At 33.0% G+C, this 142,869-nt stretch overlaps 11 protein-coding genes and 2 long non-coding RNA genes across 26 annotated transcripts in view; 7 read left to right on the top strand and 6 right to left on the bottom strand.

Annotated features, from left to right (window-relative positions):
• Positions 1-15,053, bottom strand: part of LOC140662944 (uncharacterized) — an 18,758-nt gene extending 3,705 nt beyond the window's left edge. The window contains exons 1-9 of one of the 2 annotated variants that reach the window (XM_072886703.1): positions 14,874-15,053; positions 5,334-5,576; positions 4,928-4,995; positions 4,270-4,399; positions 3,693-4,154; positions 3,046-3,237; positions 2,870-2,971; positions 2,515-2,730; positions 1-2,073 (exon numbers count right to left, since the gene is read on the bottom strand). The exon at positions 1-2,073 is cut by the window's left edge and continues 3,705 nt beyond it. In XM_072886703.1, the coding sequence (XP_072742804.1) occupies positions 1,966-2,073; positions 2,515-2,730; positions 2,870-2,971; positions 3,046-3,237; positions 3,693-4,154; positions 4,270-4,399; positions 4,928-4,995; positions 5,334-5,576; positions 14,874-14,903 (1,551 nt within the window). In that variant the 5' untranslated portion in view covers positions 14,904-15,053 and the 3' untranslated portion in view covers positions 1-1,965. The remainder of the gene's footprint in view (positions 2,074-2,514; positions 2,731-2,869; positions 2,972-3,045; positions 3,238-3,692; positions 4,155-4,269; positions 4,400-4,927; positions 4,996-5,333; positions 5,577-14,873) is intronic. The other variant, XM_072886705.1, reaches the window with a different exon arrangement.
• On the bottom strand, positions 5,583-14,867 carry LOC140662947 (uncharacterized). Its single transcript, XR_012046196.1, has 3 exons — positions 13,579-14,867; positions 7,620-7,727; positions 5,583-7,452 (listed from the first exon to the last, which is right to left on the bottom strand). It is a non-coding gene; the product is annotated as an uncharacterized lncRNA (long non-coding RNA).
• Positions 15,054-20,937: 5,884 nt separating the features above from the next.
• On the top strand, positions 20,938-25,231 carry LOC140662942 (uncharacterized). The gene is given in 3 exon segments (XM_072886701.1): positions 20,938-21,053; positions 22,206-25,112; positions 25,115-25,231. Coding segments are annotated over 3 exon segments (2,943 nt in total). The 5' UTR covers positions 20,938-21,046; the 3' UTR covers positions 25,144-25,231.
• A 937-nt stretch (positions 25,232-26,168) lies between these two features.
• LOC140676440 (neuropeptide Y-like) lies at positions 26,169-34,239 on the bottom strand. The gene is made up of 3 exons (XM_072911498.1): positions 34,059-34,239; positions 27,288-27,518; positions 26,169-26,902 (listed from the first exon to the last, which is right to left on the bottom strand). The coding sequence occupies exons 2-3, from the start codon at positions 27,482-27,484 to the stop codon at positions 26,659-26,661; spliced, it is 441 nt and encodes a 146-aa protein (XP_072767599.1). The 5' UTR covers positions 27,485-27,518; positions 34,059-34,239; the 3' UTR covers positions 26,169-26,658.
• A 6,022-nt stretch (positions 34,240-40,261) lies between these two features.
• On the top strand, positions 40,262-64,449 carry Np (serine protease notopleural). 4 transcript variants are annotated; one of them, XM_072886697.1, is made up of 11 exons: positions 40,262-41,027; positions 46,288-46,396; positions 51,443-51,768; positions 52,552-54,040; positions 56,044-56,184; positions 56,600-56,746; positions 57,740-57,816; positions 58,129-58,241; positions 58,836-59,113; positions 59,288-59,442; positions 60,199-64,449. In XM_072886697.1, exons 2-11 carry the CDS (start codon positions 46,288-46,290, stop codon positions 60,361-60,363), a joined length of 3,000 nt encoding a protein of 999 aa, XP_072742798.1. In that variant the 5' UTR covers positions 40,262-41,027; the 3' UTR covers positions 60,364-64,449. The 4 variants fall into 4 exon arrangements, with proteins under 4 accessions (XP_072742798.1, XP_072742800.1, XP_072742799.1 ...); XM_072886699.1 differs by having other exon boundaries at positions 40,263-41,027; positions 58,141-58,241; positions 60,199-64,447; XM_072886698.1 differs by having other exon boundaries at positions 40,263-41,027; positions 58,836-59,107; positions 60,199-64,446.
• An 8,262-nt stretch (positions 64,450-72,711) lies between these two features.
• LOC140662948 (uncharacterized) lies at positions 72,712-110,511 on the bottom strand. The gene is made up of 5 exons (XR_012046197.1): positions 110,262-110,511; positions 108,639-108,696; positions 97,836-97,979; positions 72,880-73,023; positions 72,712-72,762 (listed from the first exon to the last, which is right to left on the bottom strand). It is a non-coding gene; the product is annotated as an uncharacterized lncRNA (long non-coding RNA).
• On the top strand, positions 77,854-96,728 carry Flz (transmembrane serine protease filzig). Of its 2 annotated transcripts, none has more exons than XM_072886694.1 (8): positions 77,854-78,399; positions 85,419-85,506; positions 89,766-92,170; positions 92,771-93,224; positions 93,389-93,578; positions 93,850-94,115; positions 94,396-94,550; positions 95,287-96,728. In XM_072886694.1, the coding sequence occupies exons 1-8, from the start codon at positions 78,388-78,390 to the stop codon at positions 95,446-95,448; spliced, it is 3,732 nt and encodes a 1,243-aa protein (XP_072742795.1). In that variant the 5' UTR covers positions 77,854-78,387; the 3' UTR covers positions 95,449-96,728. The 2 variants fall into 2 exon arrangements, with proteins under 2 accessions (XP_072742795.1, XP_072742797.1); XM_072886696.1 differs by lacking the exon at positions 77,854-78,399 and adding an exon at positions 83,480-83,566.
• Positions 99,694-108,496, top strand: Spab (space blanket). The gene is made up of 6 exons (XM_072886707.1): positions 99,694-99,849; positions 101,417-101,609; positions 103,497-103,617; positions 103,767-103,916; positions 104,027-104,115; positions 104,422-108,496. The coding sequence occupies exons 2-6, from the start codon at positions 101,448-101,450 to the stop codon at positions 104,563-104,565; spliced, it is 666 nt and encodes a 221-aa protein (XP_072742808.1). The 5' UTR covers positions 99,694-99,849; positions 101,417-101,447; the 3' UTR covers positions 104,566-108,496.
• Positions 110,512-110,636: 125 nt separating the features above from the next.
• On the top strand, positions 110,637-114,312 carry LOC140662943 (uncharacterized). Its single transcript, XM_072886702.1, has 4 exons — positions 110,637-110,985; positions 111,115-112,276; positions 112,369-112,934; positions 113,020-114,312. Exons 1-4 carry the CDS (start codon positions 110,956-110,958, stop codon positions 113,605-113,607), a joined length of 2,346 nt encoding a protein of 781 aa, XP_072742803.1. The 5' UTR covers positions 110,637-110,955; the 3' UTR covers positions 113,608-114,312.
• A 127-nt stretch (positions 114,313-114,439) lies between these two features.
• Positions 114,440-117,303, bottom strand: LOC140662945 (peptidyl-prolyl cis-trans isomerase FKBP8). Its single transcript, XM_072886706.1, has 5 exons — positions 117,145-117,303; positions 116,278-116,583; positions 116,009-116,205; positions 115,568-115,866; positions 114,440-115,464 (listed from the first exon to the last, which is right to left on the bottom strand). Exons 2-5 carry the CDS (start codon positions 116,581-116,583, stop codon positions 115,151-115,153), a joined length of 1,116 nt encoding a protein of 371 aa, XP_072742807.1. The 5' UTR covers positions 117,145-117,303; the 3' UTR covers positions 114,440-115,150.
• Positions 117,304-118,049: 746 nt separating this feature from the next.
• Positions 118,050-119,602, top strand: Ppib (peptidylprolyl isomerase B (cyclophilin B)). Its single transcript, XM_072908123.1, has 4 exons — positions 118,050-118,232; positions 118,481-118,688; positions 118,776-118,960; positions 119,048-119,602. The coding sequence occupies exons 1-4, from the start codon at positions 118,161-118,163 to the stop codon at positions 119,180-119,182; spliced, it is 600 nt and encodes a 199-aa protein (XP_072764224.1). The 5' UTR covers positions 118,050-118,160; the 3' UTR covers positions 119,183-119,602.
• Positions 119,603-119,679: 77 nt separating this feature from the next.
• Positions 119,680-122,958, top strand: Gatb (glutamyl-tRNA(Gln) amidotransferase subunit B, mitochondrial). Of its 3 annotated transcripts, XR_012048240.1 has the most exons (11): positions 119,680-119,942; positions 120,154-120,301; positions 120,383-120,496; positions 120,572-120,744; positions 120,847-120,995; positions 121,087-121,322; positions 121,392-121,580; positions 121,655-121,791; positions 121,867-121,990; positions 122,093-122,368; positions 122,460-122,958. XR_012048240.1 is itself a non-coding variant. In XM_072908108.1 (10 exons), exons 1-10 carry the CDS (start codon positions 119,827-119,829, stop codon positions 122,306-122,308), a joined length of 1,602 nt encoding a protein of 533 aa, XP_072764209.1. In that variant the 5' UTR covers positions 119,680-119,826; the 3' UTR covers positions 122,309-122,416. The 3 variants fall into 3 exon arrangements, 1 of the variants encoding a protein (XP_072764209.1); XM_072908108.1 differs by lacking the exon at positions 122,460-122,958 and having other exon boundaries at positions 122,093-122,416; XR_012048242.1 differs by lacking the exon at positions 119,680-119,942 and having other exon boundaries at positions 120,294-120,301; positions 120,366-120,496.
• Positions 122,959-123,784: 826 nt separating this feature from the next.
• On the bottom strand, positions 123,785-142,196 carry Mbs (Myosin binding subunit). 7 transcript variants are annotated; one of them, XM_072908043.1, is made up of 22 exons: positions 141,110-142,194; positions 137,673-137,803; positions 137,390-137,508; positions 136,474-136,633; positions 136,109-136,253; positions 135,814-135,947; positions 135,590-135,735; positions 135,212-135,343; positions 134,849-134,931; positions 134,640-134,766; positions 134,437-134,545; positions 133,995-134,129; positions 132,989-133,159; positions 132,344-132,469; positions 131,425-131,608; positions 130,582-130,737; positions 130,201-130,384; positions 129,933-130,042; positions 129,516-129,587; positions 126,582-126,905; positions 125,852-125,944; positions 123,785-123,970 (listed from the first exon to the last, which is right to left on the bottom strand). In XM_072908043.1, the coding sequence occupies exons 1-21, from the start codon at positions 141,356-141,358 to the stop codon at positions 125,852-125,854; spliced, it is 3,090 nt and encodes a 1,029-aa protein (XP_072764144.1). In that variant the 5' UTR covers positions 141,359-142,194; the 3' UTR covers positions 123,785-123,970. The 7 variants fall into 7 exon arrangements, with proteins under 7 accessions (XP_072764144.1, XP_072764185.1, XP_072764152.1 ...); XM_072908084.1 differs by lacking the exon at positions 130,582-130,737 and having other exon boundaries at positions 141,110-142,196; XM_072908051.1 differs by lacking the exon at positions 125,852-125,944.
• Between the last annotated feature and the right edge of the window lie 673 nt (positions 142,197-142,869).

Genomic DNA, 142,869 nt, shown 5'->3' with positions numbered 1-142,869 from the left:
GCATTCTCGTAATGAATTGCTCACTTCTCGATAACGCCTACAAGGTCCCGCACAAGTCGGTTGCTTCATCGAACAATATACCGTGACTCGATCGAAAGATTGCGTCAATCTTACGATCAAATTTTACGAGCACTTGGCCAAAGTAGTTAAACATTTTTTTTTTGTTTATTTGTTTCTTCATCATCGGGCACATCGTCACTGTAGTCACGAAGTATCCAGGATCCAGTTTGGCATGACAATAAGATCGCCGAATTACCGTTCTTCGCGATACCCCCGTGGCTTCATGATACTGCCGCCATTCCGTTTTTTTTTGTTTTTTTTTTATATATATAACCTAGGCTTAAAAAGTAAAAAACGCCAGCGTTGTTCGCCGCCAGCTCGAAGTTAATCGGTTTAACACATTAACGCTTTGATTCGTTTTTGTCAGTCTGTGCTCTCCTAGTCCATGACAAGTTACAAAAAAAAGATAATAAAACAGAGAAAAGAAAAATAAGAGAATAGATGTCCGGGCTGTCGAGGAGAAGTGGTTACAATTACGCGGGACTCGAAGGTACGATTCGCGGACGGAATATCGTCTGCCCGCGAATCGATGTAAAATGCATCTTTCGCGTGCCACTGCTAAGCTACGCTAGCAGCGGTGGTCGAAGTCGAGTCTTGAAAGACGATACTCGAGCGTCTTTCTTTCTCTTTCTTTCTCTCTCTCTCTCTCTCCCTCTCCTTCCCACTCTATCTCAAGTGTCCACAATCACAATGTGTCAAAATTTTCATCGTTAAAATTGAATTGTGCGCCCTTAATGCGAAAAATTCCGCGACACGCGTTTTTTTTCTTTTTTTTCTTTCTTTTCACAAAAAGGAAAGAAATTCGTAGGTGTCGGTAATCACGCGTACACGCAATCCGTTAATACTTTTAAACAGACACCGAGAAGAAACATTTTCACCGTATATATTTTATCGGTGCGTATGTCTACGTTATACGATAAACGATAGTAGTATCCTAAATATCATTACGACGAGATTCGATTCGCGATTGCTATACCGTATTAGTTTTTTTTTCATTTTTCTTTTTTTTTTCTCATTTATCAATAGCATTATAGGCAGTGTTCGTTGAGAAACTGCTACAGTTACACATCGAGATGTGTATGTGAATGTGAAATTCGATTTCTGAATACAATTGCATACATTATGCTCGACTTCATTGTCCCTAAAACTACCGTTTTCCTTTTCTTTCGCCCCATCGGTAGTATGCGCGCGGGTGCTCATTAAGATATTTATAAGACATTTACGCGTATCTTAAAATAAGTATCTCGTGTTTATCGAGCAACGTAAATCGATAAACTTGCTCGCGTAGCGCTAGGAAAATACGCGTCCGAACGCTAATTAAAATAAGCTACACGCTTTTAACGTACGCTCAGTATAAGCGTGAGTAGCTTAAAAAGTACGCGTGTCATTCCTTCCCGCGTGACAAACGTCACGCTAAATGAAGATCATAGAGAAACGATAATATCGCTAAAGGAAACCTGAGAATTTCTTTCCTTTGCAGACTAACTTCCCGCACATAATATAACCGAGTAACGATGCACATACTATATCGAGATAACGGAATACAAATAGAAATAATAGTAAGTATAGTAGTAACAGCGGTAGTAATAGTAATAGTAGCAGCAGCAGCAGAGGTCATAGTGGTAATTGCAGTAGTAGCATCAGTGGCTGTGTTGATGATGGTGATGTACTTCACTCGTTGCGTATCGGAGCTCGAATCGATTTAACGATTTGCAATTGATAACGAGTTCCCGGTTCTCACTTATCAATGTGTGATAGGCAACCAGACCGCTCCTCCGGTAACCACGAGAGAGAGAGAGGTCCCATAATCGCCGTAGCTGGCGACCACCGATAAAGGTCCACTATAATCCCCCGTGGATATATATCGGACGATTTTTACTTCGGAGTTAGGAGTTGAAGGCAAAATCACAGAATGACGCAGCACCGACAGTATCGTTGTCGCGAGGCTCCCGCGCTGGGTGGCGGAGTCGGCGGTGCGAAATACGCGTGCACCTTTAAGTTCGGTAGATGGGCCTAGAAGAGTGCAAATAATAATTCAATCTCTATAAATTAATGATAATTAGTTTTTATGAACAGCAAATAAGTTGCAATTGTCGATAAGATACGATTACGATTTGTTGTTCGTCAAAATAAGAAAATGATTTTTTAAACTATAGTTCATAGTAATTAATTTACCTATAATAATGTATTATAAACAGCGATCGTGCAAGTTTCTTAATAAACATGATTCATCGTTAAGCGGAAAAAGCGGTATTATACTCCGCACAACCGGACGGAGTATTGTAATTATGCGGGATTGTACGTTTTGCGGAATGCGTGATCTACAATTCATAAACAGTTGCGTGATACGTAAATAACGGGTGCTAACAATAACAATATTCCGCAGTTACGAGATTCCTTTTTCCGTGTTAACGAACGATCGGCCATGAAATATGATAAAATAGGACACAGTACTCTGAGTTTACGTATGCCCTCTCTGGTAATGTGTAGGCAGTCGTAAAGTTCGATACGTTCAAGATTGTGACAGGCCTGCATCAGGTGATTCAGACCGTTATCCGAGATGTTCGGGCAGTTGTCCAGCTCCAAGACGGCTAAGTGTTCGGCCGCGCACGGCGACAGTGCGATTTGTCGGAGGCCTTCGTCGGTGATCAGCTCGCAATGCGACAGACTCTGCGTGCAAAAGTGACAAATGTATGATACCTATGTCTTTTCATTATCAAAGGTCTCGTTCAATATGCGATTCGATCCTGCAAACACGCTTTGTCACGTATTTAAATGGATACTGATATATCATTACATCGTTACTCACCAATTTCTCCAATCTCGGACAACCCATCGCCAAGTGTGTTAGGGTAGCGTCGGTGATTAAAAGGCACTCTTCCAGATCCATCTTCTCGAGCAATTTGCAGTTCTAAAAGTCGAAACTCGGCTAGATTTCGTGTTCGAGATAAAATTCGAATAAACAATCATCGGCGATCAACTCACTCTCGCGAGGGCCTGAAAGCCCGTATCCGTGAAATGGGTGCACGCGACGCACTCGAGTACATTGAGGAGTGGACAGTGTTGTGCCAGACTAATCAACGTCGCGTCCGTTAAATTTGGGCAATTCGACAAGCAAACGTAATGCAGCCGTGGACACCGTTCGCTAAGTTCTCTGACTCCGTCGTCCGTTATATTCTGCAACAAGGTTTCTAAAATGATTTTTACTTACTAATACAATGTCCGAACAATACTCATTAAATCGCATATCTTTCGAATACAAATTTAAAATTAAATATATTCTGTGTAAGATTTGTTATCGACGAAATATATAAAGATAATTAAAATTTTACTTTAATATATATCTCGCTTCTTATTGAGAAGTGAAAATTTTTAGTATTTTTGTATAAATAAATGCTAAACTATTCTATTTCGCACAAACTTCTTTTTCAATTTTGTCGCGATTTAAAGAAAAAAAAATTTAATTCTTTTTTAACGACATTTCCCGAGAACGAATCTTATCTCGGGAAAAACAATGACGATGCCTCGTCAACGGCAAATTCATCGCGAGCACGAACGACCGCGATGTCTAAGACGCGCAATTGTTTCTCTTTGCGTAACACGCAGATTTGCGGAGTCAATAAGATAAGTACCCTGCATTCGTGTAGATTGATCGCCTCGAGATTAGGACAGTTGCGCGCTAAACACATTACAGCCTTGTCCGTGAGCTGGCGGCATCCCTTGCTCAGGAAGCTACGGAGTTCCGGGCAGCCCTTGGCGAGCGCGTCGACCCCGTTGTCGGTGAGTAGCTCGCACCACGAGAGATTGATGTGAGTGAGCAGCGGACAGCCGGCCGCGAGATCCTTTAGGGACATGTCCGTTATCTCGGGACACGAGTCCAGATTCAGTCGCTGGAGTTTGGGACAATGACTGCTGAGGGCCGCGCATGTCGCATCCGAGATCCTCTTGCACTGGCTTAGATTGAGCTCCTCGATATTGGGACACGATTGGGCTAAAGTGCGCATAGAGTTGTTGCCGATGCTCTGACATCCCTTGAGCGAGAGTTGTCTGAGGAATCCGCCGCAACGCCTCGAGATATTTTCTATTACTGGTCCCTGCACAAACATCCCCCGCCACCGCTCGCATTAATCGCGGCTCTTAAAAGTGGCCGATGATCAAGAGATCCAATTATTATCGCACGACTATTATCTCTCATCTGTTTCTATTTACCTCCACATCTCGTTGAAAGTCGAAGAGATCGATCCTCTGCCAATTGGACCCATCGAGCGCTAACACGTTCCAGGCCTTGCTTACTTGGGCACAACGGCATAGCGATACGACATCGAGGTACGAAAAAATTCTGTCAATCACAGAGATTCGTTAGCGCGTGATATCGCCTTGTACATTTCGCGATTACTTTGCAAACGGAAAAATGTGGATTTAAGTTTTTCGCGAGGCTAATAGAACATAACATATACATTTACGTTTCACATATCGGCATAAAAATCATGCTTACGCTTCGGATATAAAAGATTTTTATGCGGGATACCATAGCCAAGTCGGTTCAATTAAATAAAATTAAAATTTAAATAAAAGTCTAGAATCTTTATAAAAAATATAAATATAAATATATATAAATATAAAATATAAATATAAATATATTTACATATTTTACAATATATGATCTGTGTTTTTTTTTCTATTATATTATTGCATAAAATATAAACACGTACGATAAAATTCTAATTTAAAATCAAATATACAACGGGTGTCTTATATATTTCTCCGTTTTATAACTATAAATTCAATCATATATTGCTAAAAGTCTCGTCCGTCTTATAATATAAGAATAATTTGTGTTACGTTGACATGTGTGAGCCTGTCGTACCTGAGTAGCAATTCTTTTGGCAGTTTCTTGTTAATCTGCGCCTCGTCATCGTGAAACACCCATGTTAGCTGGAACGAAAGACATGTGATTAAATACGACCGTGATTATATATGACGAAGCGGGCCGCAGTTGTGTTATCGCTCACGCAGTGACAAATGTTCACAGATAGAAACTGACATTCTGTGTCTGTTGTATACACACATACACACATACACACATACACGCACACGAACGCACTGACAGGGGGGTTGGAAAGGAAGACAGGAAAATTAAAAGGACAAGAAGACATACGTTAGCTACACTCTTCTTCATGGCAAGACGTTATGAGGGGGGGGGAAGGGGGAAAGACGCCTGTAGTAAAGATCTAAGCATTGGCACATGGATAGAGTTTCCTAGATTAACTAACCTGCATGTAGGATTGCTTCATGGTAGTGACAGGGTTGTGAGTATGCGATTGCGACGTGTAATAACCGCCCTGATGATGATAGTGTTGTTGATGATGATGATGGTGATAATGGTGATGATAGGATGGATGCTGCTGCTTCCACCATTGTCCACCGGTACCGCCGCCTCCCTTTTCCGATTCCTCGATCGCCAGTACCCCTTGGCCCCCTCCTCCCACTCCTAATTGTTGGAGACTTACTTTTTTCTAAAAAACACATCCCAATATGTGTCATCGCGTCGATCGTCCCGGTGCTCGTATTCTCGCGCGACAAGTGGACTCCCGACCTCGAAACGGCGTTTCCTTTTCGTACGCTCGAAATTGGAGGATTTCACGCAAGAACGAGGGTTTATAAATCCATGATCTAATATCCCACAATCGCGCATTCATAATTATACACGTAAAGTCTACTTTAACTACGATTTAAATGGACCTAATCGATTATCGACTTAGGTTGTTACACTGAATTTTCAATTCTCAGTTTGCTATCACAATCACTATAATTATTAGCTGTATTATAATTTAGCTGCATAATAATTATCTATATGATAATTTAGTACTTAATACATTGAATCTGATTTGTTTAAAATTTCAATACTAATTGTAATATGTAATTATGAATTGTAATGGTCACATGATACATTATCTCTAATAATAATTACGGCATATTCTGAATTGTGGAAACATCTACGACACATTTATATGCGCGGCTTCCTTTCGCCACATACTAATCGCCAATTAATTCATCGTCGATCCCGGTGTGAACAATAGCGTATGCAAAATCGGGATTCAAATGATGGCACGGTATTTTGATTGGAAGTGATACACAAATGTTAATTCGCAGGTAAATGTCGTATTCGAATGCAAGCAAGCGCTACCAATCACATACATTAATATACATATCATTAGTACAATGTTACACAAAAATTATTATAAAAAAAAGAACATATACATACAACGGACTATATAGGGATTTAAATATGTATTATATAAATGGTATTAAATAGTATATCTCATGCTTTTTTTCTTATCTATATATATATATATATATATATATATCGTTAAAGTTTGATTAGATTTTTTTCAAAATTAATGATTTAATTGTCAGATTGACAGACACGCTTTATGTAACAGACTGTACATAAACTTAACGTATCTCGATCTCGAAAGTATCTCTCATATCCTTTATTAATTAGCACGAAATATTTCTTATCTTTGAGTATTCCTTTGTAAGTCTCGTCGAAAGCTATCATGTGACAGAGCGAGTGTGTATCTTGTTATATTTTTATTGACAATGAGATCGCAAAATGTTTGATTATCAAGAAGTTAATAAAAGTGGAAACAAACGTGATGACGGATCTCATGCTGGATGCAGAATGGCGTACGATTCACAACAAACATTTTCAAGTGCAAGTTGTTTCCCGAATGAATCTCAAATAGTTTCCTCTTTAGCTTCTCGAAGTAATGTTGTTTTATCTCGGAAGATGAAACTGCTGGTGCGCGCGAGTATAATGTGACTGCGTTTGTGTGTGGTGTGTATATGTGTACGCATGTATATACCTCCATATGTAAAACTACAAAAGGAATATAAATATAATATAAAAAACAAATTAAACTAACGAGTTGCTTGATCGTATGTAAAATAAGAAATAACTAAAGATAATAAGCTTCCATTTCGCGATCTATGTAATAATTATAGAGATATATAAAAAAATATGTACTCACATATGCAGAGATAATTTCGAAACGAAAAAACTATTCCACTATTTTTCCACTCTCAATTGTTGCTTTTCGTATATCTTTTTAACGCGGTCAATTGTTATAGCTGTATCTTGTCAATGTTAAAAATAAATCAATGAACGTCCATGAGATATATACATCGAAATGATCTATATACAATGAAAGAGCTTCTCATGTTGTATGGCCGTAAGAATAGGAAGACTGTTACAATTGTAGGTCACGAAATTATAATTTCCAATGTGCTGTGTTTAATATTTATTTATTTAATGCCAATTGGGATGACAAACTTGTTTCCTTAATTTCTTCAAAAAACAAATTACAATTAACATTTTATGTAAGGAATCTGTAAAAAATTTGGAATATAGATATATTTTATTATAATACATAAAATATATTTGCATATATATATATATATATATATATATATATATATATATATATATATGTTCGAAAGATATTTATTTATGATTGATTCTTTTATTTATTAATTTGATATAGTTCACTTTTTACATTAATGAAATATGAAATTTTTTAATTAATATAGCAAAATTGTTAGAGTCTGCGTGAGGGGACATTCTCTTATGTGTAATAACAAAATTATTACGCCACGATGCACACCTACAACATAAAAAAATTATAAATACTTAATATGAATCTGTAATGTCGCATGTAGAATTTATGCAAGCGCAAATTATCTGAAACGACGTTAGAAAATTTGTCGAATAATTATGACATAATTATTCATAATTTCTTCGCAAAACTTAGTCTCTCTTAAGATAAGACTTTCCAATCCCTCCTCCTCCTCTCTCTCTCTCTCTCTCTCTCTCTCTCTCTCTCACTCTCGCTCTCTTTCTCTCTCGAACTTTAAATCGGCAAAATTTTCCAGTACATTTTTGTACTTAACGATCCATCGAAATTGTCGATAATGCATAAAAATTTCTGCAAGCAAGGTATACGCGCGGATAGCTTTTATTTTTGTATGCATTTTCAGCGTTCCACCAGAAATGATCAATTCGCCCGCGGATTTCGCGTGCGCGGGAGGATTTATTTTACTCGGTCTACGAAATTGGGATACGTCCTTTCGTCATTGGGCGAGTCCTTGAAATAAAGCCTAGAAACGTTTTTATCAATAATGACCGTATGCATAGATCGCGGGCGGCTCTTCAAACTTCTATGCCTTATCGCATCAAGTATGCAAGCGTTGCATAAAATTATACGGGATAACGAGGCGACCGGTTCAACGATAGTCATCGATGCGACGAAGATACGCGATTGCGTTTGGTCTTAAACCGCAAAATACGAGCACACAGCCTCGTGAATAATTGCGACTCGTATAATCCAGAATAATCCACGATGTGCAGCGAGCGAAATAGCTAAAATAGTCACTGCGAAAGATCCGTTTTCATTTTATATTCCACCACGGATATTGTAATTAAGACGTTATACTTTCTCCGTTGCCGTTGTTCAAACGAACTTTATATCTTCGAAGACTAAAAATAAATAGAAAGCTTAAATCTTGTACAGCAGCTACTTTTACATTAAATGTATCTTTCACTTTATTAACGTTAAAAGATATCTATCTGATCACGTTCGCTATTTCATCACATGAATGGATTTCTAAAGAAAATATTTAAAATTTTTCAGCGTTAAAAAAAAAATTAATTAGACACACCGATAAGTTTATTACTAACCGACTATACGATTAGACTGCTTTTGTCTATACATTACTATAAACAATAAGGTAATATATACATGCGTCGACTTTAATAGCATTATCGTCCGACGCGGATTTTCTTGTTAAAAGTTAAAGCGTGCTCGCAAATCCCGAAGAGTGCTTCTTAATAACTTTATTATTACTTAAACTTTAAAATGAATTACCGCGAGATATTTAACATCTTTTTCAGAACACTATATATATATATATATATATATATATATATATATATATATATATACATATATACGCATGTATAAAAAAATCGACAATTAAATTACATTGAAAGATGTGGAAAGCTTCAATTCATCATCGCTTCTCTTGGGTCTCTGATTTCGCTCGATGCGTGCAGCCAATTCCGCGCGAGCTGGCTCAAAAGCAGTAAAATAAACGGACATCGATTCAGTATACGCCTTAAATACACATACATATATATACACACACACACACACACACGGCCTTGTGCGATATAACGAATGCACCGCGCCGTGGCGCGTGTTAAACGCGGAAGACAAATAGCGGTACAAACGTGCGCGGGAACGCACCGCAAACAAAGTGCGCAAATCGCGAACAACGCGACGCGACGCGACGCAACGTGGGGACGACGAGACCCCCGCGCGCGACGCCATCGATACGATTGCCTTCTATTATTCCTTATCTTTATCAGGGAGACCCGCGACAGAGCGAGCGGTATCGCGGTCGCGAGAGATCAATGCGGTCGTCGTCGAGAATCTCGCCTCCGCTTCGCAACCGAGGGGGAAAAAAAGAGCGAGGACGATAGGCGCGACGAAAGAAATCGCTGGCCGATAGCTCAATGACAAATAATACTTCATATTCGCGGAATTTTCTCCACTTGATTTTCTTATCGATCGATTATCGAATTCTGTTCTTCGAATAATTTTTCTTTTAAAATACATACATGAAATTAGATATTACTTGAAAAGATTCAGACTAATTTTGCACCAGTATTCAATTACTAATTTTTTCGATTATATATATATATATATATATATATATATATATATATATATTTATTATTTATATTACATATTATTATTAATAATGTATATAAAGATATAATTTATATCTTTAATAATTATATGTAGAGTTGCTTTTCTAAGATCTGTATTTCTTTGCTATCATAGTCACACATACTGGGAAATGTAGATTCAGTTTTTAGCAGATTCCATTGTGCCAGGGTACGATGCAATGTGACGTCATCTCGCGATGCGCGCGTCCTACAATTTCTGTTTACGTGTGTCGACTGCGACTACCTTTGTCGTGAGGTTTTCTCGAAACGTCATTCGAACGAAAATCTCTTTAAATCTTCCATTATTATCCGACTCATGAATCTCAGATTATGAGAATGAAGAGCAGAGAAGGAAAAAAATTTCTCAAAACAAAGATCACACGAGTGCTTCCTGACTAACTATATCGATCGAAAAATGCACACGCATGTGAGGCACTTTTAGATATTTAAGAAAAGTTTCGTTTCTTGTTACAGGATTTCGTTACAAAATTCCAGCGGCAATGAAAGTATGCAAACTATTTGGGATGAAAAGTAGGGATATCAAGAAGAATCGCGCGTGGGTAAAATAGTTGTCTTTGAACAGAAGCGTTTCGAAGAAATATAAGATTCCATTTGTTCCACTGTATCTTTAAATAAAAATCGATTAAAATTATTGTTGTTAAAAAATTTATATTTTCCGAGTAAAAATATATTATCAATTCATATTTTTATATATTATCTATTTCTCGCTTTTTCTTTTTCGCTCTGATATAATTGATATGTCAAATATGTATATATGTCATGGTTTATATGATATCAAAGATTAAATTCTGATAAAAACATCTCCTGATATCATATAAAAAAAACAAACCAATTTTAAAATTCCACATTCGTAGCATTCTCTCTTTCCCCCCCCCCCCTTTCTCTTTCTCTCTCTCTTTCTCTCTTTTGCGAGATATTAAATTAAATTAAATAAAAATTCTGCAAAATTTTTATCGCAACTTTAAATCGATTAAAATTGATAATAAAGAGAAAAAAAAGAAGCACTCAGAGACGGAGATATTTACGGTTCTTAAGTTAATAATAAGTTAAGTTCAAAACGAAAGATATACGTATAGCCTGTCCGCGACCTCCATCGCGTTGCATCGTATTGTTGATATGCCGTTACAGCTTCTTGCCCTCGCGATAAATTGCATCGCTCGCTCGTCACGAGGAAGTGAGCCAAAGCGATAGACAAATCTCTCTCTTTCTCTTTCTCCATTTTAGAAAATCTATCTATATAATCTAATCTGTGTGTTGACTAATAATACAGTCGCGATAAAAACAACACAAATAACAATATCTCTAGAGATATTCTTGAGAATTTGGCGTCTCTCCCGATTCGTTTACGAGAGTTACGAACTTACATGCAACAAAGTAAGAGATTGAGAAGTTTTCAAGCATTACTTCACGCTCGAGAATAATTAATATCAAAGATATTTTTTATCACTGTATCTATATATAGGAAATATTAAAAAAAAAAAAAAAAAAAAAAAAAAAAAAAAACAAATATAAGAAACACGTGTCATGTTTATATAAATTTTACACAAACGGCGAAAGAGAGAGAGAGAGAAAGAGAGAGAGATAGAGAAAAAGCGAGCGTGGCTTAATACGAATTGATCGGCGAAGCATTAATATCTGTTCCATTTTCTCGAATGAATGCAAGATCGTCAGAATCTTGTTTCGCGAAATGTCAGGCGGACCGGTGTGTCGATGCCCGAGAGAGAATCGTTCTCGTGACGGGCGACACGCGCTGATGCGTTCGTGCTCGCGCGCGCACATCCTCCTCTTCTCTTCGCGGAATCACGAGCGCCGATCGTGTTGCTAAGAAATTACATTCCGGAGAATCGCGAACGATTGCCGTTTATATTTCGGGACCGTTCGAGATGACGGAAAACGTATGATCATCGATAAACGACAATCGCGTTTCGCGATAACCGCCGCAGTTGCTGAGCGAGGCGGAGAAAAAAAAATAGGATGCAATTTCTTCGAGTTAAATTTATTTACCGATATTTATTAAACGGCGCAATATCGAGGAAGTAATATAGAGATTTTCGAGAATGAAGGGCCTTTCGCGAATTAACCTTGGCAGACGGTAGATAAATCACGAGACGCATTATTCGTTGTTGGATCCGAGAGAGGCGGACTTTACTTTAACGGTAGTTTAATTCGAGGCTTATAGTTTGCGGGATATCGCATATTTAAGGTAGGAGAATTGCGAAAAATGAATGCGTGACCTCCTCCGATATATTTTCGCTCGAGAAAAGTTTGCTCCGAAATTCGCAAAGGAACAACGTTATATGTATGTCCACCTTGCACCAACCAATTCTAGGACATCCTGTATAGATATGTTCTTTTTAGCCGCGCTCTCCACAGTTTCCTGCAAATTTGATCCTCTCTTTTCTCTCGCAAAGTCTGAACATACACCGGTTTCGTTTTGAGTACAAGAAGCGCAACAGCAGAAATGTAGTTAAAAAGAACATGTCAAGTTTCGAAACATGAAAGAAGTTGACGTCGACAAAGAAAGAAACGTTAAAAATATTAGCGAAAGAAGAAGGATAGAGAAAGAGAGAAAGAGAGAGAGAGAGAGAGAGAGAGAGGGACGACAAAGAAGTACGATAAATCAATTTGATAAATAAAAAATTGAGATTAAAAAAAACATAATTAAAAATCTCTAATTTAATTGCATACATAGTCTCAGAACTTGAAAAAACTTGCGATATTTTCATGTTTTAATTATTCATTACGTTTTACATTTTATTTAAAACGCTCGTGGTTTTTTATGTTTGGTCATAGAAGGCCTGTATGCACACCAATAACTTTCCGCAATTGACAACTCATGAATGGAGTAATAAAAATAGTAAAAATAGATTATATTTGCCAAGATTGCAACATGATGTCGTATTGAAACGTTTCACTCGTAATATACATCTTTTATTGAAAAAAACAAAAATAACAAAAAAAAAAAAAACAAAAAAATACATACATATATGTAAAAGAGTAGATTTATCAGAAAAAAAACATGGTCGAGTTTTTGTTGTTAGCAAAAACCTATCTAATAAACAAATATATATGTGTATGTGTGTGTGTGTGTGTATATACATATTTAATATAAATAAATATATATTTTATAATATTATAGAGTTATAAGTTTGGTAGAATTTTAATTAGACATTTAATCAATTACTATTCATTGTTATTGTAAATAAAATAAAAATAAATATTTTATTAAAATAAATGAATATTCAATCAAGACACAAGTTAAATTATTACTGGATTAATAATTTACTTTTCATGTCCGTCCGAGAACAATTTATTTCAATTTGACAGATAGCCGATGTGCGTCGTAATTTCATAAGAATGTAATAGTAATATATCACATGTATAATATTTATACTATGTATCTTTGTAGATTTCAATTCAAATAATGTACTTGTTAATAACATTTCTATGTGTTAGCAACGTATCTGAATTATCTAATTCAAACAGTAAAATAGCGAAGTATAGTCCAATAAAAGAGATCGTTGGATTCGTTATTACTATTACCATTCATATGAAAACCACATTTGTTATGAACGTCGCGAAAAAATAACAAAATTATCAAAACAAATTATTAAACAAAGAGATATGTATCTTTCACACACACACACACACACATACACGCACGCACACGCATACATAAATACAAATCATACATACACACGTACGTGCAAATTAAAATATTTAATCTCGTTGCGAGACAGCTCGAGGCGGAAAACGTTACGAAAACACGGGCCCATTCACAGCTTCTTCCTTATCATTGTCGAGCACACATTGTTATCAAAAGCGCGACCACGCGCGCGCCCGCTTATGTTTACGCTCGTCTGTACAACGCGCACGAATTCGGCGGTATCGTCGCGACGACGAGCGTCACGTCGCGTCATCTCACCTCACCTCGCCTCGCCTCGCCGTCTCGTCGAGAGAGCGACGTCCGAGAACGCGCGCGCGAACGATGACGCGCTCGTCGTCGCGATGACCGTCGAGAAACATCGTTCGTCCGATCAGATTGGCAGCGTCGTGACCGTCAACGTCAACACGCTCGTTCAACGAACAATGACGCTCATTGACATTCCGATCGCACGTCGTCGTCGTCGTCGTCGTCGTTGTCGTTGTCGTTGTCGTTGTCGTTGTCGTTGTCGTCGTCGTCGTCGTCGTTGTCGTTGTCGTTGTCGTTGTCGTTGTCGTTGTCGTTGTCGTCGTCGTCGTTGTCGTTGTCGTCGTCGTCGTCGTCGTCGTCGTCGCTTGCTCCGACACCGCCAGAAACGAAGAACAAAGAGAATAGTAAGCAGGGCGCGGGGGAGGGGAAGGCGTGCATTTAACAACGAGAACGCATCGCTGGCGACGTAGCTACTGCTGGCGATCGGGAGAGCGACAGAGAAAGAGAGAGAGAGAGAGAGAAAGAAAGAGCGAGAGAGAGAGAGAGAGAGAGAGAGAGAGAGAGAAAGAGACAAAGAGGTGGAGCGTGAAAAAGAGAGAAATAAAGAAAGATGGAAAGGAAGGAAAGAGGAAAGAAAGGACAAAGAACGGAGCTGGCTGACTAGCTAGGCAGACTTGCTTGGTTGGTCGATGAGAGTATATACGTAACATGCAGACGAAAAAGATTCTAGAATGACAGCGTGTTGCCAGCCAGTCAGCCACAATAACGAGAGAATGCCCTGGCGCATGACGCCTTTACCACCGTCGTCCTTGTCGTAGGTCGTCATCGTCGTCATCATCGTCGTCGTCGTCGTCGTCGTCGTTGTGCATCTTTGTCAACGATCGTGATAGGGACGCGAAATAGCGATGCGACGAGGATACCCGTGGTGGCCGCCGCGCTTGGCGGAGGCCAGGGGAACGAATCAGCTGTTCGCCTCGGCAATGACAACATTGAACACGCACGACCCCCCCGGACGTGTGGCACTTTGACGCGCGTTTCTACGGCCGCGTTTTTGATCGCGACGCTTGGACGACGGCGTTGACTTACCTCGAGCCTGGTGCGCCCGGAGTGTATCATCCTTTTGCGTCGCGTTATTTTGCAAAACTTCCGGGAGTACCCGCACGGTGCAGTCGCAAAAAAAAAACGTCGCGCGGCTGAGCGAGTAGCTACGCTTCGCGAGAGAAATGGCCGAGTCTACTGAATGCTCGACGTGCGATCGCGGAGTGGGAAGGGGGCAGACTGACAGAATGGTGCGCCGCCACTTTCCGTCGGAGCCGTCGTTTACCACGCGCCCATTCGTTCGCGGCGGTCGACTTGACGACAGCGCGGCCAATCGGCCTTTGCGTAGCCATTGTTTACACGCTTCCCATTGGATCGTTATTTTTGAGCAGGGCGACGAACGACGTGCGCTTTGTGTGCAGTGTGCACGACGACGTCGAGAGATGCATATGTCTTATTCGTTCCGAAACAAAGTATCGCGCATCTGTAGTCGGTATTGCAGATGACCTTGTTATCGACATCAGTTAGGTTATCGATAACAGGATGATTGAACTTTTTGCATTCCAGATATGGGCGAAGTTAAGATCGGCCCGTGTTGCTAGGTTCACTTTTGATTCACACATTTTCGGTAGAAACACAGCGGGGAAATAACCCTGTTGACCTGGATTCAATTGTGGTTTGACCGAAATATTTAATTTACGGATGGAGGGATGACACGCGAGAGTGTCTCGAATGTGTTAATAAATAAGTTGATTATTATCCAAGAAAAAATCTTTCTCGTCTAAACTATCAGTTAGCAATAAATCCATGATGACATAACGTGAATAAATAGAAACGTACAATTCAATGAGATAGGATCATATTAGGATAATTCATAGTTTATTCAGTATCATAAAGTGAATGATATCATCGACACAGAGAGAAAAGAGAATAATACACGTAATATAATCGATGAGTAGTACGATCAGCTTAATACACACTTTATTAGCATCATCCAGTAATGCGTGTATAACATATGATACTAAATCACACTTTTGAAAAAAAAACTCTATTTTTCAATTAATGTACGTGATATTCGGAATATCATTTCTAAAATATAATATTTATATAAATGTATAAAAGGCTAATTTATAAATGTTTTAGTAAATTCGTCTATTAGGATTAAAAATTAAAAAAAACAATAATATATTATAGCATTAAAAATAAAAAAAAACATCCTTGAATATTGATAGTATTTGTGTCGGAAAAAAATGATTTTATTAAATGGTTTATTAAATTACAATAAAAAAATCTATTTTATAAAATAAAATGGTGCTAGAAGCATTAAATTGAAAAATTTATATTCTCTGCGTTTTATGTTTGATTATATAATTTGACGTGAATCAGACTTGTTATTAAACGACAATCAATCGATGAGTTAAGATATCATTGTATTTTTCAAGTATAGAGTTTAGTAGGTCGATGGGATATTATCGAAACGTTAGCTCGAGGTCGATAAAAAAAACTACGATGTATATATGTGACGTGTGATAATCTGGAACGGGCTACGATTTCAGAGATTTATCTTTGATTAAATTATTTATTTAATATAAAATATATGATTTTTTTAAAGATGTTTAATGATGCAATATTTATTGTATAATCATCACTTATCTATGATACATGCAGATTATTACATATTTGTCATCAGTACAAAGTGCTAAACCGCGAAATGTTTTTAAATAATACGCGGGATGACAATCATACTCTTCTTATTGTCAAAATGTAAAATATGCGTTAAGGAATGCACAATATTGACAAAAATAAAAAGTAAAATCGTAAAATAAACGTATGCGATGAATCTTTTGTAAAAAGTCCATCTGCAAGTAGACATACTTATGAGATTACAAGAATTATTCAAAAGATAAATTGTATTTTAGTTTAAAATATATACAATATATAATTATTAATTTTACAGGGTAATAATAATTATAGGGTAAATAATAATAACAATAATTTAATATGGTGTTTCTTTGAAAGAAAATGAAGATATCGATATTAATATATATTAAATAATTAGTAATTAGATGTCTAATAATACTCTGTAATGATCTGTAGCACGAAACAAATGTACGGACTGCGTCTAAAATTTTAATTTTATATTTAAATAGAAATATAAAACTAAATCAAAATTTGCATGTTTGCAAATTATAATAGATTTGTGATTGCAAATGATATATGTACAATATTCCATATATGCAATATTGTTTTATATTGCATATAATAATCTTTTATAACATGTAAAAAGAAATTACAATGTGTGATTTGCGATGATCTTGCAAGTGATTAAAATTTTAGACACAGTCCATACATTTTTATCGATATATGTATGACATGATCGATATTTATTTTAATTATCGGCATTGATAAATTACCAAATTTAAAAAACACTTTGCGATTTAATTGGATTTTTGAAAATATATTTCTGAAAACATATTTCCTGTATTTTTATAAAGAAGAATGTATATTGCTTTTATCGCTTATCTTACTCTTGATTTTTTAATTATTTCAATATCACAATTTTTATATCAAATCGCTCTATGATTTTGTATAAAAAATAATGACAGCACTATCTTTTACACTAACAAGTTTGCTTTAAAGAAAAAACAACACATGGCTTTAAAGGAAAAACAACACATTTGATTATAGAAAGAGATATAATTAATTTATAACACAAATATATTTATATATGGTAAGCAAATATTATTTAATAATTTTTGTTTATACTTATCTTTTTTTTCAAATTTTTCTTTAAAAAAATGTATATATATATATATATATATATATATATATATATATATATATATATTATTAGAAAGGAGTTCTCTCAAATCTTGCATTTGTTTTGACGACTTTTACATCAGTAATCGATAAATTTAATTTTTATTTACTACTTTCTATTTACTTTTCTATTAGCATACAACTAGATAAGAAAAAATCCTTTTAACAAATATTGTTTATAGCATATGAAATATCTTGATTCATTAAATGTAATGTTTTATTTGACAGCGTATTTCCTTACAGATAGTCATTAAAATTTGTTTTATCATCTATCTAAAAATTAAAAGATAAAAATTGTTATCGTATATTATTGTGCATTTTTTAAGTTATACAGTTTGACAATAAGAAGATTATGATCATCATCCCAAATATTATTTAAAAATATTTCGCAGTTTTATATAATTAAATAATGTTGCAATATAAATGCATTAAATTAGATACGTGATATTCTCTTTCTTGACCGCATTATAGAAAATTGCCTGTTAAATATTCACAAAATTTTGCTTGAATAATTTTGGTGACTTTATTTTCGTGATTTCAATCAAAGATAATACTAATCTATGAAAATCCTGGATTAATTCCACATGAACTAATTTTGCAGAAATTAATGAAAGATTTTCGCAGAAAATTATCTTCATATGATAAGATTAACAATATAAAAATCAATGAATGCCTATTGTAGTGATCAGTTATATAGCATTTTAAACTGTCAACTGCAAAACGTTGTAATGCAACAAAACTTTTCCACAATGAGAGGTAAGACTTTGAAAGCTCTGTGTGATTTTTTATATATTGTGTAATACAACTCAGTTTTTTTTCATATTAAAATTAAAAATTTTATGTTAAATTGTTTGTTAAATGCCAAAGTATACTATAGTTGCATATAAATTTAGCTTTCCATTTTTTCTATAAAATACAAGAGATTCTGCTTGAATGTACAGACAAGATTTTATAATTATTAAGTTTAAATCAATTAAATTTTCAATAGCAGTCTTTTATTATGACCGTTTATTTAATGCATGTTTGGAGAGCAAAATTGCAAACTATCACACGACTATTCCCGATTATAAAAGTCAATAAAATGTATTTGTTACAATCAAAATCACGATAACCCCTAGAAATATGCAAATAAAAATTTTAAACAAAAACAGAAAGTGTTCTTAACAATTCGAAATATACTCTATATATAATGTACAGAACGTTCTTCGATAATCATCATCATGTTGGCGGTTGTCGCGTTTACGAGAGCCGGAATATCGCCGAGTCAGATGCGCTTGTGGAATGCACCTGCAAAGACACCTGAATGTCTTTCGAGTGAGGGCACTGTAAGATTACTTCATGAGGAAGACTACACTTTGTATTATGTTTGTCAAAACGGCGAGCAAACGGTTCACAAATGTCCCGATGGTCTGTACTTTAATCCAATTACCAAGCAATGCGAGATAGCCGACTCGTCTAGATGCATTGTACATAAATGTTTTCAGGATAGAATAACGCTGTCGCATACATGATTGTAACAAGTTCTGCAGATGCATCGACGATATTCTGATAGTTCAAAGCTCTCCAAAAGGCTTGCAATACTCTAAAAAATTCGAAGTTTGTGGACAAAAATAAAGTAAAGAAAAGATGTATCAGTAGATCTATTAGAAAATAAAGGAAAGTTATAGTAAGAAGTATGTCAAAGTGTCAATCTTTTGTCGGCTTTCCATCGATTTTCCAGCGATTTTGTTAAACTAATGCAATCGATGATTCGGTGGTCATGGATATCATTGATAATATCTCTTTTAGATATTAACAATGTGTTAGAGAAAATTATGCTGGCAATGTATATCAGACTAAATTAAAATTCTCCTATGTAACATCTATCTTTGTTGTTAATTAGCAAACAGAAAGTTATTTATATAAATATACACATGTTAATTAAGCAGAAAATCGTTTATACAAATAATCGAAATTGATAAAGTTATCAGTTAATAATACACTTTTGATATTTATATCTGCATTTTATATTTGATTATTGATAAAATGATTGTATGAACCTAAACAGATTATTTTATTACATATATTTTTTTAATTAACATTTTGTTATATATTTCTCAATACAAATTATCACTTTAATCTCGATAATATTCTTTCTTCAATTTGGAGTTAGTTTTTTTTTCTTAGAAAGGATTATTATTTAAACTTTTCAATTTTCAACGTTATACATTTTTAAAACTAAGCTTCTTCTTTCCAACTAAAATTTCACTAAAATATCATCTATTTTGGACTTTTTTAAAAGATATTATATTTTGTTATCAAAGTTTCTCAAGTTGCAGAATAATCTTAGATATTATTTTAAAACTTTAATATTTCTTTTAGAAATCTTAATAAAAGTATTTAATATTTTAATTTTTATATATTTTTTTGATCACTTCTCAAGATTACTACGCTGTCAATTACATTCTGATAAACGAATGATTCGGTGAGATAAAATTTTCGACTATTACATATACATTTTATGTCACGTTTATGTAAATAGATTATCGAATTAGGCGATAAGTATCAGTTAGCAAAAGCCTTCAACAAATCAAATGTTAAGGAATAATATTATGATATTTTTTAATATTGCTTTTTATGTGTGTATGTCACTATTATATGAAAGAGAAAAAAATAAGAAATAGAAAGATTCTCTTACAAAATGCTCTTCAAAATAACTATCTTTAAAAGACAAACATATGTTCAATATTTTCTCAGAGTAATACCGCAATTACATGTGCATGTGTGTATGTGCGTGCGTATAATATATATATTATTTCATTAATTTTTAAAATTAGATTTTAGAATAATTTTAGATAAACTTCGCAATTTATATAAAAATACACAGATTTCCATATAGTTTTCTTTTATATTTTTAAATCTAATATAATATAATATAAAATAAAATATTATACTATAATGTAATATTAAGTATTAAATACTAATTTATATATATATATATATATATATCATACAAATTCTTATGTAAAAAAATCTTATTATCTTATTACATCCCTTTTAAAATTATTTTCATTCACAAATTGCGTAATTAAAAGTTCACAACACTTGTATAAGACTGTAACATATGTAAACTGCTGCGAACAAAGTTTGCAAAATTTCAACGTTTGTTTGGTACTTGTACTGATTACTATATATTTAAACATTAGAACATACGAATATATAATATGTTTGTATCTGCTTTAATATCCTCTTAACTGATTTTAAAAAAAAATTTTGCTAATGTTAGATATGATAAGCCACTCATAAGCGATAACACTCTGCACGCTTATAAAAATCATTTCGAGAGACAAGTTCATCAGTTAGCAATTTAATGTGAATGAAGAAATAATTCCCGGTTTCACTTCAGTGACTGGGTATCCACGATGAAAGGTGAGTGCTCGCGATTTATGGAATTTTAATAAAGTGATAAGGTGGAGGCAAACAATTAAGAGACATTGGATAACTGACGTTTAATGGCAAATGTGCAGAACAATTATTTGTTTCGTAAAAAAAAAAAAAAAAAAGATTTTGTACAATGCAATTAATCGCGTTTAATTGTGTATAGATATCAAGACAGAATAAAATAATTATAGTAAATATATGCAAATTAGATTATAAAATGTTTTTAATAAGAATCTACTTCAAGATCATTGTTTTTACACACATAATCAGATTCGAAAATATTACTCATATGTTTAAACAAGATGTAAAAGTAACAAAAACTGATATAACAAGCCGAATAGCAGATTATTTATGTAAAATTGTAAAGTTGTGTGTGTTTATTCAAATAATTATTTTTAATATCAACATTAATGTGAATATTTTTTTGTAACAAATTGTTTTTTATACATATTTAAAAATTAATTTCTTATACATATCATAATTTTTAAATAGTATAATTAAAATTATATTATAAAACGTTAAATATATTGTTTTTTATTTAATTCCATTAAGTCTTCTGTTTTTTTTTATATATAAAGTATATAATATTATCTTTATGTGTAATTATAATAACCTTAATAAAATAAAATTAAGAAACATTATAGGAAGAAAATTATAACATAATTTAAAAAACAATATATTAATCTTAATAGGTATTAAAATAATTTTAGTTTTCTTTTGAAATTGTTTAATTCGTTTAATTCTTAGAATATATTAATAATATTTAATAAAAAATTTTAATGTACAAAAAACACACCAACACATCGTATCTTCAGATCTTAATTTATTTCAACATTTTTATATTGGATTCAAATACTGCTACAATTAGGAAAAATTTACGTGAAATTTTACTTAACATAAAAAAAGATATTAACGTTTTCTTGTGACGTCTAAGTTAATTTATTCACAATACAATTAAAACATCACTTATGTTAAAAATAAATTGACAAAAAAATGAAATTCTGTCTTTCAAGTTTAATCTAGCTATTTAATTTATTATTGAATTAATGTCATAGATAATTAATACAGATAATCAATATATTATTATATATTCATATTACATATTCATATTAATGTTACCTAAAAATTTTTGTATTTTAGGTATTTACTTAGTGGCCATTTTGTACGTGGCTACATTGAGCGTTGCGCTTAACATATCACCGGTGACTGATTTTCTGACGGAGTGTCCAACAAATCCCGAGCCACGAAATAAAACAGTTTACTTGTCCCATGAAAATGATTGTACGAAATTCTACAGTTGCCCTATAGGAAAACCACTAGATTGTCCTTTGATGGATAACAACGGTAACAGATTGCACTTCAATCCCGTACTTCAGGTATGCGATTGGCCATGGAGCGCAGGGTGTCAGCTATCTTCGATTAGGCCACTGTCAACTTTGACATCGACATCACCAACTTCACCGTCCAGTCCTTCGACGACGACTTCATCATCAAGTTCTCCAACATCGCCGACGTCGTCATCTATTCCTCCGACGACGACTTCATCATCAAGTTCTCCAACATCGCCAACATCGTCATCCAGTTCTCCGCCGTCGACTTCATCATCAAATTCTCCAACATCGCCGACGTCATCGTCCAGTCCTCCGGCGACGACTTCATCATCAAATTCTCCGACATCGTCGTCGTCCAGTCTGCCGACGACGACTTCATCAGCAAGTTTTCCAACATCGCCGACATCGTCATCTAATCTTCCAACTTCATCATCAAGTTCTCCAATTTTGGTGACATCATCGTCCAGTCATCCGACAACAACGGCTTTACCATCAAGTTCTCCTGTAACTTTGCCTTCGTGGACTTCGTGTGGGTTCGATGACAGGATACATATGATTCCCCATAAAACTATCTGTGATCATTATTACATATGCTTTAATGGTGAAGTAAACCCTGAACCAAAGAAATGCGATCGCAATTTAGTCTTTAATCCGATTCTTCGTGTATGCGATTATCCGGAAAATGTAAACTGCAATTATACTCCCAATGATGTGAGGAGTACAATTAGTACTGTGTCATCCACTATCTCTTCAATCACGATAACAACTTCGCCAGCAACTTCGTCATCGTCACTATCTTCTCCATCGTCAACAACGACAACACCAGTTACAACAGTAATCCCAATAACAACTATGCAAGATTCCAAAAAACCTCGCAAAAAGTGTCCTTCCAAAAATTCAACCGAAGTAGCGCGAATTGCTCATCAATGTCTATGCAACATATATTATGATTGTAAAAACGGTGACGAGATACGTCAAACATGTCCGGACGGTATGCATTTTGATTATGTACGAGAGGTTTGTGATTGGTCCGAAACAGTAAACTGTGTCCGGCCTATTTCAACCATAGATATTCTAATGGGCAGCTGTCAGAGTAAATGCTATCCGGAAGGTAGAGCATTTGAGCACGAGATTGATTGTACATCGTATTATCTATGTTCCAAAGGTGAAAAAATTCTGAAACATTGTACAGCGGGACTCCACTTCAACGTTACCCTCCAGATATGCAACTATCCGTTAAAACCAGATTGCGGCTTAACTGCTAAGTTCCTTTCAAAGATCACTCTATCAAATTGTCCTTCGGATTCCACAGAAAAAGTACTGTTGCCTCACGAATGTAAATGCGATCAATATTACGAATGTGTTCAGGGAAAACAAACAGTTCGAACTTGTCCGAATGGTCAACATTTTGACCAAATTAAAAAAACTTGCAAGCTTCCGGATGAAGCCAAATGTCCATATATTTGCCCTTGTTCCACAGAAAAAATATTGTTACCCCACGAATACGATTGTAAACAGTATTACGAATGCGTTAAGGGAAAGCAAGCACTTCGATTTTGTCCGAATGGTCAACATTTTGATTATATTGAAAAGATTTGCAAACACCAGGATGAAGCCAATTGTGCAACTAGCACACCAACAACTACAACTACAACAACAACTACAACAACAACTACAACGACAACTACAACGACAACCACAACAACAGAACCTCCTGAGAAACCACGAAAAAAATGTCCTCCTAAAGGATCGACTGAGAAAGCGCGGATTGCTCATCCTATTTTATGTAACGCGTATTACGAGTGCGTAAATGGTGAAAAAATAATACAATTTTGTCATTTTGGCAAGCACTTTGATTATATACGAGAGGTTTGCAATTGGTTTTGGATAGTGCAATGCATGCGGCCAATTGAAACGTATGATGTTTTAATTGACAATTACGAGATTGAATGCTCTCAGGAAGGCAGAGCATTTCGGCACGAGACTAACTGCTCCTTGTACTATCAATGCTACAACGGTAAGGTAATTCTAAACCAATGCACGGCAGGACTCCATTTCAATGTTACCCTCCAAATATGCAATTATCCTTATAAGAGTTGCGATCTTCCTGATAATACTACTCTAAATGATTGCTCTCAAAATTCTACAGAAAAAATACCTCACAAATATAAATGTACTCATTATTATGAATGTATTAATGGAAAAACGACTCTTCGTAAATGTCCAGATGGTCTACATTTTGATAATATTCGTCAGATTTGCAACAATCCAGCTGAGGCCGGTTGCGGTTTATTCACAAAATCCACTACCATGTCCATTATTTCTACTACAAAGTGGGTTGACGAGACTGATAAAACAACAATTAATGATCTTGATCCAGCTACTTGCATTGGCACCTGTCCTGAAGAGGACCCCGAGTATGCAGTATTACTTCCTAATGATGATTGCAAAAAGTTTTGCTTGTGCAGCAACGGTATTGCGTGGGTTCAACCTTGTCCTGAGCCTCTTTATTTTGATTCTAAAGATAAAGTCTGCAAGAATAAAAGAGACGCTGTTTGCGGGAAACGTTTATTCCATCAAGATCATGCATTCATGCTTCATGGAATGGTCGATGACGAAAATTCGGTGCAATCTTTGAACGAAAAGAATAACGATCCATCTACTTGCATTGGTACTTGCCCTGAAGATGACCCCTTATTTGCAGTATTACTTCCTAACGAAGATTGCAAGAAGTTTTGCATGTGTAGTAATAGTTTTGCATGGGTTCAATCTTGTCCTAATCCTCTTTATTTTGATTCTAAAGATAAAGTCTGCAAAAATAAGAGAGACGCTATTTGCGCGAAATATTAATTCAATTAGAATCGCGCTTTTATGAGTCACGAAACTATCGAAAAGAATATTTCAATGAAACTTTACAAGCACTTTAATAAACAAAGAATGTAACTTTTGATTTAAGGGGATTAATTTCGGTCAATTTTTTTAAGTGTTTGACTTTAAAAATTGATATTGCATTAACCACATATAATCTTGTAACGTAACTTATAATTCAAATTTCAAGTTAATATTAATTTTTTTTTAATTTAGTTTAAATAAAATCTGATATCATCTACGCATACATATCACATACTTATGAGAAGTAATTATTGTTTGCCGATAATTATTTATTTATAATATAGTCAGTTTATTATAATTTCACAGAGTTAAATTCTAGATCACGTATGGCGGGACTCACCTTATTATAATATATAGACTAAAATTTATTTTTTAATTAATTTTGTATGTTGTAATAAATCATCACACACAAATCGCTGCGATAATTTTGTTGTTTGATTGTTTCCTTTATAATGGATTATTAATTATATATTTTATCAACATATTAACAGAACTTAACAGTCTAATAGAAATTCAGAAATAATTGCTACTTAATAATCTTTTTTAATTCAAGCTTTAATTTCTTTCTGATGTCAAATATTTTTATGAAATTTTTATAAAAAGCTTTGAGATTTAATCAAATTCTATTCGAAGAAAGAAAAATATTTAATATTTAAAAATATTTTATATTTTATAACAGAACGTTAAATATGTATCTAATATGTAAATATTATATATATATATATATATATATATATATATATATATATATATGTATATATACCAATACATAAATATCACTCAAATTTATATTAATTTTTTTCTAATATTATTGAGAAATAATTTTATTTAATTTTAAGTGTAATCAGAAGTAAAATTTAATAAAATCAATATGCATCGACCGACTTTCCACACGGTTTTACCGAAATAGAGTCCGTATTAACGAACATCCATTAGGATGGTAGTTATTCCCCAATTATTCGTCAGTTCAGCTTTATTATGCTTGTTAAATATTGTTAACAAAGAAATTTATACATATAAGATTAAATGGGATTACAATCTTGCTACCTAGATTCGTATCACATAATTCGTAGAATTCGATTTATCTCAAGCGTCATTAATTGGATTCCGATTTGAACGTCTCCACGACAAGAGATTATTCTTTCAGCATCCTCACACGCTCTCTATCATCTTCAGGCACTGCATCGCACAATTATCTTCGACGAGATATTCATACAAAATTAAATCGCGGCAAAGAGAGAGAGAGAAAAGCGAAAAGTTAATTTAACATCGATAAACTTGGGACGGTAAAGAACTTTGATATATTTCAATATGGAGAGAGGAAATTAGGGAGATTAGGAGAGAGAAGAGAGGATGCTACGCGAGGTCGTTTATTGTACATCGTCATAATTGCCGATTATGTCCGAAAGAAAGCCGGGTCGTACAGGGGCGTGCGATGTATGCTTGTCGACATCCGAGTTTTGAAAATCTCGGAACAGAACCTGCTCTTTGTTCTGCCTCAGCTTCTCTTGCCTTCGCTGTTCATTTTGCCGCCGCGCATCCTGGATCATCCTCAGAATTTCCCAAGCGCTGTTCAACTCCGACATTGGTACGATGTCACTTCGTTTGCCATATCTACGTATTAGGTAATATTATTAATCTTAATACTACAATTAAGTCTACTTTACATTATATTAAATTAACTTTTTTTACATTTCTATTCACGATATTTATCTGTATAAATTTTAATATAATATTATACACATAATTAATGCGTATTTTAATTCAACTATTTATTGAGACTATAGTTCCGACATGTAAGATTTTCTTTATGACAGTTGTATATAATTATCTATTAATTATTCTAAAAATATTGTCAGATAAAGATTATAATTTATCTGAGATATATGTGTATGTAATCTAAGATATATTAATTTACTATTAAGTAGCTAATTTTTATTATTCATTGATTTCAATTACGAAAATAATATTTTATAATATTTGCGAATGTAATTGTTACCTCGCTTTTCCGATCAAGAAATAATAATCTCTGACAAGATCGGCATATCTTTTCAGCTCTTCGGGACTGCCGATTACCTTCGGTCTGGTCGGTCTAGCCATGGGTTCCGGATCAGCGTGGACAATCAACGTTCCAACAACGGCGACCAAGAGTAAGCAACAGGAGAAATGAGCGAGGCTCATCATCCATGTCCCCATTTCGAACGACTTGAAGTAATAGTGGTCTTCGTTGCTACAACGATACGACGAAGCTTATGTGTATAAAAGGAGATCGGAAGGAAAACAACGTGCGAGGCTTTAAACTTCACACGCGTGCGATCAATCCGCGGGAAAAACACGCAAACAATTTCCTTTTTCCGCGTCGCGACGAAACTTTCCGCGACGCGCATCAAAGGAATACAATCAAAAGTTTCTTTAACGTAATACGATTCCAAAAGTAGTAAAACTTCCATCTAACGATGATCGAGTACCGCGGGTACTCCCACTCGCTCCCGACTTCGGCGTCTTCCGAAAGAAGAACGGGGGTGGTTAGCGCGAAAGATAATTAGGGTATGTAAAAACTATAATGCGCATCTTCGACCTCTTTCGAAGAAACTACAGAATTCTTCGAGAAATTGTTGTTGAGAAATGCTTTATTCCTTAAGAATGCCGTGCCGAGCGGTCGTTGCGCTCTAAATTAAAAGAAAGTTACATTCCTAACGTAACTTTTCATTCATTTTCATTCAGGAATTACTGAAACTAAATTTAGTCGTTTCTGTACTGTAAACATGAATAAAATTGGCCGTATTGTAATATTATATACTCTATTTATATACTGCATCTTAAATCTCCGCATTTCTTTTCGTCTTTAATTTATAAGAGATATTTGAGATAAAATTCTTCAAAATTTAAAAACTTTTAAAAATCTTTGAAAAAACATATTACAGAGTCAGGTATTTTAATTAAATTGTATATGCATAATGTTACATTTTCAGAATATCAAATTACACATGTAGTGAATTCCGAAAATTATGGCAAAGCGCGTTGGATTAAATGACATTTAGAATTAAATAACATGCACTTAAAAGGTGTAATAAGCTATTATGATAATTGTAAATACGTAGAGAATACAACAAATTTTTACTTATCTTCAAATAAATATTGGCGAATATACCGATAATTTTTGAGAATAATCAATCAATTTATTAATTCTCAATCAAGACGAATTTTTTTCCGCATTTTTATTATAATATATTATATAAGGACGAAAAAAAATTTGAATTGATTTCTTTATATAAAACTCATGCTATGGTTTATAGAGAAAAAATGAAATTGTCCGCAATGTATTATTTATCATCAGATAAAACTATTTAATTCACCTTCTGTTTTTTTGACTCTCTAACAAGTTATCAAAGTCTAATAGTCATCAAAATAATTTCTGCAATTATATATTTTTATATATATTATTTTTTATAATTTATATATATTTAGTATATTTATCTTATTGTTAGTTCTATTTGTTACAGATGAAAGATCGAAAAAAATAAGTTAAGTGTATATCCGATGAAATATTAAATTGTATAATAAAATTCATTCTTCGATTATTTGTACCGCTAATCAGTACAGTTTTGATCAAGAAAAACAAATTTAAGGAGAGAAATTTAATAAAGAATATTAAAAATTAACAATAATACATAATAATTCGAGTTATGTAAAATTAACCATTAATGAGTTCAAAGAAACAACAGGCAAGCGATAATATTAAAAATATAGCAGTAAAGAAATTTTATAGTCAAAATGCAGTAGAATGGAATTTGCAGATGAAAACAAAACCGTGAAGTTGAGTTACCTGTTGCATCGTAACGGACAACTTTATCGATAATGGAGGAACTCCATGGATGATATCGAGTGGTTTGGAATCGAATATCAAAGTATAGTCGATTGACGAATCGAAGTCACATTAGCTTGTATCTATATTCCATCATCAAAAGTATGCCGAAACTTTCCCATATCACGTAACATGATTGAGCATTAATGATGCAATAAATATGAGATACGAAACTAATTCGAAAGATTCAAAAGGTCAAACATTATCAAATAGACCAATCCACGTGCAGATATATACGTCTGTCTTTGCTAAAAATTCTACGGATAACACGTGTCTTTTGATCGTTCCGATTTTAAAAAATAATATTGAATAAGTTGTAATATGAATGCTTTGAAATTGAATATCGAGACGTATGTAATAAAGATAGACGGATATTCTATCTAGGTTTCTTGTTGTATTGTTGTACGTTCTTAAATTTCAGCGTATTTCTTGAACGCTCTGTGAAACTGGAATACGTGACCGATCTCAAATACGTAGCACTTTATTTTTGAAAAATGCAGCCACGTACATGCCTTTAAAGATATCTCGGTGAACTTTGAACTGAATCGTGAGACAACAATCGCATGCTCGGATTTTTTAAAGAATTTCTACTCTTTATTACATTATTAATACTGCAAGAATTTGTATTTTTATTGCACGGGGACGTAAATAGTAATAATATAATTCCATATACTTTGCATATTTTCAAGTCTTTCAAATATAGAGCGATAAATTCTACTGAATCAATGCGCGAAAAAAGTGTGAGATATTATAAATTGCGGCACCTATAGAAGCAAAAGAATTTTGATTACGATATTAAATGCAAGATACCAATTTAACGTCTCTATTGACTTATATTTTTATATTTACATTTTTATTCATAAAATGTCTCAAAATACAATAGACTATTGTTTAATTATATACTCAAGTCCCATTGAGCGCACACGGTTACTGATTTTTCAATACGTAACTCAATCTAACAATGAAATGAGGTATCAAACGTCAACTAATCAAAATATTTGAATAATGAAATGTAAATTTATACAAATAGTTATCAAAACACATAGTTTATCCAATATTGGAAATATTATATTTTGCGATAGCTTCAAGCTTACGATAATTTTAAGATTGTCACACTTGTCATTGATATCTTCGTATTTAAAAAGATCACTAATTCTTCTGATCTTTGGATATTGATTCATGAACAGATAAGTCGACAGTAAAAAATTTGTTAAATTCTCTACATAATCCGACAATAGATTAAATGAAAATTGTAGTCTTGTTATATCATGTTTCTTTGATGATTATTAGTTGTTATAATTGTTCCAATTAAAAATGTTTTTGTTACAGGAATAATACTTCTCAATTACTATTATGCCATTCAAAGATTTGCAATTTTTTTTTTATAAATATTATTAATAAATGGAAATGACATAATTAAAATATAAATCAGTTACACATTATACATGAAAATAAATAACTAAATTAGTACATGCAATAAATTCATTCTTATTTAGAAAACATATTAGACTGCACGCGTGTGTAAAGAAAAGAGAATTTGTATTATACTCATAGCAGTAATAATATACAGATAAAGCAAAGCCGATGAAGCAGAAACGTGCCGAAACGAAACATACTTGACAAAGATCGCAAGCGTTGAAGCCGCTGATAACGATTTTCACGCTTAATGGTTAGTCGGCCGGCACGTGCAACTGAATGAAAATATCCGTTATTGTTTGTCGACATTGTTACAACCGTAAGACTACATCATCAGTTATACAGCGCGAATGAATGCAGCTTCGTCTTACAATGAGCCTTGCGTAGGTACACCCGTTTTGATATCGTCACTGCTACCGTCGATGTTACGATTATGAAGACTCCGTTTTCCGTCGTAAGATTTTGCAAGTTGTATTACGCGAAATCTTACGAAGCTCGCGATTTTAGTAAGAATGACGAAGCGAAATATATTACGTTGCCAAATACGATAATGATCCAGATACGGTATTTCGGGAACGTGGCGGGAATGTTCCGTTCATTGTTAGCTGCATCAGAAATGCACAACATTTTCGAGTAAAACTGTATCATAACAAGCTACATTTAAATAGAATTATATCACTAAATTGTACGAAGTAATCTCGATGTAATTTATAGCGCAAAAAAATTTTGAACCAACTAGATTATAATTACTACACAATATAATATGCAATCTGATATAATTTTATAAAAAGATATGATTTAATTGATTTCTCTTGTCGATTCTTTATCGACACATTTATACAAGGTATTTTCGATACCTTTTGATAAAATAACGGTCGCACAGATTATTAAAGAAAGATTTTTTTTTATGTTAATGCGTAATTAATCCACGCTTGATATTGAATTTTATTACTCATATCAATTTTTATTAGTCGCTGAAGGCGACTATAATATTCAGAAAGCGACAGATTAACGCTTCTGTGATGATGCATCGAAAATTCACTCTTTCATACATAATGCCACGATATAATTGATGACTGTGATTATAGTTATTATTCATCCAATTTCAATCTTAAACTTTTCAAAAATATTATGAATAAATCAAACACGTTTAAAGTGTACCTACATATCATTATCTTGGAAATTATTCGACATACATTAGTGCTAGATAAAAAGAAGGCTAATAGTAAATAAATTTTCATTGAAAACATTAAATTGAAAAAACTAATTAAGATTCTTTGCTTTTAAAATTCCTTGATTATTTTGTGATAATATTGTCTTCATATATTGGTCTTGCTAAATTTAGACGATTCTATAATTATATATCAGATATTTCACCAAATAATAAAGCACGATTTCTTGAAAATTTATGAACACGATAAGCCATAAAGACGATCTCTTGGTGGCACGATCTCACAACCGACACTCGGATCAAATTAATTATGTGACCTTTACAAGCATCTAAAGTGACGATATTGTCCACCGGCAAGCGTCGCAAATGCTTCGAGTTCATAGCGCGCATGGAGTTTTCTCATAAGGCTAGAGGAACATGCTCAATCGGCCATCTTCTCGCCTTATAGCATTAAAAGAATACACATCATTTCGCGAAGCAGCGCATAAAATCCGGTGAAGAAATCTCAGTTTAAAGAATAGACGGAAATTCTACCCGCGTAATACATTTTTATATTTAAAATACAATATTACGGAATAAAGTCTGTTAGTGTAACAAAAATGTTAATATAGATGTATTTTGAAACTTGTTTTGACTAAAATAATGTATTTAAAATTTGTTCGATTAATATACTTCTATCAATTAATAATTCTCCCTCGTAATACATTTTTATATCTAAAATACAATATGCAGAATAAAATCTGTTATTGTAACAAAGATGTTAATATAGATGTATTTTGAAATTTGTTTTGACTAAAATAATGTGTTTAAAATTTGTTTGATTAATGTAATGTTTGTAAAATTGATGTAAAGTTGATGTGTTTGTTTGTAAAATTTGTTTAATAAAAATAATTTCTCGCACAAAGATAGACTGCAAATATCATGACATTTCAAAGATAAAGAATTGATATTTAAAAAAAAAACCTTATAATATGTCATTATAAAACGTATTATATTTTTCATATGTAATCCTCGAGAATTTATTACAAAGCGTTAATTTCTGAACTCTCCTACGCGAAACCGCCTCAATGAAATGAAATTTTTCAAGCTGTGAATGACAAGGAATCAGACGCGATATTAATTTTAATTTGCTTATGGAGTTGACTCGATATAGCGACATACAGGCGTCAGAATAAATTCGTTAAAAGATAAACGCGCCACGAACGAAACGCGAAATGACAAGAGGGGTCGCGAGGCAATTTCGCTAAATATGGTAAACTTCAATGTGTCGTTTTCTAATGCATGCGATTATACACGCAAAGTGAGGACGAAGTACGTAAAGCAAACACAGAGATTGCGACTGATTTACAGCGATAACGAAGCTATCGGATCAATCATAAAACTCGATTTTCAGACGCATTCTTCTGTGATGATGACACGCTCATCACACATGGACTGATTACTTCCTTCGATAAAATGTGTTTCTGTTCACGGCATTATTTGTGACGAAATTCTTACTACTAGGACAATGTTTCGCAATAAAATTGTTGTGACGATTTGTCTATTAGAAACGATCTTAGTATGTATATATGTACGCGCAGTATGTACTAGTTTATTGTGTGTAAAAATTTATATTTGTCAGATTACATAAAAGTTATTTTCTAAAAAAAAATGTAACAAACAATTTCGCGTAATACAAATTTCTTATTATATGTCACAAAAAAGTGCTACATAATTTCAAAACAACTAATTCATAAGTTGCCATATTAAAAATGCTAATAATAAGAAAGTATTGAACAAAATACAAATTTACATATATTTATTATATATATTAATACAACAGTATATATTAATATTTATCAGGTAATTAGCTATGCATTTATTTCAAAGTTTAATTAATTCAAGCATAATATTCGGTTGTATATAAATGAGATTTAAAAATAATATGTCTAAATTATAAATTATAAATTATCGTAGTATAAAAAACTGCCTGAAATCTGTAATTTGTTCTTTATAGTGAAAAATCCATATAATTTTAATAATAAATAATTACTTTTTGCTTTGTATAATTAAATCTACTTTTTTTATAAATACATTAAAACAAAATTACATTTTACATTATACATAATTGTACAAACAATTAAGAAAATAGTTAAAAAGAAAACAGTTTGCAAAAGATTACTTTAACAACACTAATAATCGAGTATTTTAGAAATTAATTATCAAAATTTTTTAAATGTTCTTTCGAATCAATCACGAAATCTCAATAATAATAAAAACGTTATACAATTAGTTTTTTTCGAATTTATATTAACAGTTAGGACTCCGCATATACTCACAGATTAGCAAACAAATCTCCGTGACGACTGGCTAATGAAATTCGGATAATAAATCGCGATCGAGAACGATTATCAGCTCTCACACTCGAGGTAAACCCTAAGTCCGTCTCATTGGCACCTGGCGAATTCTTCTTCACCTACTCGCACTTGGTGTCGTGTCTTTCTGATGTACTGGCGAACGTTTCAGTAGTTCGGATCGGCCGCTGAGCCGCCGACAGGAGAATATATACCTGCGAAGGCACCCTCTGACGCATCCCCTACACTGCAATCCTCGCCAATCCCCGAGGTTCAACCCCACCAATCGTCCTCCTACTCGTGACTCCTTGCGTGGATCTTCTTTCATGGATCCCTCGCGCTCGCACGATCATTCCTTTCTGGATATGCGATCACTTTTCTAACTCGATATAGAAAAATTATTTCTTCCATCCCAATATTAGTAGATTGATCGCGAAATAATGCGAATTTTAATTGGTTCTTTATTTTAATTGTTTATTGCAAAATGTATTTCATTCTTACGCTGTCTTTTTAAAAGTACAATAATTATATATTATTAATATTTATTCTCAAAAATGTATGTTTAATTATTATTCTTCTGCAATTTAAGTACATATAATCATATGGAAACCTGTAATTCTTGGCGAACGGCAAAAGGAAACGAACGATGCTTTTAGTTATAACGAGTTGATCAAAATCAAATATTATTACAATAAATTAAGAGATTATGACACACACACACACACACACACACACACACACACACATGATGAATAGATATACACTTTGTATAGAAATATCAAGATTACGCGAAGATTATCTCGAATAATCTACGTATATGTATGTACAATCGTACTGTATTAACAATAAGTATATTATTTCAATCGTGTAAGAAAATTTGTAAGACTTATCCTTTTTTTAATTATATACGTGCGACTTATTGTAAAAAAGATACCGTAAAGGTAATATACATATAGCAACAGCTTTGATATACTATATAATCCTATTATTCAAATTTTCTCGTCAAGCCCATCCCTCTCTCTTACGTATAGCAATCTGAAACAACCTTTATATTAAGATTCGACTCGATCCATCCGCCGGTTTGCACCTGAACGGTTACAATGTAGGTCGAGCAGATATCCACTTTGGAAAAGTTTAAAGCAACGTATCCGGTACGATACAAGTACTAATCTTGCGATCGCAAAAGTATACCTTTAGTTCTCCAACTTTTGAATGACGATAACGACGCAAGTTTACACGTGTCGCGAAATCTGACAGATAGGAATGATAGGAATGATAGGAACGATAACGTGAGAGAAAGAGAGAAATCGGTGAAGAAACATAATCCTCATGCGTGGGCAGGTAGATCGTGATGGACATACCGACAAATACACTCAAAAAGAACTTGGCCAAGGGATGATGAGCCAACAGAAACATTGTTAATGAGAGAACGTTCTGTGGCGCGAGGGTCCGTCATTCATTTCCAATTGTTACCGCAAACTTGGTTAAGCCTCATCTTTACCGATATTGATTGCTTTGATTAGTTTTTCTTTCGTTTAAATTTCCCAGTTACATACATAATCCGTTCAGAACAGAATTATCTTGTCTATGACGTATATCGACTAAAGACAATTGTATTAGAAGTTGTAACTTTTGCCGATATTAATTAAATATATAATTAAATCTAAAAAAATACAAACATGACGAATGGATCATGATGCAATCGTCATACAAATAGATATTATTACTGTGATAAAAATCTGATAGCTGAGTGTGATGCAAAATACTAGATCTTTGCTCTGAGACATATACACATATTTGATTATTACCCATACAGCACAGAAAGATCGTATACACATTGCAATAATCTTTCACCGCAATATTGCAAATTCACTACGAATTGTTGCTGCATCATTGCTGTAGGATTGCAGCAACGTTAAAATGTCCTTTGAAAAGATTGCAACGAAATATTATAGCAATATTGCAATGTTATGAATTTGCAATAATATATTGTTACTACAATCGTCGAATAATATGTTGCGTATAAGAATTTTTTGTTCCTGATAGATAAATATCAGAAGTATATGGATATATAAAATACGAAAAAATTGAACTTAAACAAATGTTTGTAATAATTTTTTATTATCTAAAAATATATTTTAAATTTACATACAATTATATATATACAATTTTATATATATATATATATAAAATTTATTATATGTAAATGTATAATATAATACTTAAATAAATATTATTGCATTTATTTGAAGTTCAAATTTTTATGTTTCTCGTATGCTTTATCCTAAAAAAATATAATTATAGAATTTTGATTTTGAAATTTTTCTGAAATATTTATATTATGTTGCAATAACTGTGGTAGTATTTTGTGGATTTATATCTTTGTAATGTTTCATTGCAATTTGCAACATTGCAACGTTGCTGCAATATAATTGCAATGATCTGTGCTGTATGGGTACATCCTCTGTAAGGATAATAAGAATTGATAAAATTAATATTTTTTAAAACTTATTTGGAATGAATCAAACTAGTCAATTTTATTAAAACAGCTTTATAGAAGTTACAATTAAATTCAAACATTTAAATCATATTAATAAACATGTAATTAGAATTAATTAAAATATATGTATACATAATTTAATACATATATATTTTTCATATAAGAAAGACTTGCTAATAAGAGAGAGAAAAAAAAATATATATATATATATATGCATGTATTGACACTAACAAAATAATGCAAAAGAGGTAACTGTAAGAACTATCTTGCCATTATTCACAGTAGTAGCTTACAAAGGAGAGACAAGAATACTTTTTAGGGTAAAATAACTCTTTCAGCTTTAAAACAGAGAAAGAATAATCCGGATCGCTGTCACCGGTTCGTCCTTAATTTGAAGCGAACAGAAAAGTACTGCATGATAAGAAAACCTCACGTTTACGAGGGTTGTGTTAAGCTTTCTCGCTATATCTCTCCTTTTCAACGCGATTCTTTTCGCCCCTCTGTCCTGGTACATTTTCGCCGTGCTTATCACCACCGTTGATTTATAATGCCAGTCGAACGATTTTGCGGATGTTACATTTATTCGTGACGATAGATAGTAACTCTTGGATAACTGATTGGTTTGCCGATAAGCAATCACATCACGGAATGTCTTCTTCTACAAAATCATAGTCGCAGGAGAATAGATCAGAGAACGATCAGAGATTGCCTGGATGATGTATCAAGCAATACGACACGATCGATTCGTCGCTTAATGATCGCTCGAGACGACCAAGAAGATTCGCAGACGATGCATAAAAAAATGTCATTGCGTGGCTATCAAGTCTGTCACACTCATGAAACAAGCTTAAGTTAGCTTGATATAAGAGTTTAGAGGATACTCTTATCTTTCCGAGGGAAAGCGATAAAATTACCACGGAGCGGAATCAACAGAGGCTGAGAAGCAAACTTTCCTTGTTCAGATTGTAGTTGTCGGTATAGGATTTTTGATTCAAACTAACAATAAGTGAGCGTTCGCATTTGTGTATATTTAAATACGCTTAAAATACATTTTGCATTTGCAAAGTCGTTTCACAAGGAAGTTATGGAGAAGTTTGACGGTAGATGAGTTAACCGACAAAGTTACAACCGGTTCCGTAAAACGCGGGTTATAGTTATTGCAAGCTTGGAAAGAAGCTTGCTTTGTAAGTCGAGCCGGAATAATGATATGTGTGTGTAGGTGTGTCTAAATCGTAAAGCAATAATTCGACGTAAAAAAATACTATAAAGGTACTTATCAAATACTTTTAATATATTTTATACAATACTGTAGAATATAAATATCAAAGAGTTTTTAAAACATGGAATATTTATAAAAAAACTTATGATACCCCATCTTATGGATTTATAATTTTATACAAATGTAATTTATATTAATAATATACAAAATAATTATCATATAATAATTATTTACATATCACAAATTGTATATAAAACTAGATTATTAATCATTACCTTTGAATATTTATATTTGAAGAAAAAATAAAAACGTAAATAATAATCCGGTGAACAAAATGTATGAATAATACTATTATAGATAAATCTCGTACGTGAATTATAATGTCCAGTTTTATAAAACAAATCATGACAGTCTCCCCTTTATGCAAATATAATTTTGATACATACATTAATTTTTTTGTATAATCTCCATTCGTGTCGGTTCATCTTTGCTTTCTGATTATTTCTGAGACATTTAATAATATTTTTGTATGAGTAATATACGCGAAAAAATATTATATTATACAAATATCCACAGTTATGCAAAATTATTGCTATAAATTAAAATTATGGCCTAGCGTTTTTTATAACAGTAATTATTCAGTAATAAAGTCAGCTTCAATTTCAATAACTTTGACATGTTATCAAGATCATCACATTCTTAAATTTTATTATTTTTATTTATATGAAAGAGTGCAAGGGGACGGGGCTTCACCCCATCCCCCGTGCCCAATAACATATGTAAAACTTGAGAATGTGGAAATTGTGAGGACTGACTGCGTGGAAGTGTTCCAATGTAAAATGGATTTTATAGATTAAATAAAAAACTACAAATTATAACCTTTTTACAAATACTGTAACAACTCGTACTTTGTTGTAAAGCGAAAAATTCGTAAAATCTCTTCTCGTATAGATATGAATTTTACAGTAGTCTGTCTTGTACTAACTCTTGTCGATTTTCAATATTTTAAATCGTAAGGAGTGTCAAGAAAGTGAATAAGTCATTATTCCACCAGATGTCAATGTCAAGCTGATGTCAATAAGAAACATAGCAAATACAATTCTGCCTTACTTTCAGCGATTTTATATAATAACATATAGTACGGTGTTACAGAATTATTATCCTTATACTTCTTTTGTTAATAACTTTATACATAATTAACAACGAGCGCTAACTAAACCTTCATAATCTTGGGTGATGACCATAATAACATATGTCACGGTCATCGAAATCGGAGCTCCCTGTTACTGAGAATAATTACCTTTTATTTTTCAGATATTCGATAAAGAATAATTTTATTTTGAAGTGTCTGCTGCGATTGCGCACCGAACAAAATCCTAAGAACTGCTCTATAAACTCTACAGATAAAGACTTACCTGGTGCAGGTAAGTCACAGGTAAATTCAACCACATATGTAAGATGTCAATTTACTTACTGAATTTTGTGTTAATATATTATTTGTAAATTAACAAAAAAAATTAATGTAATAATTAATATTATAAATGTCAGATAAACATTTGATTTGTATAATAGAATAATATTTAGTATTTATCTCTACGATAATCGTGCTTTATAATTTTACGATAGTCGCGAAGCATTGTTTTTACAAAATTTCTTTCTGAAAGATGCATTCAATGTTTTCAAAATATTTGTCTCGCATAAGGCAAGCCTCCGCTTACAAGATTGTAAATTTTTGATATACTGTATAAAAAGATTCGTTATATAAAAAAGTTGTTTAGCATAACTGGAACATGTTTTTTTAAATTTTTTATTACACTAGGTTGTTCGCTTTTCTAAACAATCAAATTTCTGAAATATATACATTAAAATTCCCAGATCTTGAGATAGTTTGAAAAACTTAAATGTAGCCTCGAGCCAAGTAGATCTTCAACCATATTATTATACCAATTATCGCATCGCTGTTCTGAAATCGCGAAATACACGAAAAGACCACCGGCGCTCGCCTTCGTTAACCACGATCCAGTCTTGTTCAAATCGCGACTGCAGAAAAACATCCTTTAATGAACATCACGAATCCGAAGGAATGATCGGAAAAGAAAAATAACAATAATAATAAAAAAAAAACAGAGGTAAAAAGGAGGCACGGTACAAACGACCATCCGCCGCCGATCTGCGGACGGCGACAACGAGGTCGTAGTGGGGAAGATGGGAGAAGAACAGTCAGGGTAAGGGAAGACAACACACATGAGGAGGAGAAGGAAACTAACTATGGTGATTATTTGTGATGGTGGTGGTCGTGACGGTGGTGGTGGTAGTGGCGGTGGCAGAATCTTCGCAACAGGTAGAAGAAAGAGGGGACGAGAGGAGAAGGAAGAGGAGGAGATCGGGCACGCGAGAGAGACGAAGAAGAACGCGGGAGAGAACGGTCATTGCCACTACCTCACCTCGAGAGAAGCCGACCATACGCGCTAGAGTCCCCGTCGTCACGAAAAGCGTCGACCCCGACACGGTCTACCGTCCGTGGCTGTCCCGCAGTTTAGCCTGCCGTCTTTTCTACCTACCTACCTACTCGGCTTCACCTACCTATCTACCAACCTACCAACTCGTGGGGGGGCTGTTGTGCTCCTCTCTCACGAGGACATAAGCGAGCGCGCGCGCTCAGCCGATGCGTGTCGTCGTGGCCTGCCGATTCTTCGTGCAGGGGGAGCGAGACCGCGAGCGAGTCCCACCTGGATCGAGGGATCGGGTTGATCCAGAAGTCGTGAACCGAGCAAACCAGTTCGATAGGTGCCAGTCGTGGCGAGCAGATCGAGCCGGCTGCCAGTCCGAGTATACGTCGTCGAGAAGTTACACGTTATTCCATCCTGTCGCGGCCCTTATCGCGGATCCGATTGTCGCGGGTGCCCCGAGATCGTTCGAAGGGCGTTCTCCAAGCCCAAGGAGGTTGCTGGGTCACAGATGAGACAGGGAGGCGCCGGGCGCGAAGACTCCATTCGACAGGCTTCGACCACGTGGCCGCAGGTGCCTGTTACGATCGAGAGTGCCAGGCCTGGGTGGCTCACGTTCTCCAGGTGATCTCAAGGTGATCTCGTGGAACTCTCCGAAAATCTGATTCGGTAATTCAAGACACCGTTTATCCGAGGGCGACGATGCATCGTCGCGAGGTTTGAGAAGAATTACAGAGCAGAGACGAGACAGCAGCAGAAGCAACAACAGCTCGGCGGTGTCAGTCAAGGTATGCTTACGTCTCAAGGTCCCGAGTATATGAAGAAGCGTCGTATTTTCTTGCGCGCATGACCTTCGCTGAGATTACAACAGGCAACGGTCGATATCGTTTTGCCGGAGAGGGAGGGCGACGCACTTTCGCGGATAATTAAGCGGTTCCTGCGTTGCCGCGGGTTTCGCGGTGGATACTGAACTTGGGCGAACAGGTGGTTTCTCTTGCGGTCTCTCGTCCTTGATCCTCGGGATCAGACTGACGCGATTTATATTTTTTTGTTTTTGCGGTCGAATAAGTAACTATTGATAGAGCGAAGAAGTTTAATTTTTTTCAAACCGAAAAGAATCATTTTTATTATAATAATTATTTTTCATTATAAATTTATATAATTATATTATAATAATCATATATCATTTTTATTATAAAAACATTTGACAGATTCTGTCTTCAAAAATATCTTGATCTTTTTCAAAATGAAGAAGTAAATTTGATACGATCAAAATCTATAGAGAAAACGATTAATAATTGTGAAATATACCATGTACAATATTTTTTTAATAATATTGCTTCAGCAAGATGTTATGTAATTAAGCTTGCTAAATTTGCTTTGAAAGTAAGTTATAACCGCACGGCTAAATTAATTTTATGATTAGATTTTATTTATAATAAACAAAGAGGATAAAAGTAATGATAAATAAATAAATTACATTTGATCTTAAATTAAATTTAAACCAAGCAAAGTGTACAAGACTGATAGTTTTAGATTTACACAGTGGCTTTATTTTAGTAAGTATCAATATTATCCGCTTGATGAACACAGTTTATTGGCCGAATAATCAATTCAGAATTTTATATGTGTATATGACCGTAACGTACTACATCGACGAGCGGGACATATTGCCGATCCGTTGTCGAAGTTAACCGCATGTTCTTTAGAATAGCGGTATACTTGACTCGTTTCAGCTGAATTTCATTCGTACGTGGCACCCGGGCACCCGTGCGTATACCTGTATGTGTGTAAACTAACGTCTATCTCCGATTGTACACAGTTTCATGTATTATTCATGCGGTTTTCTCGAGGAGAAAAAAAATCTTATATTCTTTAGATCAACATATTTATTTCGACAAAATAGCTCTCAAATGCTTTTCTAATTGTAAGATAATCTAAATTATCGTTGATAAAAAAGACACACTATACAAAAAAAATGTAAGTGTCAAATCAAAACTTATATACTCATATGAACGCGTTCATTGTTTCATATATACGCAACAATTTATAATCTTCTTAAAAGAATTTAAAAATCTTAAATTTCAACAATATTATAATCTTATTTCAATACTACAATTGTCATTTCAAGAATAAAATAATTATTTTAACTCTAAAAAAATTATAATCTTCGATTTGAACATGTTTTATTGTCTATCCAACATTTTTTCCTCTCCATTCAAGAAAATTATTCTTAAATAATAAGAATATAATTTTTTGGTTGAACTATATAAAATTGTCTTCAGCCAAAAAAATTTTCTTTATTTGACGCAATATAATCTCATTTCGAGATTTACATTTTGAAACTAAAGATATTGTCAAAGTAAGAATATTCTTTTTTTCTGTGTACCGTTTGTCAAAATCTTTGTAATTTGTGAAAGCCGACAATAACTAGAGTTTAGAAAGGCTTTAATTATAATCCGAATGGATATTTTTCTTCTATTTTCAATCTTAAATAATTTCACTATATCTAGACTATATCTGTTTTGATCTAGATACAGTCAAATTACATCCTAATTTAAAATTTTTTAATCTGTGGTTTTGCCAAAAAATTTCTCTTTTAGTTCTCTAATAACAAGTGGGAAACTATTTATTTACTATTTATCCTTTGGGATACAAAATAAGAACTGCTTATATAAATCTATCAAAATTTTATAAAATTTAATAACGTGAGAAAATTGAAATTAAAAATAGCAAAAATAGTAGAAATAGCTTTTTAATCGATCTTTACGTGAGAGCTCAATTAAAATTAAATAGCAGATTTGTAAATAGCCAGATAGTTCTGCAAATTTTTTAACTAATTTTCCTGAATATAAACTGATAGATACCGCGGTAATCAAAGTTGAAGCCAATTTTACATATATAATATCATTATTCGTCAAATAAAATTTTCTAAATAAATTTCTATAAAATTCGCAGATCATTTTCTTGGATGGAAAAAATCGGAAGGTACCGTCGTAATCAAAGTTCAAACCAATTTTATACATAAGTAGCTACCGTACACATGTAACATGGTGTAATACCTGTAAACACGTTATTCGTTAAATTCAAAGTAATCTACTATAATGACCCAGGAATTGAGAATAGGATTTTATTCGCTCACAGCGTATCTCGGCGCCAACCCACATGTGCGCCTCGCATTAGATACGTGAGTACAAATGAAAGTGGCAGGTACCGTTACCACTGCGAGTGCTGTCTTACGACAAAAGCTATTTCTGCGATGAGAATATCCCGCGCGTACGCACGTGCGTTCTAGTCGCTTTCGTCCGTCAATTAAGGCACGGTTATTTTTTTTAAACGAACATTCGCGAATATGTAAAAATCTAATTAATACAAAAAATGTTTATACTAGTGTGATAAGACGCACGTATTACAATAATTAATTGAAATAAAAAGAAAGAAGTTCTGTAAAAAATTATTTAATCTTAATGTATAAGATAAATAAATGATGCCTTATTTTGTATTACATTACATTAAGCTCGCTGCAATAGCGTCGTATAAAGATTATTAAATTAATTAAAGATTATTAAAAAAATTGATTATCACTCAAATAACTGTTTCTTTCATTCTATAAAATATAATTATGAGCAACTTTTTACCGACAAAGAACGCGATGATATTTCTAAATTAATTGATGTAAGAGAAGACAGAGCGGACAATTTTTTTTACGATCCAGCATATTCGACGTCAATTACGAGTCGTCCGGCACCCTATCAGATTATGTATGTACATCATGTTCTAATCAATTAACAGGGGTTGCTCGTGCTTTGAGCAAAGAAAGATAACTAATTAGAAATGCGTAAACTGGAGAAGATAACCGTTCTCCAACGATTTAGAAGCCAAGAAAGAACCGAATGACCTATCCATTGACAAGCTAACGCAGCTCACGTCGACGTTCTCTCGTTTGTTGCTTCAGCCACCCGAATTCCTGTCTCTGGATAACTGTAACGCTTTTTATCGCTTCCTCGAGATGAGGCAGTGCAGACTGAATGAAATCACTGCATTTTCTTCGCAATTCCTCCGCCGGTAAAATGACCGGAGATTCAATGTAGAAATATTCCCCCGGTTCTTGAGATACAATTGCTCGGGTAACAAACTTGTATAAATTCTGTAACATCCTTTTTGACTCCCCAATAAAAATATTTTATTATAAAATATAACATTTATAAAATGTTATTTATAAAAAATATTATTTTATTAAAAAATCTAGACGGATGAAAGTTTTTTCAAAGAATATTATAAAAATTTCTTCAAAAATTTAAGGATAAATTTATACCAAAATTAAATATTGAGAAACAGTTAAAATTGGAAATAAATTTATAGTTGTAGTATATAATCGACTGTGAATTTTTCGATTTGAACGTAAGGAGCACACACGTGGATCGCTTTGACGATCACCGCTATAGTACGATCAGCAAAGTATGACGTTACACCCAAATTCCTTTCTCCGAATAACTGTAACCCGGTTCTCGGAGCCGATCAGTACGATGATAGTTTATCGAGTGGTCATCACTGAGCTCGTTGACGATTTTCGGCCTCTCGAGATGACATAAATACAAAATATACAGTAATACACATACAAAGTGTTAAAAATCGGATCAAGAGATCGGAAGCAAAATCTCGATATTCTTACGTGGAAGCGAATCAACTGAGGTTCTCAATCAATCTAGTTTTTCTTCTTCTTTAGTTTTATCGATGACAGATCCATCGAATAAGCTTGAAAAATGAGCGTTTTCCGCTCAACCTGGTCGTTGACGGAATCGATTCGTCCTTCGTTGAGACTAACTTGTGGAAGAAGCGATTGTCACGTGCGACCTTGAAATTATTACACTTTATTGTACAGCTCGCCATCAGCTGTAAGCTCTGTCAAACTTCTCTCTTCTCGTCAGAATTCCGGCCACAATCGACAGAATTACAAGAGTTGTGCAGAATTATAAGAAGATCGAGTATGATAATTTCCTATTTATGAAACGTTGTGTGTGTATGTATGTGTGCTCTTAATTTAATTTTTAATTTATTCTGACAAGAATAATCATGATAATGTTGAACACATGCTTGTGCTTCAAGTGTTTGATTGATATATTACAAGAGTAATATATCATAAATATTTAATTAAATAAATCACAAATAGTTAAGTAAATCCGGATATGACTTCACGGTCGATAAACAATCTGGCTTATCACTTATTTTTTAACATTCTTGACAAAGTTAGTAACAGTATGCCGTTATTAAGTAAATCATGTCCATCGCCGTAATCGTCAATTAATCATAATTAATTACGTAACACTAGTGCCTAGTTTTGCATCACAAAAACATTTTATATTTTGCATTGCGTTTATGGAATGCATAATTGAACATTTGTTTGTTCCGTTTGTCGTTGAAAGATAAATGAGTTGTCCTTCAAGTGTAATTTGAAGAAAGTAATTTGTCAAGCGATTCAATATCACTCTGACATTTCAAAGTAATTAATCTGGTTCTGAAATTATAACTATGATTATAAGAGACGTAAATGATATGTCAGTCGCGAAAGAGGATCACTGCGCGATTAAAAGTAGCAATTCCGGTGGCGAATTGAAATGAAATGGTCTGCGAATCGTGTCGCTAAAAATGAACGTTAAAACGTAGCACCTCGTAAAATAAAATGCACTCACGTAGTGTAATTACGTCTAGTCCGATGGATAGTTCTTCTCATCTGATTTATTCTTCGCGAGAATGTTCTCAGATTTATTTGTCACAGTCAATATTGTCCGAATTTTTTTATTTAGAACTTATCAGAAATCTTGGTACTTGAATCTCTAATTATATTGAATTATATTGGAGTTTTAATCTTATAAAATCTTATTAATTTATTTTTTGTCATTATTTTATTATACTTATTTTTTTATAAAAAAGCAACGATAAGATGATAGGAATAAGAACGCGAAAAATAAGTGCTTTAAAAAGATTAGTATTAGAGAATCAGTTTCAAAATGTTTCTAATTACTTATGGCTTTTTCACCTGTGTTTCAGATGTGTGACCGGCGAAAACAGGCTTGGTCCACCGTTTTCATCAGCAACGTGTTGATCCACACCGTTGTTATCGCCAGTCCAATCTATGTTCCTCAATTTCTACCGGGAAGTAAGTAATACTTTAGATCGCTCTATTAGTCGCGGGAAGAAAATCAATAGTCTTCCTCCAGATAGCATCGATAGTTCAGAGGGCCTATAATTCGGAGAGAACGCGCGATATTTGATAATCGTAATTTGCTGATTAAATTGCCGTTATGTAATCTTACGGAAATTGACTTTGCGGTGGATCGAACTCCGATTATTAAGCTTTAATTAAACATAATTTTGTGGATACAACTGAAATAAATTCGTTGTATTCTTTCATATAAATATATTTATACATAAATTAATAAGTTCCTCAGGACTTTCGATTATTGATCCAAGAGAATATTAAGACACCGGTTAAAATTACTATTCTATATTTTTAGCAATATCTGGGAATATAAATTTACATAGTATTTTTGTAAGATGTACGATTGATTTTCAGGCAAAAATCTTATACAATGTAAATATTGTAAAATATCAATATTTATCGAGTTCAATTTATAGTGCAACATTGTATATATTCTGTTCTTAATAATATAATAATAATTATAAATTCTTATATTATTATAATGTAATAATAACTGTATATAATTACAATATATTATAATATAAAAATAATTATAAATGATTATTATTTAATAATTTATTTACTTATTATAATATAAAAATACTTATAAATTATTATTATATTATAATAAATAAATAAATTATTATAAAATAAATTAATTCTCTACTGACATATTTCTCTGAGCTCTCCAGAGAATAAATCAATATTACAATGCGCACATTTACATTGCATTACAATTTAAAATGTTGCTTTAAGATGTAGATGTAGCGTGCATTTTAAACTGATTCCTGAACGATATATCTGCGTTCGTCTCGCTCTGGCTCTTTCACGCTCGTTGCATTTTCCTCGTGTGTCAGCTGAGTAACGGATCGGTACACAAATACCAGTAACCGGCACAGCAAGGTCCGATCGTTTTCTACGCGTGTGCGTAAGCGCTTACCCGTCTTCATCGCGCAACGACATTGAACCTACCTTGAATTCGTATTCGAACGGGGACGTGGGCGGACTGGTCAGTTTTCTGTAGAAGTAGGTCAGATACGGTCATCGGGCCGCGTGGCTTGCCGTGATTTTTCCGTCATCCTCGATTCCCCGTTGTTTTTCATTATTCCTATTAAGTAGGAATATTTCAGACGGACGATAATCTCATGATGTTTTATCATTATTCTTCTAATTACCGTTATGTATTGAAATTATCCTACATAATTCATGAAATAAGATACCATTTACACGAAATTGTGACAGCTCGCAACTGTTGTCTGACAAAACAATAATATTGATATTAAATTTAACAATAAAATAATATTGATATTATATCGCTCTCGACAATAGATCTTTCTTCAGTGATTGACAGGCAAAACTTCCGTTTCTGAACATCGTTTGTCGCGATCAGATCAAAGCACTTTCCTACCATGTGATCCGCGCGAGTGAAATTCTTCGCGTACAATTGCATGGGCGTGCGCGCGTGTACGTACGCGCGTACCTAGGCGTCAGCACGCCGGTTGAAATTCCGATGTCTGCATAAAGGCGTCGTGAACTTTCTTTCTTTGCCGATGACTAACTAACGTGTCATTTCCGCTAGCAAGTATTCTTTACGCGGAAGGATGACCGGGCGCGTAGGACTTTTTCGGGCGAGTGGTCTGACCGACTGACCTGATAGTTCAAATGCTGGAACCGCAAACAATTTTACGCTTGATTTTCACTCGCTGCCAGACGAGTCCGCAAAAGAAAGTAAACATTCGCGGAAAAACGACGACATTTTAACGGCCCGTCGGATTTTGAAGCGTTATAACTGTCGACTTTAGCCATCGTTTATCAATTTTTGTTGCTCGATTCAATAAATCAAATAAGAAGAATTAATCAGTATATTCTACTTGGACTTTATTGATGACACTTTGAATTTTTCATTCAAATCGTCGATTCTATTTTCTCAATTCTAGTGTCACCTAAAAGACGCTGTAAATATTACATACCGTTATTCAACAATGTAAGGTTCCGTGTTCGTCATTAAATTTGTCACTTTCTTTGGCGCGGTATACACGGCGTATCGTGGGATTGTCACATATTTTCCAAGTGAGTGGCCGAGAGCGTGCCTGGTCCATCCTGGCACGTCAGGTCAAGTATATTCATTTAATCACGCCAGCTGGGACACCCTGGAATGCGTACGGTGATTTAGTTGGACCAAAGACCTCGAATGCAGCGAGAAAGAAAGAAAGAAAAAGACGGAGGAGGAGATTGTGGCGTCTTAGAGGGAAACAGGCTGTTACATTAGGCTATGACTGTGACCCACTTTTGGGTCGGGCAACTAGCTCATACATCGAAACTTAACGGTACCGAGATGCTTCGCCTCGCCTGACATCAATTCGTTCTTCAATATAAAGCGTTATACACCATATATGCGGATTAGCGTTTAGTTTACAATTGATTACTTGATAAAATCGTGATGCTGTGAAGAAATTCCAATCCAGGAATTTATTTACGATTTACGGTCTGAATTTTTTCATGATAATTGGAAACGAGTTTCTTCTCTCAACTTCAACTCTCAACTAGTTTCAATTGTTCTTAATATTGGGCATGTTACATTTTTCCTTATTTTTTGAGACATTCATTTATTTTGTAAGTGAAATTATTGCTACGATGTCTACAGTTATATGAAGCTTCAATATGATAACTATTGCTACGATGTCTACAGTTATGTGAAGCTTCAATATGATGATATTATAAACATTTTGCTAGTATTCTGAAATCTTTCTATTTTCTGAAAGTACAGATTTTATTTTGCGGAGAGCACGCTTCTCTCTTTCCTTACCTTCCTTTGATGCGCGTTGCTCTTTCACGGCTAACTGTAATGCACGACCGTATGAATCATTGTCAAAGCAGACTCCTGTCATTCCGTTATGCGTCTTTGATATTTCCGACTTTTTAAGTTTACACGAGACATCTGTTTGTTTATCCACTTTCCGGTTCGTCAACATATAATGCGCTAAAGACCCAAAGAGGATTCCTGTTATCCCGATTAATAATGCATATATGATTTTCTATTCTCTAGCAAAAGTGCTTTAAGGTCCTATAAATAACATTATTATTACAAACTTATAAAAATAAATTGCATAAAATAATATAGATAAACCGTAGTAGCTTTCGTGTGTGGACGGTATATTAATAGAATATTATGGTTATCAGGTGATATTTGCACTTATCAGAATTTCGTCGAGAGTCGGAGCAATCAGTCATATTTACGCTGCATTTCCTTTTTGATTCCGTTTCGCAATTATGCGTCGTTTATGCCGCCCCGCGTCTTCCATCATCCGCAACGAGATCATCGCGGTTGAACGCACGGCAAAACCATTAAGAGAGAATTATAAGCAGATATGTTGACGATACGAGAGCGAAGTGTTACGGCCGGGAATGTATATCGTCAAATGAACAGTTATAGACAACGGGTGAGGGTTGATATACACTCTTCGGAGAAGATCAGAGAACACGGAAGCATTTATCTAATCGCTTTTGACGCGTGGAGCGAATTTCTCCTCGAGGCATTTCCATCACGTGCATACAACGCTTCATTTCGCGTATTCTTCTTTCCGCGATAAAGGAGCCTTTACTTTTGCATTAACGCGCGCGAGATAATCTTCCTGAACGGAAGAATTCTATATCTATCGCCTGAGACGATCGCGTATTGTTATGAGACATCACGGCAAAGTTCCGGTGAATTATTCTTACAAAAAGGAAAGTGAATTATGAAAAAAGAATGCTAATAATATTATAATGTTATACATTATATATCATATATCATATATAGGGGAACGTGGGGTAGAACGGCCAACGTAAGCATTGAGCAAGTTTTCAACATATTAAAAAAAAATAAATAGATCTTTTTTTACTAAAAATATTCTTTGGAATATCCACTATAAGAAAAAACACAAGTTTATTATAAAATAATAGTTTAAATAGACGAGATTATTGATTTAGTAAAAGCCTAGATTTTCGTGATATGCTTTTCATGCGGGGTATAATGGACTACCTCTAAAACTTGTTTATTTCATTAACATTGATGTCTAAAACTTCTTAAAAGTTGTATATTATAATATGATATATAGAACATAAAAATATAGATTTGTATTTTTAAATGATAACTATAAATTAATAAATAAAAACAATTCTCTTGTTATAATAAATATTTTTCTCTTTAAAACATGGAAAAATATCCTTTAATGTAATAATTTTTGGTATTAATTTTGAAAGACAGCATCTATGTATACTCTCTTTCTTTCTCTAGTATAAAAATAAAAAGTACAACATTTCGTGGGCTAATATTTCATTAAGCCTCAAAACGTATTTATTTACTTTTAATCATATAAAAAATTATAATTAATCAATATTTGCATGGACACAGTAAGAAATTAATAAGAAAAGATCATTTTAAAACATAAATGTATTTACGATAATAAAAAATAGAATTTTATCATTGTTTACCTTATGTAAATATATCGAAGAATTACAACTCAGTCGCGGAGAGAACAGCAAGTGCATTAAATAATTTATAGCAACTTTCAACTAAAAATATTGCGATCACTGATAACAGCAAGCAGAAAGAGACACCTAATAGCAATAATTGCAACATATTTCATGACATGGTAGCATCTCTGTAAAAAGATATCGACTCTGCACCATTGTACCCCACGGTGCCGTTCTATCCCATAATATTATATCCCCTAATATTATATGTTATATATATCATAATTACAAATAATTATTTATGATATATTATATATTATTTATTTTATATTATTATAGTATTATACATATATATTTCATAAGAATATAAACCGAAAATTGTAAAAAACTGGAGAGTCTAAAATAAAAAAAAACTAATATAAATATTTTTCTCTAATGTATCAAGAAATATTTAAAAGTAGAGAATTTTGATCAGAGGAATTAGTTTGTTGGAGAGACTTGTGAGGAGGATGTAATAACAGCTGTTTTTTTTTTTCCTTTACCTTGTAGGTACAGGCAGAAACATCAGGCACTTGCCCTGCGTGTCACGCAGGAGTGGCGAGACCGGCGTGTGTATGTTCGCGTTTACCTGCGCGAAGGCTAATGGCACGCACCTCGGCACCTGCATCGATCGCTTCTACTTCGGTAGCTGCTGCAAGATCGACGACGAGCCGGACATCTTCCCGCAGGATAACAGCATCGACGACGGGCCGCCGTCGCCGCCAAGGCCGTTTATCACGACCCGCAAGCCCATCCCGAGCAACAGCATATCAGAGTACTTTACGAGGCCAAAGCCGACAGATGAGAGGAAACCAGAAGAGGCTCCTCAAACCACGGCAAGTAGTAGACGTTAGCGATTGCTAATGAAGCAACTAGCCGGCCTCGCCACGTGTCAGCGAGATGAGTAGCGTGACAGCTTGAAATTGTTAGAGGCGAATCGATGGAATCAAAGTTACCTGTCTCGAGAATAATTGCTCTGTCAAGTCATTTGCGGCGGAGTTAATATTGATAAAATGCACTGATAATATAAGGAATTCCTGCGTGCTTCATTTGAATCACTTTATGTATTTTTTTAGAATATATAATACAATGTGAGATTGTTGTGCAATTTAACTTTATTACATAAAAAAATGTAAAAATCTTATTATTTTTTTAACAAGTAAATATGTGACAGTGAGAGTTAAGTAATTTAAATTATTGCACACGAAATGTAAGACATCATATTTTCTCATCTCTCATTCAGATATTATAATAACTTTCTCTGCGTGAGATCATCGAGATAAACGTAGTAGCTCGCGTAATCTCACAATCGATTCATATATTCAAGGAAGAAAGTTGCTCATTAAAGTGCTTGATCATCAGCACACATGTAGCAAAATATATATATGTATATGAATTTATAATTTTTGAATCACTCGGCTGATTAAATTTTAATTTCTTTTTTAAGAAATGCTGTAAAACATTAATTTATAATTATAATATATTATATCAAAAATATAACTTTATTAGTTAATTAGTTTGTGACAATGTTGCTTTTAAAATATTAGATAACATTGACCAAGAATCTCATACTGTCCAAATTAATTATCAATAATTTATATATATCGATAATTTTATAGACAACGCCTGTGATCTCGAATACGCAAAGCACACAAACTTTAACGAGTATATCGAGAAATACAACAAAATTGACGACAAAGAAGCCAACAATTACGACGATTGAAACGACTACGCAGACCACTCGTCTCACCACGTTCCAAACCGTGCAAAGCGCTACTGGGTCCAGCACGGAAGCTGTGAGAACCACTGTCAATGTCGTGACTAAACCAGCAAGTATATCTCCGAGCACGACAAGGCAACCTACGAAACCGCACACTTCGACTTCTACTCTACGACCTAGTAGCGAAGACGTAACGAGACTGGCAACCACCACGTCGGTTTCGAAAGCGACCACGAAGAGACCCGCTGTCTCTACAACAACGGTACAAAGACTGACAACGCAGACCTCTCAGAAGCCGCTCGTTTCGACCACTCGCAGGCCGATTCTTCAATCGACTACGACGAAGAACGTTCTTACAACTACGCAACAAGTGTCACCTTCGACCAGATTTCCGCCGAGGAACACGACGTCGCCCAAACCTGTGACTCAAACGACTATCAAAAAGCCTGTCAGCACCGTCAGCAGCACCAAGAGACCTACCTCCACCATCACCACCGTGATAACGAAACGCCCGGTGACGACCACGAAGAAACCCGCTAGTTTGACGAAATTACCGTTGAGTTCCTCGAAACCTCTTGCGACCTCCACTCTTGGTACTACTCTGCCAGTGACAAGCAGGCCGCAGTCGACCTTCAGCTCGGTCAGCCACATCGGATCGTCCAGCACGACCGTCACGGAGAGTACTTTAACCTCCACTGGAACCAGACCATCGACCATTATAACATCAACAGTTCCGAACACGAGCAGTCAAAAGATTTCCACTACGACAAAGAGCCCAGATCAGACGGTGACTACTGCGAAAACAACGACTTCGAGGACGACGCCGAAGACGACAACGTCGACAAAAACGTCGACGATCAGGACAACCACTGTCAGACCAACGACAAGTAAAATAACGACCGATGGCAAAACGACTACGTCTAAACCGTCGCTGTCGACGACTACGACAAGGTCAAAGCCTACTAAGATTACCAGCACGACAACCAAGACCACTAAACCCGAAGCAAATAGCACCACGACGACTACAGAGAGAACGAAGCCGTTGTTGTCGTCGACCATCGGCTCGACGGTTGGTGTTACGAGGCCAAAGCCTACCACGACGAAACCAGTGACTAAACCTTTGACAAAGATTCCTGTAAACACATCATCCAGCATCGTAGAAGTCACTACGAGTATCTCAAGTTCGATATCCACGTTTACCGTTAGGAACGAAAGCACCTCGACCTACGTGCCTCCCACCAAGGGTCAAAATGTTAATCACACCCTCGAGGAAATCCCGTTGACTACCTACTCTCCGGGCTTGGTCACGTGGAGTTCGAATTCTGATGAAGTTACCGCAAAAACGCCCGAGACGTCCTCGTCAACGTCAACAGAAACTACATCATCAGGTTAGTAAAACAAATGTTATCGAATTTCTTTCCAATACTGTCAATAAAATAATGTAAATTTTTTAATTTAATATTTAATATAATTATAATATATTATTTATATTAATATAATTTAATATAATTATGTATTTAAATTAATCTTAAGATTAATTGTTGTACTTTTCTACGTCGTTGTAAAAGAGGAAGATTTTGAGTTTTAACAGCTATATTTATCATATCGTCGATCGGAAAAGAAAGGCGGAAGCAACTATTATAAATTTCCTAGCAATCCGTCAAACTCACCAAGCTTTCGCTATTCTCAGCGTTTTGACGCACGTGACGTTCGAGCTGGATCGCTATCACGATTTCCTATTGTCGACAAGGACGTCGCGTTACACAATGAACGTTCGTTTTCTTCGATTTCACTAGTTTAGCATACAGACGCAGATCGAATAAGGCTGCTAATCACGTTTCCGATAATTCCTCGAAGGTAGTAATCGATGCCGACGAAAGAAGCATATTTAAAATCCGCGACTGCGCATCGCCGAGTGTAATAAAACATCAAAGTATAATGCATGATACCCGAAGACATCGCAAAAATCTATTAGAATAAACGATCAAGAAAAGACCAAAATAACTTTTGGATATTATTTCTAAATTTTACGAGAAAAAATAAAAGTAACTTTATAAAATTTATTCAAGTCCATTTTAAATATATGATTTTTATGAACTTGGTTAATTTTCTTTTTTAAACATGTCTCATTCACATATATTCATTCCGAGATAATAAAACGAAATTTATTCCTCTTTCTCTTCCGGATTTTAATGTCGTGTTTATGATGCAAAAGGATATTATCCGCTTCCAAAGTTCACGTATTTTTATGAGGTCAATGATTCGGCGTAATCTGTTTCGACCGGTTTTTCCCGAATATCGCCGGGTTTGCATCAAGTCCAAGAGATAGGCTGCACGGTCTTAAACGGCATAAAATTGCAACTCGGTAATTGCCTGACGAAATTAGATTACATCGAGAGATGCTTGAGATAAGCCGCCACGCATTTATTCGCAGCATCCGATAAGTATGAATATTTTATTCTTTAACAGTTTAAAAAATCGAGCCTAAAGTCGAAATTTTTCTTCTGTTCTTCAATTAAAATTTTCTTGTTTATAGATCCTCTTGTTTAGAGATTTTCGCGATTCATTTAATTTATATAGGAATTAAACTTGTATACCTCAGGCAGTGAACGAATAATTTTTCCGAGTTTTCGACGAAACTGTAAATCAAATTCGATTCAACTAAAGTTAAATAATTTCAAAAAAGACATTCTAATTGCTTAGAGTATCAAAGTAAGTGTTGGGTTGAAAAGTGGGGTGAAAAATTGGAGAAAAATTTAGATTCGAGTAATATTATAGATGTGAACCAAGGTCATTACTTGGATCCTAGAAAAGACAGCCTCGTGGAAACGCTATGTGGATCATGCCGTTGCTTCGACAAACGTTATAATACACCATTGGGACGGAACGTCGTAACGGTTTCCAAACCGGCCATCTCTTGACTTCTCCGCCGACGCGGAATCATAATCATCTCCTTTACATATACTTTATCCGTCTCGTCATACAGCGAGAATTATCTTCTAATAACTATCCTACGCTTCGTTACTCCAGAAGGAAGAGAAAGAAAGAACACGCTCTCTCCTGTTGACTATCCCAAATCGGAGAATCAAACCGGTTTTCGGCCTTAAATTAACATAACGTATTTGCTCGAAACTAAAACATTCTGAAAAACAAATGTATTACGGATTAAAAGAAGAATTTATCAGTGTACTTTTTATATGTGATATCTTACGGCGCTGAAGATAAGTTTGAAATCGATTTATTAATTCTCAATAAATTATTTTTTTTATAATAAATCATCTCCCTTCTTCTCCTTCCTCAAATGTACGTTAACGAAAATGAATTGTTTAGTTTTTAAATTCATACAATTAATTAAAATACAATTAGGCTCTATTTTGTTTTTGCTTCGCAGAACAAGCGGAAACTGATTGGTCTCCGATAACAACTCCGGACAGCTGGATAATGATTCAATCGCCTTCCACCGAAAAGTTACCGACTCAAGAGTCGACGACCGAACCGGTTGCGGAATCCACTGTACAGTCTTTGACTTCTGGTAAGACATATTAATTGTAGCTTTAGCAAGCGGAGTTTGCTCGCGATTGAAGAACTTTTAAGAGTTGGCGTAATCGCACAAACGAGCAACAACTTGGAAGAAATATCTTCCAATAAATCATACTAAAGAAATCAACTGAAAGCTCTCACTGGATTTTAGTATTATAAGAATAAATTTATATTTGATAAAATTTTTTGTGCGAGAATTTTTCTTAAAATATATATTTATATATTTTTAATATTTATATTTCTTATATATTTTTAAATATATTTATATATATTTCTTAAATATATATTAAAAATATATTCTAAAATATGTAGAAAGCTTCTAAAATATATTAGAATAGAAATTATAATAAAAATGTCGTTTTTAAAATTAATTAAATAATTTATGATAGCTTTGTTTCTTTTATCAGCCAAACCAATAACGGAGAGCACTGTCAGTCCCGATGTTACGACAAAACCCGTGATGACCACTTTACCCTCAACGATCACCGGTATTACGATCGACATGGAGCTTCCGGTACCGATGGAGACTCTTAATATGTCAGACTACAAAGAAGGTTAATACTTAAATACTGTATGGCCAGATCGCGTTACAATATTACAGCGAATGAGCATTATGCATAAGTCGGTACGCAAATAAAAGAAATTGGCTCGTTCCCACACTAGGTGACCGGAACGAATCGTTACACTTGACTAGAACTAAGTCTCGGGACTAAAAACAAAATAACCGGTGAAATGCGGAACCCGATTCGGGTCACTGTCGGAATTCGCGTTATTCCGTTCGATTTTGCCCCAGTTAAACTCTAAAGATGATCCGACTTTTGATCGCGTAGCGACGTCTTTATCTTCTCGCGGTAACATTCAACTTCTTAATCGATAAGAATAAAGAAAGACAACTTGTCAAATCTGAGAGAGCAATTGTATTTTACCCAAACAAAAGACAATTCTGTTAAAAAAAGTACAGCAAAATATTGTAGAATTATCCAATTATCTTGCTTATAGAATTCTGATATTACAAATGTATAGTTAGAAATTTTTTAATTCACTAATTTGTTGCAGTTTTTAATTATTTTGCTGTTTTTTCTTTTATCCGCCATATTATCGCGTTAATCCATTTTTAAAATTGCTCTACAACTCTTGCTATTTATATTTTACTTAAGTAGTTAAAACCACATAGAATAAACGCTATAATTTATAAACTTACATCTATTTTACCACTTTTTACGTCATTACGTCTAAGTTGCCTGCCATCGTTGGTAGTGCAGTTTAATTTAAATAATGACGGTATAGTCATAAATAAAATTCAAACGCCTGTAATTTCCCGTAATCAATGCGATGTGCGCAATTGAGTATCGCAAGCGCTGCACATATAATATTGTCGATACGAAAATATCCGCCTGCAGGCAGAAACGAAAGAATTAAATGAACGATGTATCCGCGCAACCGTCGTTTATCCAGTCAAACGAATACAGTCCATCCGTTCTTCAACATGATCGTCCAACTCGCGAATTTCCTGAAGGGTATGAACTCGACGATGTTTATCCTTGCAGTGTGCGGACGAAGGCTGTTTCCAGAGCCTAGAATTGTCGGTGGTGATCGAAGCTCCTTCGGAAAATGGCCCTGGCAGGTGAGCATAAAAAATGCAATAATAGTTAAAAAATTTTCTATACAAATAATCCGAACAGTAGAATTTTTTCATAATTTTATTTATACATCCTATTTAAATGTTAATGTTCATAAAAAAAAAAAAGAAAACAAAATTTGTAGAGAAAAATCGAGATTTAAATAACGATTGCAATGATAAATTTGTTAGATATACAGGAATGGATAATCAAGCTAATAATAATCTTCCATATTAAAAAACAACAATCACTCATGTATAAGAGATAATGTAGCTAAATCGACGCAATATATGCTATTGAATCTCTCACACTGGGAGATTTATTTGCAGATCTCGTTACGTCAATGGCGATCGCAGACGTATCTGCACAAATGTGGCGCGGCGTTGTTGAACGAGAACTGGGCTATTACCGCGGCGCATTGCGTCGAAAGGTGAGTATCATGTTTGCCGTAACAGTCACAATCCCGTTTATCTTAAGCCATTCTTCTCGAAACGTTCCTTGAGACTTTTCGCGTCGATAATCTTCTCGCGCGATGAAGAAAGATTATCTCCGCTTGTACAACCATTTTCTCATCTAACACATTTGAGAAGCGAAAAAGGATAAAGATTATTACATGTAGATTTTTGTGTCTCGTCAAATAAGATCTTATGAAAAAAATTCCGCGTTATTTTTCAAGAATTAAAGTTCAAAAATTTTTTTCTACACTACTATTCGTATATTATATTGTATAAATCATAATTTTTTTTTCTAAGGTTGAAGCATTTCTAAGATTAAAATTTTTAATATACAAGGTGTTCCATTTAAAATGCCTATTTTTATTTAATTTTTTATATAATTGTTATACAATTTTTAAATTATTTTATTTACTTTAATTTATTTGTTGTATAAAAATAAAGCACTTCAAATGAAATATCTGTATATATTTCTCGATTATTTATTATTTAAAATGCAAGATTGTCAATAGCGTTTTATCTCCGGACAGAAAATTTTCTAAAGAATTAATAGAGCAATGTGTATTTTGCAGTGTCCCACCTAGCGATCTGTTGTTAAGGATCGGCGAACACGATCTAGCGAACGAAGACGAACCATACGGATATCAGGAAAGAAGAGTGCAAATCGTGGCGAGTCACCCGCAGTTTGATGCGCGAACCTTCGAGTACGATCTTGCCCTTCTGAGATTCTACGAGCCCGTTCTACCCTTCCAGCCAAACGTCTTGCCGATCTGTTTGCCCGACGACGATGAAACTTATGTTGGTCGCACCGCCTACGTTACTGGGTGGGGCAGACTTTACGAAGGTGAAGGTACTTTTAGATAATTAATACTCATTAATTGTGATGTTAATATTAAAATTAAGATATAAATCTTTTGATTACTTTCGGAGAAAGCAATTTTATTGGGAGTCGTAAAGTAAATATTTTCTTCGTCATCGCGCAGATGTTTGAGAGCAATATATTTATTTTCTAATTTTTTTGCAGAGGGACCACTGCCGTCCGTATTGCAGCAAGTTGCAGTACCAGTCATTAATAACACCGTATGCGAAGCGATGTACAGAAACGCGGGTTACATCGAGCACATTCCGCACATTTTTATCTGTGCCGGATGGAGAAATGGTGGATTCGACTCCTGCGAGGTCAGTATTTCTTTACTTATAATACATTTTGTATGGATTAAGCAAGCAGGTGCATTTGAAAATGTAACTAAAATGTTAACATTCTTTTTTTATGAAAAAAGTTGATAATTTTCTGAATATTTTGGGCTACATGAAATTTTTGAATAAAAATTAAAAAAATGTTGAACATAGGAATGGCATCCAAATCTTTGAAATGATCTTCTGTAAAATTATGTTTTTTAATCTTTTTTTTAGAAATTATTGGTTCGATTGTTATTATTTTTTAATTTGTTTAGAAATAAATAAGAAATATGATTTAATCAATCGGTGTAAGAAATTGTAATTTTATCAAAAGTTACGAATGATTAAAGTCACTAAAAATTGACTTTAGTCAAACTATGATTAAAATTCAGAAACAGAAAAAAAAAATTAATCGCGGATGTATTAATGTGGTGATAAGAATAAAAAAAAACTTGAAGCTAAGCAATTGTGATATATGATTTCGTAATCTTTTCTTAATGAAAATTCATCTATTACGTTTTCAATCAAATTCTTTGATTAAAATGTTTAGAATAAAAATTATACAAATGTATGTGCACATATAATTGCCACATTACAATAAAAATATCGTGTCTCTCGAGATTATATCTTTCAGATAAGACTTTAGATTCTTAGATTTTTCTCAGGTATATCACAATTGTCAGACCTGCATTATTATTGTTATAAAAATTTATAGCAATAATTTGTTCTAACTTACAACCTTCTGTTCGCTTTTAGGGTGACAGCGGTGGCCCTATGGTTATTCAAAGAACGCGAGACAAACGGTGGGTCCTTGCCGGAGTCATCAGCTGGGGAATCGGTTGCGCCGCGCCTAGTCAACCGGGTGTTTACACGCGCATCTCGGAGTTTCGCGAATGGATCAATCAGATCCTGCAGTTCTGAAACCCGTCGGCGGAAGCTCGAAATTCGCGCTCTGCTGTTGCGCCGACTCCTTCGGACATTCGAGACGACCGCTAAGCGGACAAACGGCACCATCTGCCGGAACTGTGAGCCAAGTGCAATTTAGTGCAAAAAAGAGGAAAAAAATAAGAGAACCAGCGCGGAAAGATTCGCGGAGGTCTGTGCGCGTGTTACGAACTCGGACGAAGTATGGCGCCACTGATTCGAATCTAGAATCAAGGACTACTCTTGAAGGGGTAACTACGAACGTACGTTCAGAATCTAATGAATCAAGTGACTTGACAAAGACGTGAATCTGAAAAGAATGATGAAAAATGCACCGAGCGGTCCCTAACTGCACTTAGGGATGAGGAAAGTGAAAGAAACACTTGCAGAAAGACGAAATCTAAGTCTTTTTTATCTGTAATGCAGAAATAATATCACTAATAAGATTTTATATTTTCTTATCATATGTACAGTCGGACCTCTTATCCCACGACATTTTCGGTTCGGAATCTTCCCCTTAAACCTCTGATCCTACGACAAAAATTTGAGAGTGGGGTATAATTCCCCTTTCGCGGTCGTAGGATAAGAGGTCCGACTGTATGTCAGACTTTTAACGAGAAAAATTCGACAATAAGTCTATTCAGTGAGGGAATAGAAAATGTTACCGCTCTTCGTGGTATTTTACTTACTTCGAATTTAGTTGCGAATGAACAAAAAAAAAAAATCAAACTTTATGTCTCTCGTAGCTCTCTAAATATATATATTTCAGATAGAGAAAAATTGAACAAGATGTACGCAGGACAATCCAGTAATGGATATCTAAGCTTCTGTCTGTTTATTTATAATTTATCGAATATATGCAACAAAAAATATTTTTACATTATTGAATAAAAAAGACCGACTTTATATTTGTCAGACTACATACTTAGATTTTATTCGAGTATTTTGAAACGCTTTTATAAATCTATTTTTTATCAATTGTTCTGCAAACAATCAATAACAATCGGATTTTAATCTTTACTACGATTTAAAACTCCACACTGCCGACATTAATCACATGCAGTTCCTCTTTCTCTTGTAAATATTATAGATTTCCATAATTCACCGAACGAATTCCGATGAGAATTTCAATGCATTCGTCGAAGCTCCATGAATATCCAGTTATCTCGATTGAACCTCGGGAGAATCGTAGGAAAATGCATTTTCCTACAATCTTCCGTCAATTCTGTCTCTCTTTCTCTTTCTCTCTAGGATGAGTACTTTACTTCGTAGTTACTTGAGTCTAGTCTCAAGTAGAAACGAACTGACAATACTAACGGTAAAATGTGCTCATTAATCTCAATAGCTCGTTCAAGGATTGACCAACTCATTATGTAAAAACATTTCGACCTTAAAAATGTTGGATGTAATTATAAGTTTGAGATTGTAAATCAAGAGTGGAAAGAGAATAAGCGTATCTGTACCGCGATACATAGAGAGATATATTATTTAATTTAATTTATAAAAAAATTAAAATATAGAAAGAAGTATAATAGATTATATTATGTATACCTATACGTATATATATATATACGTACATATAGACGAGATAAATACGCGTTAATTATGAACGTGTGTAATTTATTCGCGCACGTTCCAGATGAAGTTTATATAGATATATTCTGTAGAATATTTTTAAATGACATTTGTCAATATTTTAATTATTCAGAAACATCTTATGCGATTACGTCACAATTTAATGCAATCCTATATTTCCACCGATTGTACTAAAAACATATAAAATTGCATCATCTCGCGATCGTTATGTTTTTTGTTAATTAAAATGTACCGACAAATGTCGCAGTGCGCGATACTGCAATCAGAGTACGATTTTGTCTCACTTGTAAATATTTAGTATCCATCGTGGATCGTGGTATAATGTGATGTGGTGTGTGGTATGACGTGTGATACGCGCGACATGCGTTCCTTCGTCTACCTAATCCGCTTTTCATCTCATTGTCCGTCCGCTTTTGTACTTAATTAATTGACGAGCGATTAAAAAGCGATTATTTCGCATCCGTAAAGGCGTACTCGAATGGATTGCGTCCCTTCCTCCCCATTTGTTCACTCTCTCTCTCTCTCTCTCTCTCTCTCTCTCTCTCTTTCTCTCTCTCTCTCTCTCTCTATTGACGTCGTGTTATTTATCGCGTGTTTTAGTCTTCCCGGCTCGTCCCCACCCTTCCGATGCCACCCTGTGTCTATGCGAACAATGGCGTGGGTGTTTGATATTTCCGCAGTGAGGGAGTCGATGAATTTGAACATCGCCCACGCGTCGTAAACGCCCACCACCCTTGGTTAACTGTTTGCGCCAGCGCAAACGGTTTAGAATTTTGCAAAATTGAGTTCGCCGCTTTAATGAGAGCCCGGGAATACTCGATAAACTCATAACGAGACGAGATCGCGATACAACGCCGCGAGTGTTGCACGAAAACTTTGACATCATTAAAGTATAAGTTATACAAAAATACTTGAATATTGGTTCAATTCTCTCCCCCTCCCTTTATCTTATTCGAGAAAAAAGTAAAACTTATCAGAACCTTAAGAAAGGTTTTTTTTCAGAATACAAATATTCTAAATTATCTGATTAACAGAATAATTAACAATAAGTAGAATAAAAACTTGAAAATTAATATACAATTAGAATTGTCAATGGATGGATTTTATATAAATTTGTATATATTTTACAGACATTAGATAAGCGGGAGACACGCGATAAGAGACAGGCTATAAATAAATATAAGAAGAGAGAATTGTCGTGAAATAAAAACTTCTTTTATTACGTTCACACACCTATTCTCATATTTCTAGATGGAGTGATACAAAGCGTTAAAAGTATTGCAAAGAGGGTTGTTAGTTTTCTCAGCGATCATAAATTTTCTTCATGCTGAACGATACGGTCAACCAATCATTTAATGATCCGCCCACGTTTAAAAAAATCGACTTTCCTTCCCACGTAACAGATACCGATCAATCAGCTGTGAAACATCTCTCGAGGCAGTTAAAATTCGACAGATTCACCGCGAAGCCTCTAATTAATTTTTTTTACTACTGTTCGCAGATACAAATTCGATGACTATATTATCGTTGTATTTATATACATTGTCAATTCTTGTAACAATTATTGCGTAGCGAAACCGATTTCTCATTGAATGTAGTAGAACAGATTCCTCGATTCCATGGGGCTCGTGCACGATGAGGCTTCCGAGGGAAAATTCTGTGCAGCACAATATGTCTCTCACAGATCCTGTTAATCGTCTCTTGAGGATCAAAGAAAAATACAAAGAAATCTCTTTTTTCTCTCTTGTTCATTTTTCGAGAATATGGTTTAAAATTTTAAATACCGTAAAACGCTCAGGAAAATACTTTAATGAATATAAATACACAAAGAAAAATCCCTTCAGAGTTTCAAATAGAGTTACACGTAATTACCATGTTACTCGCACACAAGTGCACCAGAACTTTTTTATGGCGTGCAGAAATGTCACGTAAAAATAATATCTTAGCGAGCTAAATTTGCACATATATATAGATAAAGTAAACTTATTTTCAATTAATTTCAGATAGACAATTAATAAAAAGTTTTAATTTAAATTTATTATAAATTTACTATAAATAACTATTATGTATGACCTAAGTTTTATTAAAAGAACATATCACATAGATTAGATAGAGCAGTAAAAATGTATAAAACTTGTACAAAGTGCACGTTGTATGCGTTGCAATAATTATAAAATAATAAAGCAAATATATACAACATTAATGAGAATCGAGATTGAAAAGCTTGGTGATTTGTTCAACGCAAATAGAAGAGAAAGATCACACAGACTCTATTGTCATTACTGTCAGACTAGGTAAAAAGATTTCATCTACGTATTTTACTCCGTTATCTTTGTCATAGAAAAATGAATTGGAGGCAAAGTTATTGACTGATTTATTTGTGTGTTTCTCTCTCTATACAAGAATCAGATTATTTACAATTAATCTTAAGTAAAACTTCTTTCTCCTCTATTAATTAATTAATATTTATCATATAATTTGTAACTGCTGTAAAAAATTGTTGATAAAAATATTTTTCAGAATTCTCCTCTTTTTTTCTCTCTTTCGCGCACACGCGCGTGATTCATTATTTCTTCTTTTTTTTTATTTTAATCTTCTTTACTTTTATAATGTTTATTTTTAAAATATTGTTACGATTGTTTGTGAATTCCAATTAAAACTTAAAAAATAAAAATTATAAAAAAATAAATAAAAAATAATACTTTTAGCTGTAAAAACAAACAACTTTCGTTCTGCGGATGTGAGATTTATAAAAGTGTTAACCGGATACGAGATTTACAAAGACAACCGACGCGCTTGATATTCCCTGATCAAAACACGAAAGAAATAGCCGGCCTAGAAAGGAATCGCGGTTTTTAGATTATGTTTAATGGGGCAAACACGACACAATCGTCGCTGATTTATACGACAGTACAATTCGTCCGGAATGTGATTCTCTTTCTCTTTTCTCCTTTCACATGATTTCATTGGGGCGTTGTGATTCAAACACTCGACAAAATAAGCTTGTTAAAATAATATTTGCGCTTGAATGCCATTTACGTATATAACTTTTTCCTGACATAATAGTAATAATGAAATTCAACGATGTGATTTATGTTGCTCGAGCATGGGGTAAGATATTTCATTTTATTCAATTTTTTCGAGCTTGTACGATATGAAAAAAAATTATAAAAGCTCTTTATTGACATCCAAATTTTTGTAATTTACAAAATTTCGCGAATCTTAAATTCTTTTTAATTTAGCTTAATTTAAAATAATTTTTAATTTAAAATAAAATAATATTTAATCTTTTCTTTTCTTTCTTATTGCACTTAATAAATAATTATTATACTATCTATGTATGTATTAATCAAAGCTTTCTTCAATCTTTTAATTAACATTCTCATAATTGGCACATTTCTTTCTATCAGTTAAAAATAAAATTTTAATCCCTAAAATAAAGATATAGAAAATCGAATTTGTAACGTTAAATATTTTATTATAAAATGACAGATAATATTTTAAGAAACTGATAAATTCTGTCTTTTGAAGAATCTATCCTGTTATTTATGAAAGACCCATTGAAACTCATTGATTTCAATAAGAAAGAAATATTTGAATAAGAAATTACTACTATTTGCGATGACAGTATTTCACGTCTATATTTAGTTTCCTCTACACTCTCTTTCAGATCTTTTCAGATAGACAATTTTCCTGGAATGTTGCCTTCGTTTCACTTACTTGTTACTTCCGGCATTCTCGCGCGCCTATATATAATTATTGCACTTATATAAAAAAGAAATAAATCATTGATAATCACTTAATTAAGTAACGTGCGTAATATAATAATAAACATGATTGCAAGCAGTAGATAAATTTGTCATAAATCTAAATAAGAAAGTTTAAAGGATGAAGGATAAATATCTAAAATTAGGTCAATGTTTATAATATAATTAATCTCAAGCTTATTATTATTCAAGAAACACGGTAGTACTAGCTAACTTGGAAAGTTGGAAACAGTTGAGCAGTACAATTATAGACTTTGTTTTGTATCGAAAGCAGCACGTGATGTGAAATAAACCTTGCTTTGCGTGGATGGCCTTTAAAAAATACATTTTATTTTTCTGAAAATATTTTATGAATGTTTTATGGATATATATTATTTATATATTATTTTATGGATTCGAATTTTGTAAGCAGTTCTATTATAACACACCCTCTAGATATCGTAGCAAAATCTTCGTTTATTCTGTTTTTATATATATTTTACTGCAGAAAAAGTTTACTACAGAAGAAATTTGTTAAACTTGAACGCATCAGTTCTCATCACATTTTATCGGTATATATTATAGTTCCATTTATCTGAATAACAATTTTTCTTTTTTACAGAATAACATATGAGTATCTTATAAACTAATCTCGAATGAGAAATACCGTATGTCATTCAGTGTATCTTACTTTATACATATGTTCATTTTACACGAGATATGCATGTGTATAGAATTGTATAATATATAATACATAAGGGATAGTATTGAGGGATGATGTTATATATACTTGTTAGTTATATGTGGGAATGTCTTGTTGCATTTATAATATAAGCAGAAACACTTTATTGTGATATTTGTGGATTCTATAATAAGAATCAGGAAAAACGTGTAAAAAATGTGATAGATAATTTATAATAATTAATGGTTTCGTTTTCATATAATATTTAGAATATGCGAATATGCATAATATATCCTCTCTATCGCAGCAAAATCTCAATTTATTTATCATTCTGTTTTTATATTTTACTGACCATTACTATAGAAAAAAAATTTTATTTGTTGAACCTGAACGTGCAGCCATCTTTTATGATATTTTATTGACGTATATTCCATAAATATGCGAAACGAAAATATGCAAGAACGTATATCAATTTTTTCCATGGCTATATATTTGTTTATTGCAATATTTTTGCAAGTTCTTCGACCACCCGCTACGCAACCTATTACATGACCACCTACATAAATATGAAATACGTGTAAAAATTGATGTTAAAAAATATTATTTTTGTTTATGCAGTGAAAATTTCATCTTTATAGACTTAATTAACATCATATATGTGTACAAGTAATTACTATCTATGTATTTAATATTGGAAAAGACTCAGATGCAAATTAATTAAAAACTCACGTTTTATTTCTACACTTTTTCGTATGAATAACATATAAAATTATTTGCAGTACTATTATTATCATTTTTAAAATGATATATTTTTCTAAATTGATGAAGATATGGTTATTTAATTATACATTAATAAATGCATCATATTTTATAGTACATTTCTGTTACTATCTATTTGACTATATGTATATATATACGAAAATAATTATTGTAATATCTATTATAATGAATTTACAATCGTTTCCTAACATCAACTGAATATCCATTTAATATATATCAGCTAAAAAACTATTATTTATGTGCATCAATATGTGGTCGAAGTACCGCTAAGTGTACTATGCAACTATTGTACAAATATTTTTATGACTCTTTTATTTTGGTTTGCATCCGCAAGATTTGAAATATTGACCTTAGAGCTATGGAAAACCACAGATGTTTACCATGTAACAAATGTATTAGAAAGCATCAGTACTTACGCAGATGAATATCATCGACCTTATATTTGTGCAATTGCAAACATTTTAATGGCTCCCCGTACTCTTACGCTTAGCGGTCAAATTTCTCTATATAATATTTAAGAAATAAAATGTTATTATACATAAATCAGTCGACAATAGAGTTTAACTACACTATTGTATAACAATTTTCTAAAGTTGACATCTTTTCTATTTTTTTTTTTTAATTTTTATCAACTTTTATCACTTTGAATTTTATTGATAAAGATAAATCGTACTAATATTATATTTCAAACTTGTAAAAAAAGAGGCTAAAGAAGTTATAAATTTTCTTAGAATCTTCTGTACAAAAATACTCATCAATATAATATATTTCAACAAGTTAATTAGTTATTAAGTTAATATTTCTCGATATTTCTATTATTGTAAAATTAATTCGAGAATATTGTCTCAATAAATAAATTAGGAACACGTATTGATCTCGGTAAAGCTTTTTAGCAAGATTTAAGCGTTATTTATTTATTTAAGTTTTTAGTTTTTTCTTGTCTCATTTATATTGTTTAACCACGGAATATTTTAATATGCTAATAGCTTTCTAAGAAAATATATGTGTTGAAAGTGAAAAATAAGATATTTCGAGAATGATGTATGTCAAAAGTTTTACAAGAAAAGGATGCTTATTTTTTGACAATACAATAGTCTAGTCTGTACATGAAGCCGAGATAATTTTATTTAATATATTATATATAAGATTTCACTCCCGTACTCGATAATAGGAAAATAATTGCTTGAGCGCGACACACACATACACACACGTGCACGCACACGCGCGTGCTCGCGATTATGCCGGCCGATGCAAAACTACTGAAAATGTCACAGGCGTGACGGGCTTCGGTGGATGGATGTTACTGGATCGGGTTAAGTGGCTTTGGAGAAAGCCAGCTTACCTCCGCCTTTTCCTTATGAAGTCACGAATCCATCGGCGAAATACCTCTATGCGATATGCATCCATCGACGAATCATCACGTCGGCCTTCACCCGCCGGTCGCGTCGCGTCGCGTCGCGTCGTCGTTGCAAATCGACGAGGAATAATAACCTCGCTCGGTCGCAAGTCGAGAGATTTTATTTCCGTAATCGGAGGGACAACGCGGATAGGGATCTGAGACCCGCGGATTTACATTCGTGGGCATCTCGTCTCTCGCGAGCGCGTGCAGCGCCTTCTTGTCCCGAGACGTACGTGAAAGTTGTACTTGAGGCTGCCGAGAGTCGCTTAATAGCGACGCGCGAAGACTCCTCTCGATGACCAGAACATGTACAGTATTATACGGTATGGCTATTTTTATTACGGTATAAAAGATCGCGTTTGTGGATTGACTCGAATATCAAAGTAGAGCGTCCAAGAGATTCCACACATTTATTTTCATTATTTCGAAATAATGATACAAGTGTGGATGAAATTTTTAGCAGGGAGGACATTAATTTTTTGCATCAAATACTATTGTAATTTTCTAATTGTTATATAATTATTTTAATTGTTTAGATAAAAAATTTTCAAATTTAAATATATTATAAAATGTGTTCCATCTCAGATAGAGTACATACAGAATATCACTGTACTCTTCAAAATTAAAAAATAAACAACTTTCTCTTTTGACAAATTGTTTTATAAATGCATAATTTCACCGAAAAAAAAATTTGTTTTTCCAATGCAATACATCTATTATTTTTTTATTCTTGGTATAAATATTTTGAAAATTCTATAATTAAGTATTTACATCTTTATATAATAAAATACTTTAATAAATTTTAAGTTGATAATTTTCCTTAATGGAAGTTTTTCAGTTATGATGTAAACAAAGTATACGTTATTTATTTAGGTTTTTAGTTTCTTTTCCCATTTATATTGTTTAAACATGGGATACTTTTAATATGCTAATAGCTTTTTCAAAAAATATATGTGTTGAAAGTGAAAAATAAAATATTTCGAGAAATGATATACGTCAGAAGTTTTGCAAAAAAAGGATGCTTATTTTTTAACAATACAATAGTCCAGTCTGCACCCTGTACATAAACATTGATTTTATTAAAATATAATCACATAAATATGTATATAATGATTTGACATCAGTTTTAACGTAGTTTTAAAATATAAATTGCATTCGGCAATTTTTTGTGAGGCAACGTTAAATACAATATTCTAGTATTGATACCGCAATGCGGAGAGAAATCTAGAAGGAAAAATTTAAATTGATTTTTGTAACAAAAATATAAATGGGGAATAAAATAGTTGGAACGTTAAAGTGCAACAGTGAAGTGCGCTGTCACGAGTTTCCCCAAGGACTCGTAAGAAATCTCAAATTAAAAGGAGCTAATCGCGCAATCATGTTATTTACTTTTGAAAGTACGTGTGTTTTCTCGACGCTGGATAATCGTAAGATTATATCTTATCATTGCTCGCCGCATCGTTCTCAATTCCTCATCAACGCACAGCTGAAAGAGACGTCGCGGTTTAATCCTGATTCGATGACCTACATATTTTATGGAGAAAAATTTCGCCAGGAAACGTCATCATTCCACGTAACACCTTTTCCGACATTTACATCACAATGGCACTATAACGCATATATCGGTTTTTTTAATGCACATATCGTTTTTTTCTCACCGCATAAAAATTATATAAGTTTCAATAAAGAATTATTGAAACAACGCATTTTTGTTCCTATATTCAACAAGAAAGTATAAGAAATTTATATATTTTTATAAACAAATGTAATTAAAGAAAATTAACATATCTGGAAAAACAGGTTCGCGCTCTTGTGAATAACGAAAGAGATTGTAAATTATTACTAAATTCTAATGCGTTCTTTAAACGCTCTCAAAAATAAATAAATAAGAGATGCATCACATTAAATATGCAAATATATGCAAAAATATACTTTCTAAAAATTATATATTTTATTTCCAAGGCAAATTCTTGCATCTCGTTAATTTGCTTGTTCATCAAAGAAAAATACATAAATATATTTCTGGTCGGATTTTTCTCATGATTTTAACCGCGTGTGAGTAAACTAGCGTGACCGCGACTGACCAATCCATTGTGTAAAAATAGTACACACGTGAAGGTTGCGAGAACCGGTCGGTCTGCGTTTCTGGTGCTGCACCGATAGAACCAGCAAGATAGCGGATGCCTGGGAGCGCGAAGTGCGTCGGCGCTGCAACGAGCTGTGATCGATCAACGGATTTTCTTCAGGATCAGCGTGACCTGGCGTAGCCGTGCCGCAGGGTCACGGTCTGACCTTGGTAATTCGCGATGACGTCGCGGATATTTGACGACCTAGTACACGCGCACTGTGACGCTCGACTACTCAATGACGTCTGTTACGTGATGGTCACGTAACGTTTTCGGTCCCTTCGAGAAGGTAGCATTATTAGGTGTTATCGATTTGTTATGATGAGCTTCAAGAAACACTGTTGTTCTTTAAGACAACCTTCGATGTTGATTGTAAATAAAATCACTAGAAGTGTCTCACGTCACTTGGCGACGAATAAGGACTCTACGCGGCGTGTTTTTATTTTTATTTCTTTTTCATAGAGGAAAGATAAGGAAGTAAAAGAAGGAATGTGACTTATAAAGATATATATGAATGAAGAAGAGAAAGAAAGGAGAGCAAGGAGAAAAATAAAGCTTATCACCTGTTTATAAGAATTCACTGCAAGCGCACCTGCGAAAAAAAAAAAAAACGAAAGCGCGTGTCACGTGAAAAGGCACGTGCAATCCTGACCTAGTTTACCAGCCGTTCCTGGGTCATGACCATTGATTGTTTCCCCTCTCTGGTCATGGCATCGCGACCCAAATGCTTCGGATCTTCCCTGGGATTTAGGCGCTGTAACGATCGCCGAGGATTTATGGCGTTACAAGGTGTCGCGCGCGCGACATGTTAGTAGTACTAAGAAAATAGCCGCCTCTCTCTATCTCTCTCTTTCCTGACACTGGTAATTTATATCACAGCTGGGATCTAGTCGGCTCGCTTACAGGTGTCTCTGACCAGCGCGTATAAAGCGGTTTAATTGGGATTTATGTCGGCACTGTTGTCTTTCCGGATATTTTGCTTGCTGATAGTCGCGAGAGATTCGCACGCTTCGAAGCTTTTGTCGCTTCTCAGAACAATTTTCTGCTGAGAAACTTGTCATTCGAATTTATGTGCGAACTGTAATTTGGATAATCGGAAAAACGCGAGAAAAGGGATATCTACTTTGATGATTTTCAAAATTCTGCTAGGTATTATTTTGCACTTTCAATTTAGAAAAGTTGTCATCAGCATAGAGATAATTTTTCAAAATTTGTAATTTAAAGAATCAATTATCTTAAATTGCACTTTAAGTAAAATTAAAAATTAATAATTTACATATATTACAATGCTCATACGAATTTTTTTTTACATAATATAGTTTGATGAAAAAAGTCATTGACACTTGCCACTAGTCATTTTTAAATTAGTAATAATAAATGCAGAAATAAAATCATAATAAATATTTTTAAAAATCATTTATTAAAAGAATAAGCCTATAACATAATACTGTGTGTTACAGAAAAACATATAATTCTTTAATCATATGTTTTCTATAACACAGTAATATGCCCAAGTAGCACATGTTTGTTTTATAAACGTTTTCTAAACGTATCTTTTTGTATTAGATACGTTTAGAAAACGTTTATAAAACGAACAGTGCTACCTGGGTTATAGTCTTATTCTTTTAATTAAAAATTTTTTTAAATATTTATTGTGACTTCATTTTTACATTAATTATAACTAATTTAAAAAATAACTAGTGGCAAGTGTCAAGTGATTTTTTTTTTGTCAAAACATATCATGTTTATAAAAAAAAGACTCATATGAGCATATATAGCTTCGAGAAATAAATAAATATAGAAAGATAAATTTGAACATATATACTTGATTAAAGTATTTACTATAAGTTAATATCATTAATCAGTGCATAATATGCTAGCTGATATATAATAATTTGTTTAGCATAATAATAGGTATGAATCTATTACTGTCTTGGAACCCCAACATAGCCTACGGTCTCAGCGTGTAAATTATCATGAGGCGAAAGTTAATAATAATGCGGCAGCTCCATGTTCTCTATTTCATTATTATTGTTGTGTTGGCGTGTATTGCCGCATACGATATGACTGAAGGAAGTATCGAGTTTCAGCGATAATAAACATAATGTCATGTGTTGCTTTCTACATTTCTTTTTTTGCTTCTATAAATTACATTTATACACAGAGCAACTTTAACCCACTTACCGAAAGTCACGATCACGGCCAATGCTTGTGTGCTCGATCTTGCAGCATGCGTCATGTTCCTGAGAGAAAAGAATCGTCCACATCAACAGAGAGCCGGAGAGAATCGTCCGATAATTTATGGAGTTTCACTCGTCGACAGATCAGCTGTAACAGATTACGTTAATAACTCGTTTTTTTATCGCAATATATATCTTTGATGCGTAACATATTAAATACCGGATGCGTTCGAAAAAATTTATTTGATAATGTAATTAATGTATTTTAATATAATATATTTTTATATTACAAATAATATAATAATTAATGTAATATATTTTTGTTAATGTCAATTAATATACGTATTTTTGTTAATACTTAAAAGTACACAAGCAAATATATAAAGGAACGCAAAATTACTGGGCGATACTTTTTCGCATACCTTACACACATAAAACATACAGTAATGAGGAGCTACGTATGTGTGTGGTGCGTGAATGTTACTTGCAAGTAAATGAGATTTCATTCAGTGGTTGACGAAAACACGCGCCGAAAGATACAGGTCCCTGGCCTACTTCGAACCGGTCACGTTCAGGATTGAACTTTGAGTACTCTCTAAAGAGATGTACATGTATTCTTTCTAAAGCGAAAGCTGATTTCGATGATAATGATTATTCGGATATCTCGTGCATGGTGGTCTCGGAGATTATTTTCAAGCGTAAAAGGGAGACGTTAAACGAGATGTCGTCTCTGGAATTTTCTCAGTCAAAAGTCACCGGGTGAGCCTGAAGTACCGTACGAGTCTAATACGACTCAGAACACACTGTGTGAGATCGTAAATTTCTATTCTCAGAATCACCTTGACACCAAAAAAAATCACGACCAAGCGTTATGTTGCTTCTATGCAAAGTAATGTAATCATGAATATTGAGTTGACCAAACTATTAATTACATTAGTTATTATTCTTGATTAATTTTAATTGCAAACAACGCTTACTAAATAAAATCAATATATATATATATATATATATATATATATATATATATATATATATATATATGCATATATAATACAGTTAACATTTTTTTTATATTTAATACATTTAAATATATAAATATTTATAAACAAATATGAAAAAAAGGCAAAACTTGTTTACATATTTACTTCAATAAGTGCAGTTGTTCTTTGGAATATATAATATAAAAACTTCATGTCTCGTGTATATAAATATATAAATAAATTATGGAATCCTTCTTCCTTTTTATTTTATCGTAAACCCTAGTCAATCTCGTACTATTTTTATAAGATGTTATTTCATTGAACGTTAATAATAATACTTAAGCAATTGTATACATAATATGCAATATAATATAGTATAAAAATACACGAAAAATCGATTATTGTACAACAGTAGACTTTATTTTTTAATTTTCCGCTTTGCAAATTTCAAATTTTTCACAAGTTATCTGAGAACATTTATAAAGTTTAATGTCATTTAACATTGATAAAAAAATTAATTTTCAGGATAGATTCGGCAACAATGTAGAGAAATTAGGTTTCGCGATATTATTCGAATGCATGGCCGAACATTAATACAAAACAGTACTTGAAGTGAAAGAGCTATGAGTACCGAGACCGTTATCAATTACGCATTCCTACGTTGCAAGACTACGTTTAAAAGAGCTACACATGGATTCTTCGAGACTTGTCATAATTTCACCATGATTACACGGGAAGAGCAATAAATGGTTTAGCAATTTCACCATTTTATATGAATTACTGATACAATCGTTTTATTATTGATGCACGTCCTCGATGACGACGCTCGTTGCCGTGGAATTATACTTCTTATACTGAGGCCTAATCAAACTCTATTAACAGCCAACTATCACTATCATTGTCTGATATCAGAACAGTAATATTGGATAACGACCTTCATTACTTTAAAGATGACGCTTATCGAGCGTGAATGAACATTCATGAACGTAGTTAATATGACATATTTAAATATCATTGAAATTTACCTACATGTTATTATATCAATTTAGATAGAACTCAAATGCTATAACACAAATAAACATCTGTTTTATAAAAAATTTATATCATTAATAACTATAAATATGTAAATATTAGTTATTAATCTGTATTGATAGAAAGTACCTTTTGAGATATTTTATATTTTCTGAAACTTTTAAATAATAGCAAAAATATTCAAATCATTACTAATTTATTAGTTACTTTACTATATATTATCAATCTGTCTAACATAATATTAGGCGTACAAATTTCTTGCTTTTTTTTTCGTCGGCCTACTACTATAAATATTATAACTACCGTTGTGCGCGAATAAAATTTAAGTCAATCAAACTTCAAGATGATTAATCGATGCAGTTGGTTCCAAAAGGAAGTGAAATTCGGCTACGAAGCTTCAATTAAAATTCTTGGTAGCGAATCGTCATTCGCGAGAGTAATAATGTACCTTGTCGAATGTTCGTCTCGCTCCGATTACACAAATAGGATTACAAGTAACCTGTTTCCGGGATTGCGGGCGGAATATATATTAATGAACAGTAGGACACACGTGAACGTTAATTTAAGGTTTAATATAGCTGTAAAACTTTTGAAAATCAACGCTCAACTAAAAGCGGTACTAAATATAATGTCGCTTCTTGCGACGACTTTATATTATAAGTTTACACCGCATAACAAATATAATATCATTAAAAGTATAAGCGAGAAAAAAGAAAGAAAAAGAAAAGTCGGTAAAAGTAACACACATTATTTGTTGTTTTTTTAGATTGTTGATCGATAATATCCAACAATAAGAAAATATAGCGTATGTGTAAATATATGCAAATATGCTGATGATCTCGCTACATTATACAGTCAGTTTTACGCGTTGCACGAGCATATTGAAAGCTCGAAAGTAATCAGAAACAGGCGATATTGCAATTACCATGTGTACCTCGCAGCGTTATTATCACAATAATGAAAATGTATGCGAGCTTTTTCTGACGTTGTGACGCGTAATAAAAGTCGAGGCTATACTCTTCGATTAGTTACATTTTCGTCGCAAATGTTCAAAAATAAAAAAGATAAAAAATGTCCAATTAAGCGTGCAGAATAATTAATCCCCTAATTGATTTTAATGCAATGTGTTGCGATAAAGATTATTGTGTATATTTATTTCATCCGATTTTTATTCGATAATCAGTATTGTGTTAATGAACGTGTATCATTATCGGTAATGTACATTAAGTGGATAGATCTTTTATACAAAACGACAGGCAGGCGTTACGGAAGTTGTATTTATCTCGTAATACAACTCGTTACACACGGCTCTATTGTAATTATCTTGTATCTGAAAGTAGGAACATTTAATGTTCAGTGAAGGAAACCACAAACGTCGAAAATTAAACGTTTATTATTAACCACTCTGATGAGATTTCTACGGGCAGCATAAAAAGAAGCTGTATTTAAATACCGAGACTTTGTATGTTTAAAAGAAAAGTTTAAAGATCAACTTGTTGCCCTTTTAAAATAAATATTAGATATCACAAACACATTTTTTCATGAAATACCTATAGAAAGCCATTTATTTAAAAATCTGAAAATAGCTTCTTTGTATCTCTGCCAAAAGTTGAAAATGATAACAATATCAGATTTTCATAAGTTGTTAAAAAATATATTTCGTTTAAATTTAATACTTTTACACTTTAGTAAAATAATAAATATATTTTCTTCTGTCTATAATTAACCATTTAGATAATGCGGATGTTATTTAACTGCTTGCTCGAAAGTGCGTGCGCTGATAACGTTGTAATCCACCGGAAAAATTGCGCTTACATTACGGCTTGCTTCTCCGCTCTATATCTTCTTAATAAGGAAAACTTATTAATTCCCGTGAGAGTTATGACGGAGACGAAGTGCCATGGAATTTTTTCTTCAATGTAATAAAGGAAACTCGTTTATCTCTTTCAAACTGCTATATAAGGCAATGCGCACTATTATGCCCCTCTTCTAATTAGAATACGTAAAGTCCCTCTTGCTAACACAGAAGATCTCGTTTTATAAATTTGATTTAAAAAAACGAATGACTGAAAATGGAATGAGACGCAAAATCTAATACAACTGATATTTCGATCATCAATCATTATTCCATAAGAGTATTAATTCAGATCAACAGAACAAATATTATGACTAGACATCTGACGCGTTAGAGAAATGTATTTTTTTGAAAAATGTCCAGACGTAAAATTTATTTAATCGTTTCTACGAGCAAGCGTATTCAATTAGATAAATAGCTGGGAGGATAGATTTTTACTCACAGATCGAACTTATAATCAATTTTTTTAATAATACTTGATAAAATTTCTCTCTAAAAACTAAAGTTAATTTACGTTAATTATTCTACTCTTTTACTACTCTTGTGATGAAACGCGAATTTTTAATAACCAGCAGCAATCGTTAATGCAACATAGAAACAGATAATCCATGCAATTTTATCAGCTGACGATTTATGCTTTCGTCACATTTATATTCGAGCGATTCTCATCAGGCGATTTCATCAAAGGCTCTTTCTTTCCTCGAGATGAATATCGACGAAGAGAGATGGATTGCATCTCATTTTCACGATGGTATCGCGAGGCGTTTCCTGAATGGGCAGACAGAACCTGGAGCGACCAAGAGCGGCCGCTGGATGAGTAGGACAGTGTGTCGCCGTCCTGCACGTTGGACCCCGTTCTTCTCCACGTGACCCGGCTACTGACCTACTTTGGTTTCTCCTGATTCCCTCTCTTTCTCCTCTCGGTCCCCTTCTCCCCATTCCACCTGTCCCCTCGACGGCCCCTGTCCACCACGGAGCGGTTATCCCTTCCTCCTCCTCGACCGGGCTTCCGTCGAACACGGCATTGCCTCCACCATAAACGACCTCCACCATCGAGGATCGGCCACCACCACCGATCCTCGTCGAAGGCGCCGCTTATGACTTAGCCATGCGACTCCAGCAGCACATGCCGTGGCACCAGACAGATACCATCCCGTTGGCTGGCCGGATGGACAATCGTGCGGTACAGATTGGTGCGAGCGCGTAAGAGTCACAGAGAAGAGATCTCCAGGTTAGACGATCGGTTTCGCCGACGAGCCGCGCGACAATCAAGTTCTGGTATCGTCGATATGACCGACGATCGACGATAGTGCAATAACGCGCGCGCGATAAAAGAAGCTGGATAATCACGAGATCGGTATCGGTTCGTAATTCGATCATTTGCGGATATAGCGTATGATTCGAGTCGACCGGCGACGAGACGAGGGCAAGTTCAGTGAAGAAGTGCGGACGACGATCAGTGATCTCGAGGAGAGAAGCCCCGCGAAAGGGACCATCTGACTCACCCGACACGACAAGGCCAAGGTCGCGTTTCTTCTCTCGTGGAAGGAAGCAGACCGGAAGAGCGGACCTGTCGTCTGCCGGAATTAAAACGACGTTATGAGACGCGCTTAACGGGCCCTCTCGACGTTGCATCTAAAGGTTAATGCGCTGCACGGTAAGTGGCTCGGCCCTTAAGGGGTTGTTTGATCGATGATGCGACTGGTGGAATGGACGTGAGGTAATTTCCCTCATGTGCCGACACGGAGAATCCGTGTGTTGTTCCGTCTTCATGATGTATTACATATCTGACCCGGGAACTTTTAACGCACACTTTTGCATTTAGCAAGATGTGAATTACAAATTTGAGTTATTTATCTTTATATATAAGTAATCAAGCAGGAATAAATCATTTAAATTTAAATAGAAAAATACTTTCTATGAGAATATTTAATATGTATTTGTGTTAAAAGTTATAAAGATATTCTAGATTATTTTTAATTTATTGTCGTGCATCATATTTTAATTATTCTGAATGTAATTTTTAAATTAATTTCAATTATACAAATATATGTATCGTGTATCTTCCAGAGATATATAAGATATTTTTCTAAAAAGTTTTTCATCTAATTGCAACTTTTAATTGCATCATTTACATATCGTTAGCGTATAATTTAGAAAATAAATTTGTGATCGAAATTATTTAATAATATTTAATTATGTTCGGTTTAATAAATTAGGTTATTATTTGAAAATTTAAACAGACGTTTATTAAAGATATAGGCAATTGTAATCAATATTTTATGCGATTTTATAATTTGAATTTTTAAACAAAAATTAATTAATCCAGATATTATATATTTAGAATTCAAATGTGATAAATGTATCATAATAAAATACATTTCTCATACATTTTAAATAAAATTAATATATTTATGAAAACACAGTGTATAAAGAAAACATGATTCTCTATGCATCAGTTGGCCGATTCGTTCTAATCTCGTGGGAGAAAGTGCGACACGAGGTCAATGGCGAGATTCAATATCGATAAATCGCGCACGCACACAACAACCGAATTACGTATTTATCGAACAAACAATGAGAGTCGTGATGGGAGAATTAGCATAATGGCGCGGACGATAATCGGATCGTGGGGAGACGGTCAACGTTTTAGAACAAAGCATTCCAATACAAGAACAACACACGTGAAAGACGATCGCATCGATAGCAGGCTCCGTTGCATTTCTTATCTTCTCTTTTCCTCTCTTTCTCAGCTCGCGAGCGTATCCTTCGGCCCTTCGTAATTTTTTCTCGTCCACGCATCGTTAAACATGCCCGACAAGCAGGACGCCGAAAGTCGCAGGCAGATCAAATCGATGACGCAAGTAACAGGTATCGTCAACCTGACAACTCGTTGCACGGACCTGCCCTCGTTCGCCGGCAGACGAGACGCGCCGACCGTGAAGCCGCGCACCTTGAGAAATCGGCATCGCGCGAATTAAAGTGCACGCAGCAACCGTCACGCATGCTACGAACTGGCGAATCTTAATAAATACAGCGTGTGCCGTAAATAACACAGTTATGTTTAATAGAAAAAAAAAGAATTATCAAGCTGATAGGAAAGCAGTAAAGGATACTCGGTGTGTTGCTATTTTTTGCACTAGTTCCTACTTTTCAAGCTCTATCCTCTTCTTGTTATTATATTCTTTTTTTTTTTACAGATTCTTTAGAATTCTCTAAAAAAATATTGAAAGATCCAGAAATCGCAGAGAAAAGTAAAGGGACAATTTGACGAAAATAATCAAAATCGATGTGTGTAAGATATTTTCACTTTTAGACGCTTCCGTGTAATTCTGCTACTGTCTGGCGAGAAACTCAACAGGCGAAAGATCTCTCACGTTGACCCCTAACAGCTTCTAACGCACACATCCTTTACGCACGTGCACACATCCGATGCGTGCCTAAGGTATGTGGCGACGGGTCGTAACGGTTGTCGACGCTTCGACAGTTCGTTGTCGCTCTTTCCAATCATGTAGGCTCATTTGTGCATTTAACGCTTTTACGTCACGCTTTTTATCGGTTCGGCCAGTAGGAGAAAACTCATAACACATGGCGTTTTTTTAAGATTATTTCAACGAAAGTAGAAATCCTTTGACAGATTTTACGACGAAAATACTAAGATATTACACGCATCTACATTCATAACATATTCTCTTAGCTTTCGTATTTCAAATATTTTAAAACTATCTCTTCCTATCTCTCTTGAGTCTAAGATTGGCTCTATAATATCAAATTAATGTCACAAATGCATACGAAAAGAGGGAAAAAAGGAAAAAGACTCTTAAATAACTACGTTTAACAAATTATCTTTAGTTTAGAAATACCAAAAATGTGTGGAGTTATATATAAATAGATTTCAAACAAATTGCAAGAATTGAAATTGTTCTTTGACACGTTTTTTTAATAATTAGAAATATCTATATTTAATTATCCGGTTCCCCTTATACAAAGTTTAATTAAAAACAGAATCTTCGCAACAGAATTGTGCTAATAAATCATATGTAAATGGTAATATATAAATAATCTTTCTCGCGATCAATGTTGGCATAGTAACAATATTAAAAATGTATTAATGTCACTTTCGATGTTTCATAGGATGTGCTATAAAATGAACCAAATGAGCCTTTTGTATTGAGCACAGGAGGAACCGAAAAGTTTCGCACGAACGATCACTCAAAATATGTGTCTTAAGCGTTCGAGTGAAAGCAGAGATCGTCTGCAATCGCATCCTCGTCCTAAGTCTAATTTCGCGCGAAAAGTCTCCTCGTGGACTTCTATGTTCCATTCGAACAGCACGGATCTCCTACTTTCTCGGATTATTGCGCTAATCACCGTTGACTCGATAATCGACGCTCATGCGAAGAGAAAATAGAGGCCAAAGATGTTCCGACCTGTTGGATTAATTTGAATCGCGCTTGTCCGCGAGAAGTGAATCGCGGAAACGAGGTTGAGAGAAAAAAAAAAAAAAAACCCGCGTGCGAAAATTTCTTTTTAGATCTCGTACAAATATATACATAAAAATGATTAAAAGAGCTGAATTTTAAATATGTATGTATACACATATGTGATTGTTAGCCTCTGACGTGAGATTTTAAATTGACACTTGAATGTACATTTTGGTGTCATCAATCATCTATATGCTCGTATGATCGATCGCCATTAGCATCGTCAATCGTTGAGGATCTTCGCGAGGATCCGCGACAGATTGTCGAGGACGAGGAAGTTACTGTCGAGACAATTGGGTCACCCAGATCCAATAATCAAGACACGTCGAACTGAGCTTTCTCCTGAGGTCCAGTATACGTGTATATATAATGCGTGCACGCACACACGCATCACGCTACCGTGCATCTGGTATTGATGGACGGCCAACGAACGCGGAAGAATTCCTTCGATTCTTTTGACCTCGCTCGAGGGTCGAGATTGGCGTAGGATCTTTCCTGGCAAGGGTCCTCGCGGTGAGCGTGGGATCTCGTCGTGTTTTTCTCGCGTTTTTCCGGCTCGCCGAGAGAGAAAGAGAGAGAATTCCGCCATGTGCAACTACTTCGCCGAAGGTAAAGCACGTCGAGAGGCGACTCGAGTTTGCCAAGTTTGATCATCGCGGTAGATAGTCCGGAAAATAACGTTTGCGGGAACGTAATGTCGGTTTCACAGTTGGCGGCGATCAATAAATATAGAAATAAAAATATAAAGACGAGAAACCTATAATATTGATAAAATTTTACGATATGAAAAAAAGAAAAAAAATAACGTTAAAAATAAAAGTGCGATACGAATTTTCCTGCTGATTAATATAAACATAAACGGTGGTGAACGGAAAAACGTTACGCGAAAACGGAACACTTGCAACGAAAGTGACTTCACATGCCGTGCTTAGGGCGAACGAAAGGATGCATCTCTGTTAACAGCGCAACGTGTCGGTGTAACACACATTCTCACGACGTAATCCATGTGATGTGTGTGCAACTATTACGCGACACAACGGCGTTATCGTGATTCCGTCGACCCTGAATCAAAGTAACTGTGCATAATGAAGCGGTGAACGTTAATGCTGTACTTAAGTAGAGTGATTTACGATTATAAATTATATTAATAGTTGTAGGAACTTTTCTTTTATGTAATCATTTTGGCTTGTAAATTTTTAACGTACGAAAGTAAAGTAGAATATATTATATTTATGATATCATTATATAATATATTATATTATATCATTCTCTTTATCTCTAGAATTTTTACTTCCACTCTGCTAATTTATCGTTAAATCACCGTCATAAATATTCTTCAATTATTAATTTATTTCGAAGCATATATTTTAAATGCCAAGTGGTATTTATTAATATTTAAAATACGAATACGTAATGTAATTCCGGTACATTTAATTTAATTAACATAATATCCTTGCGTTTAATAAGATTAGCATAATTATGATACATTTAATCAGCATTATATAAATTTACCGAACGCTCTGTAGTTTTAGGTTAACAAGCGAGAGAGAATGAAACAACAGTTCGTTTTAACGGATCGCATTAAAAATCAGAGCGGCACGAACGGGCCATTTATATACAAAATCATTATCATTGCTTACGTCCAAGCGATTATTCGACAATCAAACCATCACTATTTCAATTCCGCAACTATACCACCGTTGTAGAAGTCGAATTTAATAAAAGTTAATTTTAATCTCGCACCTTCGCCTTCCGATCATTATTTTTAATTTTGCAATAAATAAAATTTAAGAAATTCCAAGGACTTGGAGGAAAGAGAATTTCAAAATTTTTAAATCCATCAGCCATTTAAATAAATGATGATAGCGATAGTCAATATATGTAGTCAGGGTAAATTTAATGGGTAAATAAGGCCGCAGTGAGAATGGAACAGAACGGTGGTGAATTAGTAAACTGGGTTACCAGTGCCTTGGTGAACCTGTGCGTTAAAGAGCGACCAGTTGGCCGTTCATTCTCGTCTCTTCGCTTCTCTTCGTTCTCCATTCTCCTCGTCTCGTTCTCATCGAGACCTCCCCGTCGAAGATATTCCGGCGTTTACCTTCAGGTTCCACCGATATCTCGTCCCCGTTCCTTCGACTCGCCTTCGCGACTATCGTATACATACGGGCCCGTGTGACTGACTGTAACGGGATTCCACAAGGTACACGCATGCACAGCCCAGCTCGTTGTCCAGTGCTCGCGACGCGTGTGTGAGCGTGAACCTTCCTCCCAAGTGGAAGAGATATGTGCATAGGTCCAGGGCAATGTGCCTCCTTATTTTGTACGATTCGCGTGTGAAAGGTGCGTGCATCAGTGCTTGGTGGAATTTTCGACGAATTTTCGAAGATAGACCTCGATAAAAGCGAGGAAGCGAAAGATACATTCCATTCTTTTGTGTTCGATACCTATTGTTTTGTCTTTATTTTACTTATTTCTGTTTCTCATTTCTCATTCGTTCATTTCTTTCTTTTTCAATTTCGTAATATGTCTAGATTAAATTAACTACGGATTTATATTTTTATAATTTATAATAGCATACGCGAGAGACCTTTTTTGACCTTTCGTTTTTTGCACATATTATTAATAAAGATACTCTCGCGGTTAGGTTTACATTTATTACTGACGTTTTTCTTCCTGTATAAACGTACACCTACGTGCGCACTTAGGAAAGAAGCATCGATTCACATTTGTGAAATATTGGTTCATCCGTAGTAACCATTAATCAACCGTTGTATTCGCCTCTGCTTGTGAATTAATAATTATAAATTCAAATGACAAAGTGTACGAACCAAACGTAATAAAACAATATTCTATAATTGTCTATAGTATTATAAATTATTGTTCATAAATCATACATACCTATAATATTTTTTTTGAATTGTATCTTGTTATGTCAAAAATATAACTTTGGTTTACAATTTCACTTGACTGCTTCATTCTTATTTTCCGTTTTAATATAATAATTAATATATAATTATATATTAGTAATTTATGATATTATATTTAAAATATTAATAATAATATATCAATATAACTTGACATATTAAAGTATTATATAATTAATAAAATAATAATAATTAATACAATATTTTATAACAGTAATGTAATATTTATATACTATTCAACTTATTAATTCATTTTTTGAAGGATAGGTTGCTTACAATCTTCTCAAACTGAATGATAAATATTATTTACATATATACATATGTGTGTGTTTGTAGAAAGAGAGAGAGAGAGAGAGAGAGAGAGAGAGAGAGAGAGAGAGAGAGAGAGAGATTGGCACAGAATTTAAGTAGTTATCACCTCGTAAGAAAAGATTGACTAAAAGAACATGTGTAGTAGAAACTCATTATATTACAACTTCCAGTTTTTCATATACATGTGAGAGATATTTCTGTACCGTTACAAAGGACAAATATGTACATTGATCTGGTAACGAGAAGTCTAGGAAGTTACAGTTGCTGAACGATTACCGTATGGAATTGAACTTAAAAAGATGAAAGCTCTATTCAATTCAATGAAAAAGTTGTCTTTATAAATTGCTAATACTCAATGCAAAAGAAAAGAAGCGCGAAAATGATGAAATAAATATTTATTAATATTTTATAGCACAACGTGTACATGTATGTACGTGTGTGCTTTATATATATATAAATATAATATTTTATATTATAATATATTTTATATTATTACAAGAGTGAAGAATATAATTTTGGTTGAAACAATAAAATATAAATTATTTTTTGATCGTTTCAATTAATTAATGTGTAATATATATTATAAGAAAATTTATGTCCACGAGGAAAAAGTTGCAATTTTCTATTTTTTTCATAAATATATATACATATATAAATACACACACACACATATCTTTTGCGTCATCTTTTATCGTCTCAAAGTCGAGTTTAAAACTGAAAGGTACTTTAAGATCGTCGTTGAACTGGTACCAAGGGCCGCCTTTATAAATAAATTAACGTTGACTTAAAGCAGAGCTCTCTTTAAGTATAAAAAAAATTTTTTAATGCTGTGCCTGGTTCATATTTTATAATGTAATCATTTTTTAATATAATTATTTTGTAAATGTAAATTATTTATAACAGAAATATGTTTTAAATTAATTATTTTATTTAATTAATTAATTAATATTTTACAGATGGCTATTGGGAAAAGTGTTTGTCTATTGTTCACCTTCCTTACTTTGACATGCGTCTTTTCTCATCCCTGGACGCCACAAAATGAAGGTAATTACTGTAATTGGTATCATTTATATTATACATTATTTACATTTTCTAACTTTTTGCTAAGCAAATATTTTTTAATATTTTATTATGCTAAAAAATATGATATATAGAACAGAATAAGCTTAAACATTTAATGTGAAAATAAAATATAATTCATATATTTTGTATATATTTTCCTATTTTTTTAAGTATAATTTCTTCCCAATAGAATCTGTGGCTTTTAGAATGTTATAGAGAGAAAATAGTAGATATGAGAAGTGTAGAATAAAACTCGAACGTAAAACAAACTTGAATTTCTACTTTTACAAATTGTTCTCGCTAATATGTATTCTTGTTAATATGCATGCCAGTGCGCGCGGTTCGTGCCGCAAAATGATACGTTAAAGTCAGTAGTCATTACTGACACCAAATTCTACTTTCCGTCCTTCTTTGAGGAAAATGAACCACAAAGAGATGTCGTATAGAAGGAAGCTTTTCGCCATTTTATTCCAGTCGCGCGTTAGACATACGGACGAAGTGAAATTCGATTTTCTGCCGAGCTGCGCGAATATCGATGTCTCTCGCATGCTGCTTTCGGTTCCTTCTGGCGAGCGCGAGAGGAAGGTCAAGGGTCGCCGGAGAAAAGCAACGTTGGTTTCATGATTTAGCGAGTCTTTACGTTTTTTATGAGTTTTTAAAACAGCAAATATTGACACCGAATTCTACTTAAGGTGTGAACACCTCTCCGCGAGAGTCGCGGGAGAAATATTCCCGAGAGTCCGCTTCTATCGATGAGAGGCACGAAAACTTTTAAGATACATATTTAAAAATGACAGGCAATATCATTTCAAATTTATAGATATTTCAAAACAGGACTAATATTTAAAATGTCGTTGACGCATTTACGGAAAATAAATTTCAATATGCGAAAATTATTTAAATAAAGACGACGATAGAGGTACATATTTAACACAATAAACAAATAAATTAAATTTTCCAATTAAAGTTGAATTTATACACCGAAAAATAACAAACTTTTCTTTCTTTACTAATTTAAAACCAAATTTAAAACTTTGTTGAATATTAATTTTATTTATTTTATTTACTTTAATCTTATTTAATTGAAAATATTTAATTATAAATCGAAAATTCATTTTTAAAATATGGAATTTATATTTAATTATAATATTTAATATATCAAAGAATATGTAAAGAAACTTGCAAACTGAAATTTTGCACAAAATCTTTAAAGAGAGAATTTATCTCAAATTTGTCACAAAACTTACTACTGTGAGAAATGGTAGTTTTAGAACACTTTATATAATAAATTGACGAATTCGAAAATGTCGTCTCTGTTGGAACACATCGAATTTTTAACGTCATAAATCTAACAATAAAAAAGGATCGTTTTCTCGATTCGATATTTTTGAAATTATTCTTGCGGCAGCCGGTGCATACCGAATATGCAATCGCATTTAAATGCACATTAGCGTATGTATACATACATACGACAGCTTTGCCCTATATATCAGAAATTCACCTTTCTCCACTTTCGCGTGTTGATTTATGTCAAGAGAATTTGCGACGCGCATGACATTCGAGATGTGTGACATTTTCAGTTCTATAATAATTCAATTCTATAATATTTATCGCATATCTCGTTGTACGTTTGTTACATCGAACTTTATATAGCAAAATCTACATCAAAAGTCAAACACATTCTCTGTGCACGAGCTCAAAACTTTATTGTGCTCACGTAGAATTGAAATATCTAATATAAAATGCAGAATAACAAATCCTTTTAGTCATAAGAACTTTTGAAAAATACTGCTATTATTCTCACTGCTTTCACCTTATCCGTTTCAAAGCACATCTCTCTTGTACTTTACCAGCACAGAAATATGCGTACCGTGGGAAATGCTTAGAGAAGCAGAAAGTTCGACATCACAGGGGATTAATTATTATTGCTAGTTGTCCCCTATGTATATTTTACTCGATGCGGAACTTTAGTAGAATAAATGGAAAACCGGTTAACATCCAACAGAAAGTTGCACGTCATTTTTATCGTCATTTTAATGTTAAATATGCTTTTTATAAAATATCCATTTTCACGCGCAATCTGATTATTAATCGAGATCAATAAACTATTATTTTAGTATCTTTTCTTCGGAAAAGTATTTTAATATTCTTCTCTTCATTTACATAATCCGAATAAATCTACACGAAGCAGTATGGATCTTGGGTGAAATGCTTTCGATTAAAATTAATAATTCACGAATTCGCTGCAAAGGGGATTTTGGGTTGATCGTGCATCTTTAATGCGGCGTTTCCCGTTTTAAACGGGATTCTATTATACATGAAATCGACAACGAGTGTTTAATGAGTTACGTCACGCGGCTTGCGATGATTAATCGAGCACCACGCACTTTATACGCTTTCATAAAGATTGCGCATACTGTCCACTATAAGTGGCGCGCCTTACGTGCTCCACAATGACATATAATTGCGCTTCCACAAGCGAATCACGTAGCCAACCCATATTTCGCGACATCGTGCACAATCCCGCGGTTAATCTAAATTGCAAATTGCCCACTTTTTTCTCCGTCGCATAGAAAAGAAAGTTGAATAGCCTGCGGTCCCGCGGCAAACGCTACGAAAAATGAGCAAAGTTCTTTTGCGCAAGAACATATTTTTCTCATCTCCAAACCACGACGTGCAAAGACGATGTGAGTTTAACCCTTCAAGCTTCTAATCAGAATTCAAATTTGTCCATTATATGCATACTGGAAGTCTAATTTGCATTTATTATCACATATTGTCGTCACATATACTTCTTGTTTTAATATTACAAATAGCTTAACAATATTTTATTATTTTGCATATGTGTTATAAAATTATAATTTCATACATATTATATTATCGTTATTTCTTAATTACTGCATTACGTTTATTTTATATGTGGTTTTCCTTATCTGTTAATTGAAATATTGAAAAGGCATCTAGAAAGTATCTAGTAGACGAAAAATTAGGACGTTTTTCAAACGACTTTACGGCGGATTTTATATTCTCTGGATATGTGGTATTTAGAAACGACGAGGGAATGCGATATACTGATGATGATAAATACGACATGTGGATTGGTAAGATGCGAGAACCCGCGCATAGGAAAAATCTGGAACGTCGGCCATGAAGATCCAGACAAGCATCGCGGACAGATCGCGGAGTAGGTCATTATATATCGGCGGTGTGTAGAATGCACGTGTAGCAAAGCCTACATGCTTGCTCGTCTATGCTTTGGTCAGCTAAGCGTAACCGGAAAAGATAACCGCGTACAAGCACAACACACACGGACGTGAGAAGCGGGCGGTGTATTTCGATGTTTTTTCTCGCCGTATTAACTCGATATCATCGATGATTCATATTTTCTCTCGCGTGTGAGAGAGAGGCAGAAGGAAGGATATTATCGTCAACGATGTTACAAATGAAAGAAGCTATAAAGATTAAATTTGTTGAAGGAACAGGCTTCAGTTTCTATTTTTTTTTTTTTTTTTCTTACAAACAAGTTAGCGAGCGTCTATAGGTACGCGAAAAATTCACTTGTACCGTTTTTGTTTCGTTCGACAAGATAAATGACGCGTTCGTGTATTTTTGGCTGAGACAAAAAACGATTATTTAACTTCTCTCCGCTACGGATACATATCGAACTCAATAAATCTTCGATACGATAGCCTTCGATTTCTCTTCGAGGGTAAGCTGAAATTGGGGCAGTGTTTCGAACGTGAATGCGATGCTCTTCCACAACCCAAATACCAAACGGAGCGGTCTTCGGGAGTAGCTTTTTTATGTCACGCGACGCCATGTGTGCCCGAGGAATGATTCATTTTAGAAAAATTCTTCTTTTTTTTTATCGCTCCTAAAAATTCTCTGATATCACATACGCGTTATAAATATACTCAAACTTTTATCCAATCGGGCAAACTTCTCTTCATCTAACACTCAATAAATTTTTTAAGCCTTTCTCAATCTTTTAAAGATCAAAATGTTTTGAAATGCGTTTTTTACATAGCTTTCTTGTACGCATCTTGATTTACTGATGCAAGAAATATCAAGTTTTGTCTCAATTAAGTTATATTATATTTTTCCTTTTTTTTTCTTTACCTAATATAAACGTAATGTGTAAATATAATTTAAATATAAGATAAATACAAGTTTTAAATTAAAACAGAGAAAGGAAAATTGTGTATTCTGCGATCTAATCTTTTATTCGGATTATTTTCCAGGCAGAAAGCTATTTGGCGGCTATACGATAGTGCCAAAGGCGTGCCGGCCGTCATTGCCGTCGCGTATCAAATCGAACGGCCCGGCGATATGCATGTTCAATTACGAATGCAATCGGCGTAATGGCGAGGTCGTCGGCGCTTGTATGGACGGCTTCCTCTTCGGTGCGTGCTGCCAATTGCCCCCGAAGAGCTCGACGAATGACAACGGCGAGCCGCCCGGCATCGAGGGGCTTCTTCCTCTACACCAGCTCGATCATGTACCCGACATACCCATTTTGTTGAATCCAGACGGTACGCCGATCGGCATGTTTATTCCGCCGAGCGGTGAGCCTACGAAGATCGACGACAGACCGATGAGTGTCTCGAGTTATCAGGATGACACTACATACACGAAAATCTCCAGTTCGAATCAGGACTCTTTGTCAAAGCTACCGTTGCCCGGTACGGGAAACAATGCCGAAAAGACGCAGATAGTCGAGCAAGCGGACGTTAGTCACCTGGCTGAAAAATTCCCGGTTCTTCTGGGCCAGCAAAATATCATTGATGACTTGAGATTGCCGGAATTGTTGACACATTCGGATTCCAATAATGATATCCAAGATCATCAGGACCAATCAGCAGTAAATCCGGTCACTACGTTGCTGAGTCCGGATCAGATTCTGCAAATAGCGGACCCGGTCGATCAGCTTCCGTCGCTCTTCTCTCACGGACTGAGTCAGAACAATCACAGCTATCCGGAGACGATATTGTTGAATGAGAACGGCACGATACTCGATGAAACGAACAATCCGGACGAGATCTTCCGACCGTCCACTGAAACGTCGATCGACGAAAGGATCACGCAGAGTGAAAGTACATCGGATATCTGGATCAAGTTTCCGGAACACTCTGCTCCTTCCACGATGGAATTGACGTCTACATCTCAGATTCCAAAGTCGACGATATCCGTGATGCCGAAGACACCGATGGTGACTCAGATGTATACCAACACGCAGAAACTTACGAGCGATATACTTAGTACGCAACTGACGGAAAACGCATTCGAGAAAGTAAACACGGTTGACAAGATATCTACGAAAGAAGCGACGAATCCGATGAACCTCGAAGCTACCACACCGATGACACTCTCTAGCATAAAAGAAGATCTAGTGAAGGTGCCGACGATTACATACGACCTGCCATCAGGCAACAAGAAGAAGGATGATGTTCTCGATAAAGAAGAGATTGCTATCAATCACATAATCTCCATTCTGAACGATACCACGCCAAAATCAGAAGTCTCGATGACCGTTCCAGCTGCAAATTCCTCGCCGGTTTGGGTGAGCATCGACGAGACCTCGAAACCCTCTCACGTGAAGGTCAGTTCTACGAACTATCGACCTACCACACCCGCACCCTCGACATTCCCATATGCTTACTACAAACCCAGCTCCTTTCAACCTTCCAAACTCTCCTCGGCGTACTACAACTACGAGCTCATTCCTACCGAGACAACTTATACGTCACAGTATTCCACCTCCAGCCCATATGTCTCGCGTCCGTCCTCGCAAACTACCTATTCTGGCGGTTCCAGCAGCAGTTTCACCGGCAGTCGACCTACAACAAACCCTCCGGCGCCGACAGTGATAGTTCTCGGTCCACTCGGTACCGAGTATAGCACGAAAACCACTCAGAAACCTGTTACAAGGAAGCCTACGGGCGCAACCATCAAACCGATTTCAACCCCGATTAAAACCACGCCTCTCAGACCTACGTTAGTCAATACAAAAAAACCCAGCGTGTCCACGACCATAACCCATAACATAAACACCGTCATCTCCAATACCGCTACGAACAACGTAGTATCCAGCAGCTACATCAGCGTCAATCTAAAGGACGGCACCAGCGCGGCGCCGATAGTGGACGTCAGCACCGAGGCAGTCATTACGAAACCTGGGAGCACGAAACAGCGGCCAAGCACGAAGAAGCCAGTGATATGGACTACCGTGTCCTCTTGGTCGAACAAGCCGGTGTTCAATCTGAAACCGTCAACGCCCAGCTTCAGCTGGTCGGTCGAGAATCTAACGCCAGTCAGTACCCTGATATTCAAGGATACGACGAACGACGATATCGAATACATCAAGGGTACCACGACGACTGCACCGTGCGACGACGAGACCGCGGCGCCGGACGACCTTATCAACTTCCCGCCAGTGCGGAATCCGAATCTCAACATCTCCGTGTCGATCTCGCAGCAGGAGAAACCAACGATCGTCGAGATATACAACAAGACGGGGTATCAGGATATTGAACTGATTAGCGAAAACGATATCCCAACGCCTACGTTCCTCGAAGACGCTGTACTGACGGATAAAGTGGATGCTTTCGTCAACAAGCTTGTTGAGTCGCTCCAGGGTAACTTCCAGGTAACGATGAGAGATAACTTGTTTACCTGCGAGAATTTTATTCGCTGTTTGACGAAGTTCCGCATTGCTTCGGGTTTTACAAAACAGTCCAACCTTCAACGCTTAAAGCACTAATTTTTTTATCTCTCTTTTTATATCTTTCTCTTTTTCTCATTTAATAAACACAATTTGCATAAAAGTCTCATTATTTATATACACAGAAATTGAAACATTAAGAGTTTACTTGTTACTTTAAAATTTTTTATATATTATTTTATTTAATTATATTATTAAAATTTAATTAAATATTATATGTTATTTAATTATATAATTTGTTATTTCTTTTTATAAATTCCTGCTTTTTGAAATTATTATGCATTTTATACATTTTATCATTTAAATTTTAAATTTAATATTGTATTTATATTATATTTTCAACAAATATTTCTTTTTATATGCACATGAACAATTATGTAATTAAATATGATACAAATTACTATATAATATTTTAGATACAGAGAGTATGAAAAGTAACGATGCAAAAAAATAAATGAATATATTATTACTAACAATGTAAACGTATCAGAGTTTTTATCAAATTTTTTTCCTAATTGTTTTTAGAACCTGAAAGACGTGGTCTATAGTGGAAATGGCACTACGGCAGCCACGGTAACACCTTCTAACGTAACAAAAAGACCGATTAATGGAACCATTACGACAAAGAGACCGACACGAAAACCTACGACCAAACCGTCATCTTTATCGGCAACGACAAGTCCGACAAAGAGGCCACCGTCGACCACGAAGAGGCCCACTCGTACCACCCAGAAACCGTCTTCCGAGAAACCAACGCGTCCCACCAAAGTGACCACCTCAAGGCCCAAACCAGCTACGTCACAGAACATTACGACCAAGAGACCTCAAGCAACGACGAAGCGCCCGAAACCGACTAGAAAACCCACAACTGTACTGCCCAGCACCACGGAGACGATTCCGCCAGAAGATCAGAATCTGATCTCGTCGAGCACGAGCGAGAGCAGCGACGCGGAAACCAACCAGCCAGAATTTCGGACTCGTAAGTGAGCACTCAACAAGTTCGAAAAATTTCTACAAAAATCCAAATCACTATTATTTTCTTTAATTTCTAAATCTGCAATTCTGTATCTTGAAAATGTAATAAATTTTATTAGCATATGATTGCAATCGATATATGTAACGATTTATCGTATTGTCGTACAGGATGTGGCATAAGGCCTCTAGTCTCAAGAGTGGGAAAGATAGTCGGCGGAAAGGGCGCGCAATTTGGGGAATGGCCGTGGCAGGTCTTGGTTCGCGAGGCGACCTGGCTCGGTCTGTTCACGAAAAACAAGTGCGGAGGTGTCCTTATCACTGACAAATATGTGATCACAGCAGCTCATTGTCAACCAGGGTAAGTCGTACAAAACTCCACGAAAATTGGTGAAACAAGACAAATACAATTAATTCGTATTTATTTATAAATACATCGCATTAATTGTTTAATGCGAAAGAATTATAATTATATATTTTCATATTATATTTTCTTATTATATATATTGTTATATTTTTTTTTCTGTTTAAAACGATTAAATGAACGTGCAAATTTATAACGAAAGTGATATTAAATTAATGTCAAACGACGAAGATTCAAATATGGCAAATATTTGTTATCTTGCTCGCAGTTTCCTGGCTTCCCTGGTCGCGGTGTTTGGTGAGTTTGACATTTCGGGCGAGTTGGAATCGAAGCGCAGCATAACGAAGAACGTTCGCCGCGTCATCGTGAATCGCGGTTACGATCCGGCGACATTCGAGAATGATCTGGCGCTTCTCGAGCTGGAGTCACCGGTGCAGTTTGACGATCACATCGTGCCGATTTGCATGCCCGAAGACGGCATCGACTTTACCGGACGGATGGCGACGGTTACGGGCTGGGGCCGGCTAAAATACAGTGAGTATCGATTTTGGTGGTGTCCGATTTACAAATTGCAAGCACTAACGCGCGCGCGTGCATATATGCATGCGAGTCATGCGGCAAATTTCCCGCAAGACTAGAAAGTACAAAATGGAACAGGTTACCGTGACGAGAGCGGAGTAAAACAACTTTCACGATGACTCTCGCGTGGCCTCCTACGCGCCCGAATTCTGCTCGCGATTCTGTTACGACTTTCCTTTCTCGCGATTCTCAATTCACCATCAACCCCACTAACGGTATCGGTTACGTTCGACAGATGGTGGCGTGCCATCGGTGCTGCAAGAGGTCCAGGTGCCCATAATGGAAAATGCCGTTTGCCAGGAGATGTTTCAAACGGGTGGACATTCGAAATTGATTTTGGAAAGCTTTCTCTGCGCCGGATACGCGAACGGTCAGAAGGATTCCTGCGAGGTAATCCTAGCGGGATTTTATCTCGCTTTTCATTGTACTCTATCTATATTAACACCATTCCAGTCATTAGCGGCATCTCTTTCATCTCACGGTAGATAACACGATTACTTGTCGATTGCATGTGTCCGCATAACATATGTTTTCATTTATAATCTACCATTTACTTGTTTATAAAAATCTTTTTATTTTTTTCTTATTATTTTATACAGCAAAATGTCAAACACATTTTAATTCTGAATTTTTATCGTTCTACTACTTTTTTATCCTAAATAATACGTGTACTATATCAATTATGGAAATTCCACATCAATATTTTCATTTAATTACTTATTTATTTTTTATTTCATTTATTTTTATTATTATTTTATTGTTTTTTATTTTTTTAAAGCGGATTTTTTATTATTTTAACGATTAATTCTTATTCCTTTTTATTCTTAACTATCGATACTACAATAAATAATTATCGATTTTATTATGGAAACTTCATATCACAATATTCTCAGTTAATTACTTCAAATTTTTAATTTTTAATTTTATTTATTTTTACTTATATTTTATTCTAGCTATTTTATTTTTTGAAGTGGATTTCTTTAATATTTTGAAGGTTAATTTTTATTCTTTCTGTCTACACTAACTATCGATATACTATAATAAATAATTATCTTCCATCCTGTAATATTAATGCAAAATAAGTTGCAAACAAACAATCTAGATAGCGGTTAATGATCTTGCTCAGGGTGACAGCGGCGGCCCGCTGGTGATGGAACGACCGGACGGCAGATGGTTTCTGGTTGGAACCGTTTCTCACGGTATAAAATGCGCGTCTCCCTATCTACCGGGTGTGTACATGAGGACGACCTACTTCAAGCCCTGGCTGCACAGCATTACTGGAGTTTGAGTTGAAAACTCTGCAATTATCATCGCGTCCTCGTGTGATTACGTGTATGAACGGCACCCGATGCCATTCTGTATAAATGTACAAAGGAAGCCTAATTTATTTCCCTTCGAAATAGAGCGTACGAAGCTCAATGAAGTAATACACCCGCGGAAGTAACTGGACTTGAAATATTGGAGTGCTATCTCGAAATCTGCATAATAACGAGATGCTGTCTCTCCTACATATATTATATATTTTTCATTAGCGCGCAACGGAAGTAATACTTGTAGAAGTATCGTATTATTTTGAGCAAGATTTATTGTGCAAGTAGCACAAGAGAGAGAGAGAGAGAGAGAGAGAGAGAGAGAGAAAGAGGCAAGAAGACTACACACACAAATCTCGAGTTATATAAATTTCGATATAGCATTCCGTGCAAAACTGTCCGCGGCGAGACACTACTTCTCGGCGCACGATTAGCGTCCGACGTTGCATTTATGCGTATCAATGTTTAAACTCGTCCTTATGTGTCTGTACTTCCAGAGTATTCGCGCAGTCGGCTTTGAAGCAGATTCAAAATATCCAAAATATCGACAATTCTGAACCGTTATTACTTTCGGAGCGATAACATTGTATATTTATTTGATATTCCTTTTACGATCGAAGAAACGAATGCAAATAATTTATGATTCACGTCAATCTTCAATATAGCGTAGCTCCTTTTGCTAATGAATTCAGAGGTGACTTTTTCTCAACAGAAATATTGGCTCGTTAAAGAAATTCTTAATATTTAATAATTCCTAATTTAGATGTTATTTCATCTTGAACGCAACAGCAGTTTCATTAAGAAAAAATTGACTTCAAGTAGTAGACCGAGTTGACACCTATGAAAAAATCTCATCATTACGAGTGCAAATTTTAAAATATCTTGCATGTATCATTGCACGACGCACGAATAAATTTTAAGCTGTACGTCCCATATGTATTTCTCTTCATGTTTCACATTTCTGTCAGAAAAACATATCTGTTTCGTGAATATCCGTCAGCCGGCTCCGCGATACATAAGTACATAAAGACGAGCTACATGCCTTATTTATTTCGTTGTTAGATGTTATTTATTAAATACATTTTTATACGATAATAACATGTGTGATTGTTTTATTTATCACCAACTCCGAATATATAAAAGATGTGGTCGGGGATATTTTGATACCACGATGCCATGCATATAGGTACGTCGTAATCTTCCTCGAAAAAGGTGATTCTACCATTAAAAATAGCAGCAAGTATTTTCTAAATCGATCGGACCTTTAATATCCTCATTATTATGAAGTATGAATAACGTCATCGCGGTGATAACGTCATTTCTCAGAATTTTTTTTATCGCTTGTAGTTTGAAAGGATATAATGTCGATTAAAATCTTCAAATTGTAGTACATAAGATAAGTGTTACATGTTCGTTTTATATGATAAAATTGTTTCAGAATTAAAATTAATATAGGAAGTCATTTTGCATAATTTTAATCCTATCCTTAATATGATAAATGGGAAGGTTATAGTATAACGTGATAGCGTGATGAAACAAAATATCATATGACTTGTTAAAATCTTTGAATGTAATGTCCGATAAATATATTCATAAAGTACTTACTCGAGTATTCTACGTAGAATAGACGAAAGTTCTTACAGTTATTATTAATATTGCATTACAACTGTTATTAATATTCATTCTAAACTTTGCGAGATAAGAAATTACAAAATTACGCACAGCACTTATAAAAAATAAAATGCATTTGTTGATGGTGCAGTGTTGCATTCAAAAGATCATATAATATATATAATTTAAATATCGGTCGAGTGTGATCGCAAATTAATGAAACTGAATCAAGAAGAAATAAATTGGTCTTTATATATGTCAAATTAAAACAACAAATTTTTCAAAAAATTACGATTAAAAAAATTATTTAATATATAAAAATAAAAAATACAGATTAAAAATAAAATTGATATGACCGAATCAGTTGGTATATTTTTTTAGGAGAAAATTTAATTCTTTGTAAGTATCCACATATATGACTAATACTGTGTTTCCCTCCAGTAGAGAAAGACCGGCTTAAGTCAGACAAACTATTGAATGGCGTGTCGAAATTAAACCCGAGGGTAAACAAACTTCACGTAAAGTAATAGGGATTACTCCAGACCCATATTGCGTCGTAATAAATGCTTATTCAGTCACAATGGACGAAGTTTCTCGGAAGTTTGCGCGTGCGACACGCAAGGCTAAAGTAACGTTTCCGAAGCAATATGTCGCGAAACATTGGAGCGGAAATAAGCGTGGCGATTTAATGGCGCGTGCATACGTGTCTATAACGTGACCCGAGGATACATGTATACGCTTCGCGTATACTCACCTGTGTTACTCTGGCATTTCGTCGCACAGGTGGTTGCATCGTAGACGGATAGTAAATGCAATTTGCGACGTGTCGCTGCGGGAATCTACTTGCGCGCGTCTGACGACTCTTTCTCCTCCTCCGCGAAAATGTCCGCTGAATGCCCTTTTCAAGAAAAGAGAAGAATAATGCCATAATTAACTTCAAGGTTAATTATCAGTTGTAAAAACAATATTAAAGTTGAAGGTTCAAAAGCGAGACGGGATAATATGTAAAATAAATCACAGTAAAAAATGATCATGTCCATCAAAAATTGATTTAACAATCTGTAAAGGAAAGATATTACACGAAAAAAGCAGAATAATATGTGTGAAATAAATTTCGATAAAAAATAATCACGTTTTTCAAAAATGAATCCAACAATCTGTAAATGAAAGAAAATACGCGAGAAATAAAAAAATTTCACATCAAAATAAATACAGTTTAATAAAAATTCACATATATTCTTTATATAATAATTATACATATATTATTAAATGTGCTTAAAAGATATTGCATAAGAAAAAATGTTATATAATTTTTTAATTATTATAATTAGAATTTTTAATTTTATCTCTATGTTTAGAGGTAGCATACATTAAGATTATTGGTACAAATCTAGCAAAAATTATACAATAAAATAATTGGAAATTATATCAAATATAAACTTCCCTCTCACACAATATAAGAAAAAAGAATTATATTACTGTTTTATCCAAAGATTTAAACTTGAAAATGATTTCAGATTTCAAAACTAGTTTATTCGTAGAAAAAAATCTCGATTCATCTTATAATCTCGGAAAAATTCTCATGAAAAATTCAAATATCTCTATTAATAAACTGCTGGCTCAGACTGAAAATGGCTGAACAATGGCAAACAGCTCATCACGGTCGTTTTTGCTTCGTCACTATTCAGTATAGTGAGAAAGCACGCGGGGGTTCGCGAGCGAGTATATGGAGCAGAAGCGAGCCGCCCGGCGGGCACATCAGGATACCTTGGATCAATACGGCCAAGAGAGAACGAAACTACGCCGATGGCGGAAAGAGTGCGACGAGGAGCGAGCGGAGGCAAGCAAAGGTAAACTTGCTGAACGATGAAAACGTGAGATCCTGAAACGCGAAAGTACAACTCTCGTGCTTATCGAGAAACGCATCCTAAGCCAAATATCACATCGAGCTTAAACAAAATTCCGTAATATAAAAAAAAACTCTCTTTAAAGTAAAGTGTGCGAGGGACGAGCTTATCTCTATTATCTTTGACCTTTCGCAGATCCAAATGCTCATTTCTCCGCGGACATTACAGAGTATTTGCTAAATATGCCAGCAAAATAATATGCCGGAGAAAGTTATTATTTGAAAAAGATAATTCCATTGTATATGTTATAAAATTAAAAAAGAATTGCGCATGTGACTTTTTGACATAATTTAAAACTTTTAGAACCAACAAAAAAATATATTATATTAAAAAAACTTATATTTCTTTTTTACATACAATTTTTTTTTTAAAATACAAATAGTAAAAATTTTATTTATAATACAGAAACAACAATAACTCATCGTACTATTATCTCACTCAATCATAGCATGTCAGTGCTTTGTACGTCAATACGAGTAGCTTTGAGTAGTTGGGATTTGACCAATTCGAGTAGCTCCTTCGGCCTGCTATCTCTAACCGTTCGATAGATAAGAAGCTGAAGATCTGAATGAACAAAATGTCACGTAGGTCGTGATCGGGTGGCGCGAAAAAAGAGAGGAAGAAGACGGGCCGGCGGAGGATTGCGCATGCGCCACTGTGTATATGCGCCCGTGTGACGGCAACCGGAACGACGTAGAAGTATAGATTGCCGAAGCGAGCGCGGTACGGACTCAGTCCTCCAGTAAACTCCATCGAGGACTTGTTGATCCTGTACGGAACCTATTTATCGAGTGGCCGATCCTGCCCGGTCGAGGTTCGAAAGCGTTCCAGACGAGCCAAGTCAGGGGGCAAGAACGTGTTGTAAGTAAATTATTCGATCAATTCAATAATAGAAAGAGTGCTTTGGACGTTTAGGGTGTCATAATACTGTTAAACGTTGTGTGTTTCGCCATAGTGCTCTCTGTACATTACGCTTTTTGAAACTTGTCCTTGACGTTAAAATGTCTTCAACATTTTTCCTAGATAAAGCATATATAATTATCTAGATAAAGCATATATAATAAGATATGATAAAAAATAGAGTTTAATTGTCTCATAGAAAATTCAATAATGTCTGAATGTCTAATACAGTTCCAATTAATTTAAACGATGGTTTAATCTATTTGAAAATTTGAATTAAATTAAGTGGAATCTATATTAAATTTACTTTACTATTTTCTCTACAATTTCTTTAGATGACACGTATAAAAGCTATGAAGAAATTTCATTTACTGATGAAAAAGAGACAAGAAAGAAAAGTTATCGATCGTATACTAATAGTTATTGCAGGTATTGACCCAACATGACTCGTATCATACACGAAGTTATCATAAATTGTAATTATTTCTTGACTAGACTATGAAAAGAACTTGTTATATCTTTTAATCTTTTACAGGCAATTTAATGTCGGAACATTTAATTTCCTGCCCTACGATATAATATATGAACTAATTATGCATATATATTTACTAAATAATGTCATGATTATCATTTTGAATATTTATTTTGAATAAATGCAATCAATTGTTTTTGTATTCAAATACTGATTACTGAATTAACATTATAGCGCAGAATTACGTGCAATCTCTGCGCCGCGATATCTTACCAACAGTAAACCTTATACGAAATAAATTCAAGTAATAATAACGTCGATGAATTGCATAAAGAGTGCTCTTATCGCTTTTACATTATGAAACCGTGCATTAACAACCTAGAAGATAGTAAAAGCGTTGCATCATCGACATCTGATATGATAAACCAACGTGTAAAAAGGGGTTCGATGTTAACGGCTAGCCGCGTCTTACGGATCACTGCTTACAGCAAAAACATTCAGGGATAAACAGAAATAAAATATGTTCACGAGAGACACGAAGAAGAGATGATCATGTAAAATTTGTCGCAATTCAAACGATAAAGAATTTCTTTCTCGCCCGGTCTTACAATTCGGATATTCTATTCTTAATCTTAATCGATTGACTGATTATTGTGTCGCAAATGCAATTATGTAAAAGCTTTTAGGCAACTCTAATTTTAATATGCTAATCATAGTTAAACAGCCAAAAAAACTACGTGGTAAAAAGATGAAATTCTTTCTTATGCGAAATCTCGTAAATTAAGAAATAAAACAACTCCAAATAAAATATTTGCACCGCTAAACAAAATATTACAGTGTAGACGATATAATTTAATAAATTTCAGACAAAGAGAGAGATTTATTCCTTGTTTGATGGTTTTGGAATAATTATAAACTTAATGAAGTATTTGCATAATAATGGAAAATTGATTAAAATTTACTTTTTAAAAACGTTTAATTATACTGCGAATCCTCATAAGAGATTCAATTTAAAGATTTAATGTGAAACACTCTCTCTCCCTCAAATGATTGCAGAGTGCCCGAAGATTAGTACATCTCTAACAATATGAAGGTATGTGCGGTGATAACGCTAGTGCTTGTAGCAAATACGGCATACATCGGTGTCGAGGCATGGGGTGGCCTCTTCAATCGCTTTAGTCCTGAGATGCTCTCTAATCTCGGTTATGGTGGTCATGGAGGCTACATGAATCGTCCTGGGCTATTACAGGTATTTAGAAAAGCGTATGTTTTCGTAAGAAATTGCTCTGCGCAATTTCTATATTTCGTCCTAAAAATACATAATATGTGTTATATAAAATCTTTCGAATTAAACGTTATAGTTTAAACGTATAGTTATATCAAAATTATATATCTAAAAAGTCTTTTTTAAACATTCTATTTCTTTTTTTTTAAATTAAAATCAGTAAAATTTGAAAGAAAATATGGAATATTTTCTAGATTTTTATCAATGTGTATGTTTCAACTTTGAAAACTTTTTTGTATTTAAATCGTAAATTTACGTTTAAAAATATTTTATGTAAACTTTTAATACCTACAACGTTAAAATGTCAAAGGCAAAAGTGCAGATTTCCAGATCAATAAAAAAGTGATTTAAAAAGAAAGAAGATTTTTTAATTCTTATTTTTGACGTTTTGAAAACAAATTTTAGACATTTTAAAATCTTTAGACACATTTTGGAGATAAAAATAAAAAAAAAACTTTCTAGATTCTCTTTCTCGAATTTTTTTTTAGATATTTGTGCTTTTTATTATTTGATTTAATTAGCAATATGTAGTGTGGGTCACGCACGATCGATATTTAATTTTCTCTCCGCGTGCACTTGTACTTGCAAGAAGAACTCTCCAGTGGCCCCGTTTATTTCTCATTTTTCTTCGTCTTTGAATTAACCTCGAGATTACGATCAGAAGATTGAGTATGAAATTACCCTTACAGCGTGATACGAAATTATTGCTAATGTATAAACTTTTACTGCGTTTCAACTACGTGATAAATAAATAAACTATAGTTCGTCGGTTATATTCAAGAACTCGATAATATCGCTCAAACAGCAAACGCACGCTTTCAAAATCTTTACTTATTTACATAATCATTATCAACATAATCTCCTTTGCCTGATCTATAATTAACAAACTCATGATAACGAGATCCTCTTTATTAATAAACACGAAACCATTATATTAAAATTGGATAATTATTTTGCTATCAATGTGTAATTATTTAAACAATGTGCAAATGTATTTATAATCAAACAAGTTTATGTAAATAAATCCGCGAACGAGTCAAGTGCATTTATCATTTAACTCACGTTTGGCTTTTCTGCCTGTGAAAGAAAAACACATCATGCGATAAACATTGATTACATAAAACTACGATTAACTAATACGACAGCTAGAAATGATGATTAAGTAAACAAGAATTAACAAAAATACTGTTCCTCGCAGATTACAATGCAACAGTTGAATCTTGCAAAATTTACAAAATTCTTTACTATGTATCCGTGTCTAATTTTAATTAATTTTAATTTATAAAGTTTTGGATAAACATCAAATAAATTCATTTCTCTTTGTTACCTGAATTTTTAAGACATTTTACATTTAATAAGTATTAATATAAGATGGAATGAAATTTTTCTTGCCATTTTGATTTTAATCTTTATAATAAATAATAAATATATATAATAAACTATACATATATATATATATATATATAATAATAAATGATTTCATATAAATACGATTTTAATATTTGATTTTGTTTGTGATTCTAAATAATACATATGTTTAGAAAATCATAAAAAAGACATTTTTAAGACATTTTACATTTAATAAGTATTAATATAAAATGGAATAAAATTTTTCTTGCCATTTTGATTTTAATCTTTATAATAAATAATAAATATATATAATAAACTATACACACACACACATATATATATATATATATATATATATATATATATATATATAAATAATAATAAATTATTTCATGTAAAATACGATTTTAATATTTGATATTGTTTGAGATTCTAAATAATACATATATTTAGAAAATCATAAAAAAGACATTTTAAATAAAGCAATCGCTTTCTTCTCAGGAGGGATATAATGGCATATATGGAGAGGGAGTTGAACCGACGGAAGAACCTTGCTATGAGAGGAAATGCGTGTACAATGATCACTGTTGTCCAGGTTCCATTTGTGTGAATTATGATGGAGGTAAATAAAAACAATGCTGATAATTTCTAATAATTTTGTAAAAAATTAATTAAATTTTCTAGAATATAATTAAAAATGATAATAGTGTATTTCTCACATCATATCTCATCACTATCGATAAAAAGATAACCATAAGCATGATGTTCCAGTTACTGGAACATGTGTCTACGATTTCGGTATGAAACAAGGCGAGCTCTGCAGGCGGGATAGCGATTGCGAAACCGGCTTAATGTGCGCCGAGATGTCTGGACGCGAGACAAAATCGTGTCAACCGCCGACCTCTTCGAACAAGTTATACAGTGCGTTGACAAGCATATTTTATATTTGCAAAATATTAAAAAAATATAATTTGCGCAAGATTATAAATAAATTTCATCAACAACGTATAAACAATGTATTTGTTATACAGATGAGGAGTGCACTATGTCAAGCGAATGCGACATCACTCGTGGATTATGTTGTCAACTACAGAGGCGACATCGGCAAACTCCTAGAAAGGTAATAGAATATATATATTGTTTGTGAATTGTAAAACATGATAATGTCTAAAGTTGTAAAATAATTTATTGAAAAAAATTCAATTAATGGATCAGCTTTTCAAATCGTTATCTTTTAAAAATGTAGTTTCTATTTTTACAATATTCCCTACGATTTTCTTTGCATATGCTTGTGTATATAAGATAAGATAAATATCTTGTCACATTATAATTCACTAAAAAATCTACTAAAAGTTTACTAAAAATAAAATTTTTCTTGTAATTCTTTTAAACAAGCTTTCTTAATAATTAAAAAAAATTTCGGCAGGTTTGCTCGTACTTCAAGGACCCTTTGGTCTGCATCGGTCCAGTGGCGACAGATCAGATAAAATCCGTGATCCAGTATACTTCCGGCGAGAAACGGATCACCGGACAGGGCAACCGTCTGTTCAAGCGGATGCCGTTCGCCTAAACAGCCGTTCGTCGTATCTGGCAACACGCGACGGAGGTGAAGTATATAATATAAGCTACAGAAAAAAATCAAATCCTCCTTTAGTCGTTGTGAAAAAATACCTAGGTCTAAGTTTGTCGACTCGACATTATTTCGATCTCCTTCCTATAATCCCGACTCTCCTCCACGCCAACAATACATCGGGAAGTATGACGGTAGCGTAAGAAAACCATGCGGCAAAAATAAAACTTAAATGTTACTCGGGGAGATGTTACTTTGAGGTTGTTTTCTTTTTCGAGTATATAACGCGACTGAAAACACCTATAATACATATCACACTAGCCCGTCTCGTAGGTCTCTCTAAGAATAAGAGACATGCTAGCATAGTTGAGTTGTTAAGAAAGAACGCGCTGATGAATAAGAGCGCCATACGACAAAGATGTTTCTTAATGATTTAGGGGTAAAGTATATATACGGGACGTTCGAGAGAAGTTCCATTAGACGATTTATCTACCGGTCTACCGGTTGAGCTTTCCTTTCAGATTATAGTAAGAGATTAGTGGATCACTTAATTGTTCGTGATATAAATCGTATATGGTTATAGAGATAAGTATAATAAATGAGAATAAGATGGAGAGGCGTGCACAAATGAGGAAGTGAAGAGTCCTCATTATCGTTGCAGTGTCAACATTGATTATTTTATTCTGTTAATCAACGATATTCTTATTACGTTCTAATTTGTAATATGTGTGTTGATTGACGAAATCTATCTATTCCAAGAATTCTTAAGTACAATGATATAATGTAGTTTCAACGATTGTTGATACAACGATGTTGTTGCATCGTAAATAAGGTTTTTCTCACGAAATATTTCAATGTCGATACGGCGAACGATAATGTCATTCGAGTTATACGATGCATTGAATCTATACTTTTTAGTTGCATTTTTACGTTCTCGTTTTCGCTGCATGACACGTGTCGCAAAGTTAAAATTTATTTCAAAATGTATTTTAAAAATAAATGATAATGACACAAATAAAATTTTATATAACTGCAGTATTCTTCTATAACAAAAAAAAAAGAAAAAAAACAATTTTCTATGCGCTTCTACATTAACGTACATGTTAAAATTCAACTCAAATATGTAAAAGCTATCGTGAACAATTCCAAAACTGATTCTAAATTTTCAAGTATCTTCTAAATCTGTTTTGTGAATATTTCTTGAACTTCTGTGTCATTTCATGTGTAAAATATTATTGCAAATACTTGACAGAATAACAAGATTTAAAAAATTGCAGCTAAAAGGAATAGAACTATCGTCAATGCGTTGCAAGTCGTGACTTATATTTTTAGTTGGAGATCAAGAGATCTCCACGAGTCCGTGGATGCCAGCAGTGTTGCAGGACGTAATAAAAAAATGCAATGGCGGATTTAAGGTCTAAATAAAAACAAATGTATACAGTTGGGAATAACATTTCTAATGAAATAATATTTTCAATTACAAAAATACATTGCAATCATATTGCTGAAAGATAAACATTCCAAGTAATAGTATATAAAATACAGTCATAAATTAGCAGAAGCTTTTTTAACGGCTCCTAAAAAATCCCATTACCTAAAATCCGCTATTGCACGCCCTGCTAATTATTCAAACGCACAGATCGAATTTCTTTTTTTTTTTTTTCATTTTACAAACGATCGTCTAACGAACAAAACGCGAAGTGTCGTTCGGACAGTCTCAACGGCAGAGAAGTATTTTCTACAGGGGGAAGAGCTGAAAAAGGCGCAAAATATCTTGTAATCCGGTCGATGTTTCGAGTTTACCCTTAAAAATCGTATATAGACGTTTACTCGACAATGTTGGACACCTTTTATCCCCATTTTCCTCTCCCCAAAAAAAAAAAAAACTTTACACACACACATACTTTGTCGGTATGTATATGTATTCGTAATGCAAATCGTGGAGTTGCAAAATGAGACATTTTAAAATAATATAGGAGGATTACCGTAACGATACATATCAAAGAGGAAGAAGTTTTGCTTCGTTAGCTTATATTCAGAGATATGTAGTGTTAGATATATAAAATATATATACGATAAAACAAAGAAAGAAATACGTTAACTCTTAGTAAAAACAATATAAGTGTGCATATTGTTCGTTTAAAAAAAAAAGAAAATCTCAAATGAATATTAAGAAAAAAAAGTTATTAAAAAGAAGATCGCGGAAATCGCTCTGTTCAGTATTAATCGCGGAAATCGCTCTATCGCGTAATAATCTCGTGGAAATCGCTCTATTAACTGTACTAACATTAATAAAATCGTAATACTAAATACACAATATATATAGTCTGTGGCTATGTGAAATATTACTCTGTGGAAATTCATTATAATATTAATCGTTATAACATCGTCGGAAAAAGCGCAATGTTAAATAATAATCATTTGAAAGATCGATTGCACGATATTTTAAGCATAATCGTGGGATACGCAGTGTTAAGCGTTCTTTGAAATCACGTTCGCATACAACAACAACAATAGCAAATGACAACAACAATGCTCTAATCTCCCAGTATGCGTAGAGTACCTGTCATCTCTGTCTTGTTATTAAAAAGGAAAAACTATCAGCAAATCGTCGCTTCTTACGCGACTGGTGCTGCTATGTGTGATCGTTAAGAAAGTCCCTTGAAGAGAATCTCTAATTGATATTATCAATTAATCATCTAGAATTCTCGAGTACTTCCCAAAACGTTAATCTACCTGTGTAAGGAAACTCAAAACATATCATGCGAAATGCCTAATGCATTTAAGAAAGTTCTAAATATGAATGTTGACTACGAGATATATATACATATATTATCTTATTGAAATTATATTTTTATCTTTGATCCATATGTATATCTATTAAGCTCCATATATTTACACAATATTCGTATATTTTCTCGAGGCGTATATATAATATATATATATATCTATAAAATAAAGTATGTATACAAACACACACATACACACTTTGTTCTGTTATATGGATGTAATATTATAACATAAGTTTGCGCGCTTGATAATAATCTTTTATCGATCTTTCACGTGCAATTTTTCTCTTCAAAAAAATTTTGTTTTCTGAAATTACAAATGTAAAATGTAAACTATAAATCGATGATCAATTATGCCATAATCAATTTTAATTATAATTTATATGTTTGCATGACACAGTTATTAATACAATATATAACATTTAAAAACAAATATTAATATTTTTAATATTTTATTTAAGAAATATTAATATTTTTTAAGAAATATTAATTTATTATTTCCTGTAAATATGGAACAAAATTTCTAACTAAATACTGAGCTCATAATTGTTTATACAATATATTGTACATACATATCTGTTTGTATTATATATTCTCTTTAAATATAAATCAATATCATAATTGCCTGCAAATATTTCATATATGTTTTATATATATTATGGTTTATATTATTCCGTAAATATGTGTGTGTGTGTGTGTGTGTTGCGTGCTATTATATAACTTTATATATACATTTTATCAAAAATCTGTTTCTGCTGTGAGAACATCTCTTTTCTCTTAGTCGGGCTAAGGAAACGGTTAAAATGTTTGCTGAACTGCACACAAAAATTACATATCATAGCCTGTAAGACTCTTTGCCTTCTAAGGAAGTTCGAACGCATGTTCGCAAAACACGGAATATGATGTGGTAACGAATAGATACATACATATGTACGAGCTATCACAGGTTTTAGGGGAAATTCGGCCACTTGGCCTTGAGTCGAAAGTACCTATGTCGTAAGAATTAATCCCAGCATAAAACTTTATGTGTATGACGTATATGTAAATGTATCGTTCAAAATTACAATACTTAAAAAAGAGTTCTAATAGCTAAATGTGAAATACATGATGGTGCATATGAAATAAACTGAATATATTTCTCTGTCACTCCTTCTGGCTATTAAGTGTTTTTTCCTCAAATATGCGATCATATATAATTGATATTCGCAAGTTTATATTATTCCAATTCACAATTTTGCAATATTTTTTTTTAATTTTCTTTTCTTTATATCTTTTCGTACTTACCTACTGTCTTGTTGTTCTTCAAAGCATTCAGATAGACAATCGATCAGACAAAGCAATTCTGAAAAAAAAAGAAAAGGAAAATAAAATAAATTAGACTAAAAATATATATATTGAAACATTGAAATCACAAATAGATGAAAACATTTTTCGATTTTGAGAATGACAATTACATATATCAAGGTGTATGTACTCAAATCTTGTAAAAAAATTGTCTGGTTCCCTGATTTTCCAGATATTTTTGTTCGAAATTCCAAATAAAAAGAATATTTTCAAGATTTTTTTTATACAACTTGCTCTAAAATAAATTTTACATATGTTTTTTAATAATTTTTATTCATACACAGGAAAAATTGAACCTTTTAAGTTTCAAGTGCTAAATTTGTAAATGTACTAAAGAAATTGAATAAAACTTTCAGCATTTTTACTTGCATAAAATTTTCATTTATAATTAAAAATTACAAAGAATATGTACTTCATATTATGTTAAGATATTAAATATAGAAACAAAAAATATAAATATATATTTATAATATATTTTTTCAGCGCATTATTTGTTTGGCTGACTGACGTTTTACTTCGTAGAAACTCACTAATTGTTAACAGTTCTGGCTTAATTTTAGTTCTAGAATTTTAGAATATTAATTAAACAAATTAAATTGTCAAATTGAATGTAGGTCATATTTCGATAGTTCTATCAACTTTAATGAGATTTCGTGTCAGTCTGTAATTACATTCAATTTCCAGAGAAAGTTCTATGCGTAAAAATTATTAAAATATTTATTAAATAATTAGATTAGCCAAAATCAAATGCGCACAAGTATCGAGATAAAATGCTGATCATATTTTGATTGTTTTGCCGACTTTAAGATTTCGTGTTACTTTTTTGCATCGTTGTACAATCATTTATATTTTTTTAACAAAGTTCTACGTCCTCGTAAACGAAAATACAAACCTCGGTACTTATACGTCCGGTATCTCGGATGATTTAATTTGTTTAATTAATATTTTAATAATTTTTACGTATAGGACTTTTTGTAGAATTATTGTATGATAAAAAAATCGTCAGACAAAGTATAAGCAGTGTGAACTTGGCATCTCGTTTTGTTCCAAGCCATTTTTTTTATTTAATAGTAAAAAATATTTATTTAATCTATCAAAAAGTCTAGAATTATTAAAAATAAAACCATAACTTTCAACAATTAATGAATTTCCACAAAGTGAGATACTAATTTCATACACACGGCTGACTGTTCACGATTGAGAGCAAAATGATCAAAAAGAAAATTTTCGAAAAAAATTCCTGATTCCTAATAAAATTCCATGAGAATTCCTCTTCTCTGATTTTCTCAGATATAAAAGAAATCTCTGAGAATTCCGCTCGATTTTTCATGTTTTTTCAGGGATTTGTAGATACCCTGATATATCTTTCATATTTTTATTTTTTATTTGTTTACTTTTTGTAAGAATTAAAATAATTTGATAGAAATCGAAAGGAGTAAAAAATAGTTAAACAACTGTGACGCCTTTGATATGATCCAATTCATAATTTCAAAAAATGCAATTCTTTATTTATTAGGTGTACTCTCTCTACTTTTTGTAGGGATTCGTGAATACGTAACATACCTTTTGGATGCAATATGCTCGTTGCCTTTTCAAAAATATAACGAAAAAGTAAAATGTTGAAACTGCGACTTACGAAGCACGTCTTCACCGAACCGCGATCTGAATACGACTGCAAATTAAAATGCATATTTAACACTAACGTCTAATTTTCTTCCATCGATTTCTGATCAAAGTTCTATTTTCTCACGCTTTATTTGAACTGCGTAATGTACGTGCTAAAATTAGAATTTTAAGACAAATTTTAATAATTAAAAAAATATACACTTACATGATCCTTTTTGTTTATGTAATATTTAACTTTTTTATTCAAACATTTTCAAATAAATCACTGCGCGCCTCGAGAAAGACATTAGTGGCGCCACCTATCATTAATTTTATTACGTAACCATACGTAACATTTTTCCTTGTGGATAAAATGGTCAAATTATATTTTGATAAGCTCCATGCAATATGTGTATCTGCAGTATAATCTGAATGTTTTTATTTTTTATAATAACGCACAACGTGCGATACTTTTAGGTTACGTGTCATGAAATTATATTACAAATGCTTTCATGAATTTTATGAATATTGAACATAATTCTTTGGAAAAAATTAGAAAATAAAACATAAAATTTTTTGTCATGTTTAATAATACAATTATATTCTTGTGTAAATATTTGAAAACTCGATTGTTGAAATTTTACGGTCCGAAATGATGACACTACGTTTGTTTGACAATCAGGTGAGATACAGAAATTATTTTTGCATAGAAGAGGCTACACTACGGTTGATTGTGTTACATACAACTAATATATTATACCTATAACAGCTTTTATATTATATATTATTATATTATATATCTGTTCTTTAGGATTATTCGACTTTAGATACTATACCAAATATATGTACAGAGAATTGTGAAATAGGAAACTATGACTATTTGGAAAAATGCATCAGTAATCTCGAAAATAAAGATTCTGGAGTCAGCTTACCAGCCATACCTACGAATACCACAGACATTGGTTTACAAGACAATTTGGATGATGTTAATCTGAATAACATTGATTTTCATTTTATGAAAATTGAAAACTTACTCTTGCAAAATGCAGAAGAATCTAAAAATTGTACAAAGAGCAAAGAGATAAAACAGGAAAAGTCATCAGATGTTAATATTGCATATTCGATTCAAAATTTTGACACAGTGAATTTAGATTGCAATAACTTTTCATGTAATTTAAGCAAAGAATCAGATGATATAATAACTATTAACAAAAATGAATCTTATACATTTAACAAAGATCCCATAACTCAGTGTTTAGAAAAAAAACCAATAATAGAGAATTATAATTATTCTACAAAACTTTACATAGAAAATAATAATGGAAATGTAAATCTTAACTCAAGCAGAGATAACAATTGTATAAGTCAAAATATCACGTCAAAATTGAAACATGAAATTAAGACTGATAATCTTTCTTTGGAATCATCAGATAGAAACGAACAAGTTCAAAAGTGTGAACAGTGTCTAATGACATTTAGATATAAAAGACACTTGGATCGTCACTTGGAAGGACATCAGAAAAATAATTGCTCTCATTGTGATGAAAAATTTGCTAGACGGAAACATCTGGAGGTTCACTTATTCCGTGCACATGGAGAAAGAGTAGTGAGGCATGCTCATTTGTGTGATGCGTGTCCCAAAAGTTTTCCTAAACGTGCTCTCTTGAATCGTCATAGAGCAAAACATAACTATGAAAGTGGTAAAGTCTGTTCAGAATGTGGAGAAATGATAAATGCAAATATAGATAAAAAAGAGCACGAAGAAAATCATTGTAAAAAGAGGCAATTTAAATGTCAACAATGCTTGCAAACATTCAGTATTGAACAGACATATTTGTCCCATATTCAGAATCACAATAATTATAAATGTCCAAACTGTAATGTTAGTTTTGCGTCAAAAAAGAAAGCACACGAGCACTTTAAGGCGATTCATGTACCAAAGCTAAACAAGTCAGAATCGATAAATAATAGTGGTAAATATATCAACAATTTTTTAAATATTAAAATAATAAAGATCTCTCTCTCTCTCTCTCATCATTTATTATCTAATAATTTTATGTTACAGGTCCATATTTTTGTGATAATTGCAGACATACATTTATCAAGAAGGATGACTACTTTCGCCATTTGGAATCTGCATTACACCTAAGTAAAATTAATAGAGACACACCTGTACGAGCTATATTTTCATGTGCAATCTGTTTAAAAAAATTAATCACGCAAAGAGCCCTGGATCAACACATCAGGCGTATTCATAAGGGCGAAAAACGATTCGTATGTAATATATATGGATGTACGTTTCAATGTGCCAGAAGGACAGATTTGGATAGACATAAACAATTACACGTAGAAGAGAGAAACATTGTATGTGAGCATTGCGGCAAGACATTCACCAGCATCAGTATTCTGAAGGATCATGTACTTTACATTCATAGTAAAGAACGGCAATTTATTTGCGAGGTGTGTGGTAAAGCGTTCAAAAGAAACAGTTTGCTCAAAAGGCATAAATTGTCGCACGAGCAACATCGGCCATTTGTCTGTATGCAATGCAACACCGCGTTTAAACGCTCGCATCATCTCACTCGTCACATGGAAACCTGTCACAGAATTACACTAGAAAAAAAGAAAAAGGTAATGCTTGTTTAAAAGTAATTTCACTTAATCTCCATATATTTATCTATATATATCTAACGCAATTGACTGACTACAAACATAGGTGGTAAAATTGATGAAAACGGAAGATGGTCTCTTGGTGCCAGTGCCGGAAAAATCAAACAAATTAGACTGCAATAACGTGAAAACTGAAAAAAAATGTAAATCAATTATAAAGAAGAAAGATTGCTCAATTACAAATAAAGAAGTTATAAATGTTGATTCGCCGCTGGAAGTGCAACCACTATCTAACTCTGAGAAAAACTCTGAATGCTCAAGTTTATCGTTAGAACTTACGAATTTACCTGTTATCGATTCTATTCCACAGGTTCTTTCATTAGTAGACGTAAATACGGGACAAGTGCTTACTGTAGAAGTCGCCAATTCAGAATTTTTACCTACCAATGAACTCGTTGATCAATTTGGTGCAAATTGCAATGAAATATTAAACTTACCAGATTATCAAGATATAGAATTTCACAATACTCTTTTAAATACCGATCAGACGTATTGTACAAACATATCGGAGGATAACACAAATTATTCGGAAGTATCATTAGAAAATATCGAAGGTTCGTTTTCACTTAGTAACAGTAAGATGGACACAATAGAAAGTTACTTAACAAACGAATTTTCACCATTTAATATTTAAAGCCTTGCAGAATAGAAGAATTGCACATATACTTTAAATATATAATTGCATTTCATCTCACTTTTAGATGTAGAATATTCCATTTATTCAACACTAGTACAAAAATGTTATTATTTCTTTTGTTAACATAAAAAATGTTATAAAATTTTATAAAATGTATTTTTTATGTCACAAGTTTGTTTAATCTAACATTAGAGCTAAATTTAAGGATTTTAGTGTTATGAGCGTCTTCTGTCTTTGTTCAAAATTTGATAAGTAATAAAGATAGAACGACGCTTTTCTTTTGAAGATATATATATATATATTCTCTGAAACAAAATAAGCAAAAGCTCTACTACCTCATATATAAAATAAAAAAGCTTCTAATTATATTTTTAAAGCTATTATTATGTTATACATATGTATTAATTTAATTTAAAATATATTTGTTCTCTTTTCTTTTATATATATTTTATAGAAGTAAAAAATATAGTGTAATATGTGTGTGTTTACACACACGTGTACGTGCGTATGTATGACATAAATTTCTTATTTAATTTTATAGTGATGTAAGTAATGCATTGAACTGTTATTTATGTATATGAATTAATTTTAAAATATACAAAGAAGAAAACATATCAAAATGAAATTTAATTTTCAGCAATTTTTTAGTGTATATTATTATAATTTAATATTATACATAATTATATAGAATTCTATCTAGCCAAGCTAAATTTTTATTTTATTGTTTCATTACTTTATTTGTTGTTTGAAAATATATATATGGAATAAAAAATTATACTAACTTTAAAGTTTCACACATTAAAATATGAATATATAAAAAAGTCAAAAATAGAATTTAATTCACCTTTAATACACTAGTTAAGATTATGATACATATGTAATACAATTGTATATATAGTATCGTCCATTTTTTCCTTTAACAACATATTAAAATATTGTAATATATATAGAGTATTAACTACTTCACTACATGTATCACAAGCACCTTACAAACCAGCTCGTCTAATTATTAAATATTTATAATGTAAATGTAAATTGTTTTAATAAATGATATAATCAGAAATAATCAAATATTTTTTTTAAATTTATTGATTTATTAAATATCCTTATATTAATAAGTATATAATACATATATATATATATATATTTATATATATATATTATATATAATTAAAAATATTTCAAAATAAAGATTGCATATATACCTATATAATTACAGACTAAGCATTCTGTTTTCTTAACTCTTAAATTATAGAAAAGATAGATAATATTATAGAGATCTTATACAAGATCCATATCTTGAATAAACAAAAAAATTAACATTCTTCATTACAGAGATATAATTTATTTTTATTAATTTTCATATATCATTCATAATTTTGGTCCTGTTCTTTAAAAAAATTTTTTAAAAATATATATTAAAAACTAAAAAGTTATATACGATACTATAGATAGCTAAACTTCATGGACTCTGCTTTTAAAACAAAGACTTCAGTGTTATTTTTTTATCATTTAAATTGATGTCTTTATTTGTTCTTTTTCACGAAGTAAATCTGTGTATAAATATACTAATAGCAGCAACAGATGCTGCTCCAACCAACGTCCATAAAACTCCCTTAGCAAACTCACTTTTACTTTTATCATCTGCATTTACTTTCTTTGACAAATTTTTTGTATCTTCTACACCTAACATTTTACGATATAGGTGCTTTTCTTTTTTTGCATCTTTCGCAATTTTATCTTTTAAAGTCATTAATTCTGTAGTACATATCTTCATTTCTGGATTTAATTTTTGCATTTCAGTGAAGATTGCATAAGCTTTTGCATATTCCCCTTTAAGCCTCAATATTGTTCCTACAATACACACATATTTGAATTTTCTATATATAAAATATAAATCAATACAATTTAAAAAAAATTAAAATATAGTAAATATAAGATTAATATTTTGTATTACCTTTTCTAAATAATGCTTTGACATTTTGTGGTTGACATCTCAAAACATGTTCTACATTTTCTAAAGCTGCATCATAAGCTTCTGTTTTAATTAATGCAGCTGCCAAGTTATTGTGCACTTTTATGCGATCCTCTAGTAAAAGTTGCAATTCAGCATCACTAAATGACTCTTCCTCCTCATTTTTATTCGTACTACTTTTTGTCGATGATAGATATTCTAATGCTTTCCGATAACATTGTATTGCAAAAGGCAGTTCCATCCGAACAAACCACCAATTTCCACGCTCGCGCTTTTTATTGCTTTAGAAAAATAGAAGTTCAATCATTATTTCAAATAAAAAAAAAAAAAAAAAAAAAAGAATTAAATAGATCACCAAGCTTTAGTCCTTTAGTTTTCCAAGAAAATAATTTTTATTATATAATTTAAAAGAAAAATTATTACCTAATTTCTCTTCTTTGGCTAATGCTTAACATTTCTATCTCAGGCTCTAATTCTGATGCTTTCAATTCAACTGTGTATGTAATAGTGGTATCAGGTGGTATAGGTCTTTTTCCTTGCTTTCCATAAGCAAATCTAGGATCAATTATAACTTCAGCAACTTCACCTACGTCCATCAGTGCAATTGCTAAGTCTAATCCCTGCAATTTGGATGTCAATATTGTATTACAAACCAAATATTAATAAATAATAAAAAATAATGTATATGATACCTGTATCACTTCCATGTCTCCCAACTGTATCACAAGATTTTCATATTCTTCCACTACTTTATTATCCTCAAGTTTGCCAGTAATGTTTAATGTACATATATCACCTCTGTTTGGTCGTGTCCCATTTTCACCTTTTTTTATAACTCTTTTCTTCAACTGACCATTACCGAGTATATCTATCCACTCATCCACAGCATGATCATTTAAAGATGCTTTTGTTATAGGATCCTCGGAATCAATATTAAAATTTAATTCCTCGCGAATAAAATCAGCTTGTGTTCCTTCTTGTAACATATTTCCATCCATCTACAAACAAATATATTTATACTTATTTAAAAATCCTACTTATGGCAGTCATCAATTGAAATTTGAGCTTAACAGAAAAAATTTACGAATTCTTGCTTGTAATAATCTAATACAAATAGAATAAGAACCAGCCTGAATAATGTACAGCTAAAATTTTCTATAATTATAATAAATTATTTAAATATATTCCTGATACATGTAAAAATAAAGCTTAAAATATTTTAAAAAACGAGCAATGTATTTGATTTACATTATTTTTTATAGAATTAAGTCATATGATCTAATCGACAAAATTAATTTATCCAAATTTTTAATATTTTTTATTTATAGGTTATTTTAAATTCTGAATAGTTGATATTTTTTGCTAAGTAAAAATAAATATTGTAGAAAAGTTTACTTTTCATTAATATGTTTAACTGAATCGAATGCAAAGGTAACGAACACGATGATGAATAAGCAATAATGCAAAAATGATGTTTATTCAACGTGTGACAGAAACGTTAAATTGACTTAAATCGTTATTTATATGAAATATAATTGATAATAAGATAAAAACTATGCCTTTTCCTGTTCAGCGTTTCCGAATGTATCAATGGACTTTGGTAAAGCAATTTCTTATCTCGTAAGATCGAAAATGATAAAGAACAAAACTGAACAAGAATAAAAACACTCAAGAAGTCAGGACTCAAGAAGTTACTGGAAGTGGCTGGAAGATATAATACCGATAGACCTCGCGCATGCGTAGAAGTAAAAGTCACTTGAAATCTCAGAATTAATTCAAAATCTTGTATTCAAATTTTTCATTTTAATCCTCTACAATCTGACGTTTAGATCTCTTGAAATCTATCAATGAGATAGGCAGTGATAATAATAAGTGGCAATTGTATTTTAAAATTATGTATACTCATTTTTTCCTGTGTCTAATAAATCTTGAAAAACTGTTTTCTACAGAAAAAGAACATTTTACTATTAAATTACTTTAAAATTTTGATAGATTTTATTTTGAATAAAGTTTAATGAAATTTAAAAAATTAATAAAACAATCAAAATATTTTATACCTAAATATTTTATTATATTTTATTATTACATATTCATTTTTTATAACATCTATAAACATTTAATTATTATTATATTTTCAGAAAACAATTATTATTACCATCTATCGATAATTTTCAAGAGTTTCAAATGCTAGACTTTTTGTGAGAAATAATTAAATAATTTAAATATTATTCACGATATTTAAATTCCGAATACTGAACTAACACTTTGATATTAAAATTAACAATCATTTAAAAATATCCAGATTAATAAGACACGTGAAAAAATCAGATTATATTTTTTTTTAAATACAAAAGAATCGATACATAAATTTTTATCTTTATGAACCTCGTTGCGCTCATCCTTTCACTATGCCGGCCAATCAGGTGCTCCCACATTTCTATAAGCCCACGTATGTATGCGCACTTCGACTTGCATCCGGTAGCGGTCCTGACGGCAGAGTCTGAGTCTGACAGATTGCCACAAAAGATCAGTGGCCAGTGGTCGAGGGATCTTTGTTCGCATAGATTGACGCACCATGAAACTGCTGCTGTTTCTGGGCCTGGTAGCCGTGGCTTCCTGCGCGAATGGACCGAAAGTCACCGACAAGGTATAAATCCTAAAATTGTAATTTTCTATAACAAAATCGAACTGATAATATCATGAAAAGACCGATGAATACGTGGCACTTTATATCTTGTCTACCTTACGCGAGATATTTCTGTTGTACAAACGGAAAGATCCATGCGTCACTCGGAACTAACAATGCCTTTTCTCTTGAGACGCGTATTCGCAAAAAAATTTCGGTAGATATTTTGATTAACATGATTGATAAATACTTGAATTGAATTTTTACAGGTATGGTTTGACATTAAAATCGGCGATGCCGATGTGGGCAGAATTGAGATCGGTCTCTTTGGTAAAACCGTTCCAAAAACTGTCAAAAATTTCGTAGAACTCGCCAAGAAACCAAAGGGCGAAGGATACAAAGGCAGTCAATTCCATAGAGTAATCAAAGATTTCATGATCCAAGGAGGAGACTTCACAAAGGGAGATGGAACCGGAGGTCGAGCAAACTTTTTATTCATTATTTTAATTAGATGCTTGCATATTTGATTCTGTATAATTTTATCGACTTTATTTTATTCATCAGGTCGCAGTATCTATGGAGATCGCTTTGCTGATGAGAACTTCAAACTGAAGCACTATGGTGCTGGATGGTTGTCCATGGCCAATGCTGGTAAAGATACCAATGGATCTCAATTCTTCATCACAGTTAAACAAACACCATGGCTTGATGGTAGACATGTTGTTTTTGGCAAAATTATCAAAGGAATGGTATGTTGAAGCATCTACAAAACATATCTATGGATTACAACAACTTGTGGAAATATAATTTTTCATGCAATTATTTTTAAATTGCAGGATATAGTACGTAAAATTGAGCAAACAAGCACAGATTCGAGAGATAGACCACAGCAAGATGTTGTCATTGCTGATAGTGGTGTCGAGACTGTAGAAGAGCCATTTAGTGTAACTAAAGACGATGCTACTGATTAAATACCAGTGTTTAATAGGTCTCGCTATTATTTATGGTCAATCTTATTATTTCATACAAAACGATCTTTTTCAATTGTGGTTCCAATATTCTCATTAATTAGGGTTTTTTTTTTTTTTTTTTTTTTTAAGTAAACATTGGCACTGAATATACGATCTCTTTGCTGTGATACTTAACTGTTTAACAGCAATCAATTGATTTATCAATAGATGTCATATCAGCAGTCATAAAAAAGCAGTGCAGCATTTTGTAGGATCATAAAGCATTAAAGCAGCGATCATACATGTAAGTTGTCATAGGAATGATTGTTTCCATTCCAATTGTTACAGCTACATATACTGTATACTTATATTGCACAAAAAATTTTATACATATACAAGATTTTCTACATTCACGAATAAATATAAGTTGTTTAAAGTGTACGTATTATATATTTTACTGTTCCTACATAAATTTATAAATCGTAAATTACGTCCCAAATAAAGATACATTTACATATTTAAAAAACGTGATCATGGGACCAATGACGTTTATTGGTTCGTATCTGTACAAAATTTTTTGCTCAACAATTGGCAACTCTGAGAACTCACTATCTGTCTTTCAAGTGTATCTTTTCTCAATTTTTATATCAAAAAATCAATGAAACATGTTGTCAAATAGACAAATATATTTCGTTCTTATGCATAAATGGATGAAAAAACGAAATGACAATCCTTTACAGCGGTTTCTTTCATCTAAGATTCAAAAAGAAGCTAAAGTGTGGTAAGCCATTAGGTTATGAAAAATGTTTACATATGAAGATATAAATAATTATTATTTATATGTAAAGATGTAAATAATTATTTTATTGTTATTAAAAAATATACATATATATGTATACATACATATTAAATACATAATAATTACATATATATTATAATGAATATATTATAAATGAGTTTTTAATTTTATTATTTCTTTCTGGTAATTTTAGGGAGAAATGGAAATCAATTGTGGGCTTAGAAGTTCATGCTCAGATTACAACAGAGTCAAAGTTATTTTCTAACGCGTCTACCGACTTTGCTTGTCCCATCAATTCATGTGTCTCATTTTTTGATTGTGCTACACCAGGAACATTACCTGTAAGTAATTGGTAATTAATAAAATTACTTAAACTGTTGCGATAAAAATTAATTATTGTTGCAGATACGATTGTGTTACAGGTATTGAACAGAAAATGTGTGGAATCAGCAGTACTGACGGGCCTAGCATTATCATGCCGATTGAACGAGACTTCTCTGTTTGAGAGAAAACACTATTTCTATGCAGATTTACCTGTAAATATCGCAAGATTCAGTTCTCTCTATATTTTATATCGGCATATGTATTAGTCATTTGAATTATTTATTTAGGCAGGATTTCAAATCACTCAACAAGGGCAACCTATTGCTGTTGATGGTAAAATTAAGTTTCAAGTGTTCACTCCAGGAATACACAAATCACCATATCCAAAGTCTTCTAAAATCAAGCAGATTCAATTAGAACAAGATAGCGGTAGAAGCTTGCACAATGAAAATGTAGCAAGGTATCAATTAAGCTAATTACTTATGTGTTTTTATTTTAGCTTTTTAAAAAATGATAAAAATTGTAATAGTATTCTAAATGTTTGACTTTTATCTTTTTGTAGAAGCTTTATTGATCTTAATCGTGCAGGAGTACCTTTGATGGAATTTGTGTTTGAGCCAGATTTGGTTGATGGTGAAGAAGCTGCTGCGCTTGTGAAGGAGCTTATGTTTATGTTACAGTTACTAGGTGTCTGTACTGGCAAAATGGAAGGTTATTTACAGAAATTATTTGGCTTTTGAATTGATGTTTGTAAATCCAATATATCAAATATATCATACTTTATTATTTTTACAAATCGTAGAGGGAGCACTTCGTGTCGATGCTAACGTTTCTGTAAGTAACCGAGACGACGATTTGGGCGTTCGGACGGAAATAAAAAACATCGGAAGTGTGCGTGCTGTCGCAGCTGCTATTAAGTGTGAAATAAATAGACAAATTTCTATCCTTGAAGCAGGCAATAAAATATTTAACGAGACACTCGCATGGGATGCGACAAATAAGACAACCATCCCCATGCGAGAAAAGGAAGACAAAGAAGTAATATATCATTTTGTTTTTATGCCATTATTCTCGACAGATTGTTCTATTTGAATTTGCTTTTTTTAGGATTACCGATTCATGCCTGAAACAAACTTGCCACCTTTACGTATACATGTCAGAGAAGATTTACCAAATAAAGACAATTTAGTTGATGCTGTAATATTGAGAAGACAGTTGCCTGAATTGCCGGAACAGATACGTCAGAGATTAAAGAACGTTTTTGAGTTGTCTCCTGAAATAATTGTATCTCTAATGGTTGGTATGTTTGAATACACTATAATCAAATAAATATGTACAAGAGATGTTTTTAATATTTCGTATTCTTTTAGAGTGATTTGACATTATTACAACTATTTGATGGAATAATAAGAAAAGATAGCAATCGTGAACCGAAATTGATCGCCAAGTTTATCACTATGGAGGTGTTGGGTTTTCTTCATAAAAATAAACTACCAATTGAATTTTGGTAAGGGCTTCTCGTTTTATTTAAATCATATCTCTAAATTAAAATACATAAAATGCTCATCTAACAAATTTTTAGCATACCACATGAAGATTTTATTGGTCAATTGATTGATTTATTACAAAACAAAGTAGTTAATTTAATAATAGCGAAAAAGATTTTACATGAGATAATATCTGATGCAAAGAAATCTCCAAAAGAGGTAAAGTTTCATGTCTCTTTGCATAAAAAATGTGCAGTGTGTATTCAGTGCACGAGTCTCTTGTTAAATTTTTATATAATTTTTTTTACTTATTGTATATAGATTGTCGAAGAACGTAATTGGTTCTTAATATCAGATGAGAAACAACTAGAACAGATGTGTTTAGAAGTTATTGAAAAAAATCCAAAAATTGTATCAGGATTTAAAAAAGGCAAGAAAAAATTACTTAATGCACTATTGGGAGAAATGGCAAAGATCACAGAACAACGTGCAGATATGGCTCTTGTTTCAAAAATTATGGAAAGGTTATTAAAGTGATAATAACTGAAGATTATACAAGGGAATTTACGCAATTAGTTTCTACAAAGAAATATTATTGTAAGTATGAAATGGTATATTTGAGAGTAAATAAAACAATAATAAAAATATGTAAAAAGCTTTATTAGTTACTTACCTTTTAATTTAATAGCTATATATGGTGCAGACACATGTGCAATTATATATAAATATTTAAAAAAAACATGTTACAATATATACATGTATAAAAATATATATAAACATTTTATTTTATTGTGATGCGACTTAAGATAATAAAATAAAACTAAAATCCGTGTGTTGTGTAAGTTATGTATTAAATATTTACACAAGTATTATTTTCTAATAAACTTCATTACGAAATAACTACACTGAGTCATCCTTTTTTTTACAATTGTTTACAATAATATCATTAAAAAACATGCCAACTGTCAGTTTACACATTCCATAATCCAATATTTATAAATTCGTTTTTATCCAGAGCGTATATTAAACAATCATTTTATTAATGCTAAATAATTGAAAATAATAGGTAACAGCATTTCATACATTAGACAAATAGTTAAAAATAATAACACAGATTCTACCACATCAACAGTTCGAACTCAAGTTTTTTTTTATAGCCACAGCTCTAACATATAATAATTTTAGCACTTTAAGGAGATTTAAAAAATCCCAATGTGTCTTAAGTATATTTTACATATATCTGTGATATTATAAGAAAATGTATTAATATTACAGAGTAAAATTAAAAACATTTATTCTCCCGTACATGCATCAAATTTCTGCTTATACTGCAAAAATGGCAATGATGGAAGGATTTATAAATTGCAGTCTTCAGAAAAAGGCCACTTGAGTAGCAAGATCATGTTCTTTGTGACTCCATCCTTTTTTACCAGCTGCATAATTTAATCAAGCGAAACAGATATATCGTTTATTGCTTTTCGGTAATGCAAATGGACTCGTTTTACTGTATTTATTTGTCTGCAGTCAGAGTATTTCAGAGACTTGCTCCATGGATAAAAATTCTCTCTTTCTGTTATTAAAATGCCACATCACCGTTGTCTATTACATATTTACAAAAAAATTTCCTCATAAAGAGACTCAACATTGATAACGTGATTTGTTAAAAAAGAAAGCTGTAAAACATAAACAGTTTTTCTTCTTCCTAATAAGTCAAATATAAAGAAAATGTGAAATTTTTTTTAACTATAAAGTATCGAATTAATTTTAATAGGATTATAAAATTTATCTTTCTATATATAAGACATTAAAAAATAATTCCGCAAAGTAAAATTTCTCTAAGTCTTTTACAAAATGAAATATTCACAGTCTAAGAATAGGAGTAACATCTTTTTTCGCCTTTGGCACAGCCATGCGATTAATAATTTGATCTCATTATCGGAATAAGTTAAATTACTAGCACAAGGATAAATTCATCGATAGCGTGATGTGCGTTTGTAAAAATACTAGCGATAATAATGCTGCGATAATTAAAGTAATTCATATTTCGATATACAAATTGTAACATACAACAACTTAAAATTTCATTGTGGTGTGTAGTTGAGACTATAAGATTTATTTGGACAATTTGCTGATTACTCTGATCAAGGCACCATTTTCATCTTTTAGCCTCTGATTTTCGCATTTTAGTTGGTCCATCACCTAGAAAGAAAAATGTCACACTAATTCTTATGTGCTAATCGAAAATGCAACAGAGGAGTTACATTATACAGAGGAGTACAAAGAGAAATGATGCCGTTATAGACGGAGTAATAAGTGCTCACAAAAAACAACAGGAAGATAAATGGAAAAAGAGAGAGGCACTCACAAGTATTACTGCAACCAAAAATATTAAAATAAATATTCGGGTATACTGTATCTCTAGCAGAAATTAATAATAAATGTGTTCACAGATAAAGGAACGAAAAAATGATCGAGTGAGTAGCGTTTCATCAATTCATGATGTTCGCATTACATTTATAACAACAGCATCATAGACTTTATTTCTTTTGATTTTCATTGCATTTCTTACACACAAAAGTATTCTCTTTATAATTATATATTTATTATTTCACTACTGTTAATTACTAATTAAATTACTAAATTCTCTTCATAATTATTTATAGACGAGAATTGTAGAGATCTGAGGCAACTTAAACTTAAAAAGTAATCAAGCTTCACATGTATAATATCTACACAATAAAGTTTATATCTGTGTCTGTGGAAGACAATATTCATCTCCTCGGACTAGTATACAATCTAAGCAAGGAGATCTTAATTACCGGATTAAATTTAACATTGTTTAGAAGATGTGTAGCCTTAATCAATAATTTGATTTCAGGAGCATTTTATAAAAATATTAAAAGAGCGATATTAAATCATGTGTTACCAACTATAATCATTTGCCACATACTTTCTTATCGAGCACTTTTAGAACACTACAAAATAATATCGTTGATTATGAAAGCTTTCTAATGCATACCATGGAATAATGATAAGTATATAACATTATATACATAAAAGTTAAAGTAAGATTAATGCCAATCTCATATGTGGATTGACTATTTTGCAAAGTAGATCTATGTCAATAAGGTGCAATAAAAATGCAACAATTTAACATTTAACATGCTTTCTGAGAAAGACAGAAAGAGAGAGAGATGGGTGAAGATCTAAGTTAATAAGAGTGTAATAGCTGTTGATTTTAATATATCGAACATATTTCGGGAACTGTCACACAATTACAATTAAGATGAATAAACGAAAAGAAAAGAATAATCAGCTGCAAAGTCATGATTTTGTTTTTGATGTATAACACGTGCCAAAGATGATTATCGATGCTTGGTGATGGCGCATTCAGTTTACAAATGTTATATTGCATGTTGAATGATGGTTTTATTGATGAAGGAAAAGTTTCTCCTAAAGTTATAAAACTGCGGAATCTATATTCATTCTTATGCATCTTAATATATGACAGACTGCGTTCTCCTCTTTCTTGTTAAAACTTATGCAATGGTTTTTTTTAGTAAATATATTATTAAGTAATTCGCGTTTATAACATGCATCACACAAACAGTCGCGAATAATTCATTATAATTGTCACGGTTGAAACTTTACATCTTAAATAATCGTATATGTATATTATGTTATACATGTAATCTCTCTCACGTTAAAGGTCGCGTTGATATTGTAAAGATAAAAGTGCTATTAGTATCACACTAGTAAGAGGATGTGCGATCGTATAATGTTTATTAACGACATTCGGAATGAAATGTATGTATTATAACAGGCCTGAAGTCTCTCCTTTACAAAAGTATAAGCTGCTAGTGTTGTTTAATTAAAAATTGATTAACGATCGCTTTAGAATGCATTTTGTAAAGCTGAATTGTACAATAAGTAAATGAGTAGTATCGTTTCTGTTTTAATACTGGCGGTCGAGGAACACGAAATTGTAATCAGTCATTCGATTAATTAATTAATTCATTAATGCTATACGTGAGACACGATGTCTATCGTTAACGCAGATGCTGTCATTGTGTTCTTTACCTATTTAGTATTGGTGAGTTTGGATACGACACGGGTAAGTGCCCGATTTTCGGCTTTCAATCTCTCATTTTCAGCTTTGAGCTTTTGCAATTGCTGTAAACAGTTAAACGATTAGCCTAAAACCCCGCTACTGTTTTTCTTTTTTTTTTGTTTCTTTGCTAGTCCCAAAACATACAACTGATACGCGTTTCGTTAAAACAGACAAGTAAAACCGCGTGCAATTCCCCACTAGACTACACTAGAAATTCTGAGAAGCGGAACACAGGGGAAGAGATATAAACGGGCGAACAGAAATTATTATTATTTTATTATTTCCCGATTGAAAAATCAACCAGTAGACTAATCTGAGTAGAGAATAAGAAAGAGAGTAAAGCGCCGTAAAAAAAAATGATAGGTAAGGAAAAGCATACAAAATAGATGCAATCGGATCGCTTTTTTTTCAAAAAGGATCATCGCTGTTTTCTTGCCGCTACTAGTCGTAGCAGTACAACAAAAAGAGATGACGGGTGTATAACTAACTAAAAAAAAAAACAAAATCTAAAATTGTGAGTATACAGATATACACTGATATGTATATTCGTACACAGAGATAAAATCACAGAAAAAATTGTGGTCCAGTCTCGTCATTATTTAATTCAACGTATGAAAGCGTCCTTGTTCCATTTGGTATCACATAAATAACAATTATTGAAATTGAAAGAAGTATAATACGTGAAATCTTTGAGCTTACCTTTAATTCTTCTTCCATTTCCGAAAGTTTTCTTTCCATTGCTCGCCTTTCTCTCTTTTCCGCCTCAGAGAGAATGACTTTGTTTTGGTTGGTTTGCGCTTTCTCCAATAAACTTCTAACTTCCTTCAATTGTTCATCAGAACGTTTCAATTTATCCTTTAACCTTTCGTTCTCGACCTGAGATTCCTCGTACAATTTCTTATAGTCTAATTCACCGTTTTCGGAATTACTTGATTTTAATCTGATTGGCGTTGATGACGCTTCTGATGATAATGAAGATATCGAGCCTAATCTATTAGTCCTCACAGAACGATCGTTTCCGCTCTAAAACAGATGTAATATTAAATATTAATTTTTGTTAAATGTATTATTATCTAAATTCCTTGAAAAAAATTCTGATTATAAATTCTATAATATTAGCACTATCAAAAATATTACAAATATAAGGGTGTTTTAAAACCACTGGATACACTTTTAGCAGATTCTCCAATAGTTTTATTGCATAAATCTTTTTTTTTTAAGTTTTATATATATATATATATATATATATATATATGTATGTGGGTGTGTATTAAAAAAAATCGCTTACAGCGTATCCCTCGGAACTAGTTAGACTAGTTAGACTGGAACTCCTGGATCTGAGATTTAAACTTGGTTTTAATTTAGATCTAAAACTCTCTGTTTTTTGCGCATGTGGACGAACGTTTAAGTTTAAATAATTGTAACTGGGAGATGGACTTAAATTCAAGGGATTAACAACTGTGTGAGAAGGTATAGTCACACCACCGTATCCCGTTTTCGTTCCACCGTATGTAGTGAAGAGATTTTGATAATTCGAACTGTTCGTCGATTTGACATACGGACTTGTACGAAATAGATCGCTATTCTTTGTGCTTTTATTCAGGAAACTTGACCCAGAATATAGACTGGGATTTTTCGTGCCCAATAAACCCGTATTGTATGTTAAATTATTTTGATTCAGCGAAAGCAATCCACCGATTCGTGACCTATTTCCAAAAATTGATTTCCCATTTGTTGACGCTTGAGCTCTCAAACCCGCAGCTGTTGTTGGCTTAATCTGTGCTCCCTTTCTGTGGTACGAAGACATGATTTGCGTCACGTGCAAAGCTATTACGAGCCGTTACAGCATCGACAGCTTCTTTTACGAGATTCGTCACTCAATTTCTACACGTTATTCATACATTAACGGTTGCAAGAACTTTTATTGCAGCTTACGCAATATCTCAATAGCAAATAGCTTTATAATTTCTAGAGCAAAACGCGTACATCCAATACTGGGGCGAGCAGATGATAGACTGACGGAAACTGGGCAAGAGAACCCAAGACATCTCTCTCAGGCAGTTTACTTTAAAGCATTACTACTATGTGCTATTTTTGGAATGCACGTGAAGACGCACACAAATATCAAGGTTTCGGGGAATAAATGCAATTTGTATCGAAGTTTAAATGTATTTTAACATGATAATTTATAATAAAAAATGTAAGCAAATTTTAATTAATAAGTAATACATTAAGTACATCGTACGATATATCTAATTTTATACTAGGCACAAGTTTAAAAGAATCGAAAAACAAAAAAGTATGAGTATAAATTTCATAACAGCCCCTCACATGTAAGATTTATATAGACGTGTTGATCTGTCTGTCATCGATAAAAGATTGAAAAACGTTTAGCGGTGTTCGTAAGCAGCAAACCATACGTATACGATACGTATTCTAAATGTCAAAGCGTCGAATTGTATTCCAAACGCGTTGATAGAATACTTTTAAACACGGTCGAGCCATGTTTACGATCATCTCTTTTTATTTTCATTACCGATTAATTTCCCGAATAATTTTGTCATTGTTAAAATCAATTCGATAATTTTAAATATATTTAAAAAAAAGATATTAAAAAAATATTTAAAAAAAGATATTAAAGATAATAAGATATTGAAAATATATTAAAAATATTAATGAAAGATATTTAAAAAAAAGAAATAATTATTTAAAGATTGAACAAAATTATGTATTGACTCACTTTTATATATATATATATATATATATATATATATATATATATATATTTTCATATACAACATGAAACGCGTAAATAACCAAATAAACAAAGATTATTAAATTAGTTTTATCTAGAATATACGAAATAAAAGTTATTCTTCCAAGAAGCTAAAAATAATACCAAGCTCCGGTAACCTACTAAAGCTGTTTATACTCTCTGAATGAAAAAGTTACACTGGAACTTTATATGAGAGCGAGCTCTCTCTTCTAGAATTGTAAAATATATTTAACGTTAAATATTAGAGAGAATGTCTGTTCTCTTTTCTTGTTATCTATATCCTTTTGCATAGGCTTCGACAGAATAGTCATGACACAATTGTCCGACCTGTTTAACAATTGAAACTTGAAAAACTGATCGAGGTCAAAATGAGATGATGCCTCATCATTCGTAAACTCTCCTCCTCTTTCCTACTTTGCCTTGTGTTTCTCTCTGCGTCATATAACTGCGCGTTATCCAATTTTGGCTTCTTGGCACATGTCTAGTAAATTGTGACAACAGACTCGTAAATCGAAATCCGGACAGATGCTTTAGCGTCAAAGTGGATTGCTAAGTAAAAAAAAAAAAAAAAAAAAAAAAAAAAAAAAAAAAAAAAAAACCGAAGGGACCGGTAAAACAGAGAGACGATATATTTTGGATCAGCGGTGGTATCCATTCATCATGAAGTATCCAGCGTTTATTATTTTTATATATTTTTATCTTAATTATTTTTTATTACGAAACGAGTTATTTCAATGTCAAGCAATTCTTTATATATATACATGTATTTCTAATAATAATGGTCTATTAAAATTAACACGTTGTATGTAATAGAGATTGCAAGATTCTGAACTAGAAAAAAATGGATTTATACTTACTTCATTGTGATTGATCTTGGATTCATCACAGTCACCACCAGCAGTCACATCTTGTTTCTCTGGATCGATTTCCTATAAAAGATAAAATGTCATCTTAGATGTATTTTTAAACACATTTATTTAGTTTTTATAGAATAATTTTCATTACATATGATTAACTTTAATTTTTTGTTTCATTCATTTTAAAATATTTTATTTTTTTCTTTCTTAAAATATAATGTTTTTTCTTATTTTTTTTCATATTTATAACTTCGTATTTATATCTTTGATATTAATTAGAACATTTTAAAAGAGAGATTAATGTAACTTTTTAGATAACCATTATAAAATTTATGTATATATATATATATATTAAATTATGATTATATATATATATATAATCATAATTTAAATAATCATTATAAAATTGTTACTAACATCCATGTCCACATGGACTACACCTGTCGATCTTCTCTTAGGCCTACGCCTCCTTTGTATAACCGCCTGTGTAGCTTGTGCGTTTCTACTATCATTTTCCTTATCTTGTTCTGTAACATAACACAATTCGGACTTTACATAAATACTAATGCTATATAAACTTTACATTTTTCTATTAAATTGTAATTCTATTAAATTATTTCATATTTAATTCATAAAAAAAACATTACGAGTTTTATATTATTTAATTAATTCTATATTCTATTACCTTTGTCATCAGGTTGTTTTAACGATCTCCTAAGGGGTAAAGTAATTGTGGTTTCTGTACTACTAGTAGCAATAGTTTCCACCGGTGCTGATGACGGCCTAGGTATACCAGTTCCACCAGACGGTCTTCTCATGTAGGCCGTTGTATTATCGGTAGGTTTATTATTAGCGTCTTCTAACTGAAACTATATAACGAATTACAATGTTATTACAAATCTTGATTTACGATGACATTTGTGATGTTTCGCTTCCACTGTTGCGATCGAATTTCATCACTTTTTGTATCTTGTTACGCATTACGGCGTAACACTGACCATGACACGGATTATCGCGTGAATAAACATAAATAAATAATCATTTCGTAAAAAAATACCGCACAGACCTTGCTTCCATTGTCTACCCTTAATCTCCACGATGGTCGTCTTTCAGGCAAATTAGATTCTTCTACTTTATTCGCAGTAGTTACAGCAGTAGTTGAAGTTGCGGTTGTTATCGTAGCTGTGATTGAAGCTGTATTGCTGACAGTAGTAGTTGTAGGCTATATTATTAAAAAAAAATGAATAAATGTATGACATTGACTCGACTTTATATATTCGTTGTATTGCATTATATGTTTATATAAGAATATAATAAAAAATAAAATATTATATTTACTTTCAATTTTAAACAACACAAATACTTCATGGAAGCCATCTAATAGTACACTAAATTGTCATCGACGTGTTTTCGTTTATTATGAACAATCAATAACACAGTTCAACAAAAAATAACTTTTGTTTTCAAACATAAGAAAGAGGACATCCAAATTTTCCTAGTAATTTTTTTGACATTGTATACAATCCCGGTCTCTCGTATAATACAATTGTAACCCCGAGGAGAACAAATAAGGATTATATACAATCCCGGTCTCTAAATTGCGATGTGATAGATCAATTTAAAAGCCGAAATTGCAGTCACTAACAATAATTACGAGAAGTAATCCTCTTTCTTTGGTTAAAAAAAAAATCATTTTTTCCTTGAACGTGTAATTAATATGCCGCACTATGTTTTTAATATTCACTCTCTATTAACGTTCTCATATAAAGATAGAAGAGGACGTTTTTGTTAACACTTATACACTGTTAGGAAAAAAATCTTCCACGCGATTCAGTTAGCACGATTAGTCATTCTCTAATCAATTGATAAGACACTCCTTATATGTGATAAAAACATCGATAATCTTTACCTGCGTGGCTGACGTTACTGCCGGTGATTCGTTGTTCTGTTGCTTCTTCTTGACTAATTGTTCCGCACTCTTAATCTCGTCCAACGTCACACCTTGAGTTGATCTTCTAGTCTCTCTCACTCTCTTTGCGTGGGCTTTCCTTTGGGTTTCACTTTCCTCATCGCGTACCGGCGGAACAAAGGATCTGTACATATATATACAATAATACATGAGATGGAAAAATATCTGCGAGCTTACAAGTTGCAACAAAAGATATACAATATATCATCAGGTCGTTTTATCTGTGCAATGTAGAAACAAACTTTTAGTAAGCATTATGTCCAATGCAATTTGTAAGCAATATTCAAAATTTCACAGAAAACAGCAAAAATATATGTATATATATCCCTGTAAAATATAATTAATCTTCGTGTGTTCCAGATGTATCTTTGATGTCATAATTACATAAGAATTCAGTTTTTCCCTGCAGTAAAATATATTAATTTTTCAATTGATTAAAAAATTAAAGGAGTAAAGGTGGGTCACACACGATAAAGAATTGCTCCAATTAATAATTTTCACAGAATATGGATTTTTGTGTCACAGTGGCTTGATGCTAATATCACAGTGCATCTCTCTACTTTATATATTTAGCAATACAAAAACCGAATAAAGTGTATTTATATGTGTCAATGATCGTGTAACATTTCGACAATTAGTGAATTTAGGTGAATTTGTGTGACTGCTTATGAATGAGAGAACTATCGTAAAATTCAAATATAGAACAATTAATATGCAAATAAAAGGAATAATCACACTGCAAAGCAAACTTTTCATGCTACTGGCAGCAAATTAACGTAAATTACACGTAAACATATGAAGATATATATATGCAAAAGTCATATTTCAGGAGGATCTTCCGAGCAGAGTGAGTACCCACTTGAAGAAATTCTTGAAGATATTTCCTGGACTTAGCTTGCTCCCGCCTGGTGTAGTGGGAGTTCCAGGAGTTACTGCATTATTTGTATTTGATACAACTGTAGATGCAGCTTCCATTGGTTGAACACTATCCAGCCACATTCATATTATATAACGCACAATACAAAATGTAAAAAGATAGATGTCAATTATGTGTATGTAATAATGTATTCTGATGTTGTAAATAAGTGTTTAGGACTGCGCGTACGCGCCTTGGAAATATTCAAAATTTTATATATCATTTATGTAAAAAAAAAAAAAAAAAAAATACATATATTTGAAATCTTTATAACCTTAAAATATATCGAGCATTCTGAAGCATAAAGTATTATGGAATCTTTCACTTTGTATGTAAAAATTGAAGTAAAATGTAAAAATTGCACTACAAAACAAAAATAATCCCCTATATTAACCAAATACTTGATGATATTGTAGAAAGATAATTAAAAATTTTACAATTAAAAATTTTACATAGCTCATAAAATACTGCAATCCATTTGTTTCTTGTAAAATAAATTAAGAGATGTAAGATAAAATTTAAAATATACATTTAGAGAGAGATTTATAGAAATATATTAATATATATTTAATATAAAAATTTATTTACCTGCGAATTTGATTGACTGGAATAGGACTTGTTGTTGTAGTGGCAGTGGTAGTTGTTGTGATGGATGACAATAAACTTGAGGCCAATGTTTTAGATGCAGATGTTGGTGAAAGTGTATTGCTTCCTTGTGGCAGTCTTGACAATTCCAAATTTAATTTCACATCTTTTTTTCTAGAGTGTAAAAATAAAATAAATAATTAAAAAGAAATAATTTGTAATGATAAACTATTAAATACATAATAATAATACATAATATTTAATAATAATTAATAATAGTATATATTTTAATGACAGACATGTTGTCACATATTATCAGTAAATATATATTATACTATAAAATTCATAGAAATATACACTAAACAAGACCATCTTTTTATTTATTCATCTTTTCATGACTAAAAGTAAAATAATTTTTGTATTTGTTTTTCTCACAAAAAAAAAAAAAAATTGAAATGCTTTAATAAATATATAATTTAAAAAATTTATTTCTCAAAAAGAAGCAAGTATATAAAATTTTTAATTTCTATCTTTCTGTCAAAGTTATTTTGTCATATTTACTTTAATTATGCCAGAGTGTTATAAGTGTAATATTAAAGAAAGTTACTCCTGTTAAACTTATATATGTACATATAAGATCTTATGAATAAATTGTTCAAAAATTGTTAAGAGTTTAGATTTTAATAATTGTTAAGACTTTAATTTGATCAATATTATTGTTTTAAATTAAAGCATTTTAAAGTTTTAAGCTCTAAAGTAATAAATAGCACGCCACATTAAAAGCCCATTCCACACATAATATATAAAACAAATATTAAAAAAAACCATATTTTTTACAGAATTATACACACTTTTGAATAATTCAAATAATATTATATGCATTGCAACGTTCTATATATTACACAGGATAACTGTATTGAACAATTTGAAATATAGAATTAACACGATTGCAGTTTCTATTTTAAAAATAAAAGCTGCACACATTGATTAGAAGCATGTGGGCATGTACCTGTGCGTTTCGCGTAGAGATGCAGAACGAGTCGTAACATTGGTATGAGTAGTAGCAGCTGCATTGCAGCGATGGAGGATAGGACACGAATACGCCTTGATGCGAGCACGTAATGCCAAATAGTGCTTATAAAACCTGCATCACATGCATTACCATGCCATGCATATCTCTATACTAATTTTCATGAGTGTATAGGGATATACATTACAAAGAGACACTAAGATTCGCAATTAAGATGCAGACATATGGAATATGCATATAATACAATATCTTAGTTGGAACGTAGCACAGCTGTTAATAGCATTAAATATTTGCTGATTATTAACAAACAGAAAAAAAAGAAAAAAATCACTCGATATTTCTACAAATATAAAGCTGCAGACTTGTAATATTAAATAATAATAATAATTACGTGCTAAGCAAAGAACTTAATCACACTCACTTTTCGTCTGTTTCGAAACTATGCGTTCTTCTTAACACCACATCGGGTTCTCCACTAACTTTATTTGGTACTGTTGGTATCTTAATGTTGTTATCCTTATCTTCAAGTTCTGAAAAGTAATAACATATGTATAAGATTATTAGAGAAGCTCAACTTAAAAATTTAATTGATAAATGTAATTAAAATATATTCGATGAGCTTACTTGTAGATACAGAATTAGTAGTTTCAGTATTTTGCATTTTATTTCGAAAGGAACCTGAACGTCTCCAAGATGGTACAACACCTTCTTCATTATTATCAGTCTGTTGTTTTGGTGGCAATATTGGAGCCTTGCAAGAGAGAACACAAGTAGAAAATTACTCAGGAGAATACATAATTAACGACTCATTATTAAAACAATTAAAACTTTACCTGATTAGGAACTTTATTAGTTTCGATTGGAGATATTGGACTATGGAGTGCATTTTCATCTTTATTTACTCTATTTTTCTTCTCTGTAAAACAATTAATTAAAAATTTTAGTAGTTCAGTATTAGTTAGAAATTACGGTATTAGTTAGAAAGAAAAAAATATTTGAAATCTCCATCTCTCTGTGAAACAATAACCAAAGTCCAGTATTTTGTTTAAGATATTCTGATGTAAAAATCTGAATGCATGCAATATATAATAGTAAACAATATATTCGTATTTTATATATATATATATATATATATATATATATATATATATATATATATAAAAGAAAAAGAAAACAGTCTTACAGATCAAACTTACCGTCATCTGTAAGACATGTCACATGGTTAGACTTATCAGATTGATTGGAGAAAGTGGAAGAGTGTGATTCTGAGCTAGTCTCAGATTCACCTTCACCATCACTCTCTTCCATGTGTGTTTCACGTGTTGCTTCTGTCCATGCAGCAAATGTTATAAGAAATACAGATTACAATATATAAAGATTAGATTTGCAAAATTGGATAATAGGAGATATATAGAGATTTGTGTGAAAATAGTTTACAAAACTTGATTATTCTTTTTCCCTTTTCCTCAGATAAAAGATAAACATAAAGTTGCAGAGTAGTTATTGTTTTACCTCTTAAAAAAAAAACGTGCGGATTAGATCGTATATAAAATATAATGCAAACAAGAACTTACCAACATCACTGTTTGTACTAGTGCTGGAATCTTCTTTGTCAGATTGAATTTCCAATTCAACCTTCTTAACTTTATTTGGTGTCTCTTCTTCAAAGATCTCCGCGGATTCTTGTGCCATTACTGCACTATCAGCACTCGTTGAGACGCTATAATAATAGGTAAATACATTAAAATAAAAAATTAATATCTCACATTCTATTATTTACAATTATTTTGTCGCGCACCGTTTCTTTGGTATAGACGATTGCTTCTTATTATTTGTTTGTGGATTTTCTTTTATTATGAGTGCCTGTTGTTCTCTTAGATTTTCAAGAGATTTAAGGATGTCTGCATCAGCAACATCAAAAGCAGTTTGACCCTAAAAGCAAGATACTACCTAAGAAAAATATCTTATAATAACATTTGTGTATGTGTCGTAAATAGTTTGGATTTAAATTGTACTAGCCTAGAGCTAACTAGTCTAGAGTAAAGTAATCTGGATTTAATCTGTGCTAGAGTTATAAACGTTTATTTTCTTACGGCATAATTTTTCATATCCATATCACAGCCATTCTCAACAAGAAGTTTGCAAGCTTCCAATTGACCCCAATGTGCCGCACCGTGCAAAGGCGTCCACCCATCAAAGTCCTGTGCATCAACATTGCATCGAGCTTGTAGTAATATGCTGCACAGAAGTATTAAAAAAGCTCAATAAAAAAAACTTGATTCCACATATATAATTGTTGTTATTACAGAAAAAAATTGTAGAATTTTTAAAATAATTCTTAATGTTTTGTTGCATTGCACACATTATGTTTTCAATATAAAAAATATATACTTTCTTTGCCATTCTTTAAGTAATATGTCACATTGGATAATATTTTAATTCAAGCATAACATCTTACTGCATGACTTTGATGTAGCCTTTGGCAGCAGCAACATGGAGTGCAGTAGCTCCTGATCTAGGATGTATGGAATCCTTGCCTGGCGTACCTGACCGCCAGGCTTTCGCATCGTTCAGCATTGATTGTTCTTCTTCGCTTCTAGCTTGATCACAATCAATACCTATAAAAAATTAAGATTATTATATAATTCATATTTTCAACTTTTTTTAAATTTAATATAATATTGCATTTTAAAAATATATTTAAGTTCAATTTTTGTCGACAAATTCAACTATATAACATTATAAGAAAATACCACTTTTGATCGTTATGAAAGATTAGAAGATATCTGATAATCAAGTGTTTCTATTTGAATAATTAGTATTTGCATATGCGAAATAATAAACCTAAGCAGACATCGTCTAATTGTAAGAAACTATTTTGGTACTAGCATTTTATGAAATTGTATCAACATTACGAAAAGAGGTCAATGAAAGAGGGAATCTTTGCCAATATGCGATTTGCTCTGCTTGAGCGCGCGAATTTTTAGCCGAGTATCGACAATGAGTTTCAGGTATGTGTTTAGTATTTTAGATGTTGATCAATTATCTACACACATGCGCGACATAGTGTTTTGTCTAAAAATGTTATAAATAGATAAAGAAAATAGCGCGACAGAGACAAAAAGCGATAATTAATTTTTTGTCACTTATGTAATTAAATCGCTAGCTTTAAAATTATCGCAGTACAGATATTTTGGTACGATTTCCAGCTCCGTTTTTCCTTGGAGATCTATAATTAAAAGTTTTACGCAGTAGGTCTGATAGACATCCTGCAATTTACACACACCACACACACACACACACACAACACACACACACACACACACACACACACACACATATATATATATATATATATATATATAAATACAAACCTGCTTTATTTATATGCTGTTGAAGCATGTCTTCCATCTCATCGCTTTCTGCAATATCCAGCGCCAGTTCACCATCGTTGTTAACTGCTGCCAGATTACATCCTTGTTCTATTAAGTATCTGTGAAAAAAAAAAAAAAAAAAAAAAAAGAAAAAATATTTTATCATTTATTACAAATAAACATGATTAGAATTTAAACATTATTTTTTTATATATTTTATAAATATAAAATATATAGAAAAATATTTTTTTTTATACTTAATTGTAAAACAACTTGAACTCACTTAGCAATAGATATGAATCCACACGATGCCGTAGCGTGTAAGGGCGTCCATCCTTCGTTATCTCCACGATTGATATCTGCTCCTTGTTCCACCAAAAATTCCACCATATCCAGATCATCATCGATGCAGGCCTATTATACATAGTGATTATAATAACATATGTTCCAAATGATATATGCTGATTATATGTATATCGATACGTATGGATACATGAGTCAAACGAGAAGGATGAAAAGCGTGCGCGATTGGCAAGATGTATTTCGAGATCTCGGCATCGGGACTGCCGATTTTGCTCGGTCTGGTCGCGATCCAAGATTTGAATCGACATTATGTTACAAATACGTTGTTAGATTGTTGATTACATTATTACTTTTTTAATCGGAAACATTATACAATTCTATAACAATATATGATATATTATAAATAAAATAAGTGACGAATTTATATAATATAAAATTAATAAAAAAATATAAAAGTTTATCATTATATTTCTGAGTAAACAAAATTATGAAACAAAATATAGAAATAAAACATACTTATTATAAAAATCATTCAATTACAATTTTCATTAATGTTTAACAATTAAATGATTTTTTTTTGTATAGAGATTAAATGTGTATATAGTAAAATACATTTTCATGAATCATTCTTCGCATCAATCTGTGATAAAATTCCTGCGGTCTCAATATATTACCGAAGCAAAAAAAGAGTAGGTACATATTACAACACATTGCTAGATACAGAGAATTTAAACTGAACACAGATGCTGCAGCCTGCGACTTCTAACAGAGAGCTATAAATAGCATTTGATGCCTGATGTATTTTCACATTCTATTTTCGCAAATCCATGAAATGCCTTAACTTCCTCCTTACTTAAATAACGGCCATAAATATCGTTTCACCTTATGGAAAATGTTGTACTATTGAATAAGACTCGGATAACTCCTGATTACTATTATTATCATATATATATATATATATATATATATATATATATATATATATATGCATACACACATATATACATACATACATATATATACATACATACATATATATAATTGAAAATTATTCGAGTCTTATACTGAAATTGTTTTAATTGTTATTTAATTTGTTTTTAATTAAATAATTTTAAATAATATTTAAATTATATAATTCAATATATATTTGTAAAATCATTTAAAATCATTTACCAATTCAATGAAATAACAATTAAAATAATTTCAGAATAAAGATTGAAAAATTGAGAAAAATAATAAGTTTTTCAATATTAATCGTTATATTTATCATTATATTAAACTTATACTTTTTTAATTTTTTTTAAAATCATTATAATTGTTAATTAAATTGACAAATAGATATTAAAAATATATTATTCAGAAAATAATATAAAATGGATTTAATATAGAAATTAAATAGATTTAATTGTATAAAAGTATATCAAACATGTCTTATAATTTTTTGTGATTTTTCTGTAATTTTTATAATCATCTTAAATATTATATATATTATTACTTTAAAATAAATATAATCGCCCAAAAAATTTCTTATTGATATAATTACTTTGTCTCGACTTATGATGTGATTATTCTTTTTGAATTAGAAATTCTTCTTCGAGCTTCACGTTAATATATCTTCATTAATTACCTAGATACTGTAATAACCGTTATGGCATGTATGTACAAGCTGTCCCGGATTGCCCAGTTGCGCCAGCTTTCAGAAACACCCAGAAATAGGCTGCTCATAAAAGCTTACTACTCGCGAAAAAAAATCGCTGCCAGTGTGGCAAGGAAATAGTTCTATACAGTGAGTTGTCAGAGAACTCTATGAGAAATTCTTTAAAAATTAACAAATATAAATTTTTTTTAAATAAAAGAATTAAACAAAATTAATAGACAGAGACCTTTAGATCTTTAAAATTTGGTATGTCAATTTTTTAACATTAAATATATCTATATAATTGCACAAATAGCTTAATAATAAAACAATTAGGATTATTTTCTTTCAAGCTAAATAAGAAAAAAAAATTTGATAATTGGTTTACCTAGGAAAATTAAAAAATCCTGAACTAATTAAAAATTTTTTAATTATTAAATAAATATAAAGTTATAAATTATTAACAGTTTAACTAAATGTTACATACACAATTTGTACAACATGCATTCAGTTTTCAAAGTAATATTAAAATATGTTGGACTTAGCAATTATTTTATACTCCAACATTTAAAACATAAATTGAAGATGCTATCTTATACTATACTATAACACGTATACACTATAAAAATTTTCAATCATTGACATGCTTTATAGAAGAAAAAAACATATAAATTATGATTTATGAAATAAATAGTATCTCAATAAAAACAAGTCTGAAAATAGAAGAATAAAACAAAATAACAATAAAAATCATAATAACAATAAATAAAGATTTTTATTAGTCGTAAAATTAATTTTTTAATTTGAAAATTTACTCTTTAAAGTAAAGTTTGAAGGTATTAACTGGTGTCAGATAATCTGAAAATGCAGAAAATTTTCTAAAAAACCGACTTAATGTTTCTGTTAATAAAATAAAATAAAATAAATTTTAGAAAATAGATATTTTTAACAATAAGATTAAATTTAATAAACTTTCCGAAATACATAATTATGTTTAAAGATTTCATCATCTTGCTTTGATTTCAGTAAATAGTTTTGTGATTTTTACATTCAATATTTAGTATCACAAAATTTTGGTATGAATTAATGTATATAAATGACTTAAATGTATAAATAATGTATAAATTATGTTTTACGAGAAAATTTGAAAATTTCTGTTAAGATAAACAAAATGAATGACAATTCATACATAATAATATTGCATTTCGAAATTAAACAAAAACACAATTAACAAAATATTAATTGCACATATTAAGCATCAGAAAACTACCGAGAGAAAGAAAAGCAAAATATTTTCAGATTCACTCTGATTGCAAGGAAACTTTTGAATCATCATAACTGACTCATATGTCAAATATCTTATTGTAAGGTTTAGCGCGTTTTCGTTCAAGATATTGCCTCAAATAGCTTCTTCACCGATATACGTAAACAGTAATTAATAGTTGATTGCAATTAGCATGGCGATTAGATCTTGACCTCCTAAAAGAAATAAATCTTCATCAAACCGAACCAAAAGAACTACGTATTACTTTTATCAAACCCTTCTCATTGACAATCTTTCATTGATATGTGTCAAATACATGACAGAACTCCAAGAGCAATACTCCAATTAGACAGCTGGAGCTCGTTGTAGCCATCTTGCGAGAATTACATTCACATGAGAGAGATAGGAAGGAAGGGAACACAAACTCAAAGGAACCACAACGCGTTCGAGAAAACTGTCAAAAGCGACAGGATGCCAGAGCACCCTCGTGGCCGGAGCACTCTGCCTCCTCCCTTACCTGGTGCAACGCGGTGAGACCGTCGACATTCCCGGTGTTGATGTCCGCCCCTTTCTGCAGCAGACGCACGACTTCCTCCTTGTCGCTGGCCGCGCACGCCGCCAGGAACACGCAGTCGGCGGAGAACTTGATCTTGCGCGCGACTTGACGCGGCTGCGCGGGCTCGCGATTCGTCTCGGACTGTTCCCAGCGTTTAAGCTGTTCGGCTCGCTTGAACAGGGCCGAGCTCGAACGTGTCTCGAGAGACATTGCCCCGACGACGACGGCGACGGCGACGGCGACGGCGGCGGACGGCGGAGGGAAAAAAGCACGACGCGCTCGTCAGAGCGCTCGACGGAGCGCTCCTCCTCTTAAAGGCAGAGCACCAGCAACAGCGGGCAGCAACGGCGGGCAGCTCTCCTATAATCACTTCTCTTGTCGCGCGCGCCACGGGCTTCTCTCCTTCTTCCTCCTCTTCCTCCTCTTCTTCTTCTTCTTCTTCTTGCTTGGCACACGCGCGCGGCCGCGCACACATGCAAACGGACGCACCGCACGACACGACACGGTCACTCACTCATTTATTCGCTCTCTCGCTTGCTCGGTCGCCTTTCCTCTCTCAGTCTCTCTCGCTCTTTCTCTCTCTCTCTCTCTCTTTCTCTCTCTCTGTCTTTCTTCCGTTCGTTCCTTCTAGGCTATCTTATCTGTCTTTCTCTTCTTTGCCGCTCCCCTCTTCGTATCACGTACCTTGCCGCCCTTCGTGTACGTGACGGCGACGGCGACGACGGCGGCGATTCCACTATATAACACGCACACACTCGCGTTCACTGCGCGCGATTCGGCACGTGAAACAGGCGTTTCCCGTGAACCCGCTCCATATATACGAGAGAGCAGCGCGGCCCGTATTCCCGCGTCCGAATCTTATTGTCGAGTCTCGAGTCTCGCCTTGACGAGCTACCGGAGGGAGCGGTCGTAAGTACGAACGAGTCGCCTTCGCCTCAAGTCGAACACCTCCTCTGCCAGGCACTTATTTAACGGAACGGCTAGACTAGCGTACTCTCTGCTATTCCTGGCCGCTCCTCTCTCGCGCTCCATGCCGTACTAGCTCCGAGCTCGAAACGCGAAACTCGACTCGCATCGTTGCCAACCCGATCGATCGTAATGTCTCTAAAACATAGTGACTTCTTCTTTTTTACTGACCCTTTTTATTGGACGCAATATGAGGGACAATTATTCATATGATTTGTATGATAATAAATATATATGTAAATTAATAAATATAAAATATATATATATATATTTATTTATTTATTTATGTATTTAGATAAATTATAAAGAATAAAGAAAAAAATGAAATAATAAATAATAAGTAAAAATTGAATAACTTTAATTAATTTACAATAAATAAATAATTATCAAATATATATTCTTTATTTAATGAGATGTAAATATAGATTCATATAAATATATATGATTATATGAATACCTTTATAATAAAGTATTGTTTACGTTATTTATCCAGATGAACTTGCATAGGTGCATAAGCTTTGGCTATATAAGTATGGACTACTAGTTCAGATTGGTTGTCAAATAATAGCGCCATCAGTGACTAAAAACTAAAAATTAGATACAGTTTGTGCTTGTAATTTAAAGAAGATAATAAGTATAAATTGCGAATAAAATTAAATATCCTAGTTTATTGTTTTGTGAAAGGGTGTAATAGCACTCGTTATAAAAGTCATGAAAAGAATGAGACGATAAGCTTTTTCAGGTATGTAATATAA

Source organism: Anoplolepis gracilipes, chromosome 2 (genome assembly GCF_047496725.1).
Source record: "Anoplolepis gracilipes chromosome 2, ASM4749672v1, whole genome shotgun sequence".
Lineage (NCBI taxonomy): Eukaryota > Metazoa > Arthropoda > Insecta > Hymenoptera > Formicidae > Anoplolepis > Anoplolepis gracilipes.
This window is presented reverse-complemented; position numbering and strand designations above follow the sequence as displayed.

Excerpts from the sequence above, each read along its gene's own strand:
- LOC140676440 (XM_072911498.1), bottom strand. The coding sequence starts at position 27,484 with ATGGGGACATGGATGATGAGCCTCGCTCATTTCTCCTGTTGCTTACTC. Across the intron at positions 26,903-27,287 it reads TTCTTGATCGGAAAAGCGAG|ATATGGCAAACGAAGTGACA; the intron begins GTAACAATTACA and ends CCTAATACGTAG.
- Np (XM_072886697.1), top strand. The coding sequence starts at position 46,288 with ATGTGTGACCGGCGAAAACAGGCTTGGTCCACCGTTTTCATCAGCAAC. Across the intron at positions 56,185-56,599 it reads TGTACAGTCTTTGACTTCTG|CCAAACCAATAACGGAGAGC; the intron begins GTAAGACATATT and ends TTCTTTTATCAG. Across the intron at positions 58,242-58,835 it reads GCGGCGCATTGCGTCGAAAG|TGTCCCACCTAGCGATCTGT; the intron begins GTGAGTATCATG and ends TGTATTTTGCAG.
- Flz (XM_072886694.1), top strand. Across the intron at positions 92,171-92,770 it reads CGCTCCAGGGTAACTTCCAG|AACCTGAAAGACGTGGTCTA; the intron begins GTAACGATGAGA and ends AATTGTTTTTAG. Across the intron at positions 94,551-95,286 it reads GTCAGAAGGATTCCTGCGAG|GGTGACAGCGGCGGCCCGCT; the intron begins GTAATCCTAGCG and ends GATCTTGCTCAG.
- Spab (XM_072886707.1), top strand. The coding sequence starts at position 101,448 with ATGAAGGTATGTGCGGTGATAACGCTAGTGCTTGTAGCAAATACGGCA. Across the intron at positions 103,917-104,026 it reads CTCTTCGAACAAGTTATACA|ATGAGGAGTGCACTATGTCA; the intron begins GTGCGTTGACAA and ends TTTGTTATACAG. Across the intron at positions 104,116-104,421 it reads ATCGGCAAACTCCTAGAAAG|GTTTGCTCGTACTTCAAGGA; the intron begins GTAATAGAATAT and ends AAATTTCGGCAG.
- LOC140662943 (XM_072886702.1), top strand. The coding sequence starts at position 110,956 with ATGATGACACTACGTTTGTTTGACAATCAG. Across the intron at positions 110,986-111,114 it reads TACGTTTGTTTGACAATCAG|GATTATTCGACTTTAGATAC; the intron begins GTGAGATACAGA and ends TCTGTTCTTTAG. Across the intron at positions 112,277-112,368 it reads AGAATCGATAAATAATAGTG|GTCCATATTTTTGTGATAAT; the intron begins GTAAATATATCA and ends TTTATGTTACAG.
- LOC140662945 (XM_072886706.1), bottom strand. The coding sequence starts at position 116,583 with ATGGATGGAAATATGTTACAAGAAGGAACACAAGCTGATTTTATTCGC. Across the intron at positions 116,206-116,277 it reads GAGACATGGAAGTGATACAG|GGATTAGACTTAGCAATTGC; the intron begins GTATCATATACA and ends TCCAAATTGCAG. Across the intron at positions 115,867-116,008 it reads AGCCAAAGAAGAGAAATTAG|CAATAAAAAGCGCGAGCGTG; the intron begins GTAATAATTTTT and ends ATTTTTCTAAAG.
- Ppib (XM_072908123.1), top strand. The coding sequence starts at position 118,161 with ATGAAACTGCTGCTGTTTCTGGGCCTGGTAGCCGTGGCTTCCTGCGCG. Across the intron at positions 118,233-118,480 it reads GACCGAAAGTCACCGACAAG|GTATGGTTTGACATTAAAAT; the intron begins GTATAAATCCTA and ends GAATTTTTACAG. Across the intron at positions 118,689-118,775 it reads AAAGGGAGATGGAACCGGAG|GTCGCAGTATCTATGGAGAT; the intron begins GTCGAGCAAACT and ends TTTATTCATCAG.
- Gatb (XM_072908108.1), top strand. The coding sequence starts at position 119,827 with ATGTTGTCAAATAGACAAATATATTTCGTTCTTATGCATAAATGGATG. Across the intron at positions 119,943-120,153 it reads CAAAAAGAAGCTAAAGTGTG|GGAGAAATGGAAATCAATTG; the intron begins GTAAGCCATTAG and ends TGGTAATTTTAG. Across the intron at positions 120,497-120,571 it reads ATTTCTATGCAGATTTACCT|GCAGGATTTCAAATCACTCA; the intron begins GTAAATATCGCA and ends TTATTTATTTAG.
- Mbs (XM_072908043.1), bottom strand. The coding sequence starts at position 141,358 with ATGTCTCTCGAGACACGTTCGAGCTCGGCCCTGTTCAAGCGAGCCGAA. Across the intron at positions 134,932-135,211 it reads GACATGTCTTACAGATGACG|AGAAGAAAAATAGAGTAAAT; the intron begins GTAAGTTTGATC and ends ATTGTTTTACAG. Across the intron at positions 129,588-129,932 it reads TAGTCCATGTGGACATGGAT|GAAATCGATCCAGAGAAACA; the intron begins GTTAGTAACAAT and ends TATCTTTTATAG.